At 43.9% G+C, this 115,692-nt stretch overlaps 21 protein-coding genes and 2 long non-coding RNA genes across 44 annotated transcripts; 9 read left to right on the top strand and 14 right to left on the bottom strand.

The window, feature by feature from the left end:
* Positions 1 to 3,378: 3,378 nt before the first annotated feature.
* On the bottom strand, positions 3,379 to 6,244 carry LOC6732816 (alpha-tocopherol transfer protein). Of its 2 annotated transcripts, none has more exons than XM_016180390.3 (6): positions 6,096 to 6,244; positions 4,550 to 4,709; positions 4,394 to 4,488; positions 3,949 to 4,293; positions 3,711 to 3,889; positions 3,379 to 3,656 (listed from the first exon to the last, which is right to left on the bottom strand). In XM_016180390.3, exons 2-6 carry the CDS (start codon positions 4,683 to 4,685, stop codon positions 3,539 to 3,541), a joined length of 873 nt encoding a protein of 290 aa, XP_016025542.1. In that variant the 5' UTR covers positions 4,686 to 4,709; positions 6,096 to 6,244; the 3' UTR covers positions 3,379 to 3,538. The 2 variants fall into 2 exon arrangements, with proteins under 2 accessions (XP_016025542.1, XP_016025541.1); XM_016180389.3 differs by lacking the exon at positions 6,096 to 6,244 and adding an exon at positions 4,904 to 5,277.
* Positions 6,245 to 7,487: 1,243 nt separating this feature from the next.
* LOC6732814 (DNA topoisomerase 2) lies at positions 7,488 to 13,610 on the top strand. Its single transcript, XM_016178072.3, has 5 exons — positions 7,488 to 7,786; positions 8,671 to 9,258; positions 9,315 to 9,738; positions 9,805 to 12,845; positions 12,909 to 13,610. Exons 2-5 carry the CDS (start codon positions 8,701 to 8,703, stop codon positions 13,227 to 13,229), a joined length of 4,344 nt encoding a protein of 1,447 aa, XP_016025540.1. The 5' UTR covers positions 7,488 to 7,786; positions 8,671 to 8,700; the 3' UTR covers positions 13,230 to 13,610.
* Positions 13,611 to 13,652: 42 nt separating this feature from the next.
* On the bottom strand, positions 13,653 to 15,980 carry LOC6739250 (ran GTPase-activating protein). The gene is made up of 5 exons (XM_016169050.3): positions 15,702 to 15,980; positions 14,961 to 15,642; positions 14,385 to 14,898; positions 14,109 to 14,285; positions 13,653 to 14,052 (listed from the first exon to the last, which is right to left on the bottom strand). Exons 1-5 carry the CDS (start codon positions 15,805 to 15,807, stop codon positions 13,723 to 13,725), a joined length of 1,809 nt encoding a protein of 602 aa, XP_016025539.1. The 5' UTR covers positions 15,808 to 15,980; the 3' UTR covers positions 13,653 to 13,722.
* Positions 15,981 to 16,191: 211 nt separating this feature from the next.
* Positions 16,192 to 18,181, top strand: LOC6732813 (heparin sulfate O-sulfotransferase). Its single transcript, XM_002079890.4, has 5 exons — positions 16,192 to 16,486; positions 16,552 to 16,870; positions 16,929 to 17,067; positions 17,128 to 17,348; positions 17,424 to 18,181. Exons 1-5 carry the CDS (start codon positions 16,360 to 16,362, stop codon positions 17,665 to 17,667), a joined length of 1,050 nt encoding a protein of 349 aa, XP_002079926.1. The 5' UTR covers positions 16,192 to 16,359; the 3' UTR covers positions 17,668 to 18,181.
* A 1,893-nt stretch (positions 18,182 to 20,074) lies between these two features.
* Positions 20,075 to 25,180, top strand: LOC6732812 (alpha-tocopherol transfer protein-like). Of its 2 annotated transcripts, XM_016178075.3 has the most exons (6): positions 21,983 to 22,089; positions 22,821 to 22,926; positions 23,090 to 23,269; positions 23,909 to 24,003; positions 24,069 to 24,222; positions 24,394 to 25,180. In XM_016178075.3, the coding sequence occupies exons 2-6, from the start codon at positions 22,923 to 22,925 to the stop codon at positions 24,879 to 24,881; spliced, it is 921 nt and encodes a 306-aa protein (XP_016025538.1). In that variant the 5' UTR covers positions 21,983 to 22,089; positions 22,821 to 22,922; the 3' UTR covers positions 24,882 to 25,180. The 2 variants fall into 2 exon arrangements, with proteins under 2 accessions (XP_002079925.1, XP_016025538.1); XM_002079889.4 differs by lacking the exons at positions 21,983 to 22,089; positions 22,821 to 22,926 and adding an exon at positions 20,075 to 20,295.
* LOC6732811 (ras-related protein Rab-9B) lies at positions 25,166 to 28,468 on the bottom strand. Of its 2 annotated transcripts, none has more exons than XM_002079888.4 (3): positions 27,976 to 28,468; positions 26,178 to 26,372; positions 25,166 to 26,116 (listed from the first exon to the last, which is right to left on the bottom strand). In XM_002079888.4, exons 1-3 carry the CDS (start codon positions 28,165 to 28,167, stop codon positions 25,736 to 25,738), a joined length of 768 nt encoding a protein of 255 aa, XP_002079924.1. In that variant the 5' UTR covers positions 28,168 to 28,468; the 3' UTR covers positions 25,166 to 25,735. The 2 variants fall into 2 exon arrangements, with proteins under 2 accessions (XP_002079924.1, XP_039154286.1); XM_039298352.2 differs by lacking the exon at positions 27,976 to 28,468 and adding an exon at positions 27,126 to 27,304.
* Positions 28,469 to 28,587: 119 nt separating this feature from the next.
* LOC6732810 (RNA-splicing ligase RtcB homolog) lies at positions 28,588 to 30,363 on the bottom strand. The gene is made up of 2 exons (XM_002079887.4): positions 28,949 to 30,363; positions 28,588 to 28,888 (listed from the first exon to the last, which is right to left on the bottom strand). The coding sequence occupies exons 1-2, from the start codon at positions 30,239 to 30,241 to the stop codon at positions 28,661 to 28,663; spliced, it is 1,521 nt and encodes a 506-aa protein (XP_002079923.2). The 5' UTR covers positions 30,242 to 30,363; the 3' UTR covers positions 28,588 to 28,660.
* Positions 30,364 to 30,730: 367 nt separating this feature from the next.
* On the bottom strand, positions 30,731 to 36,848 carry LOC6732809. Of its 2 annotated transcripts, none has more exons than XM_016180385.3 (2): positions 36,716 to 36,848; positions 30,731 to 31,584 (listed from the first exon to the last, which is right to left on the bottom strand). In XM_016180385.3, the coding sequence occupies exon 2, from the start codon at positions 31,576 to 31,578 to the stop codon at positions 30,856 to 30,858; it is 723 nt and encodes a 240-aa protein (XP_016025527.1). In that variant the 5' UTR covers positions 31,579 to 31,584; positions 36,716 to 36,848; the 3' UTR covers positions 30,731 to 30,855. The 2 variants fall into 2 exon arrangements, with proteins under 2 accessions (XP_016025527.1, XP_016025530.1); XM_016180388.3 differs by lacking the exon at positions 36,716 to 36,848 and adding an exon at positions 34,277 to 34,400.
* LOC6732808 (alkaline phosphatase) lies at positions 31,603 to 36,847 on the bottom strand. Of its 5 annotated transcripts, none has more exons than XM_016180383.3 (2): positions 36,716 to 36,847; positions 31,603 to 33,759 (listed from the first exon to the last, which is right to left on the bottom strand). In XM_016180383.3, exon 2 carries the CDS (start codon positions 33,718 to 33,720, stop codon positions 31,930 to 31,932), a length of 1,791 nt encoding a protein of 596 aa, XP_016025535.1. In that variant the 5' UTR covers positions 33,721 to 33,759; positions 36,716 to 36,847; the 3' UTR covers positions 31,603 to 31,929. The 5 variants fall into 5 exon arrangements, with proteins under 5 accessions (XP_016025535.1, XP_016025534.1, XP_044779558.1 ...); XM_016180382.3 differs by lacking the exon at positions 36,716 to 36,847 and adding an exon at positions 34,277 to 34,415; XM_044923623.1 differs by lacking the exon at positions 36,716 to 36,847 and adding an exon at positions 34,196 to 34,305.
* A 3,563-nt stretch (positions 36,849 to 40,411) lies between the features above and the next one.
* Positions 40,412 to 59,879, top strand: LOC6732804 (paxillin). 4 transcript variants are annotated; one of them, XM_016178078.3, is made up of 9 exons: positions 46,049 to 46,138; positions 48,793 to 48,977; positions 49,908 to 50,071; positions 50,136 to 50,301; positions 50,660 to 50,801; positions 50,867 to 50,958; positions 51,021 to 51,166; positions 55,966 to 56,649; positions 59,291 to 59,879. In XM_016178078.3, exons 2-9 carry the CDS (start codon positions 48,893 to 48,895, stop codon positions 59,555 to 59,557), a joined length of 1,746 nt encoding a protein of 581 aa, XP_016025520.1. In that variant the 5' UTR covers positions 46,049 to 46,138; positions 48,793 to 48,892; the 3' UTR covers positions 59,558 to 59,879. The 4 variants fall into 4 exon arrangements, with proteins under 4 accessions (XP_016025518.1, XP_016025520.1, XP_016025525.1 ...); XM_016178083.3 differs by lacking the exon at positions 59,291 to 59,879 and adding an exon at positions 56,917 to 57,267 and having other exon boundaries at positions 46,051 to 46,138; XM_016178076.3 differs by lacking the exons at positions 46,049 to 46,138; positions 48,793 to 48,977 and adding an exon at positions 40,412 to 40,704.
* On the bottom strand, positions 40,785 to 41,536 carry LOC6732807 (C-type lectin 37Db). Its single transcript, XM_002079884.4, has 2 exons — positions 41,335 to 41,536; positions 40,785 to 41,244 (listed from the first exon to the last, which is right to left on the bottom strand). Exons 1-2 carry the CDS (start codon positions 41,531 to 41,533, stop codon positions 40,871 to 40,873), a joined length of 573 nt encoding a protein of 190 aa, XP_002079920.3. The 5' UTR covers positions 41,534 to 41,536; the 3' UTR covers positions 40,785 to 40,870.
* On the bottom strand, positions 41,556 to 42,244 carry LOC6732806 (C-type lectin 37Da). Its single transcript, XM_002079883.4, has 2 exons — positions 42,119 to 42,244; positions 41,556 to 42,056 (listed from the first exon to the last, which is right to left on the bottom strand). The coding sequence occupies exons 1-2, from the start codon at positions 42,207 to 42,209 to the stop codon at positions 41,587 to 41,589; spliced, it is 561 nt and encodes a 186-aa protein (XP_002079919.1). The 5' UTR covers positions 42,210 to 42,244; the 3' UTR covers positions 41,556 to 41,586.
* Positions 42,344 to 43,104, bottom strand: LOC6732805 (C-type lectin 37Da). The gene is made up of 2 exons (XM_002079882.4): positions 42,989 to 43,104; positions 42,344 to 42,922 (listed from the first exon to the last, which is right to left on the bottom strand). The coding sequence occupies exons 1-2, from the start codon at positions 43,077 to 43,079 to the stop codon at positions 42,453 to 42,455; spliced, it is 561 nt and encodes a 186-aa protein (XP_002079918.1). The 5' UTR covers positions 43,080 to 43,104; the 3' UTR covers positions 42,344 to 42,452.
* LOC123327355 lies at positions 58,532 to 59,410 on the bottom strand. The gene is made up of 2 exons (XR_006542068.1): positions 59,270 to 59,410; positions 58,532 to 59,207 (listed from the first exon to the last, which is right to left on the bottom strand). It is a non-coding gene; the product is annotated as an uncharacterized LOC123327355 (long non-coding RNA).
* A 1,979-nt stretch (positions 59,880 to 61,858) lies between the features above and the next one.
* LOC6732802 (peroxisomal acyl-coenzyme A oxidase 3) lies at positions 61,859 to 70,232 on the top strand. 5 transcript variants are annotated; one of them, XM_016178087.3, is made up of 7 exons: positions 61,859 to 62,033; positions 65,061 to 65,062; positions 66,733 to 66,892; positions 67,231 to 68,154; positions 68,276 to 68,401; positions 68,457 to 68,802; positions 68,991 to 70,232. In XM_016178087.3, exons 3-7 carry the CDS (start codon positions 66,758 to 66,760, stop codon positions 69,539 to 69,541), a joined length of 2,082 nt encoding a protein of 693 aa, XP_016025515.1. In that variant the 5' UTR covers positions 61,859 to 62,033; positions 65,061 to 65,062; positions 66,733 to 66,757; the 3' UTR covers positions 69,542 to 70,232. The 5 variants fall into 5 exon arrangements, with proteins under 5 accessions (XP_016025515.1, XP_016025513.1, XP_016025512.1 ...); XM_016178085.3 differs by lacking the exon at positions 65,061 to 65,062 and having other exon boundaries at positions 61,859 to 62,019; XM_016178084.3 differs by lacking the exon at positions 65,061 to 65,062 and having other exon boundaries at positions 61,859 to 62,023.
* On the bottom strand, positions 64,119 to 66,252 carry LOC6732803. Its single transcript, XM_016180378.3, has 4 exons — positions 65,358 to 66,252; positions 65,104 to 65,299; positions 64,553 to 65,045; positions 64,119 to 64,496 (listed from the first exon to the last, which is right to left on the bottom strand). The coding sequence occupies exons 1-3, from the start codon at positions 66,142 to 66,144 to the stop codon at positions 64,553 to 64,555; spliced, it is 1,476 nt and encodes a 491-aa protein (XP_016025517.1). The 5' UTR covers positions 66,145 to 66,252; the 3' UTR covers positions 64,119 to 64,496.
* LOC6732801 (heterogeneous nuclear ribonucleoprotein A3 homolog 2) lies at positions 70,142 to 73,144 on the top strand. 5 transcript variants are annotated; one of them, XM_016178090.3, is made up of 6 exons: positions 70,142 to 70,282; positions 71,660 to 71,755; positions 71,929 to 72,172; positions 72,276 to 72,350; positions 72,439 to 72,670; positions 72,801 to 73,144. In XM_016178090.3, the coding sequence occupies exons 2-6, from the start codon at positions 71,695 to 71,697 to the stop codon at positions 73,020 to 73,022; spliced, it is 834 nt and encodes a 277-aa protein (XP_016025507.1). In that variant the 5' UTR covers positions 70,142 to 70,282; positions 71,660 to 71,694; the 3' UTR covers positions 73,023 to 73,144. The 5 variants fall into 5 exon arrangements, with proteins under 5 accessions (XP_016025507.1, XP_016025511.1, XP_016025509.1 ...); XM_016178094.3 differs by having other exon boundaries at positions 70,142 to 70,291; XM_016178093.3 differs by lacking the exon at positions 70,142 to 70,282 and adding an exon at positions 70,318 to 70,458.
* A 1,000-nt stretch (positions 73,145 to 74,144) lies between these two features.
* Positions 74,145 to 77,018, top strand: LOC6732800 (fibroin heavy chain). Of its 3 annotated transcripts, XM_044923915.1 has the most exons (6): positions 74,145 to 74,274; positions 74,729 to 74,741; positions 74,812 to 74,847; positions 75,164 to 76,015; positions 76,064 to 76,628; positions 76,743 to 77,018. In XM_044923915.1, exons 1-6 carry the CDS (start codon positions 74,226 to 74,228, stop codon positions 76,893 to 76,895), a joined length of 1,668 nt encoding a protein of 555 aa, XP_044779850.1. In that variant the 5' UTR covers positions 74,145 to 74,225; the 3' UTR covers positions 76,896 to 77,018. The 3 variants fall into 3 exon arrangements, with proteins under 3 accessions (XP_044779850.1, XP_002079913.1, XP_016025505.1); XM_002079877.2 differs by having other exon boundaries at positions 75,164 to 76,628; XM_016178095.2 differs by lacking the exon at positions 74,812 to 74,847 and having other exon boundaries at positions 74,151 to 74,274; positions 75,164 to 76,628.
* A 431-nt stretch (positions 77,019 to 77,449) lies between these two features.
* LOC6732799 (serine, glycine and glutamine-rich protein) lies at positions 77,450 to 79,708 on the bottom strand. Its single transcript, XM_002079876.4, has 4 exons — positions 79,504 to 79,708; positions 78,425 to 78,691; positions 78,221 to 78,358; positions 77,450 to 77,999 (listed from the first exon to the last, which is right to left on the bottom strand). Exons 1-4 carry the CDS (start codon positions 79,574 to 79,576, stop codon positions 77,527 to 77,529), a joined length of 951 nt encoding a protein of 316 aa, XP_002079912.1. The 5' UTR covers positions 79,577 to 79,708; the 3' UTR covers positions 77,450 to 77,526.
* Positions 79,709 to 87,893: 8,185 nt separating this feature from the next.
* LOC6732798 (parkin coregulated gene protein homolog) lies at positions 87,894 to 90,263 on the bottom strand. The gene is made up of 4 exons (XM_002079875.3): positions 89,964 to 90,263; positions 89,828 to 89,898; positions 89,389 to 89,768; positions 87,894 to 88,290 (listed from the first exon to the last, which is right to left on the bottom strand). Exons 1-4 carry the CDS (start codon positions 90,048 to 90,050, stop codon positions 88,028 to 88,030), a joined length of 801 nt encoding a protein of 266 aa, XP_002079911.1. The 5' UTR covers positions 90,051 to 90,263; the 3' UTR covers positions 87,894 to 88,027.
* A 985-nt stretch (positions 90,264 to 91,248) lies between these two features.
* On the top strand, positions 91,249 to 93,558 carry LOC120284437. Its single transcript, XR_005543687.2, has 2 exons — positions 91,249 to 91,575; positions 93,267 to 93,558. It is a non-coding gene; the product is annotated as an uncharacterized LOC120284437 (long non-coding RNA).
* A 1,693-nt stretch (positions 93,559 to 95,251) lies between these two features.
* On the bottom strand, positions 95,252 to 96,290 carry LOC6732797. Its single transcript, XM_002079874.4, has 2 exons — positions 96,084 to 96,290; positions 95,252 to 95,698 (listed from the first exon to the last, which is right to left on the bottom strand). Exons 1-2 carry the CDS (start codon positions 96,255 to 96,257, stop codon positions 95,324 to 95,326), a joined length of 549 nt encoding a protein of 182 aa, XP_002079910.1. The 5' UTR covers positions 96,258 to 96,290; the 3' UTR covers positions 95,252 to 95,323.
* A 1,847-nt stretch (positions 96,291 to 98,137) lies between these two features.
* Positions 98,138 to 110,290, top strand: LOC6732796 (tyrosine-protein kinase Dnt). Its single transcript, XM_016178096.3, has 4 exons — positions 98,138 to 98,734; positions 108,027 to 109,191; positions 109,310 to 109,606; positions 109,685 to 110,290. Exons 1-4 carry the CDS (start codon positions 98,554 to 98,556, stop codon positions 109,794 to 109,796), a joined length of 1,755 nt encoding a protein of 584 aa, XP_016025504.1. The 5' UTR covers positions 98,138 to 98,553; the 3' UTR covers positions 109,797 to 110,290.
* The last annotated feature ends 5,402 nt before the right edge of the window (positions 110,291 to 115,692 follow it).

Below are 115,692 nucleotides of genomic sequence, written 5' to 3'. Positions count from 1 at the left end.
TCTGGATCCGCAGATGGGTTTCAAAGTTACATACCAACTAAGTCCGTTTTTCCTGTCTGTCTTCTTTTGATAATATATTATTTTCGAGTTCACAGGTATGCCAGCCACAGTCTTGCTACCTCGCTCTTAAAGCCCCTGATTTGCATCCGTTCCGAACTTCGAGGGGATTCGATTGTCAACTGGCGCTGAATCCGAGTGCAAATATTTGTACGCGATTCCTTTCAATTGCATTTCAATTGTTGCCGCTGATGATGATGTGTATGTGGATGTCAATAATGATTTCCTCCCGCATCGAGTGAACGCATTTGACAATGTTTATTACGCCGGATTAGGCAGCATTACAACTTACTGGGGAAAAGGCGCTCTAACGTGGTCGCCATCCTGCCATGTGGTGATGTGATTGATTGTACCCGACAGTCCATCCCCATCGCCCCCGGAATCCCGCAGATCATCGCCTCAAGTGCACTTTAAGCACGAAGTATGGTCGTGTTTTATCACAAGCGACTCCTGGTGAATCTACAAAAAATCGATTTTTAAACGGCATATAACGTTGACATGTTCACGTCAATTTACCTTCCGTACCCTGGTGGAAAACCACCCAGCACCTCCCTTTCCATCCACATATCTCAGCGGGAGTGCAACTCCATTGGGGGTCGCCTTTGTGTTGTTGCACAATGAGTTTTTACGCGATTTATGCTCCTACTTTTCCAATACAGCATTAATGACTTGTGACGGGTGATCGAGATAGACTGGAAGTTAGTGCATAGTTTTAGTTTTAGGATTGGACTCAAAAACCATAAATATATCACGGTAATGTCCAATCACTGTTAAAAAGCAAACATTCTCGTGCTAAAGCAACCTTTATTTCTAGGAAATAATCTTCTTAACTTAATGTTGGCATATTACAAACAAAGAAATTAAACTGTATAAAACTATTTAATCAAGTAAAAACGTTATTGGCTTTATGAAATTTCCTTTTTGCTTTTCAAAGCCAATTCTAAACACAAAATTCCCCTAAGTGAGATGTTTCAATAGCTCATAATCATATATAATTTCCACTGGCACACACACAGTTGGCAGTTGGTAGTGCAAAGTAAATAAATTTCGCAACCATTTATCACTTGGGAGGTCCTTCGCCGAGCAAACAGACTTCGTCCTGCGGCAGGACCTGAGGTAATCGGTGTCTGTGGCAACAGGACCATAACGATCCACCATTTATGCGGCTTACACCTTCGCCTCGGGCCCGGAATCGTCGTCTTCCGGAGTCAACAAATTGACAGCGAATATTTCAATTATACTGGCCTGGTCCTTAGTTATGGAAATCCCCCAAGCCCGAACAATCCCCACTTTGCGGGGCAGTGGGAAATTGACCCCCGTTCAGCCCAGTTGATGTTTGTTTACAAATCGCTGGACATAATTTATTTGTTCCCATTGTGTTTTGCTTTTGGCCTGGGATCTGCCTGCCAATCGCCGCGTGATAAGGAAACCCAAACGGGGTGTGAGTGAGGGGTTGATTCGGTCGGGGTCACCCTTGCCAGCTCATTAGGAAGCAATTATCCGTTTAGGGTTGCAAACATACCTTCTGGGAGAGAGGGAAAAATTGAAGGTCAGGTACACTGTCAACGGATGTCAACGACTGTCAGTTTGACACTGCCTTCGGTGACAGTTGACAGCCGGGGAACGCCCTCAAATGTGTCGTCTGGATAATATGGCCAATTTCGAAAGTGAGCTGCAGATGATTTCGAAATGAGGAAGTTCTTTGGGGGATTGGGCTGTCTGCATGTCCATGGAATAATAAATCGGAGGTTATTTCAAGAGTAAATTGAGTTCAGAGCTCACTAATAGGAGAGACACACAATGAGCTATTTAGAAATCAAACAAGTACCAACTACGGTTCCCTTTAAAGTTAATAATCCTGCGAACTATCTGAGTGGTTGTAAGTGATTTTGGATACTCGTTAGCTCAATTTGCAATGAATTTTCTTGAGTTACTGGTCAAAAATATTTCTGTCATGCTCGGAATGATATATGTATGTATAGATCAAAAACCCCAAGATATTGGCTACTTAAAAGACAACACATGTTGAAGAAGGCGAATCCCTTGCCCCTTCTGACCGCCTTCTTTGTTTTTCAATAAAACTCGAATAAATTCAGTTTGCCAGCCATAAATTATGTCCAGTTCGGTTTCGCCTCACACACGTGTTGCCAGAAGCCAGAAGCCAAAAGCCGAAATGCCAAAAAGCCAACTAATAACGCGCATCGGTCGTGCCCCCCAAATGTAGGCTATGCGATGTGTGTTTTTTGTCCGAATGTTTTTTCCGTTCTGACTGCCACTGTGTTACTGTCCCCCCCATAAATATTTGCGCAATAAATTTTTTAATCTTGTCGCTTTAATCGCACAAATGTCGCTGTCCTTTATACGCACTCACACAGCTGTCCAGCACGCACACAGATTATGGCCACCCCCACCCCCACAATCGAGCCACATACACATAATACACATAATGCCAACCTAGACCCCCGGTAGCACCGAAATCAATTTCACTATCGTTGACCAAACGGAAAAGCAAGGCCACTGAGGGGAAGAGAGGTGGCAGGATACTGACTTTGGATACCCTGCACTTGGACGGACAAATCTGTGAAGCAATATACTTTTAACAGAAAGCTAACATTTAAATATATATACCTACTTTCAGTTCATAAATAGCCTACGCTCTAAACTCTGAAGCTATGGGTACAGCAAAATATTGGTTTCTAAATCTTAACCAGGAAACCTAATTGACAATACAGAGTACCTTTAAGTCGAGAAAGTAATTTTTTTACCGTTTTTTACGCAGACGGCAATGACTTCCGGGGGTCGGGGGATGGCGTTGAGACAACGGGATTCAATAAAAAATATCAAACATATTCGCAACGGTCAGATGGAGGAATCGAAATCTCCAGCACCTTCCCTCTGTCCTTCGAGCTCGATCTCCCCTCTCACTCACATCCGGTGACAGGACGAGTGCAAACATATTTATGGCTACCGACTGCATTTTATGCGTTGTCCAACACTCAATTACCATAACGGCGAATGGTCGTGTGGCTAGTTGTCTCGCTCTGGCACCTAACGCACTTTGCATACGAATCGCATAAAACTCAAAGGACCAATATGCCATACATCCTAACCGAAACGAATCTTTTGCGGGCTAGCCGGGCCATTTGATTCGGTTAGGAACAAATTATTATTGCCTATTGCCCCAAATTCGGTCGTGATAGCCGATGTGTCATTGATGTGACCGCCAAATGTATGAAGCATTACGGTTTATGTCGCTTCTAACCTCAAATTGTTGCGAACGAACCTCAAATGGATTGTTTGGTGAGTAATATTACATTGAGGTCATTTTCGAAATTCTTTAATTTTTAAAATATCACCTACTTTGCTTCAATTGATTATGGTATCATTACATTTAAGTAGTACAAAAATACAAGTAAGTTATTCTTCTTCCCCCTTAATGCGTAGTGGAACAAAGCATATCACTTTAATCAAGCTATGAAGCCTAGTCAAAGATGAAGCCCAGTTGCTCCATATCCTTTTGGACACTATTGCCCGAACACTGCTCCTTCAGCATATCCAACCAGAGCGTATAAGAGTAGTCCTCGTGCAAGCCACCATAGCTGAAATATTGTGAGTTTAAATATATTATTTTAATAAAAACCCATTTTACTTACCGCTTGGGAAGATGCTCTGGGTTGATGTGTTTGTGCAGGGAAGTCATGTCACTGCCATGGATGTATAGCTTTTCTCGCATGGCGGCGTTGAGGAAAGGTTTAAATATCTTGAATGCCGCGTTGAAGAGCCAGTTCTGGTTTACAATATGAAGGGCGGATGTTCTAATGGGCATGGAGGTCTGCAAGCGAAGTGGAGGTCAAAAAAGTTATTGCAAATAATGTAAATGAGTTATTCTACCACTAGCAGAGCAATCATCTTCTGAGCCACGCTGGGACTCAGGTGGAGTATATGTTCCAAGCCAAGGTCCTTCAGATCGAATATTCCCACTCCTCCGACAATCTGTGAGATGGGTTCCAGGCTGCCCAGTTCCTGCAGGACAATGGTGGCGCGGAATATATCGTCGACGGTTACTCGATTGGGTCGCCACAGTCCGAAGCGGTAGATGAGTATCCTGTGGCCATGTTGATCCCGATAGGGAGTCACTGTCAGGATGTCCGATTGCCCAACGTGTCTCAGGTCCAGAGGACGAACCTTCTCATAAAAGCTTTTGTTCTGCTCCCGAAACTTGTAGTAGCTGCAGAGCTGAAAGGGAAATGAGTTATTGCATTTACGTAACAGATCATTATCAAATAATCACTGGCTTTTGACAAACTAAAATGAAGATTTCCCCAAGTTTTCTTACCAATTTGTAACTGTTCTCGATTTTCCAGTAGCGGGCTCTTAGGAACTTCTCCAGGTACTTCGCATCACTCCTGTGTGGCTGGCATTCATTGTGTTCTGGAGAGGTTTTGTTCAGATGAATACCTTTGTACCTCTTAGACAACGGACTATAACGAACCCAGTATGTAGTTACGGAATTGTTCGATGACCTTGTCCTTTGAACTGGGACACTCGCCCTGCTCCTGGGCAAGTCGGCGGATGTGCTCCGGAACCTCCTCCTCGGTAATGTTTAGCTTGTGCTCGATGGTGGGCATGGTGCGGCGTCCACTGCTGGTCGTCTAAAAAAGGCCCAAACTATAGATACAAAGTGGCCATAAGGGGGTGGTGCACTGATAAGCGCATTTTACTCGCGCAAAATGTAAATAAACATAAATCCGGTTGAGAAAAGCGCAATATGACCTTTCCTACTTGTTAGCTACATTTCGCCCCCCAGATTGACATTTAAATTTCAGTGTGATTTTCTCGTTGTTACCATTGATGGGCTGCGATCCGCTCGACTCCAAGTGTGAAACTGAGCCCCGATCGGAACCAGAATCGGGCCAAGTGGTGCCAGTCCCAGGCGAAATGCTGTTTCACTTGTCGTTACACATGTACGAGTATGTATGCGACCATTAAATATTAACTAGAAACCGAACAACAATGAACATTGCGATAGCGCGAAGGAGACAGCCGATGAGTGATAACAGTGTGTCACTGAGCTCGAGCTATATTTAGTGAATCTGCTGTACTTAATTGATGTAGCGGGAATCCACAAGAATTATAAACACTATAGTAAAGGTAAAGTGTTGTGTAATTGCTCAGTTTTGGCTGCACTCAGTTTCTAGAAACTTTGCCTTTGGGTTTGTTTTTTCCTGGAATCAATACAAAAGTAGGTACATTTTAATTGTACCCTACTTGACTTGCACTTAAAAACAATGTATGCATAATTAAATCATTAAAATTTTTAAAATCATTTAAAATATATTAATATAATACCACCAATTAGTAACGTTACATTGCTAGCTTAATCTTGGAGAAAACTTTTTCAGGTTGCTCAGTGTTCAGCATCAGCCCCAAAATATGTGCTCTTGCTAGGTGTACTTCGATCTGGCCTTGGCCGGATTTCCCGATTCTTATCCCTACACCCAAATCGCAGAGCCAGACCCAACCTTGCCCCCGGTGAACCCCGCGATTGTAGTGCAGCCACTCCCTGATAAGGCATTATCCACCGCGTTCCCAGTTCGCCAATGGCTAATCGGGTCGCTTGGGGTCTGTGCGGTGCAGTGTTGTGTGAGTTCGACACGTATTTGGCAGATACTGTGAGATGATGCCACCGCGATCTCAAAGTGCACCACACACAAATTTCACACGTGGTGGCCGTGCAAAGTGCCTAGGTCAATATTTAATCATATTCAACAAATTCCAACTAATTACACATTATGCACTTTTAAGTTCGCCTGATTGCAGTGCTGATGTCCCAGCCAGCACATACTCGTAGTTCGGTTCAAGTGTTAATGAACTCGCCATTGTTGTCGTTAATTGTCTACATGGATTTGATAATGCCAAGATAATCACAAGAATAGCCCCATTAGGGTGTTTGATAATAAGCGATTATTTCGCAGCCCCGCCTGCCGGCAACACCTGTTTAAATCGCCCCATTAGTTCGGGGTATCCACTTTCATTACCAGGTAATAATCCAATCCGAGTGGCGGTTACTGTTTCTGGTCACGGTTTCTATTTTTCCAGCTGTCAGTACGGGGAATCCGACTCAACGAAGATCGCACACAAGTGGCATCGCAGAAGCTTGGAATGAAACTGAGCTGGGGATCGCTTAGAACAGAAGATTTTATGAACAGAAGTCTCAATGGAAAAAGTCGAGAAAAAGCGCAGCAATAATGACTATAAACCAGTATGCGAGAACGAGCAACCAGCTTCTGAAAATAGGGAGAGCCAGCTCGATGAAACGGCGATGGAAACACCCTTAAAAACGCAATTAAGTCAAATTTCCTAATTAACAATACACATTTATTCCAAAAAAATTGAAACTAATTGCTGAATCTAGTATTTATGTTTTTATCTTTTTTCATAATTTCTTATTAGTTTTGGTTATATGGTAGCAAGTGCATCAATATTCCTGAAATGCATCTTATCTGCACTTAGCTCCGCCGGTTCACAATTTTCCCATGCATCAGCTGAAATTCCCAACTTGGCCAGGGTACAAACTGCAATCCACATATTGAGAGATCTTTGCTGATGCTTGTCAAACGAGAATCAACAGCATTTGAGAAGTAGAGAATATTTCTGGACGATATTCGATGCTGTGCAAGTTCAATGAGCTCCGGTGACGTCACTGTGAGAAGGGTGCTCCACTACCAAGCAGAAATTCCGAGTAATTCGAATGGAACAATGGAATGCTAATCCAGAATCCTCATGTTTTGCTTGCACTATTCAAAACTTGTTTCTGAGCCGGAATGAAAATCGCAACGGGATGGGGAGGGACATGCCCCTTTTTGACGTCTTGTTGGGCAAGGTCAGGCAAAATGGCAGAAGAAAACCCGTTCACTTGTAGCCATGGCCTTAGCTTTGGAATATTCATATTACCAGGTGGTTAATTGAAAAGCAATCTGCACTTCAACGGTGCGAAATTTAATTGCACAAATGCAACTTTAGCTGCAATCTTTGTTAATTTTAAGTAATTATAGAACATTGATGTGGGAAACAATATGAAATGAAAGGATCAATTTCTTAATGGTTTTACCTTGTCTTAAATTTTGTATTATATGAATTTAAATCGGACTGTTTTCTCTTACATTTATTTAATTCCGATTCATAATGCATAAAAATAGAAGAACCATTAATTGGAATATTTAAAAACCCTACCTTCGACTTGAAAAAGAATTTAACCCCAAAAATAGTATTCATTACTTTCTAATTTTTAGAAATAACGGTTGCTTAACTCATCAACGTGATTGAGATAGAACTAAGAAACCGTGATTTTAGCGGAGTCACAGACAGCAGTTAACAGATTAGCCCTGTTCACAATGAGCGTATGCACCAACCCAAACAACACTGTTATGGGACTTATCGATAGCGATTTCATTCAAACATCGATTTGTGCGCCTTGCCAGCTCTAAAACTAGGAATATCTCTCATTTGTTGTCGGTAGTGAAAAGTTGTTAAATGTACTGTGCGTATTTTAAAAGTTAGTTGCGAACTGTACAAGTTTTAGCTAAAGGAAGCAGACGCGTGTGGCACGTACAAGCCGAAAATTGTAGTGCACCGCCTCGTTTATCGTCTGCAACTTAGAGTTTTGCCGCGCTTTGGTTGTCGGCGGCAGCAAGAAAACGCAGCAGATACTTGGCAATTTTTTAACCAGGTAAGCAGAAAGTGCTGAATTACAATCGTTAAATTGGACTGTACCGGACAACTAAAGAGCCCTGTCAATTAATCCTTTAATATGACGGATATATCAATTTTTCGGTGGCGTCGCTTGCAAATTAAAAATGGCGATACCGGTATAGACATTTAGCTGATTTTAGGCTCCAAAAAACCATAGTTCGTTGATTTCTTAGCGCGGAGCATATATGCAGGCCTAAAATTGTTTACAATAAAGTGTAAGCGATCGAGAAACCTTAATAAAAAAAAAAAAATAGCTGTGATTGCCGGCAAATGCCAATAAACACGAACACTTACGCGCACACACGGCGCACGCAAAGCGGTGCCGCCAAAGAGACAGGGCTGTTATGTATTTCAAAGTGTGCAGAAAATCTGTTCCCAGTACAGTAGCACTAGGCGAAATAATACGTTTGCCACTTTTCAATTTATCTGCAGTTATTTCTGTTTGTCGCACCCAACCATTTCCCATGTTGGCCAAGTCCCATTCCATTCCAGCTTTCGTCTGAACGGAATTTATGCATTGCGCGGGCGCGCGTTTTGTTTTTTTTTTCCGCCGTGGGTACAGTGCGCATTCATTAATAAAAAATTGCTGAACATCACCATCACATACCAACGCACAACTATTCCCGTTAATAAGAAGCCGTTAAACATATTGGGTGCCATCTATCTTATTTGTTATTATTAAATTTAAAAAAAAGGTGAACACAATATTACCAATATAACTAATAGCAACTGTTAACTAACTGTTAACTAACTAACTAACGCAGGCAAAGTGATTAATAGTAGCTAAGGCTATGGCTCGGATTAGTTCGGTGTACAATTGCTTCAGCAAATTAACAAACGCCTTTTGTTTACTCTTTGAAGATCCAGCTTAAGCACAGCGACACAAGCATCATGGAGAACGGAAACAAGGGCATGTCCATCGAACAGATGTACCAGAAGAAGTCGCAGCTGGAGCACATCCTGCTGCGACCCGACTCGTACATCGGATCCGTGGAGTTCACCAAGGAGCTGATGTGGGTGTATGACAACTCGCAAAACCGCATGGTGCAGAAGGAGATCTCTTTCGTGCCCGGCCTCTACAAGATATTCGACGAGATTCTTGTGAATGCGGCAGATAACAAGCAGCGAGACAAGAGCATGAACACCATTAAGATCGACATCGATCCGGAGCGCAACATTGTGTCCGTGTGGAACAACGGCCAGGGCATTCCGGTGACCATGCACAAGGAGCAGAAGATGTACGTTCCCACGATGATCTTTGGTCATCTACTGACCTCGTCGAACTACAACGACGATGAGAAGAAGGTCACTGGCGGCAGGAACGGATACGGAGCGAAGCTCTGCAACATATTCTCCACCAGCTTCACCGTTGAGACTGCCACGAAGGAATACAGGAAAAGTTTCAAGCAGACTTGGGGCAACAACATGGGAAAAGCCTCCGATGTGCAGGTAAGGAAATAACATTTCTTGTTTAAGACATCATCTAATGTTCAGTAAACCCACAGATCAAGGACTTCAATGGCACTGACTACACACGCATCACATTCAGTCCCGATCTGGCCAAGTTCAAGATGGACCGTCTCGATGAAGATATTGTAGCTCTGATGTCGCGTCGCGCCTACGATGTGGCCGCCTCATCCAAGGGAGTATCCGTCTTCCTAAACGGCAACAAGCTGGCTGTACGCAACTTCAAGGACTATATTGATTTGCACATCAAGAGCACGGACGACGATTCTGGCCCACCGATCAAGATAGTCCACGAGGTTGCCAACGAGCGGTGGGAGGTGGCTTGCTGTCCTTCGGATCGAGGCTTCCAACAGGTCTCGTTTGTCAACTCGATAGCTACCTACAAGGGCGGTCGGCATGTGGACCATGTGGTAGACAATCTCATCAAGCAGCTGCTCGAGGTTCTGAAGAAAAAGAACAAAGGTAGGGTTTGCTTTAAATGCGTATTTCCTTAAACTACAACTAATATTGGCTTTGAATCTCTTCCAGGTGGCATCAACATCAAGCCATTCCAGGTCCGGAACCATCTGTGGGTTTTCGTCAACTGTTTGATAGAGAACCCCACTTTTGATTCGCAGACCAAGGAGAACATGACTCTGCAACAAAAGGGCTTCGGCTCAAAGTGCACCCTCTCGGATAAGTTCATCAACAACATGTCCAAGTCTGGCATCGTGGAGTCTGTGCTGGCGTGGGCCAAGTTCAAGGCCCAAAATGATATTGCCAAGACGGGCGGTCGCAAGTCAAGCAAGATCAAGGGCATTCCCAAGCTGGAAGACGCTAACGAGGCGGGTGGAAAGAACTCTATTAATTGCACCCTCATCCTCACGGAGGGAGACTCAGCCAAGTCATTAGCCGTATCTGGTCTGGGCGTGATCGGACGAGATCTCTACGGCGTGTTCCCGCTTAGAGGTAAACTTCTAAATGTGCGGGAAGCTAATTACAAGCAGCTTTCGGAGAATGCCGAAGTCAACAATTTATGCAAGATCATCGGCTTACAATACAAAAAGAAGTACCTCACTGAGGACGATCTAAAAACTCTGCGCTATGGCAAAGTGATGATCATGACAGATCAGGATCAGGACGGCTCCCACATCAAGGGTCTTTTAATCAACTTCATCCACACTAATTGGCCAGAGCTTCTGCGTCTGCCCTTCCTTGAGGAGTTCATTACACCAATTGTGAAGGCAACCAAGAAAAACGAGGAGTTATCATTCTACTCGCTACCCGAGTTCGAGGAGTGGAAAAATGATACAGCTAATCACCATACGTACAATATCAAGTACTATAAGGGTTTGGGTACTTCGACCTCCAAGGAGGCGAAAGAGTATTTTCAAGACATGCAGCGCCATCGCATCTTATTTAAGTACGATGGATCGGTGGATGATGAGAGCATTATTATGGCCTTCTCCAAGAAGCACATCGAGTCGCGAAAGGTGTGGCTTACCAACCACATGGACGAGGTGAAGCGACGCAAGGAGCTCGGTTTGCCAGAGCGATATCTCTACACCAAGGGCACAAAGAGCATCACCTATGCAGACTTCATCAATCTGGAGTTGGTGCTGTTCTCGAATGCTGACAATGAGCGCTCCATTCCTAGTCTGGTGGATGGCTTGAAGCCGGGTCAGCGGAAGGTTATGTTCACTTGTTTCAAAAGGAATGACAAGCGTGAGGTGAAGGTGGCCCAGCTATCCGGATCAGTGGCGGAGATGTCGGCCTACCACCACGGAGAGGTATCCCTGCAGATGACAATCGTAAATCTGGCCCAGAATTTTGTGGGTGCGAACAACATAAATCTGCTTGAGCCACGCGGTCAATTTGGTACCCGCTTGACGGGAGGCAAAGATTGTGCCAGCGCTCGTTACATTTTCACTTTAATGTCTCCCTTGACGCGACTCATATACCATCCATTGGACGATCCACTTTTGGATTACCAGGTGGACGATGGCCAAAAGATCGAGCCACTGTGGTATCTTCCCATCATACCGATGGTATTGGTAAACGGAGCCGAGGGCATCGGAACTGGATGGTCCACGAAGATATCCAACTACAATCCTCGTGAGATTATGAACAATCTGAGGAAGATGATAAACGGACAAGAGCCAGTTGTGATGCATCCGTGGTACAAGAACTTTTTAGGACGCATTGAGTACGTGTCGGATGGTCGTTATGTTCAGACTGGTAACCTACAAATTTTGCACGGAAACCGCTTAGAAATCAGTGAACTCCCTGTGGGCGTATGGACGCAAAACTACAAGGAAAATGTTCTGGAAGCTCTATCAAACGGCACCGAAAAGGTGAAGGCTGTTGTTTCGGAGTACAAGGAGTATCATACAGACACCACCGTTCGCTTTGTGATCAGTTTCGCACCTGGCGAATTTGAGCGCATTCGAGCCGAGGAAGGTGGTTTCCACCGAGTGTTCAAACTTACCACGACGCTTTCCACCAACCAGATGCATGCCTTCGACCAGAACAACTGTCTGCGACGCTTCCCCACCGCGATCGATATCCTCAAAGAGTTTTATAAACTGCGACGCGAGTACTACGCCCGCCGGAGGGACTTTTTGGTCGGCCAGCTCACGGCGCAGGCTGATCGGCTCAGTGATCAGGCGCGCTTTATTCTCGAAAAGTGCGAGAAGAAGCTGGTGGTGGAGAACAAGCAGCGCAAGGCCATGTGCGATGAGTTGTTGAAACGTGGATACCGTCCCGATCCCGTCAAGGAGTGGCAGCGCCGCATTAAAATGGAGGATGCCGAGCCAGCTGACGAGGAGGATGACGAAGAAGAGGAGGCAGCTCCCAGTGTCAGCTCAAAGGCTAAGAAGGAAAAGGAAGCCGATCCGGAAAAGGCCTTTAAGAAACTAACTGATGTCAAAAAGTTCGACTACCTTCTGGGCATGTCCATGTGGATGTTGACAGAGGAGAAGAAGAACGAGCTACTCAAACAGCGCGACACCAAGCTCTCAGAGTTGGAAAATCTCCGCAAGAAGACGCCGGAGATGCTTTGGCTGGATGATTTGGATGCCCTCGAATCGAAGTTAAATGAAGTAGAGCAGAAGGAGCGCGTGGAAGAGCAGGGGATCAATCTCAAGACTGCGAAGGCTTTGAAGGGCCAGAAATCTGTCTCAACAAAGGGCAGAAAGGCTAAGTCAATAGGATCCGGAGCGGGTACCTTAGACATATACCCAGATCCCGATGGAGAACCCGTGGAGTTTAAGATCACCGAAGAAATCATTAAGAAAATGGCAGCGGCTGCCAAGGTAGCTCAGGCGGCCAAGGAGCCGAAGAAACCCAGAGAGCCCAAGGAGCCGAAAGTGAAGAAGGAACCGAAGGGCAAGCAGATTAAAGCAGATCCTGATGCCAGCGGCGGCGAAGAGGTGGACGAATTTGATGCAATGGTCGAGGGCGGCTCTAAAACCTCACCCAAGGCCAAGAAGGCGGCTGTCAAGAAGGAGCCGGGAGAAAAGAAGCCGCGCCAAAAGAAGGAGAACGGCGACGGGCTCAAGCAGAGCAAAATTGACTTCAGCAAGGCCAAGGTAAGTGTTTCATTAATTACCCAAATCCGTATTTAATTATCAATTAACATTTTTCCTCTTTAGGCGAAAAAGAGCGACGATGACGTGGAGGAAGTAACTCCTCGTACAGAGCGTCCTGGACGTCGACAGGCCAGTAAGAAGATAGACTACAGCTCGCTCTTTTCGGATGAGGAGGAAGACGGTGGCAACGTTGGCTCTGATGATGATAATGACAACGCCAGCGATGATGAATCGCCCAAACGTCCAGGCAAGCGAGGTCGAGAGGATGAGAGCAGTGGGGGAGCCAAGAAGAAAGCTCCGCCAAAGAAGCGGCGAGCTGTAATTGAAAGCGATGATGATGACATCGAGTTTGATGATGATGATTCTGATTCTGATTTCAATTAAGAAACACAAGATATTGATAGAAGTATTTAGCAAGCAGATCGACTCTTGGAATCAGCATTATCCGAATCGAGAATCTCGAGGAGGCACTTTTTGCGGACTTGCTCGCCACGATCCTTTGTTATTTTATAATCTTTCAATGTTCTCCTCGATGTTCATGTCAATGTTTTGTAATTCGTCTTTTTAATTAACTTTAGATAACCACTTCGCTACATTCGTTTACTGTAGCTGATTCTGTGTTCCAGAGCAGCAAGAAAGCCACCAAGAGAAATTTACAAACATAATATCAATGTATTAACATGTTCCATAAAGATAGTTTGTAGTCTCATACGAGTTCTCTTCATGTAAATAAATCAATTTTGCCGAATGGCTAATACTTTAAAAGTCAATTGGTTTTATGGGTAATAAAAAAACACTACTACGGGATATGAATAATACGATTTTATTCGCCAATGTACATACACACATCGGAAAGTGGGAAATATAGGTAATCTCTTTACGATTCCGCACCCTCCAGGAAAGTCTTGAAGGAATTCTTAACGTTGTCGTTGGCAAACGTCGGTTGTTTGAGAGCCTCGCGCAGAGCAAATCGACAGCTCTTGACATCGTAGTCCGAATGGAATGCCTCCTTGCAGGGCAACAAACGGAGCTGCATCAGTACATAGTTGAGCACACGGGTCTCCTGCTTTGTCTTGATGGCGTAGTCAAAGGTGGCCTGGTACAAGGAGACGGCCAGATCCAACGCAGCTTTCGAGGATTTCGACAAATGCGCGCACTTCAAGGTGGTGAAGACGAGCAGCAGCAAATGGTTGTCGCCGGTGAATTGCTGTACAAAAATGTTATGTTACTCTAATCGCTTTCAATTTATTAAGAATAACTTACGTTGACAATCGACTTCAAAGCCTCAAGCTTGTTATCCATATCTAGCGAATCAAAATCTTCCTGCGAGCAGGGTGTCTGGCTCAAACAGAACTTCTCTGGAGTGCATTTTTGTCTGATCGTCTTGTTTGCGACCGCAAAAGTTTCGCTGGTCATCGAGTTGGTTGTGTCGTTAAACATCTGTTAAAATTTAAAATTTAAGATAATTCGATTAATTGCTGTTTCCCTAAGAGTTACGAGTATATACCACTTGCACAGTACTCCGAAGTATAAACTAACCTTGGTCGTGAAGGCATTCGTGGTGACATAGGCAGTCTCCTCCGCGACGTTGCTGTACTCCCCGTCATCCTCGTCGTCCTCGTCATCCTCGTCGTCGTCGTCATCCTCGTCGTCCTCTTCATCCTCGTCGTCCTCCTGTGCTTCTTCGGTAGTATCGTTGGCGTGCTCGTGTACTTCCTCTTCGTCTTCGTCCTGCTTGTGATTCTCATCTACCGAATCCTCCTCTTCCTGGTGCTGAAACGGTTGCAGTGCGGCAGCAGTTGGCAACTTACTCATCTCGCTGATAATCTCCTCGCTACCAGCTTCTCCAAACCAATTGCCATCTAGGTTCAAGATGCGCAGCTTGGGCTTATTTCGCATAGCATTCACCAACACCAAGCCGCCGTCGCTGTTGATTTCGTTAAAACCTAAGTCGATAACTTCCAGTTGTTCGTTGCCTCTCTCCAGAGCCTCACCTAAGTGGTAGGCGCCATTGGTTTGGATCAGGCAGTCTCCAAAGCTCATTTCACGCAGCCTGTAAAGCAAAAAGATATCACATAACACTCTCGCTCATCAAAAACTGTATAACCGACTCACAGGGGCAAAAAGGGAAGAACCTCAGCTATTTGTTCAGCTCCATTGGACTTTAGAGTATTGTCGTTCATGTTTAGCACTCGCAGATGAGGGTTATTCTTGAAGGATTTGGCCAGGGCCTCGACGCCTTTGAAGTAAATAGAGTTTTGTTCCAGAACAATCTCCTCAAGGGTCTTGAGGGTTTGGAATGTGGTTGCCATGGCCATAGCACCGGTATCCTCGAGACGATTGCGTGGGCCCATGAACACGCGCAGCTGGAGCGGGAAGCCCGCCTTGTTGGCATTGGCATGCAGATCGATCAGAGCCTGGGACAGCATACTACCGCCCTCGGGACCCAGGCCACAATTGCACAGCAGCAGCTCCTGCAGCGAGTAGCAGACCGGGGATCGCAGAAACTTCTCCAAGCCTCGCATGCCATTCGGTCCTAAGGCATTGTCGCTGAGATCCAGGACTGTCAGCTTGGCGCCCGCGACAATTAGCGCGGCTCCCAGGTGCTCGAGCGCTTCCGGAATCTCCGATTTGAGGCGACCAGTGAACAGGTTCTTCCACAGCGCCTTCCGAAACTCTGGATGACGCTTCAGACCCTCCCCAATCGCCTTGGCGGCCTCAACGCCCAGTGTGTTTCCGTCCAGATTCAGATAGTGCACGGTGGTCTGTTTGTTAAGGGCATCCACCACTTCCTGGACTGTAAAAGGCCTTAGTATAGCCACTGCATGAAGCACCCAAAGCGTCACCCAAACTCACCATCGTCAGCTGTGCTCCAGGAACGCGCCTTGTTCTCGAATGAGATTCCCCGCTCCTGGCCCAGTTGGGCGGCCATGCTGACGAAGTTAAAGGTGGACAAGGACATGGTTGCTTTTAAGTGGAATTATTTTATACGAGTGTATATAGGTTGCACTGTACTTTGCGATTGCAGCCGGCTTGCGAAATTGATTTTAACCTCGCAAAAATGGGCGCTAGAATTTTGGCATTGCTTGGTATTGTTTGCCGGCAAGGGTGGTCACACTAATCACAACAGTGATGCTGAACGCAAAACAGGGTGATGCAGATCTGGTTGTGACTGGACTGAAATATTCTGTGTTATGTTTTAGGAAAAACATATTTATTGAAGTTATAAATGAATTCATTTAACGATTCCTAGCTGGAAATTAAATCTAATTATCTGAGCTAGTATTTTTAGCTATTTTCCATCACCAAGTTAGTCATTTCAGCTACAGCTGCACATTCCGACAGATTCACCAGATTTCAGTGCCTTGCAGCACTGTCCAGTAGCTGCTGACCAGCACTGCTCGACGTTGATTGCAGAAAAAAAAACAAGGAAAACAACGACCTGAGATTATGCTGAAATAAATAGCCTGATATGAGCTGCCGTGCTGACCTGTAGGGCAAACCGACACGAGGCATGTTTAGGAAACTGCTCAAGATGTGGATTCTGCTCCGACCCACCCACTGGCTGATCCTGATAGCCCTGTGCGCGGTCACCTGTGCAGGTTACTGGTTGCTTTGGTCAGAGATTCGCCTGGAACATGGTAAGTGGAGTCCGGTAGATAGACCAAGCCATATCACTTTTACACCCACTATCTATTTTGTGCAGCCTTCAAGCCGCTGTCCAAGCTGGGCGATTCCCTGAGCCCAGATCGGCATGCCTCGTCCACCACCGATGACTTTGACTTCGAGGAGCACCTGGTGGTGCTTTACAACCGCGTTCCGAAAACGGGATCCACCAGTTTTGTCAACATAGCATACGATCTGTGCAAGCCCAATAAATTCCATGTGCTGCACATTAATGTCACTGCCAACATGCACGTCCTCTCGCTTCCTAATCAAATCCAATTCGTGCGCAATGTTTCCAGGTGGCACGAGATGAAGCCAGCTCTTTATCACGGCCACATGGCCTTCCTAGACTTCTCAAAGTAGGTAACATCTAGCCAATTCAGCAGAGCCCGTCTCAATTGCATTACTCTTTGGCAGATTCCAAATCGCCCACAAGCCCATCTACATCAATTTGGTGCGCAAACCTCTCGACAGACTTGTCTCCTACTACTACTTTCTACGTTTTGGCGACAACTACCGACCGAATTTAGTCCGCAAGAAGGCGGGCAATAAAATTGTAGGTAGAGCATCAAGGCATGAACCTCCCTGTAACCGAAACCCTTAAACATTTTTGCAGACCTTCGATGAGTGCGTGGTGCAGAAACAACCCGACTGTGATCCCAAAAACATGTGGCTGCAGATACCCTTCTTCTGTGGCCATGCAGCCGAGTGCTGGGAACCCGGCAGCAGTTGGGCCTTGGACCAGGCCAAGCGCAATCTAGTCAACGAATACTTCCTAGTCGGAGTCACCGAGCAGATGTACGAGTTTGTGGATCTGCTTGAGAGATCCCTCCCAAGGTGTGCCTCCCAACCATATGTTATTGTCTGGTTTAGAATACGTCCAGTTGCTTCAATGACCTGTTTTTTTCGCAGAATTTTTCACGGCTTTCGGGAGCACTATCATAACTCAAACAAATCTCATCTTCGGGTGACATCTTCCAAGCTTCCTCCCAGCGAATCGACAATTAAGGCCATTCAAAAGACAAAAATCTGGCAAATGGAAAACGATCTGTACGATTTCGCTCTGGCCCAATTCGAGTTCAACAAGAAGAAGCTCATGCAGCCGGACAACAAGCACGTGCAGAAGTTCATGTACGAGAAGATTAGGCCCAAATGATTGCAGAGAAGGCGACGGAGTCGCAGAGCGAGGATTCGGCGGACTCCAGTTATCTAACCACGAGTCTCCGACAATAGTATTGTAAATACGTAACTCTCCTTCGCATAGATTTGATCTGTACTTAAGAGTAACTCATCCGTACACTTAAGCGCTACCTAAGACTTTAGCAGTGAATATCGTTGACATATTACTAACCCAAACCTTTTGTACGTAGTCTAAGCTTTAAACGTATAAGACAGGCGAGAACGCGTTTGTAGTTCATCGTAAGCAATATCTAGCAACAATTGTCTGCACAATATCTCTATATGATTAGTCAAATGTACGTTTTATACTCGACAATACAACGGAATGAATGGATGAATTGAATTGAATGTAGGCCATAGATCGATATGCATACGTAGAACTAGAAGTAGGTGTAAATTCATATGTAAACGACTCTCATTGATTGTAACTCTCATAGGCTAGGCCATAAATCTGAATTTGACATTCAAATTAAATGCATGTAAATACCCAATAGATAATGGAGTGTCTGTCTGTCTGTCTGTATTTCTGTCCACATGTGAAGCGCGCTGTGCGTATCAACAGCTGTCGCTGGGATTGCGTGTTCGTAAATTGATTAATGCCATCAGTGGGTTACTTTTAACTCTCGGCGTTCTGTACTTCGACTTAGCTAATTGCACTTGGCTGCCCAACGAAATTCCGCCGGACTTTAAAGGCTGACGTAGCTCCGTGCTCGAAGGTGATCGACTGGCTGGCCGACGGAATGACCGAATGGCTGAATGGCGGAATGGCGGTCCGACACGCAGAATGGGCTCAGGCAAGCGCAAGAAATGGCATGGAAATACATTTGGAAACGGCGAGCAGTGAAATACTTAATTAATTGCTCGTGCTTGAAACTAAAAGCAAATGAGCTCGCATTACCCACAGCCCCCGTCAGTCAGTTGATCACTTGATCGTGGAACGCGGACACGCCAGTCGAAAGAAGGTACATAGCTACTGTCCGGCAGAAAGGCACGGTTACTGTTGTGTCGAACGAGCGGAGTGATAGCCAAAGTAATAACTACACTTACGATCCGTAAGAGGGACTTAAAACTCGTTTTTCACTCAGTCACAGTGGCGATGGCGATTAGTCTTTAAACTACTCGTGTACGGAGCGTTCAAAAGTTCAAGTCTAATTGCATCCAAGTCGCGTAACCATCAGAAGATCAACCACGATACACTGTGCGAAACGCGCAGAACACGCACTTACTATATATAATATATACCTGTGCCGCGATTTCGAAAGATAGCCTAACTTTAAAAATCGCGTATTTTGCGACGAGGAATGAAAATATACATTGGTTTACATTCTAGAATAAATATAGGAAGTGGACTTTTCGCAAGTGCCAGATGAGAATTTCTCGAAAGTGCTAAACAGTACAAGTTACAAAGTATATATAGTTACAAAAAAATATAGTAAAGTGGACTTCCTGATTGAATGTACTGATTTTTTTTAATAATGGAATATTTAAATAGAACTATATCGAAACTTGGTGTCTTTACCCACGTATGCTTGAGTCTAGAACTTTTCAAAAAGTGCTTACAAAGTGATTAAAGTGTTTGAATTTTTGTAGTACTCACTCACTTTCAGTGTATCTTCTTAAACATTATATTTAATAATGTTAATTGCTGTAGAAAATCAATTGAGTGCGCTGCACCGTGAGAAATACCACACTTGTCTTGGCACTTTAAGAGTACTAAAAAAATGAAAAAACATAAAATTAATGCTGAGCTCAGTGAACCATTTTCGGGTGAACTTTTGCAAAACAAGCCAAAAAAAAAGAAGATCCCATTCGGCGATTCGCGACGTGATCTTCAGAGCTCTTAACTCGAATCGGCCGCTTATAATGACCTATTAAGTCGCGCTGGCCTTACGAGTGCCCGACTATTCCGACCGACCTATGTATATATCTTGATAACTATAACTTTGTCGTACATATGTGCAATGCACGCAGTGCATAAAAGGGGCGGCTATAAAACGATTTGACAAGCAGCTTTGTATTTTCAGTCTTCAAACGCGACCCAAGCTCACTAGGTACACATATCGGAGTCGAAAGGGAGTTCCGAAGGATTTCCACTGTACCAGCCAACTATTTGTGGATTAGCCGATTTTCAAATCAAGCAAGGTGAGTGTGTTATTGGATCCCCCATATATATATGTAGAGTGTTTCTGTTTTATAAGAGTGCATTTCTGAGCGTGTTGGACTAGTGACTATTCAAATATCTTAGCCAGATCACCAGCACTATCATTAGGTAGTTACGTTCAGCCGCTATTTGCGAGGCCTCACTGTCCGTCCGCGTTTTTCGCATTGCCTTTTGCTCATTACTGTTGCATGCATTCCCTTTCGCACTCGTCGCGTCGCTCGAGAATTTCAGACAAAGTTCAGTAACTCGCCGACGACATTGACCCATTTAGCCACCGATGCTCCCGAGTCGAGCAGCCTGAATAAAGAAATATTAATTTATTTACACACGCTGCCATTTGCATGTGCATTCCGGTTTAGTTGTATGTAACTTGTGTTTGTTCAATCTGCATCGCCATGACCACTGCATCTGCGATGAGGTGCCTGCCCTCTGAATTCCCACTTGGTGAGCAATAGCGAAGTCTGCCTAACCCCATTAATCGTATATTTATTGCAAGTACTATACTATATGCATTTCCTTAGAATTATCTCCCCTCGAATAAAATTATTTTCTATATATGTACGTATGTATGTACATATGATAATGCGCGTGCCTACAGTTGCTAGAAAAATTATACACCAGTTAAAAACTTTTTAGTCGCAGATACAGTTGTGCTATTAATTGAAAGTCACGATTAGTTCGAGAAAGAGTGTTGAAAAAGGTATTCAAAAAATAAATAATTAAAAAACATTAACACTTTTTGCAATGCCTTTTGATATACCATCTAAATTGTTTGGACACAAAGCGAGTATTCATGTAACAATCCATTTGTTCGATGTCAGTAATGCTTACTTTTTTCATCTCTTGAGTAAGGTCAAAGCACTTTTGCTTTTGCACCGCCATTGTCACGTTCTTCAAAAGCAGGTTTCTCATGCAGGGTTTTTTACCCGCTTTTTGCAAAAACAAAAAAACCGAAGGGCGAAGGTTGACATTGCAATGGGTCGTAACCCTAGAATTACTCATGCAACTCGCTTGTAGCTTTTTCCACAGCACATACTCGCAGCTTTGTACCACCCAGTTTTCGTCAGCATCCGCTTCGAGATGGCCAACAAAAATAGACCAAAAGACCGAAACTGGCCGTAATGAAATCGAGAGTATCATCGCAACGTAAATCCATATCCATGAATGGCCGAAGTCTTCGCACGTGCGATCGTGCGATTGAACCGATTTGTCCAAAACCGGGCGGGAACCATTTGCTGTCCACAACGCAGAGGGTGCTCGCTTTGGGACGTGTTAATTATACCAAATATGCCTGGCTTTACACATGGGGCTGAGAAAGTAGGGAAATATGATATGAATTCATAAGGTGCGAACTTATGATCTTAAATCTATATATATGATCTATAAATACTTGGAGATGGTTCCAAGTGTCCTATTCTTGCGATTTCCACCCTTCGGACAGGCCCACCAACTTCAATTGACCGAATGCTATTGTGGTGACCCCAGGTGTAGGTTCGGCGAACAGGTGTAAGCACTAATCGGCGTGGAGCTGGGCAGCATTGAAACCGGATGGCTTCGCACGGGCACGGGGCTTCAGGGTCGCGATGGGAAATGCCTATGCCAAGGGTTTTTCGAGAGCCCAGTAGTACTGTGGGCGATTACCAGAAGAAAACCCGAATAAATTAGGCAAGTCCAAGTTGAAAGCGAAACTGAAACCGGCTTGAGGTGGCGGTGGCATCATTTCCCAATGACGATGCACCCAGACCCAGTAAAGCTCACTCGCTCTCCCTGGGCAAACTCCATGTGTCTCTCTATCTAGCGACTCCTCGCTCTTGCGAGGCACGTGAATGTCATGCTCAAGTTCAGATTCAGCTGGTGCTGATCACATAATGGCACAAGTTGTTTCATATAATATCATTATATGGTCTTCCACCATCTCTAGTGCAACCAAGCAAGAAAATGTTTAAAGATGTGTTTCAGTTGAAATAACTTATGTTTTGTTGCATTAAAGTACGATAGTTAAGGGACCCCCTTATAGCAGAAGTAGTTACTGTCGGGAAACAAACCCACTTGGCAGCACTGGCGCCTCCATCGACGACACCCACTCTCTTGACGCTCCGCTCACAATTCCAGTTTTAATTCTTGGCCTGGCATAAAATCTCGACTCGCGCTTTTGGCCGCAACAGTTTCATCTGGGCTTTCGGCTCCGTTGCACGCGTCACTCGCAGCTGGTTTTTTGGGCCGTCTTTGCGGAATACTGTTAGCCATTATACCATTATAGCCTTTAAGTTTCGGCCAAACTCGTTTCGGTCGTGTTGTGTTGTGTTGTGTTGTGATCCGTGTGTACTATTTAAGATCTCGTATTTTCCCAGACACAACATTAGCGATTCAGTAGACTCTTGTGTATCATTCATGAATGCAAAAACAGACGATACCTCAAGCATATCACCTGGCCCATCTAGCCGAAATTGGTAGCAATTTTCAATGTCAGCGCTTCGGATGCTAATCTCATAGTCTTTTGTTTCGAGTCAGCTACTTTGTGGCGTTAATTTTCGATTTGATGGGAAGTGTACTGCGCTAATTTCCGATTTGATGGGAAATCTAGTGTGCTAATTTCTGATATCCAACTGCCCCACTGTATGAGCTCGCAGACCCTGGCTCCTCATCTCGCAATTTGAAACCTGCCTAACTGGAATTGCGTTCAAGTAGAACGCGTCAAGTGCCTCCAGAATTCAGTTCAAGGCTCCTAACGTTATTTTCTGATCTTCGAAGAATTGCATTATCTTCGCGAATCTGTGGGCTCTTCTTCCGTTTTAAGCAATTTGCGAATGTCAAGGTGAAGGTCGGCCAGGTGATCAATAAATAAATAAATACATATATGGATATGTATAGCCGATCATCGCGGGGAAGTCTAGAAACTCGATGCAGTTGAGCCGGTTCCGAGTCGCTAATAAATTGAAATCTCTACGCTTTTTTCTTCTTATAAATAGAGGGCACAATTTTGCATTTGGCAAACTGAAAACAGAAAAAGCACATAGCTTAATATAATCGCAGAATAATTTCAGTTAAGCCAGAGCAGCAACAATTGCAAAATGAGTAAGTAGTAATTGTCAAGTATGGCAACTAATTGGCAATCGATGTCAGTTAGCTCAAGTTATTTAGTTGGACGAAGTTCCAAGTGCGCTCAGTGCGAAGCCCGCAGCCCCAGCTCAAAGTACAGAAGCTGTCGCTAATCGAACCCCAACTGCTTCCCTTCCAGGAGTACCCACCATGCTGTCGTACATCGACCAACTGCCCACGCTCCAGGTGGGCGACTACACGCTCCAGTTCGAGTTGGGCGAGCCGACTGCCCAGGGCAAGGAGGTGGCCATCAAGGAGCTGCGCGAAACGCCCGAGCGCCAGAAGGAGGCCGCCAAGGAGCTGGCCCGTCTTCTAGAGGGTGAGTTATGATCAGGAATGGTCTTACTGCTAGCTTAGCATGGAGTTTTACTTTAAGACAATATCATACATTAACCACTTGAGTTAATACTGTTATTAAAACTCACGTGAAAGTCATTGAAACTACATTACATCAGGTTGAAGCATATATATATATAATATCATATGATATGCATTTTACTAAACTCTTTTCATTATATATATCTGAGGAAACCCCAAAAGCTGATAATTCCCACTTGCAACCATGCATGCAGTTATAATCACATTTAAGTTTTCTCTAAAGTACTTGAACTACCTATCTAAAACTTGAGTTAATAAGACTTAAGTTACTTAGCCTGCATCCAATAATTTACCCGATCGCTCGGTTTCAATTCCAAATCCATTTGTACACCAGGTTCGAACGAATAGTTCTATATCATTAGTTGGCGACTTCGTGTCACTAATAACAAGTTGGGGTTAAAAGCAGCGCGCCCTCGAGAGGATTGGTTGGTTGCATAACACTCGCACAATAGTTACAAATTACGATTGCTTTTTAATTTCCACCTTATGGCTGGATCAGCCTAATGCCAGTGGTTTAGTGACTTTTAAGAATTAAGACTATTGGAGGTGAGGTCGATTAATATTAGCGATATGCTTCCAGCGGAGACGGACTTGCTGTACCCCAAGGGAAACGAGGAGTGGCTGATCAGATACCTGCGGCCCTGCAAGTATTACCCGGAAAGTGCCCGGGATCTGGTGAGTCTTGTGTGGCAGCCCAGTTGGTTGTGTTACTAATTGCATATATTCTGAATATGGAACAGATTAAGCGGTACTACGCCTTCAAGGTGAAGCACGCGGATGTGTACACCGACCTGAAGCCATCGAACGAGGCCAACATCTTCAAGCACAACATCCTCACCGTCTTCCCCAACCGAGATCAACTGGGTCGCCGCATTTTGGTCCTCGAACTGGGCAGTAAGTACACTGAAAAAAGGATACTTCACTATATTAGCTGTTGAGTGCAAAGATCTCTATCTTCCGAGTAAAGTTTACTCCAGTTAGGATGCAGCTTTACCTCTCATTTGAAGTTTCATAGTGGCACATTGAACAGATCCTGGATTAATCTTTCGTAATCCCCGCTTACAGAGCGCTGGAAGCACAAGCAGGTCACCCTGGATGAGGTGTTCAAGGGAGCTGTGCTCTTCCTGGAGGCGGCCATGCTGGAGCCGGAAACGCAGATCTGCGGAGCAGTTGTGATCTTCGACATGGATGGCCTCAGTCTACAGCAAACGTGGCAGTTTACGCCTCCGTTCGCCAAGCGCATTGTGGACTGGCTGCAGGACTCGGTGCCGCTCCGGATCAAGGCCATTCACATCGTGAACCAGCCGAAGATCTTCCAGGTGGTCTTCGCCCTGTTCAAGCCCTTCCTCAAGGAGAAGCTGCGCAGCAGGATCATCTTCCACGGCACCGATCGCGAGTCCCTGCACAAGTACATGTCGCCCAAGTGCCTGCCAGCCGCCTACGGAGGATTCCGGGAGGCCAGCCGCATCGACAGTGACCAGTGGTACCAGCTGCTGCTCAAGTGCGACACCGAGTTCGACACCATCAACTCGTACGGCTACAAGAAGAAGTGATCTGTGGCCACCGGCCAGGTGCTGCTCGTGATAATCAACTCCACTCGTTTCCACACGTCTTCACATTAAGCCCAAGTGGAGCGTTATAGTTAAGCACTCGATCTACCATACGCTTGTCCTGTTAGTGAGTAGCGCCTAGAGTTTGCCTTAGTCTTAACCAGGATCGGAGTGTCGATCGCAGCCAGAAGAAGTGTTATACCTACATGCATATTATTTTAATCCGGGGTAAGCGTATTTATATCATTTTACTATTGTACATTAAACCAATTGTTGAAATATAAACATACTTTGTAAACAAACACGTGCGGTATTCATATTTATTCGTTTGTTCCCAGCTTTCATATCAGATAAATACACTTAAGGCACTCCCAAGTTATGCAATATATCAGACTAAAGTGTAGTTAGTACATTCTGATTGCCTTATGAGTAGTATATTAGACACCTAAAGCTCGCTTTCCTCCAAATACTTGGTTATGGTAAAGCCTTATACGATTGTTTAACCATTAAGAGTATTCATACCGCATATATTCGATACGGTACATAACAAAATAATAACTTAGAGAGATGTATTACTGCATATGAATCCAATATTCTAATAGCATAGCTAGTAAAAATGGAGATCCTATTCTCGACAGTGAAGCTAGCTCATAGTTAACTCGCTGTGAAGCATAGTTCCCTTAGAATATCAACCACAACGAGGCAATCCACTCTACAGCCATCAACATTGGGTGGTTGCTTTTGGGTCTGTGGCTCCTGCCCCTCCGCGAACTGGAATGCATTGAATCTGAAGGTCGACCCGGCGGGGTGAGTGGTTAAATTAAGCGTAAGTTCCCTGACAGCTCCTTTCTGTCTGCTCATAGCCGATAATTGGTGGCTGGCGCCTTACTGGCGTTGCGCTTCTGGCCGAACACTTTCTTGCCCGGACTTTGCATGGCGGCATCATCGCCATCCCCGTCCTGCCCACCGCCGCCGCCGCCTCCTCCGCCCGTGCAACAGATGCGACGCTGCACCAAGCGAATGGGGCGGGTGAGGTCGATGGTGTCGCCGTGCTGGCGCAGCTCCGCCTCGGCCACGCACTCCATGTGCCGCCACTGGCGAAGGCCAAGGACGAAGGCATCCGTCACATTGGTGGCCGCCTTCGAGGACGTCTCGATGTGGCAGGCCACCTTCTGCTCCGCGCACCACTGCTGCACTGTGTCGGAGTTCACCTGTCGCTTCTGCGCCGGAATGTCGTTCTATAATTGGAAAGAATTAACCTTTTAAACTCAAGATGAATGTTCTGCAGGCATAGCTCACCTTATTTCCCACCACGATGAATGGAAACTTGTCCTGGTCCACATCTGCGTAGTTAAGGAACTCATTGCGCCACACACCCAATCCCTTCAAGCTGTCCCGGTCGTCGAGTGCGTAGCAGAGCAGGCAGATGTCCGATCCCCTGTAGAACGGGGTGCGTAGAGCCCGGAATCGCTCCTGGCCAGCGGTGTCCCATATCTAGTTTGGGGAAATTCCAATTAAGGCAATGCATCAATTAAGTTTGATTGAATTGGCGATTCAAATTGGCGCTCAATTAAAATTTGCATTCGATTAGAAACTCACAAACTCACTGAGAAACAAACACTTTCGCGGTTTGAAAACCTGTGGAGTGTTTGCATGCCTGACTCACTTAGATCAACACGTTTACTGCCATTTCTTGTGTGTTAATTAAATATTTAGTTTTTAACTGATAAGGAGGTGGTGATAAGCAATTTGCTCAGGAAATAGTTCGTTCTGAATCTGAATTTGGTCAGTGTGTAAAGGCTACGAGTAGCATGCATACTTTAAATATTTATTTTAAACTTTTATTTATACTTTTATCACTAACAATGGATATTTTAAACTCCTATATCTTATGTAAACACCTTTGGCCTCTAAAACCCATGGGTAGAATAACCTGTTTAGGGTGTGAGTGCTGCCCATGGTAACTAAATGACTCCATTCATATACATATATAGGTTGTGCAAAAAACACCCCAGTGATTCCAGGCTTTTTTGCAGCACTGGGAAATCCGCTTTTGGCCAAGTTCTTCCTCGGCCCAGCGAACTGTGAACTAACAGCTTGGAGTCCAGCAAACTATGCGAGATTCCCGCGGGATTAGTCATATGTATATCAGTCCACGTTCCACTTCCTACTATATAATGCATCTGCTGGTTCAATTAGAATCATTATTCCGATTTGCGACACCTTGGCTGCATTTTGCTTACTCACTGAGACGCGCTGCATATTCATGAGTTTTCCGAGCTTGGCGAACTGTGAAAATCATTTAGTTCGATACTTTCGAAGACAACAGCCCGAATAAAATGGAAAACATCAGCGATGCGGATGAGATTGAGCGGGGAAACCGCGTCGGCGGATGAAACAAAGTCTCTCACTTGTTTGCCGAATGGCGAAACTGTCATTATTGTTATTATTTCAGTTTTTTGTTTCTGCAATGCCATTCCGTTCTCAACGCTAATTGAGTAGAAATCTAATGCCCATATGTGTGTGTGAGTGGGCATGGGGCAGATGGAACAGATTCCCCTATAATGTAGGTACAGCTACAGTGGAAGAAACTACCAGATTAATTGGTTGCACATATTCATTTTCATAATTTCAAATGCAAGACTCAAGAAATTGTCACTAAAATAATACTTTTCTCTATTATACAAGTGTTTTAGAGAGGTCAAAAATGACTGATGCATAGTCAATAATAATAGTTAAGGTTGCCATGTTTGGATGATTTAAGTTGTTAGCACTTCTGTTTTTACCCTGTTTAACTTACTAAACTTCCACTGTGCCGCGAATGTAAGGGAATGGAAAACAAGGCTTAATCGTTGTGTAGTTTTCGAGTGTTTGCATCAACAAAATGCCGGTGGATCGGTCAGTGGAGCCCACAACCAGGCGAGGGGGAATAGATCAGGTGGAGACTTAAGTGGAATACACATGAAGGAAATACGCTTGGCCAACTGTTGCATTCACCAAAAGAATTGCAAAAGTTCTGCGGCCTTGCCGCAATATCGGTATTACTATTACTCGGCCAGTAGTTCGATTGCATAACAGTCATAGTCATAGTCTTCACCTGCAGAGTGTAGCGCTCCCCATCGACGACTATGTCCTTGTTCATGAACTCCACGCCGATGGTGTGGAAGTTGTTCTCCTCGTAGCGATTGGCGACGAAGCGGGTGAGCAGGGCGGACTTGCCCACGCCCCCGTCGCCCAGTATGACGACCTTCAGCAGCTTGGACTTCTGCGGCGGCCGCATGTTCGTCATGGTGCCTGCGTTTGTTTGTTCTTGCAGTTAAGCCCGGCAACAGCAGTGGCTAGATTTCTTCGGCCTTTTCTCACTGCGCAGCTTGGATGACTGCCGGCCGCAGTGAGTTTTCGACTTAATTGCACTCACGATTCCCGAGCGATTAGCAGGCGCACATACAGAATAGCACTCTCCGAGTGTTGTTAACAACGATTATAATTCGTTTTTTTGTTTAAATAAATCGAAATGGGCAGCTCAATCGAAATTCGCGCCGTGCAGCAGGTCCAATTGGATTGGCAGTCAGCTGACAACTAACAGACCGGGCCTTCGGCCTAACATTATGCTAAGCTCGTCGTTAACAGAGCGTTAATGTAGGGTGACCACAGTTTGCTTAACAGCGTTACTACATAGCTGTTAACTTTGAATAAAAACGAAAATCCGTTAAAAAATTCTATAAAATTTTTAATTCGTTATTATAAATGTTTATTGACTTAATCACAATAATAAATTAGACTTAGCCCTTGATCACTGCAATTGGGCGCATCTTAATGCACTTTTTGCTGATGCCAGCTGCGTGGCAGGTGTCGACCACATCGGTCACGTCCTTGTAAGATTCGGGTGCCTCCTCCATGACCAGCTTGGGCGAGGCCACGCGTATGGCGATGCCCAACTGGTCCAGCTTGTCCAGCACATCCTTGTAGTCCAGATTGCGCCTGGATTTGGCGCGAGATAGTGCGCGACCCTAAAGATTCAAGAAGTTATGAGTCTGGTGAACAGGAAAAAACGAGATTTGTGTACTCACCGCTCCGTGACAGGTGCTACCGAACGTCTCCTGCATACCCTGCTCCGTTCCGGTCAGCACGTAACTGCAAGTGCCCATGGTTCCACCGACGAGGACAGGCTGCCCGGTAAGCTGATAGTCCACTGGGATCAGGGGATGGTGTGGCGGGAAGGCGCGCGTGGAGCCCTTGCGGTGAACCAACAGCTTCCGCTCCTTGCCGTCTACCATGTGGTTCTCCACCTTGGCAATATTGTGCGAAACGTCATAGATAACGTGCATGTCGAGATCATCGGGAGTGGTGTTGAACATCTTGGCAAACGCCTGGCGGGTGAGGAATGTCATGGAGCTGCGATTGACCCAGGCAAAGTTCGCAGCCGCCGCCATGGCCTTCAAGTAGTCCTGTCCCTCCACCGAATTGATCCTGGCGCAGGCCAGCTGCCGGTCATTGGTCTCGATCTTGTCCCGCTTCATGGCCTTCTCCATCTGGACTAGGGCGTCGGTAGCGACCTGGTGGCCGAAGCCACGGCTGCCCGAGTGAATCATCACCACCACCTGGCCCTTCTCCTCGATGCCCATCTTGGAGGCGCTCCACTTGTCGTAGATTTCGTCCACCACCTGGATCTCGGCGTAGTGATTGCCCGCACCCAGGGTGCCCAGCTGGGGCAGCCCTCGCTTCTTGGCCCGCATGCTCACCTTGGCGGGATCGGCGTTCAGCATGCGGCCGTACTCCTCGCAATGCTCCTTGTCCTCCGCCCACACGTAGCCCTCGCGCAGCGACCAGTCCATGCCCATTTCGAGGGCCTCCTCCAGATCACGGGCATTCATGGGTATGATGCCCTTGGAGCCCACACCCACGGGTATGTGATCGAACAGAGACTGCGCCAGTTGCTCCTTCACGGGCTGCACATCCTTCTCGTACAGATTCGTGCGCAGCAGACGCACGCCACAGTTGATGTCGAAGCCCACGCCGCCGGGACTCACAACGGACAGCGGATCGTTCATGTCGAAAGCGGCCATGTTCCCGATGGCGAATCCGTAGCCGGAATGAATGTCGGGCAGTCCAATGGACCTGCCCACGATGCCCGGCAGCGCGGCCACATTGGCTATCTGCTTGACGCCGGGCAGGAAGCCACCCACTGCGCCCGGGCGACAGGAGTTCTTCAGCTCCTCCAGCATCAGGCGCTCCAGCCGGCTGTTCACATAGAAGCACCCCTCCACATTCATGTTCGGCTGGAAGCCCTTCTTGATGCGCCAGCAGTGGTCGCTCACCTTCTCCAGGTACTTGAGCTCATCGTTGTACGGACGCACCACCATCCTGACTCTCCGGTCGTTTTTTTTGCCAACCAATCGCTTTTTTTTAGCTATTTATTTATAAGATCGCTATTTCACAAGTTTTTTATTTCTGAATTGCATGCCGGCTATAAATATTTGGCAGCGATACTATCGCAGTGTGCGATGTGGAAAATACCAAACTTAAAGCGGTTCGAAAAATACCGCTTTTACACTTGGAAACCAACTGTCAAATATCGTAAGCAAAATTTATTTATATAAATTAAATTAAAATGCTAACAAATGCTTAATTATCCTGCTAACATATTTATGTGGTACGTTTGCATTGTGCAAAGTATGCTGCCTAGTCAATCGGTGCAAAAGCAAGCAGTTAAAACCAAGCAGTATTCCCTCTAACGGAAATTTAAAATTAAAATCAAGTTGCACGCAAGAATTATAAACTGAAATTATGGCAAACGAGAAAGTAAATTCTGTAGAAAAGAAGTGCTTTTTGGTTGTACATTTGTTAGAGTGTATATTTTAAATGCATTCGCAATCTCTTGCATACTAAAAGACAAAAATATTTACAAAAAGAGTGAGTTCATATCAAATATAAAATCCAATTCCACTGAGATCTCTGCAAAATGCGCCACATGTGCTCAGGCGTTCTGGAAGTACTCATTATAGCACTTATAGTAGTTCTGTATGTAAGCAGGCGGGCCATATATCTTGAAATCTCCTTTGATCAGGTCACTGACGAGGAAGCTCAGGTTCGGGCACAGCCGGGTCAGATTCTCGGGGGAAAAGCCCATGGAGCCCAAGGTGGTTAGGTGGATGAGCTTCAGGGATGGCAATCTGTTGAGTACGTGCGGCTGCAGATAGGAATCACCCGTCTGATTGTCAATGTGGAGTAGAGCGAGCGCCTTCAGCTTATCTGCCGATTGCAAGAGCTGTGCTATCTGGTAGTCTCGCACATCGCAGTGACGCATGTCCAGAAATAGCAGCGACGGAACCACCTGGCCCACAGTGCCCACTATCTCCGCCGACCACTTGGCATGGTCCAACTTCAGGGCCCTAATCCTGCGGCTCTCGGCGGCCCCTTGGCACAGTGGCCTCAGGTACCGGAGTACGGCCTCGTCCTTGGTGGAGTAGCCCACGTTGATGTGCAGGCTGTTCAGCTGGCCACCCAGCTTAGTCAGGAAATCTTCCTGGAGAGCAGGCGGCTGCCTCATGCTGAACCTCAAGTCCCTGAATCGATGCAGTTGTCTCTCGATGGCGCCTCCAAAACAGGGAATTTCATCGTAGAGCGGCGCTAGGTCCTCTAAACTCAAATAGCCAAATATAATATCCAAACAATCGTCATTCAGTTGCAGCAAGTCCATTTTTCACTAAAAAAAACACAATAATGAATTGTAGTAATCACATTTATTTGTGCAGGCACTAGCCTTAAACTTCAGATTGAGTTAGCTACTAGGGTAATTATAATTCAGGTTGTCAAGATAATGGGATTGTAATAAAGATAAAGAACAAAGATAGCTAAGTAAATGAGGAATGTTTTCTCTTCAAATTAAAGTTTATTCAACGATCTCATTCGGTAAAATCCTTCAATGGTATCAGTTAACTCAAGCCCCACTTCGGTGACCCAATCTTCGACTTAAATCTAATTTGTAAGCTTGGCAAGAACAATTTCCTTATAACTACATATATCAAAGTATTTTGTAGGCTACGCTTCTCTAAATGGGCGTCAGCTCGGCCAGAGTTTCGGCAATGGAGCTGTCCCGGAATCGCCCGATCCTCAGGGCGTACGAAATGGCGTGCGCCACATAGCTCTGCTCGTGGACGCCGTGGAACAAGTAGGACATGGCGCCATCCGCGTGAATCGTTACATCCGAGCCACCGTGCAGATTCTCGTCCGTGTTGATTGCTGCCTGTTGGGTGTACTCCCAGGCGGTAATATCGTCAGCAGTTGGATCCCTGCGGTTCTGCGTTTGGGGATCCACCTGGAATCCCTGATAGCTGGTGCCATAGGTCAGTGTGGTGTACGGTGTCCCTTCTGTCTTCGAGTTTCCCGCCAAGCCGAGTATGCTGGATCCCCGATCGGGATGACCATTGATGGTCAGACTGTGTGAGTGATCGGCGGTCACAATGACCAGGGTTTCGTCCAGGCGATCCGTTGTTTTGAGGAAGGAAAGAGTGGACTCAACGGCTGCGTTAAGTTCAAGTACCTCATTCAGCGCCTTTCGAGCGTTTCCCCTGTGATGTGCTTGGTCGATTAGACCGGCTTCCACCACGAGCAGAAACCCCTTATCACTGTTTCCCAGGACCTCCAGCGCCTTGAGGGTCATATTGGACAGCGAGGGCATGCCGGCGTCACTGCGATCCCGTTCGTGGTCGTACATTAGGTGTCCATTGGCGAAAATACCAAGTACGTAGTCAACATCCTGGCCATTGAGATTCCACAGTTCACGGTTGTTTTGAACAACAGCATGTGACACGCCCTCGTCCTCTTTCTTTTGCCTCCAATCCCGGATGAGATCTCGTCCATCCTTCGACTGGCCGGCCCAAGTGTCCAGGGGATCGCCTGCTGAACCGGTGACATCTGAGACCAGCATCTGACGACCACCGCCCATGATTACGTTTATGCTCTGACCCGTCGGCTGTTCGATCAGCTGGCGAGCTATGTCCATACATCCCTGGCCCTGAGCCTCGGCTGGCATTCCGCTCTCACACTCCCATCGGCGGTCCGGCACGTGGGCGTAGAGGGCAGCCGGAGTGGCATGCGTCACCCGGGTCGTGGTCACGAAACCCGTTCGCATTCCGTCCACCTGGGCCCACTTGAGGATCGTCTGAACGTGGTGGTCCTCCTTCAGGGATGCGGTGCAGTTTCCCAGCGGTACATTCGCATCGACTCCTCCCGTTTCGTAGTTCACCTTCACTCCGCCAAAGAGAGCTGTGGCCGTGGAGAACGAGTCCGGTACTTGCTTGTCGGCACAGTAGGTCTTCAGCAGTCCCATGTCCGGAAACTTCTCCCAACGCAGGAGTCCCTCCTCCTTGACTCCGAGTATCCGTGCGGCTGTCACCGTGTTCGGACCCATTCCATCGCCCACGAACAGAATCACGTTCTTGGCTCGCCGGCGATTGAACTGCCTGGAAACGGCCTTCTGGAGCTCATCGATTCCCTGATCGTACCACCCCTGCTGCTCCTTGGGCAGATCTACGGGCCAGTAGCTCACCGTCTCCATGTCGCCCACATCGCCGGACATGCCATAGTGCACCACGAAGCCAATGCACATGGCGGTTATCAGGAGGGCCGAGAAAACCACGGATATGAGGAAGAGCCTGGATCTGAACCATTTCGTCTGCTGCACCGGATTGCTCTGGTCATTGCCCTGTAAGCTACCTATTTCCACCGTCTCCTTGGCGCTGGGGTCCTCCAAATTGTTCAGCTGCACCTCCGTCATGTCCACATCGCTGAGTTTTCGGGACTTTTGGCTATTTATCGGCGTTCCACTTCGCTTTTCCATTTCTCATTAACGTCTGGATCGGCCTAATCTCTACACAGACTGAAAATGCGAGATATATTGCAGATTGTTAACTAATCATTGTTTACCACAGATAAAAGGCACTTTATAGACAGAAAGACGTGACTACCATTGATATGCGATGTTTTCGGTTGACTTTAAAGTGGGAGAAAAGTTATTTGAGGATATAAGTTCATCTCAGATGATAAAGCCAATATATTATAATATATATAGATTAAACCCTAAGTGTAACAGTACAAATACAAATAGTTATTAAACAGTTTACACATGTAATAATTTCTCATCCCCGTTACTTTAACATGGAAACACTGTAGCGCTAAAATTATTCTGTTATTTTCGTACTTTTTCGTGGGAACAGCTGTGGGTGAATGTTTATGTTTCACAGAACACAAGGTAATATGATTTGTATACGATTTGAATGCCGCTCACTAACGAGAATTCCAGTTGGAACACCTACCCACTTTCCAACAGTTAGTTTTAAACCGTTTTTTGGTATTATCTACAGCGGTAAGTTGATGAGTATTTTAGTTAAGTTTACCACTTGATTTCCTTCTCGTTCGGTGCGATAGTTCCAACTGCTATCGATAGCCAATCAGCTGTTCGCTCTCTCCAGTTGAGCGAGCGTGCGCTTGTGTTTGTGTGTGTGCCTGCGTCCGTGTACGTGCTCCAATGTTTTTTTTTGTATTGTTTATGACCGCCGCCGCTCCAAAATTAAAGTGATTCATATATAAAACTCGTCTCCAACTCGCGGCGAAATCCACCGATACTCGCCATTCGGTCGCTGGCAACAGCTTAAAATTATTCTCCGGCCAACTCCGCGCTTTTCAGTTGCGGGTGAACAGGAAAATAAAGTGTTTGCGTGGACTTGTCGCTCTTCGCTTCCAATCAGCATCAATTAAAAAACGCGTGTGCTTGTGCCAAATAAATCCAGAAAACTGAGCATTCCACTTGGACAAGAGCGGAAAACCACACGCACACTAACGCACACAGGGCGGAAAAACAACAACAAGAACTCATCGCCATGGACGATTTGGGTAAGTGGTGGTCCACTTTTCCTCGGGGAAAAGTGACTTGCTCAAGCGGAGCATTCCGCAGCATAAACCGTGTGACGTAGACAAAAGCCACAAAGATAATGCTGCGACTTCAAGGTCAGTCGCTAATTGGAGTTAATTAACATGCAGCTGAGGATTCTGACGTTGGCCGCCAGGTGGCGACACAGGAAGTCGGAAATCTTACGCTTGAATTATTTTCGCTTACAGTGAGAAGTGGCTAAAACGTACCTCACGTGTTGAATGGCAACGTGTGTTCTGTGTATCTTTTTAATTACTAATCCGTTATTCACTTCTATTTTAAGAAACTGTTATTAAGTAAAAAAGTGGTTAGTGATCTACAGTCATTGACTGAACCTAAAACGTATGTTATTTGCTCAATTTATTTCCCAATATACAAAAATATTTATTTTTGCATATTTCTTGATAACCAATATTTACTGTTTTCGAAACACTTATCGTTAGCATACAAGCATTAATCACGATTAAAAATGACTGTGTTACGTGCCTTAAAATTCTTGGTGGTGTATTTCAAGTGCTCGTCTTATCTTTGAACCCATTCATTTGTACATAGGTCCACACCTACATATGTACATAGATATGTGCAAAATGCACAAATAAATGAATGAGCTTTTAACTCGGGAAGTGGCTATTGTGATAGCTGTGGCCCGATTTGTGCATTCCTTGCACATTTATGAATAATCCTGGAATCGAACATAAAAGCATCGCGCTCAGCACTTCCAGTGTGAGATCATTTACAATTCTGGAAAGCAAGGAGGGTGTGGTTTTTTGAAGTTCGAAACCCTTGTACTCATGTGAATGATTTGATCTGAGAGAGTCAGCTTAATCAGCCGGGCTGTATTTGCTTTCTTCGCTGCTCGTTTTAGTGCTCTTTTAGTCTCCATCAGCGAAATAAAAGTTGTGTTGTCTTACTTTATTTTCTTTATGACACAATTCTTCGCTGTTTACGGAATGTCTGCTGATAAAAATATAAAAGTAAAGCAAAACGAAATCTGCAGCCAACTCTTCGTGTCCAGACATTCTTAAGAAATGACTAAAGGCCAGGTCACTAACACTTATGAATAATTCCAGCTGACTTGCACTACACCTACGCACAGTGGTCTAAGACCACACTAAAATGTGCTTATCTGCTGGGCTAGTAGAATTCTACATCTTAAGAAACTCTCATATAGAACTTTTGCTAAATCAAGTTAAATAATATCGTAGTTTAAGTTTGAGATCTTTACATCTCAGCATAAATATTCTGCCCTCGAAGCTTTACTTTAATTGTGTCAATCAGATCGCACAGGAAGTAGAGGCTTCAGCTCCAACTTCATCTTGATCTTCTCCAGCAACTCAGTTGCATCAATCTTGCTTTGCAGCCATTAGTGAGTGCGCGCCCACTTCATCGCCCACTCGACACGCAATGTCTTCTGTTCGTGTTGCGTGTGCGCACTGTAACAGCAATGCCGGATGATCTGTCGAGATCGGTTAGGTCTGTCTGGGCATTGAGCGTCGATGGCGTTTTCCGCCGAGGGGAGCACTCCAACTGCAGAGCAATGATCGCTTATGGTTACGGGGAAAGGTCCGCACAGTGGGACGAAAGGTTCAAAAGTTTTGTAAATCACATTTCTTCCTTTCTGTGATCGATCAATGTATATCACCGTTTTCATGATCATGAAAGTATCTTATTTATCTTCTATGTTTTATGACTCTTGTTTGTCGATAAACAATTGTAAAGCCTAAGCAGATGTTAAGTAATAAGCATTTCCCACATGAGTGTCACAGAAGAATTTTATTTTTACCCATTTTGACTGTCATTTTATGAAACATTTAAGCTTGCGGTTTCGTATTGTCTGTACAATTTAAGATAGTGACTTTGAAATGAAAGTCCAAAAATGTTTTGATATTGGTTGCCTTTGACTCACGTTTTTGTTTGTTTTTTTGTTCGTCAGCAACGAAGGGGTGGCTTTTCTTGGCAGCTGGCCCACTGTTCACACACCCAAAGGAAAGCTCCAATCGGGCGACAATATTTTCGTCCGCTCTGCTTTCCTTTCGCTGTGCCTCCCACTTGCGGTCGAAATGCTCAGCCGCAGGCCGCAAGCCAAAATGAAAAGCCACTCCAAGTGAAAAGCGACGTGGTGGGGCAAAATGATGCTCTTTCTCTCTTTTAACTAGCTCTCTTGGCACTGAGAATAACATTAATGGTTGTTTACTCAGAAGCAACAAGCTGTAACCGCTGATATATACATTTTAAACATTCCTAGTTACTTTAGACACAGACTCTATTTAGAAGGTAGGCTAATGTTTTGAGTATACAATGCCTATCCATACATCTAAGAAGATTTTTCACAGTGCAGTTTGTTTACCAGCTCTCAAACACCGCGCTCTCTTGCTCCCACGCTCTCCAAGAGCAGCCGCGAGAGTAGGAGCGCTCGTCTAGTGGAACCCGAGCATCGGGTCCCCCCTTTGGATTTCAGTCGATTGCGACGCTTTTACTGAATCGCGAGCGCAGCGCGTGTGTGTCGGAGTCTCTCGATTGCGGTCTCGCAACGGCGTCCTACGATCTCTGGGATTAATATATAGAATATGTGACAACACACTGCCAAAGGTGCAGGCAAAAATGCACAGATAACGCGATAGAATATATAAGAAACAAAGCCAAATCAAAACAAAAGGCAACCGAAAAGTGTTTAACGGCGGGAAAAAGTTGATGAAAAATCAGTGGAATCGTGTTAGTGGCAAGTTGGAGCGTGGGAAATTGTTTACTTCTGCAGCAAAAAAGTTGACAAACATCATGAGATATCTAGCACCAAGATAAACGATAAAGCAGGAATGCCAGAAGCAGTTAGCTAAAAAAAATAATATAATATAATAAGCTGGCCAAGATTTATGGATCCGTGTCACTCGCCTTAAGATTCCACTAACTCTTGGCAAATCTTTTCGGCGCGTTGCTCGCAAAACATTTCAATTTCATTAGCATTTCCACTAATTATGGAACTAATTATCAACGGACAAGACATTCGAATATATGACTTATTTGCCCAGATCTGGCAGAGCATAGAATTTTGGTTAGCCCCATTAATTTTCGCCTCGGGGCCGCGAACGGATTAAAATCGTGGGTGTTGAGATGGAAATTAATTCGGTATTTCTGTGTTTTTCTGGAGGGAAATGCCCGAAATAGCCAAACGAACATAACAAAGCAGGCAGCAAAAGCAATTAAAATGTGCCCACTTAATCTATTAAAATTATGACATTTTTCACATATTTCAAGCAATCGAAGCCAAGTGCATTCTCACAAGTGGGGGCAGGGGGTGGGTAACTTCCTTCCCCTTCCCCACGCAAAAGTATCTCGAGTTACGACAGCAGATGGAAATGCTGGAGAATGATGTAAACTGGGCTGACATAGTGCACACAAATGAATATTTTGTTGTTCTTGCGTTCTGCACTTACGAGAATCGCTTTCGTTTTCCTTTTCGTTTTCCCCCCAATATTTTGTATCTCGCAGATACGCTCAGTGGATGCCATTTGTTTACGACCAGACAGCTGCTGTCTTTGTCTCGCCCTGCGCGATCTGAGACCTCTAACTAAGTATCTACAGATCACTGATCTCTGGATTATTTGGGTTTCAAAGCTCGTTTTAAGCCCCAACTACTTAGCACCTCTGGAATCTCCATCTTCGCAATTCATAGTGCAGTGAGTTCATCGACAGGTTTGAGTTCGATTTTCGTTTGCTCAGTGTTTTGTTCCTTGTTTCTGTTCTTCCAACTGGAAACAAGATTCTTATCGCCCAGCCATAAGAATTCAATTAGAGTGTGTTGTTTCGATTGCCAGAGAAAGATGAGTGGCTTCGATAGATTTCGAAATCGTTAATTGTTGCCAGCGAGTTGATGTGCAATTAAAACATTTGGGGTAGATTCATTGCTCACAAATAATCGATTGTTTGCAATCGATAAATATAACCAATTAAGCTTACATTGAGCCAATCGAAAGGCTTTGATATTTAATTCCAGAAAAGCCTTTAATCTGCTGACCCAATATAGGGACTATATCTTATCAAGACCCCAAATGTCAGTGGGCGATAGCTCGTCGCTTTTTCCCGCAACTATTACAGAAGTGGAATGTGAAAAGCACGCACAGTTTACAGCGGCATAAATTGGCCAAGTTTATTGAAAGACCCGGCTAAAGGCCACTAACCGGTGGAGAGATCGGTATCACCCACACTTTTCCGTTTGGCCACGCATTGCGTTTTCACCTTAGCGCCTTCGGCAAGGTCAACACTCGCATTCACACACATTTTATCTACTTACTAATAAAATATTTATATTGAGATCGCTAGGAATTTCCTGCGAAATAAACACGAGATCGTGCCTTTGACTTTTGAATATACTCGAGAACAATTTCGGCCCGACGTCATTCCCAAATGGACTGAGTAATGCCTCAGGTGTGGAGGTAAATGGATTTGGATTTGGACTTGGATATAGCCAAGACCTGGAAGGAAAGTGTGATTTTTTTTCCTATTTGCCCTTCCTTTTGGCAACGATCTGCGGAAATCTCTCGTATTTTCAATTAATTTCGCCCGATTTTCCCAGTTTAGCCTCCCTTCGTTAGACGACGAAACGTCGCCTTTGATTTGCTAGAAATGTTTTTTTTTTTATTTTTCTTTTGGATATTTTTAGTTGGCGATCATTGGTGTTGACGTAATTTGGCAACCTTGATTCCCCGTTCCCTTCTCGATTTTTGGCCCGACTCGCTTTGTGTTGGTCGGTGAATTTATGTTTATTATTTTTTACCTTTTTCCAATGTGTCGTTATTTGTTTGGAACGAAAATCTAAAATGTGGCCTGCATGTTCGTTTTGGTATTTTTATGGTTCCATAAATCTGTCTTTATAGACCGTTTGGCTCAACTAAATCTACAGGCCATCGTAAATTGAGTTAGTTGCATAGATCATCTATTGGGATTCACCCACGCACTTTGCGATTAGGAAGTCAGAGTCGCTCCCAATTTTTTGGTGTCCATTGGTCTGATTTATCGCTCTTGTTTGTGCTTTTTGATCTTTAGATACGGTTAGATTGAGGTGCATCTTCAGTGATTACTCTATAAAGAACCACTTTTGACTTCTCTATCTTTTTGATCTTTAGTTACGTTTAGATTGAGCTGCATCTTAAGTAGAGTAATCACTTAATCTTTTGACTTATTTGACAGTGGACTTTCATTGACTTAGGTTATAATCAATTTTAAGTTTGAAGCATGATGAACTGACAGAATATGTTTACATTACCAGTAGATATATTTCGTGTCTCTCAGAGCTCTTCATCATATATGCAGCTTTGATCGCCGATCTTTCACCTCGCCACATCCCTTTAATCTTTTAATGCAGTATTTTGTCAGTCTCAGTCAATTAATAGAGGAGAGGCAAAGCACTCCCCAGACAACAATTTCCAACATTAAGTCACTTGGACTTCCACGGGGGCAGGGAACTAGTTTCTTTCGATTTTTTTTATTTTTTTGTGGACTGGGGCAAAGCTCTGATGGACGGGCGAAGACAACGACAACTTCGACGACGACAACTACAATATCCACTCTCTGACAGGCTAACCCAACGCAAACAAAAACGACAAATCCGTCGTCGAGAGCCCCGAAAGGCCAAAAATAAAAATGCGCTTATAAATAATTCAAATAAAACATTTTGCCGGTGGCGCAGTGCAACATAGTCAGCCAAACCTGCTGAGCTGCTTGGGGAACATAAAATGTCACTTAACATATTCTCGATTAATCATTAACGTTTCAATCAAATCAGTGCGAAAAGCAAGTGAATCTCGTTCGCCACCATGGATAGAACAATGTACGGGAAGATCGATCCGGGTGCTAGGCAACCCTATCGCACGGCTCGCAGCAAGGGTATCCTGCCAGGATGTAAGTATATATCATATAAGTATACCCCAACACTTACCATGAAATATTTAAAAGTGCATACCACAATATAAGTCCAACCCTTTAGTATCTGCTAGTTTAGAAAAATGGCAGCTTTATAATTTCAACCAATTAGAAAACAAGTTGTTTTGAAGTCCAGATTTTGATACTAGTTAAGCTGGCAAATGAAGGCGACGGGACTATAGCATGCGAGGTCGTTCATCTGGAAGGAGGATGTCGACAACCAGAGCTCCACGCACCGATCGTGGCCAGTGCTGTTGTCCGGCTCTCCGGCGGACCAGTTAAGAAATGGAGCCTCTAGACCAGTGGCCTCCGACACGTATGCGCCCCGTTCGCCGAGGTCATTGATGGATAGCCAATAGCTGTAGGCTGGATGGAGGTGGGGGCTAAGGAGCTCCAGTTCCTCCCTGCTCTCCAAATTGAGAAGAAATCCGCCATTCTGACGGCAGTGGTTGCTTGCCTCGAACCAGTTGGTCTTTGCCAAAGAAATATAGTACTTCTTTCCATCGATTTCTAGGTTATCTAATAAGAATCATGGGTAACGATATAAGATATATCTCCTTGCAAATATCAGATATTTCTATAAGTTTTAGTAATAACTATAGTACTTACATCGCTTACCCAAGGGAGATGCCTCCAAGGGAAGCGCACTCCAGCATACCAGGAACAGCAGGAGTAGTTTGATCATCATTCCTCGAGCTTCAGTTCGCAACTGACTAAGAGTTTGGAAATCGCTTGAGTTGGTCAGATAGCCATGGCTGATAACGCCATGATAGTTAAAGGCTTTTATAGCACTTACAATATGTGACATAGTAGAGCAATAAATAGGAACATTCATCATTCTGTGGTATATTGGCACATACTCTACTTCCAAACAACAATAGATATAGTTTCCTGCTTTGGAGCCTCACAAATGTACTTAAACAAGCTACTCGCGTCGTCGTGGCAGGGTCGATCGTTCAGTTGGAACTCCGTTGAGTAGTTGTAGATGTAGCCCAGGTGTATGCAATGCTCCCTGCCGCCAGCATTGTCTGGTTGCTTGGGCGCCCAACGCTTGATGGTCACGAGTTGGGCATTGGAGAACCAGTAGTGGGTGCCGGTTTTGCCCAAGTCATTGCCGGAGGTCCAGTGCTCGGAGCGATCTCCTCGGGCATTCAAGAACGCGGTAATGGCGTCAAACTCCTCGGCTGTTTCGAAGGTCACCAGTTCGGATTGAAGCCTGCGGCAGTCCTCATAGGCGACATACCAATTGACCCTGGACTGTCCAAAAACATAGTAGCTTCCGTTGATCTTGATGAAGGGAGTCATGTCAACGGTCAAGTTGTACGGGTTTCCTTGAAAGGTTGAGCATGATCAGGATATAATCACGTTTCTTTGAATGTAAATGACATCCTACCATTTTGTATGTGGCTGGTGTATTTGTCGTAGGAGAATCCTGGTGCAAAGCCGGCGACAACAAGGATAAGTTGAACCACTGTCTTCAGCATTTTTCCTATTACTCATAGAATGTAACAAGTATAACCGCCTTTTATACCCAATGATATATTTGCAGAAGTGCGAGATAAGTTTACGGTTTGCTTAGTGGTTATCTTAAGGAAATAAAACAACTTTGATTTGTGAGCTATTATCTTTATTATATGGCTGCTCAAGAAAAAAGTATTCAGGTGTTTCCCCCTTATTGCAAAACTAAATAGTCAACCATCTGAAATGGAATAGGTTTGTGAAGCACTCTACTTCCACACCACGATGGAAATGGTTTCCATTTCGGGAGCTTCGCATATGTACTTAAACAAACTGTTAGCATCCTGGGAGCAGGGTCGATCGTTCAGCTCGAACTTCTTTGAGTCCGTGTAGATGTAGCCCAGGTGGATGCAGTGCTCCTTCTGCCCAGCATTGTCCGGCTGATTCCTTGCCCACCTGAGCGAACTAATTCGCTGGCCACTGGTGAACCACCTGTAGCTGCCAGTCTTGGCCAGATCGTTTCCCGATGTCCAGTAATTCAGCCGTGATCCGTTGGCCGTCAGGAAAGCCGTGACGGCATCGAACTCCTGGTCCGTTTCGAATGTCACCAGCTCAGAGTTCAATTCGCGGCACTTCTCGTAGGCCTCGTACCAGTTCACGGACTCCGTGCCAAAGAAGTAGTATCCATCGTTGATTTTGGTGAAGGGTTCCGCCTTGATGAGCGCACCAAAAGTATTTCCTTGTGACAAATGTAAGGAGGACATTCACTTATCACATACCTTCGATATACCATAGGTATAGTTACCTTCGTGTACTTGTATGGAGAACTTTTCGCGAGTCCATCCAGTTTTTGCTATGACCAGCAATGTAATTAGTAGAACCGCGAGCTTCAGCATTTCGGAGGTCTCTGGTTTTCGCGCAGAGGCTCTGGGCTTTATGGGACTTGAAATCCCCTAGAATTCTGATTAAAATTGCTAATTTTTTGAGGCATTCATTTTATTCCGCTCGCTCTATTTGTTTTTCGGTGGCATTGAAAAAAGGCTTGCAAAAGAGTGTTTCTGGGTTTTTGTTGCTCATTAAAACAAATACAGAACGTACCACATACCAAATTATAATTCCCTTCTTCTCGAAATGCTAAAGTACTATCTGACTAATTATAAAGTTTAACCATGATTTTAATTTGCTCTATCGATCGTAGACATTAAAGTTTTGAAAGTGTAGCATACTTTTCGGATCTCATTTGCAAATGAAACGAGTTCTTTTAGGAGATGTTGTCTTCTCGGCGTTGATCAATAAAAATGTTGGAAGTTCCAACTTGGAACTCCAAAAATGGTACATTTCATCGAAAACACGAGCATTTCAAAACATGAGGCATCATAGGAAATCGCCATTAAAGTATATTATGTAAGCAATGGCTCTCCAAACACCCAGCAGATGACGCAATCAAGTAGACAGTGTATACAAGTGCATAGCATGTAAGGTAAACAAATTTAGCATTTTGTTGCTAACTTTTACATTTCCGAGAGTATTGCCCCGAGGATTTTACTGTCTATACATTTATGCACTCAGAAAAATATGTTGTGCGTGTTAAAGTAACAAGAAAAATGTAACTGGCAAAACCCAAAGCAAAGTTAAAAACAATGTATAATAGGAGCTTATAAGCTTCTATTTTTTATTCATTATGCTCGCCGAAACACCTCCCCGTATTTTCGTGCAGTGTATTTACATAGCATGTCTGTTTACATCTGGCTGGAGTAATGTTAATTGCACCCAGCCTAACACCTTCTATTGCACTCGCATCGTATTCTCCAGTTGTCAGCACACGATTTGAATATTCCCCATTCAGTTTGCAGTGTGACGTTGTGCGGTCTTCATCGGATTTGTTTAGCAAGTGAACTAACTGAGTGCAAACATGAAAATCGGTAAGCCTCAGTCTCTCGGGTTTTGCGGCGTGGGTTTCATTCTACAATCTGTAGACTGGTAGTCGCTGACCTTACTACGCGTTTCATTCATTGGATCATTGGATCATTAGATCATTAGATCATTGTTCCCATTAAGTCGGCAGCCAATCCAAGTAGCGTCGGTGGGCGTCAGTGGTTTCCAATCGACTCGTGTTCTATTTATTGCCAGACACGACACTTTGGCAACAGATACAAGCACAATCCGTGAGAATAACGTGCGTTTCGCAACGATAAGGTGGCACATATCTGCAGAGCTGTGGAAGAAAAGATATAGAAAAAATCGATTTGGTTGTAAAGAACATTTTCAATTCCATTTACCATTCATTTTAGCTTATTTCTGATCTGATATCTATTTTGTTATGTACATATAGTGTTTAATGTAAGCTTTGTATTTATTAATGTGTATATCAAGTTCTAGGCTGATATTCGTATTATTTGATCTCATATATAATTGCAATTACAGTTTCGTCTCGTAGTGTTCAATATGACAGTATACACCTGTTTAGGTTGGCATTACGCAAGATATTCTAATTGCCGTGGCGGTAACCTCAGGGCATCTGAGATCCGATTGATTGATTACATTGGCGGCTTATCTTATAAAGTGGGCCTTACGGATACCGAGGAAGCTGGGTTGGTCAAATAACAAAGGGGTATACAACGCTGTTGAGAGCTTATCGATAAAGCAGAACCCGTTTTTATGCCTTTGAGTTGTCACAGGTCGGGGCCACCTAATTATTTTTTGTATTATTGATTGTACCAATAAGGAAACTCTTACATTGTTAACCTTTTAATATCTTTGAACCAAAATAATCAATTGTGCAAAAGCATCGCACAACCGCCAATCGCCATCAAAGCGAAGCAAATCAAAGAGAATAAAACAAAACACTTAATTCTGAACAAAAGCCATAACAATTTGTGACTATGTGTTGCTGTTGCTGTTGTTATACAAATACTAATTTTAGTTTTCTTTTCAAAGTCAAGTGATTCATTCATTTAGTGAAACAAAAAAAACCGGCAAAACACTCGGGAAATGAGTAAAAAGGCAAGAGCGAAAGGCAGACGCCAGGTGGCGCCACCACTTGTGTGACACACTAACTCACGCAACAACAACAACAAACGGCAATAATTACTCAACACCTGTGCTTGGAAAAATATATTTTCTGAAATTCCAAGAAATTTTTATCGATTTTGTGGTAACTTTTAAGGAGATATTAATATTATGGTGCATATAGTATTAGGTTCATTCGATGATCGGAGTATAATTCTCTTCATCGTCAATATATAATGTGAAGTGAAATGTGGTATTTATTCTGGTTATGATTATAATTCAAATTAAATGATATAAACCATTGTTTACGAAGTATGTTTGGGGCACATAAGTTCCGTTTGTATATAACGCTTTTGGGTGCGACTCGAAGAACTGACCAGCCTCTACTAAATCCACTAAATGGCGGAAAATAGTAACGAAAGACATTGTCATTTTGCACTTGCACTTCAATTTGCACTTGCGGAAAGGGAAAGTTAACTGTATATTTGATGTTTTGTTTGATCGCAGATTTTTTATATATGTATCGATTTAATGTTTCTACATTTCGGAGTTTACTACAAGGTGTAAGTCAGAAAACAAACACAATTACCACTAACTCTTCCTTTTCAAGAAGCGCTTTCCTATTTTAATATTATTGACTTAACTTTTAATAATAATTATAATTGCAAGGTAGCTTCATGTTATTTTTGTGATCTTATTACAAGAATCAACAATCAGCTGTTCAAATAATACAGTTCTTTAACTCTTTCTCTTTCTTTTAAGAGAACACAACGCAAAGAAAAACACTCAAGAGAGAAAATCTCAAATCTTCGTCGCAAAAGCTTTTTTCCACCGCTTTCGCGCAGCTTCAGCTTCGACGGAATTTGTTGTCGATCTTCTTGTTCAGTTGATTTTAAGATTTTGCCGAGCGAAAATAATTTGTGTGCTGCTGCTGCTGCTGCGCCTCGTATGTGTGAAGTCTTTGCGCGGGTGTGCGGGTGTGTGTGTGTGTGCGGGAATTTAATTAAGGCAGCCGCAATCGATCAGCAATATCAGCAATACAACAACAAACCAAAAACCGCAAACAACCCGCCAAAATGAAAATCGAAAGTGCTCCCAAAACGAGCTAAACAAAACCAACACACATACATGCGTGGATATGTAACAATGTCAACAAGGAAACAACAACAGCAACAATTCGAATTCGCGTGATTTATCCGCCTCTCTCACCCACGCTCTCTGCATCTCCTCTCCCGCTCGCTCCTTCGCTGCATCAAGTTGTCAATTGCAAAATTTCAACAGCTGTCATGTGCAGCTGCCTCCCTCCCCTCCCCGTGCCACACCCTCCCACCTTCACTTCGCTGAAAACCGAGTTTGAGTGCAACTCCGCCATAAAAACCTCTTGCAGTCAACTACTGCTTGTTAATTGATTTTAATTGCATTTTAATCAAGTCAGTAGCTTCTGCCAATTGCATTCCTCGAAACTAATTTGTGAAATGTGCTCTTGATGAAATATCTCCTCGTGGAGCAATCAAGTGGCTTATTGAACGCATATATTCTGGCACCCAGAGGAAACACTACAGTACCCTCTCGCTAAAAACAACTAATTAAAGCGAACATTGCTACCAAACTCTTGATTCACTCTTGAGTCACAAACTGTTTCAATTAATACATATATATCAAATGCTTGTGTTTAGATCAAATTAACTTAATTTCGAGTCTTAAGAAATAGAAAAAATCTCTTAAAAAGTAGTTTTTCCAAACCAATATTTATGTTCTCATATTCACCTAATTGATTGCAATATTTGCTTTAATTTTGATGTAGAATTTTGAGTTATTTGAAGTATTTTCTCGCCTGAAATGCATCACCGTGTTATCACAATAAATCAGCGATCTTTAACCGATCTTAAATATTTGTTTGCTTGTGTGTTCTTGCGATTTAAAAAGAATCATTTCCGTTTCGGGCACCATAAATTTGAAAATCCCATTCGTCTTCTTTGTCGGCCCTCCTTACCCGTTGACCCAGTGGAGCGTGACGTTCTGATAACCCTGCCCTGTCCTATATATAGACGATCCCCCCGTCTGATCCGAGCGGGAAAGTCATGGAAGTGGGAGTACGGAGACCCACATATGGTGCCTGGTGCCTGGTGCCTGTGCCTCGAGTGATTTGCTCGTCAACCACATGTTCGATCTCTCGGTTTTGGACTATTTTTAAAGATATTGCGAAATAATTTGGCCGATTCTAGCCCAATAATGCAAATGTTTTCGAATATAAATTCGAGCATATCGCCTCTTGATCACTTTCATACGAACGTGTTATGAATTCGCTTGCCAAAACGAACGAATCGCGTCACACCTTATTTTCCTTTTCATATATATGTACATATGTGTAGAAAAGAAAAGCTCATAATTTGAGCGATAGAAGGCACACTGTGGCTGAGTTTCCACTCGATTTTCTTGTTCTAGCTTTTGGCATTGGCCCAGTTACAGGTGTGCCTTTTCCGACTCTTTCCCCCGACTTTTGAACTCTCGGGCGAAATGTTCGAAATTTGTTTGATTTATTTGGTGGCCTTATAGCTTAATCGCCTGCTGTCATGTCTTCCTGCTGTTTTAGTGTTCTTTCGTTTTCCTTCTTTTTTTTTGGCTTGTTTTTGTTGCTGTGGGTGGGTCAAGTAAATGGCGTTAAGTGCGATTGTATGACAGCGGATGATACGAGACATCCAACAGATACTTTCGGCACGCCTCAAAGCCAGCTTAAGCACCCTCAATCTAATGCTTTCTGCACGCACTACAAGAAACCAACTTCAAAATCAAAGAAAAACTATTTGAGATTTAGTATATACATAAATAAGCCTTTTAAAGATCTGTGTACTCCAAGTTGTTATACTAATAAAAGGATTATATATTGATTCATTAGTTCTTTTAACATTTTAATTTAATTTGTGTTAATTTTTATTATGTTTAAACATAACTAAATATTTTATAATAGTTTCCATTTTATTGGCTTAATGTAGATACAAATTCTAAAGTGCTATTATGATTAATGCTTTTATTTTTCTCTGTAGAACATCCCTTCTTTCAAATTATTGACGTTTTTCTCGATTTTTCATGCGCTATTATCATGTTTACTTAGCCACTTCCCTTCCCCCTATTGATCTTGACTAAATTAGAGGCGAGAGGAATGCAAACAACATTATTTTGATCAAATATGTTTTCATGGGACGTACATTAAAGAAACACGAACACACTGAAAGATACTATGGCATCGTGTAGATGCGATATTTCTTGACTTGGTGCGATTTTTAGCCCGTTCGACAAGTTCGTCCCACCTAAACTGAATCAAAAATTGTGTGTAGATGTTAGTTCCCCCGCTCTCCAACTATGTATGTGCTATATATGTATATAAAGATATATATATATGTATATAATCACCCTCATACTCGGTGTTTCGCTAGTTTTGGGCTGCAGTGTGGGTGTCTTTTGGCCTGACTTTGTTTGGCCCCGAGTTGATTGAGTTTTCGGTGCTTTAATTTGGTCAGTTGGCAACTGAACTTTCGGTTCGGCTGTTGTTGTTGCTGCTGCTGTGCCGGTAAAAATATTTAACTTAACTACCGTTTATAGTGGTCCAGACAAACGAAAAAATATTTGCATATCGGCAAACAAGTGACAATCGAGCAATACATTTCGATTCCATCGATTCTGGCCAAATTTAGTGCGTGAAATGTCTTCAAAACTGATATCATCGTCGTTCCACAGTTCGCCCCTCAGCGACTGTTTCAAAGTGGGCGAGTTCGAGAGACGTCTGGGTAAGTTTGTTCAATGGGAGCAAATGGCGTGTGGGCGATAAAGGGTTAATAATGATGTCGCTGAAGGTGTAATTCGACGGGGGCTACGGGTCAAGTTCAAGTGCAGCTGCTCATTGGGCAGGTGTTTCAAAACAGACAAACAGGTGGTTCAAAACAGAATTATCATAATTTTTTAATATAAGTTAATCAAGTGTCCTTATAACATTTAAGAATGGAATAACATGTAGAATGAAATTTTTTCGACCCTACAAAACTATTTCAACTCATAAACGTAATCACTAGCTGCCTCCATTTAGACATTAGTCTGTTCGCATGGACGTCAAGATTAAGCGGAAACTACAGAATCTTATTAGGACTATGCCATTATCATTCTAACTTCATAAATGGATCTTTCCTTAAACTCAAAACAAGCTTTTCCCTTCGCTCAATTTCAATCTACCCTAGACACAAACCAGAATGAAGACCTATTTAGCAATTGTAGGTATTGTGCGATATCGCTCAAGACAAAAGAAAACAAACAAAATGTTATCAGAAACTTTTGCTGGAGATATGTGCCAGCAAACGAAGGCAACGGAGTCGGATCTCCGTTTAGTTAACAACGGACTATGCGTCAGAGGTGTGCAGTGACAGGTGCTTCAAGTTTGGAATTTAAATAGAAAATACCTGCGACATAGCGGAAGAAGTGCCATGGCCAACTATGGGGATTACGATAATCTGGGTATTGGTTCCTCAAAATTTAATGTGTTATACAAGCACGAGTCACAAAATAAAACGATTTAAGCCTTAAGTGTCGAGTTGAGTTATCAAAAAGAAAGCGTCATATCTTAAAAAAGAACAAACGATAGACTCATTTGTTAAAAAGCGAAACCTATTGAAAGTTCTGAGTAATATCAAAGGCATATATTAATGTTTCACCCTTCTTCGTTATAGATGCTCTATTAGCCGACCTGCAAAACAGTGTGCCAGGCCAGCCGCAGCAGCCCCAGCCGCAATATGGAACTGTCCAGCCCAAGCATCAACCTCTGCAGCAACAGCAGTTCGTGGACAACACTCCAGGTTATGGAAGTCTCAGGGGCAAAGCCCAGCCCCAGGTGGTGAGTATACTGAAATAGTTTGCTTGAAATCAATACTGATTTGAATATTTCCACTTTTTTGTAGTATCAAGAGCACTACAGCGTAGAGACACGCTCTCCAACGGCAGTACACGATTTCAATGGCTCCTCCACGGCTCCGGGATACGCTAACCAGGGATCGCTGCCACGTCAGGCGGCGGGAGCAAGCACAGGACTCTCAGAACTGGACTCCTTGCTGCAGGATCTGCAGAGTAAGGAAAACTCCAACGTTATATCGGATTACAGCATTTCAATTTCATATGCATATTCAGTCCGCTTTGTCATTTTGTAGTTTGAGCTAAGTTACGAAAGTTAATTAGTCTGTCTGTATATATGTACATAACTACCGGTTTCTTTGTAATATTGGTTTGTACATTAGCTTGTGTAATTTATTGCACTGTTCAATTAGCCACAAAATACTAAAATACATTTTAAACAGAATTATGTACATTGAAGCGTCTTGTAACAACATAGTATGTATGTTTTGCTTAAGTAACGACTCCTTAATCTAATTCGCTCCATATAAAATGTTCTTGTATGACATTAATTGGTTTTTTGTTGACTCCTTAGAAATCGATGTACCGGTCAACTACAGTACTCCAGTCTCGAAATACAATACGATGAATAGTTATGCCACCGTGGAAGAACGTCCTTCAGTGGACAGCCTGCTGAATGAACTGGACAATGCTCACATCTATGCTGTTCCTAACGGGTAAGCAGATCAAAGGAGACATCATTGATTATGGAGGTATTAACTCTGACCTCATATTTATTTAGATCTGCGCATAAATCTCCGACGCCGGGACGCCATGTCACCATTACCGTTCGGGAAACGAAGACGGAGAAGTTGACGGGTCCAGATGGACCAGGTATGTAACTACCAGCTAACTCAATTATTTAATTGTGGACTAACATGTTTGTCCTATTGCAGTTGGCACTGTCGAGGAGCAAATTGTGCAGCAGAAGGATTCTTATACGCCCAACCATGCTGTTTCGGGACAACAGGTGCATCAGGCCTATACGTCGCAGGCCACCAAGGAACTGGATGATCTGATGGCTTCACTCTCCGACTTCAAGGTAAGTCCTCTGACCATTGAGAATTGTTAGCTTGGATATTGATAAAATTCTGCATATACTGTATACAATTTCTTATATGAACATTTTAGATATAAGTATGTAAAAGTCAAAATCATTCTAACTGAGATATCCTACGATATCTTCTGTATGCCATGAGCTTTTTTTTTTAAAGATAATTTCTATTTATTTTGGTTCCAAAAGGAATCGTTCAGTCAATTCCTCTGAACTTAACCTAATGTGTGTATAAAAGTATATGAATGCCATGACCTACAGGAATATATGTATGTCGTGTCCAATGAATGAAACAATTATTGTAGTATACTTTGAGCGAATATATGCTATATATTTACTTTACAAAACACTAAATGCTTTACTGCTGTAATGAGTCTATACAATAAAGTAATTCAACTTGGTTTATCTGTAAAACAAATCGATTTTAAAGTTTAAATTGTAAAAATTAAATGGATTGTTTTCCAAAGTTTTGACCGTATTATATTTTAAGAGCAAGAAAGAAAGTATGCCTCGACTATTAGATTACCATCTGCAAGCAGCAAACCGATTGCTATAGCAAGCAGATAACGCGATTTGAATCATCTTTGGAACGTAGATAAATATTTATAACCTAAAGAAACACCCGAGTAATCTAAGCATATGGGCGCTAGCGTAACAGCGATAGTGTTCCTCTGCGTCACTAAAATCTGTATGCTTAATCTCAGTTTTCCAGCTTTTATAGTTCCAAAGATCTTGAAGTTCATACGGACGGACAGACAGACTTGGCTAGATCGTCTCAGCTAGTGATCATAATCAAGTATATACTTTATACTCTATAGGGTTTGGAACTCTTCCTTCTGATAAATTCAATAAATATAGTACATCTCTTGGGCTCTGGGTTAAGATGTTCTATTTTAAACCTTTTCAAACCTTTAACTTCTTTGTTTTTGAGACAATCTTGCAGGTTTTGTTATATCGACATGTAAATATTTAATTACTGGCTTCTAATATTGTATTGGCAAAAAGATTGTTATAATTTACTAGGCATCACCGTCAATTATTTTGGAAACGATATTCTTTCTATTAGAAATGAAAACAATTAAATAAAATTATTTTTCCAATCTATAGTGTTTTTTAACAATCGCATGCCAAGAATATTTGTATGTAGATTATTATGTAAAGTATTTTGTAAAGTGCGCCAATGTTTTCACTTTCTTCACCTGTCGCGGGGATACGCTCACTATAAAAGCGCCTGAACAAATTGCATATGGTCCAAGTCTTTCGTCCCACTTGCCGCCACCCACTAGATCCTTCTGATTTTCTACTATGTATTTTGCTATTTTTAGCAAAAGACGCCCCAATGCTCGGTTTGGTTGTGAATTGTAATAAAGACCATAAAATGAATCTATTTGTCAACGCAAATCGTCTGACGCAAGGCAACCAAGCGAATCTAATGACACCGCCGATCCATAGATCCCCATGCTACCCATTGAGGAAGATCCCTTCGAGAACTCGGAGAGCAGCCGAGAAAGATCTTGACTTTGACATCTGCCAACGCAATGCGAAGGTGGATTTCGGGGCATACTTTAATGGGCCACATAAATTGATTGGACTAATGAAGTCTGATTATGATGGCGAGGGACTGTCACACGATTTATTGCACACGGCGCCAAGACATTTTAAGTTTGAGTTTTTCCCCAGACCAGCATTTACACATGGCCACGTTTATTTTATATTCTATCGGTGCCTCATTAGGGCATCAATCAATTTGGGTGGCAATCGAGTAAACAAAAAAGGAATTTTTTCATGCACTGCACATCTCCTCAGGATATACAAACAAGAAATTATTGTTTCCGTTCAATTGGATTAGCCTGCTTTTCTTTTATGGCGATGTGTCCATTCGCCTTCCTTCACATGTCCGACATTTGTTTTTAGAACTTTCTGACATCTCGAACGGAACGCCTGTACGGATGATGTATTTCAGCAGATGTCGTTCGCATTTATTTGGCCTTTTTACGCCACTTTTCCGTTTTGTTTTTTATGATCTAGTTAAATGAATTGCAATGCGTCTGCTCCTTTCTTTCATACGAATGAATTTGGGTCAAGGCTCAGTTCGTTAATGAAATGCATCGATCTTTGGAAAGTAACTCAAAAATGTCAGTAAAAGCAAATGAATGCTATTTATTCCTATATTTCTCAGTACTTTAAAAGTTACTAGCTACTAGCATCTACCAAAGTGTTTGAATAAATTCTTGTGGCCTAACTCAAAGTAATTTATTGCTTTATTTCACTACCTAATGTGACAGTTAGTACCGATTCTGTATAAATGTTTCCTAACATTTTGAATAGAATATTTTAAATGCTTTAACACCCAAAAGTTTAGAATATAGAGACTTGACCTCATGTGCCTTAAAATTGCAAGATGTCGGCAGGGAATGCCGCGAATTGTCAGTTTGTCGCCAAGGCATTCGGATTGCATTAATTATTAATTAATTACTAAGTGAAAAATATTTTTACACACTTCTTTCATTTTGTTGGCAATCGATTCGATGGCCGTCGCAATCAAATTAGCAGACATTGTGCGGGAAGGGGGTGAATGGATTCTTTAGACTTCGAGTAAATTGCAATTCAATGTCATTGACGAATGGCAGGCGTGCATGCAAAAAGTATAAAGTATACTCGGTCGGGCCTGTTAATTATTTAATATCATTTTCAATTTTCTGCCAACCGCGGGGCTGGTGAAAGGGGGCAGAGGGCGGGGGGCCAGGCGTGTCCGTGACTTTTGTTGATATGATAAATATGAAAATAAAATAGAAAAGCCTCTTGGTCCCTCGTTCTTTTTCTGTACATGTGGAGAAGAGCGGGGGAGAAAAATAAAATACAAATATATTCGGATATAAACAATATTGCACACGGCCCGTCGGATTTTCCCGGCGCTTTTCCTACCCACACGAACACACCCAAAACGCACAGTTAGTCGCCCACCCACCCCCATCCAAACCGCCCCCCTCACCCACTTGTCAACGCGTTTTCCACAGCGCACACCGCTTTTGCTATAGTTTTTCATTGCAAATCATTTGCATGGCTATTTTCGAAAGCGTTTTTTATTATATTTTCTTTCATTTCTATAACCCAAGCGATCCATTTAGCTGTGGGTGTTTCAGCGTGTCTCTGATATATTCTCTATATTTTTGTTTGCGCTTTCATTGCCACAATCATCTGGCGTTCAAAACCGCATTCGTATCCCCATTTTCCGCCCATTTCCATTTCCATTCCTCCTCCTGCCCGTGCCCGTCCATTCATTGATCGAGATTTCCTCAGTGCCAGCTTCCTGTCCCCCATTTCATAATCCCTCAATTCCCCACCTTCCCGATTTCCCCCGTCCATTGGCCACGACTGGAAACGTGTGCCGAGCGAACACTCGGCTGCGCTTTTTATGGGGAAATCCTGTTGACCAGCCGGTCGATGTTCATTTTATACTCCATGCCAAACGGCGATTTCGGTGGTTCGACTGCGCTGTGTACGATTTGGGTCTTAAAATAGGCAATGAAAATATTAGAATGAGAAAACCTCGCCGACGCTGAAGCCAATGAAAATTTGTGCGGCAGGCGAAACAGGAGCGGAGTTTCATTGGAAAGGGCGGGCGGGAATATATCTTGATAACTCATAGGTTTCCTTGATTAAACAAGAATGCAGTCGCGACTATAACATTTTGGGAAGTGTCGATTTAATTTGGCATATTTACAATATTTCAATATATGGTGCGCTTCGTCACTACGCAGAATGCTGTCCACAGTGATAGAGTCATTCCATGTGGATACAACATTTTAATAGGTACGATGATTTATAGGAATGTGAAAATATTCCCCACCATGTCAATTGCAAGTCTTTAATGTACTGCCTATAAAATTCTTAATCGGTACTATTTAATAAATAAATGTCTTTTTATCAAAAAAAAAAAGGCTTAAGAAGGTTTCTTGAAATGAATCTTGAATATTTTATGCGTTTAAGGAATTAAGCTGTCGTTTGTGAATTCCTAACCAAGTGTAATAATAAAAATAATAAAGGGTGATCATTCACGTAGTGACAAAACGCACCAAGAAAAAGAGCCAGGACGTCTACTATTTATAAAGAAATTATAATCTGCTGTGCTAATCCAAAGATATTGAGAAATATTAAACTAGGCAGCAGTAAAGTAAAGTTAGCTAATTATTAAAGTAGATACGTACTTCACCTTTTCAATGCGAATCCTCCCCTTTCCCAAAACAGAGGACGCTCAATTAGGCGTCTCTACTTAGTTAGGCCGAAGCAGGCAGAACCCGAGCACGCCCAATGAAAATGCAGAGTTTATGAAAGAAAAATTGAATATTGAAATGGAGACTCGACAGACAAGATCCGCACAGAAGCAGTAGAGAGCCCCCTTGGCCGCCCACTCCTTTCGTTGTTCGTTCTTCGGAAAACGTTCCTTCGTATTTTTGGCAATGAACGAAAACTACGTCAACGTAGAAGAAAAATGCTTTGCATATGAGGAGAGCGTCGTGCGCAACGAGGTCCACATACACACAGCCATACATATAGCTATACAGTTCAGTCAGGAGAATCTGTGCGAAGAGGAAGAGAAACATTATTTTTGATATTTTGATTCTTTTTTTTCGTGTTCGGCGGCGGTGGCGGCTAAAAGCAAAAGTTTTTGTGCTAGCGCTCGCACAACTTTTGATTCAGTCGAGGCAAGCACATCGACGTAAGCCCACCGCGACAGGATCCTGGGGATATAGCATGCTAATTGGAATCGTTATCCATCATTCCAGGTCAGCAACGGAACGAACGGCATCGGAAACGGCAGTCATCCGCAACAGCATTCGTCCACTGTGCAGCACCAGACGGTAACCGACTACGCCAGACCAAACAAGGGCAGCCAGCAGGCACATCTCACCCAGACGATCGAGGAGACGACCATCGTCGAGGACAGTCGCGAGGATCAGTTGGATTCTATGCTAGGCAATCTACAGGCCAATATGAGTCGCCAAGGAGTCAATACCGTGCAGAAGGGCTGCTGCAATGCCTGCGAGAAGCCCATTGTGGGCCAGGTGATCACAGCCCTGGGCAAGACATGGCATCCGGAGCACTTCACGTGCAACCACTGCAGCCAGGAGTTGGGCACCCGCAATTTCTTCGAGCGCGACGGCTTCCCCTACTGCGAGCCTGACTACCACAATCTGTTCAGCCCGCGCTGCGCCTACTGCAACGGCGCCATTCTGGACAAGTGCGTCACGGCGCTGGACAAGACCTGGCACACGGAGCACTTCTTCTGCGCCCAGTGCGGCCAGCAGTTCGGCGAGGAGGGATTCCATGAGCGCGACGGCAAGCCGTACTGCCGCAACGACTACTTCGAGATGTTTGCCCCGAAGTGCAACGGCTGCAACCGCGCCATCATGGAGAACTACATCTCGGCGCTGAACTCGCAGTGGCATCCGGATTGCTTCGTCTGCAGGGTACGTTATCCTCTCACATAGATATGCTAACCAGAATTAATGCCATTTACGTTTCATCCTGAAGAAAGGAGTAGTAGCAGGGGCTTTGCCACTGACACATTTGATTCCTCTATATGTATTTCACACCTCTAGACTACACCTTCATTTACCATTCGGAATCGAAATGTGCCAGCAAAGCCTTAAGATTTGAACCTTGCCTTTCCCCTCGCTATTTTTGGCCATGATTACCCATTTTAATCGTTCATCCTGATCACGTATACCCCTTAGGATTGCAAGAAGGCCGTTCGCGGCAAGTCCTTCTACGCCATGGAGGGCAAGCCCGTCTGTCCACAGTGCGTGGGCGTCGACGAGGAGGAGTAGGAGAGATCCACAAGCAACAGCATCAGCAAACTTGTTGCTGAAGTTCAGCAGCCAAACGAAAATAGCACCCGGCGGCAGTGGCTTCAGATACATTTTGGTATCTAGCTGCGTGCCACTTTTTTATTACCAGCGTCATGAGGAGGAGAACTCGCGGCCAAAACAGCTGCCCGCCGTCCGTCTTGGCTATTTTCGTTGCGGGTCTAGGAGCAACACAGCACAGCACGAACAACAGCAACATCAGTGGCAGGCGCAACAGCAGCAGCAACATAACCCTTTCCCAACCCTTTTTGCTCGCCCAGCTGGCCCGCTCCGTTTGGGGGCAGGTGCCGCTGGTGTGAACATGAGTCGCGAGTCCCTGAGAAGCAGCCCTCTATGATGGTCTTTTTGAACGCCCCTGTCCCTGTCCCTGAGCCTGACCCTGCACCCCCGACTTGTTGAACTTTTCTATGCTTTTTTTGTAGGCTAAGTTTATAGGTACTTTTTAAATTTAAAATCATTTATGAAAATGACCCACAATATTGTAATTTGTTTTTGTAAATAAAATTTTAATAATTACACATTAAAACACAACCAAAATACAAAAGAAACAACCAACTAAAGCAAGCAAGAACAGGAGGTGGGAGGTGGGTGGTATGGTGGAAAAGTGTTCGCATCTTTTCAAGGTGACGGCGACCTTCGGGCGAAATCCACCCACCCAGAACCAACCATAGCCACCCAACCAGACCTCGTGTCAAGGTCAGTGTCAGTTTGCTGGCCTTGACACATGTGTCTGTTGCTGTCCCTCCTCCGCAGTTGTGTGTTCTTGACTTTTGTTGCTTTCTATCCGGTTGATAAACAAATTACAATATTGTGGATTCGATTTTCGATTAGGGAAAGCAATAATTCTTACCAGCCTAGACTATTTTCGTTGCTGACGTTGTAGTCAGCATTTATATGCTTCGCCTGGCACTCGGCTATATATCTGTCCATAATGGACATAAGATTCGCACTGTTTATTGTTGGTCTTTAATGGGCACCCCCGGGTGCTAATTGAATTGATTGGACTGACTAAATTTAAGTCGATTCGTCAATTTCACTGAAATAGAGCTAACTATTTTAACCATTTGTGTCTATTAATAGCTAAGCTATTGCAATGAGGAATTGCAAATCCGCTTTAAATATATACATAAGACACATAATTGAAATTCTCCATTGAGTGTTGCCAATTCGTGCCTTATATGTATTTGGTTTTTATTTTTAGTTCATATCGATATTGATTATTTGGCTTATTTTTGTTGCCGTGCCCCACTTATGCGCTTCTTTTCATATGATCAACAAAGGAAAATTATGAAATGGCTTAAGGGGAAATTGTTGCACCTGTTGTTTATGGATTGATTGATTTGTATGAGGTGGTGAAAACCGAAAATAGCTTTTCCGCCGCAGATATCACGTTCTCAATGATCCTTCGCTCCATGTTTCGATCGCTGTTGCCGGTTGGATGATATTGTCCCCTGCCACCTCTCCACACCTCCGATGCCCCATGTTTTTGGAAGCTGGCCAAAAGCGTGCGCAAAATGTTATTGTCTGAATACAATTGTTGCTGTTCCTGCTGCTGCTGTTGATATGTTTTTCCAAAAGCCCCCCGAAAAAAAGTAAATAGCAAGAAACAAATGTCTTGGCCGCACTTTTTTCATATATTTATCATATTTAAATATTCCCCAAATCTTGTTTTTGAAATGTACAATCTTTGTTTTCCAATTAGCTCGACGCCGTGAACAGTGGGCCCCAGGTCCCAGGGTACCAAAGTCCTCCGTTCGTCACTTTTTTTCGATTCGACTAAATTCTAATTAGGTTTTTCAGGCCAGGCGTAAAATTTTGCACAGCGAATATTATGTTGTCGGCTCTCGATCGGTTTGCTGGTCCGTCATGCTGTATGGCAACTAATTTATGGTCGTAATTAGCCCCAGACGGAGGCTGCACCGCCATTTGGCCCACAATACATCATCCTCATACCTCTCCTATATTTCCGAAGCGCACATAATCATACTTACAACTGAAGATCAGGACAGTGCGGTTGTGATCTTGAGGCGCAGTAAACATTTCTAGTGCTTATGTACTGCGTTTCCCAAAAATGTTTATGGCAATGATTTGGTTAGCTATCAATTATTTAGTTCTGGCTAAAAACGATTAACCCTGAGTATTCCTAGAACGAACATCTACTATTTGGCATAACGACATCTGGTCATCAATATTATATCTTTTCAGAATACTTAATATTTACCTTCGACTTTTTCACCTACAGGACTGCCGACAGCCCTTCCAGGGAGGATCCTTCTTTGATCACGAGGGACTGCCGTACTGCGAGACGCACTACCATGCCAAGCGAGGATCCCTGTGCGCCGGGTGCTCCAAACCCATCACCGGACGCTGCATCACGGCCATGTTCAAGAAATTCCACCCGGAACACTTCGTCTGCGCCTTCTGCCTAAAGCAGTTGAATAAGGGCACTTTCAAGGAGCAGAAGGACAAGCCATACTGCCACACCTGCTTCGACAAGATATTCGGATGAAGATATTCGCAGCTGCCAAACTCTAGTTATGCATATAATACTGTTTTTTATACGATTTACGAACCCAATCAAAAACGCACAAGCCCCCCACACACACACACCCACACACCCGTACACCTACTTACCGTGCATCTGTGCTTTGTATAACCGAGTCAATTTAGTAATTTAATTAACGCCATCCGAACAGGATATGATAATAGAATGCGATCGTAATCAATTAGCAGACACTAATCCTAATCAATAATGTTGGTCACTTTGATATTGCTACTCGTTCGACATGAAAAGACCATAGAACCGAATGATAAATAAATAAGAGAAACCATTTTCTGTCTTTTGGATTGCCTACTTTGCGGATTCGTTTTTTTAAACTATTCTCTACATTGCACAGTGGTTCCCATTGTATGGGGAAAGCGGCCAAATTTACTTTTAGTTTAGGTAGACACTTGAAACGTAGCACAAAATGTTCCTATTTTTGTAGGAAAATTATATGACCACTATATCATATAGCTGTCATATGAACGATCACTTTGAAATTAAGTGTAAGTGTGGAAAACTTTTTTGTTTTTAAGTATTTTGCAACGAAAACTTAGAAATCTACATAAGAAATTAGTATACATATCCAGGTTGAGCTTAGCGAAAATTGTATGCTATTCATATAGCTGCTATAGGAACAATCAGTCGAAAATCGTAATTTTGTTTGAAAAATCTTTTTTTTGCAACCAATATTGAATGAAATTGTTTCATTCATTTAATAACAACAAACACAAAAAAATTTTTTAGGTTATATACATTGATATACTTGTATTTTAATTATTCTAAATTAAAAAAAAAAAATATATAATACAAAATTAGAAGAATATTTGGCCGCTTTTCCCATACAATGGGAACCACTGTACATCGGTTCCGAGTGGTTTGGGCGGAACACCACTCTGCACAAAAATTTGAATCTGAATTCGAGTCGTTACCATAAGAGGCTGAGGCGTCATAGGAATTGCAGAATTTGGCCATTAAGAAGGCTTCAAGAAGATAACCGAGGGACCTCATTTTCCGATGTCCCTAAGAAGATTGTCAGCATACAATGACTTACCTTCATGCCATCTGTTAATTTGTTATCTGGGGCTGTTTTTCTTATGTTAATAATGTTACAAATTTAGGTATTGCTATCTGAACTTAGCCGGCGCGCCAAACTGTGCTGAATTAATAGCTGCAAATGACATAAATGGGTTGCTGGAATTCCCCATAAGGTTTAAAAAATAATAATACAAAAAACAATTAATTAATGAGTTACTGTAAAGCACGCAATAATTTCTGTTCGTCGTGAGTCATGTTTTTAATTGTTGCCTATTCAAATGGCGCCGTAAAAAGCTTGTTATACAAATACAAGGGCACTCTTATTGGGGCAAAAATAATAAAAAATGTAAAGTTAAATGTAGAATTGGGTTTAATGGAAAACTGGATTGCTTTACTTAAATCGGGAAAGGATTTAAAAATGGCTTTCTAACTAAATTTATTCCGGAATACTTTTGAAGTTAATTTTAACTAAAAGTAAAAACAATAAAGCGGCTTAAGCCATTCGCCCAGCAGTTAATTTAAAGGATATTTTATGATATTATTTAAGAATCTTAAAACAACCAACATTAAATACATCAACACATTACAGATTTCCAAGATAAACTCCCAAAAAGAGGAGTATCTAAAATATTACCAAAAAGCATAAAATTCCAATAAATTTCATTTAGCTGAAAATGTTTCGTTTCCGTATCTCGTATCTCGTATCGCGCATTGCCATTCGCATCTCTGCCGCTCTCTTTATCCGAATCTCGTGGATGCGTACTCACCCACACAACTGTATAACGATGCCGGCCGGTTAACAACTGCTGTGTTGCCTTCTCGCTCTGGCAACAGGCACTTGACATTGAGGCAGAATTAGAGGAAGAAGAAGAACCTGGGCCAGCTCTCATCGACCCACTTCCCACACCCCACCACGACCCCCGCCCACTAATGCTATTCAGCATACATCCCCAAAAGAGAGAGGGCATGGAGTACACAGAGAGAAAACATATCAAGAGTAAAAGAAAACAACGAAATACTTGGAATAACGTATAATACTAACTATGGATTATATACAAACATTTTTCTGTTAACCTGTTTCGTGGGAAGAGGTAGGCTGCATCTGGTAGATTAAAAACTGTCAGTTTCGATAACCATCTGTTCTTTTTTCTCCCTGTGCATGTGGGACTCGCCCCTATGAAAGACCGTAGGGTTCCCATACTATTGGTATTGCTGTGAATCAGGCGGCGTTATTCTCGCTCTGCTCCGCTCATTCACTTCCCATCAGTTGGCCGTGTCGGTTCGTTTTTTCCCCAATTCTCCAGTTCCTTCTCGCTGCCCGGTTCGATTCTCAGTTCTCTCGACGGTCGTGTGCCGGTTGGTGTTGTTGCTGCTGTTTAAATTCCGCGTTGGTGGGTGTGTACGAGTATGTATAAATTTGGATTAATTGCCCTGGTCTTGTGAGCTCAGCTGGTCAAAAGTGTTCCATTTTCGTATCTGCTCATAACGAAATTCCATCGGGAGAATACAACAATAAGGGCGGGCCCAAGGAAGCGCTACAGGTTGGCGGCTCGCACACAGATGCATCGAGAGCATCTCTCACGTGGCCCAGACCCAAATTTTCCAACTCCAATTCTTTTCAACACTCTCTCTCCCTCTCTCTCTATCTCTCTTTCTGCCGCCCCAAGCCCAAACCGTTTCTACCTACTTGTTGTTTTCGCGGTGATGTAATAGAAGGGAGAAGGCAAACTGAAACCGAGTCCTTCTTAGCCAAACAATTCGCTCGCGTACAGGGTGTGCTGGCGGTACAGTGAAAGCTCTAGTGACATTCCCGTTAAAGGCGGGCTGCTTATAGCCCCTATATGAGTGGTTATCAAGTTCGTAAAATTAAACATTGTTTAAAGATAATAACCAAACAGTGAGTGAAGTTATTCCCCTTTCTGTTTATAGTGCCATTTGTGATATTCTATAACGTACATTCCCGTCAAAACAAATATTATACTACTAAGTTTATTATAAAACTTTATTGTCATTGGGACATTCGATGTTAAGTTGTGTTCAAAGATCAATTGCAGTCTTCAGTTCATCAAGAAAGGCTTTCACTGTACGTGATATCAGCCTCAATTGGGCTTGATTTGGCCACAATGGAGGGCCCTCTGTGTCGGAGTGTTGATTGTGCGCTAATTTGTCTGGGAAGTGTGTAAATAAGAGTGAAATTAGCCGCTGCACTTTGCATTGTAATTCATTTAAAAGTCACCCGGGTCGCCCAAGCCCAATTTGATTGATTCAAAGGGAGTACATCATAAATACATATGTAGATACAAACAAATAAACGACGGCTATTTTCATGTTCAAGGCTGACTCACAACAGCACCCCCATCAAAAGCGGTTGGTTGTTCAACAAATTGTGACAATTTCGATCGGCACGCAATGGCGATTGGGTGGACTAATGGGTTTCGCTCATTACATCCTCACCTGGCCACAAATTTCTACCCGGCTTATCACGTAAGCCAAAAGTTTTGCCGCCACTTGGCCGGCCAGCTGTTCAGTGCTGCTCCAACCATCGCAACTTTATCAGTTTGGGGTTTCTTCATCGCAGTTTCTGGGTTTGTTTGGATTTCCATACATTCATATGTATGCCGCACACTAAGCACATTCATAATTTCTGTTTCATGCGACTTACGCACGCCCCTTTTTTAGGGTTATCGACTTCCATTTCCGCTTAAAAATTCTAACTTATTTACTTTTTCAAAGCGCCGCAACATCGTTCTCTTAAATTGTCGAGCGAGTGCAAGCAAACAAATGCGAGTGGAGCGTGGTTTCCTCGTGATTGCGCAAAATTTAGATTGCGGCGACTTTTGGGTGCGAGTACATAACCGAGATTGCGAACTGAAGATTGAGTCGTGCTAATTAAGTGTAGCACTAAACATTCTGAGAAACCCATATAAACTGGTTTACTGCCGATTGCTCATTTCGTCAACGAAAAGTTCCCGAACCTAGACAATAAGAACTTATCACTGCGACGGCCGCGTTGCCGGTTAATTACTGCTAATTGTTATAATTAGCTGGAGGTTGATACCGATTCGACCATACGCTTTTATTTTGAGTGCAAACGAAATATGCTACCAAACCGCAACATTTTATGAATATAAAAGATTTATTGCGTTATCATCTTTTTCTAAAGAATCCGCTTAATTAATAACCCTTATTTGCAAATATATCTTTCTTAATTAAGTGTACACACTTATGTTGTTGTTAATGACAAATGAATTTTAAAAGGTGATATCGGTATCCGTTACTAGACAATTCGTACTTTCCCTTATCAAATATAAGTGATTTCTCAGAACCAAAAAGTGGACAAATCAAAGTCCACCCACCTAATGTTGACGCATAATCAAGTATAAAGATAAGGCGGTAAACTGATATAACTATATCACCTATAAGGAATTGTATGCCACTTCACAATTATTTATAGATTATCCGTATTGATCGTATTCACCTTTGATGTTACTATATTTCCGCATGATCGATTCATGTTCGCTGCTTCTGGGTAATTGAAAGTCTGGGTGGTCTTCAGCTCAGGTAGTTATATTTTTCATTCAGACATTAAGGCATTGCAGCCGAATGCGTGATCAAATAACTCAGACTTCGGGAGTCAATAAATTCTTGCATTACCCTCAAGAATTGATAATCAACGATATATTTATACACTCGGCCGTTTATGGCAGTACTTGAACGAGGGGATTCCACAACTCTGATGCGTGTCAATAATTTTAGTCATAGGGTAAATAGAATGTGTGTTTACGGCAGCCAGCTCAATAAGTGAAAGAAAAACAACCTGTTATTCGATCCAACTTAAAAGCCCGTTCTGAAAATTTTGGGTTATTGCCTAAAAGAAATATCAGGAGCAGTAATCAATAAACTTTTCCCAAGAATAGAGCTAACTTAGATGTCTCCCTCAGCCAGTTTGAATGTCTTGAGATCGATATCGTCGTAGGGAGCCACATCGTGACCAGGATCCTCCTTCTCCTCATCCAGCAGACAGTAGATGCTATCCGTTTCCTGCTTGATGATCTCGTCACCCAGTCGCTTCCAAAAAGGACGACAGCGGTTCTTCCACTGACGCAGGTTGAAAAAGGCGCAATAGCGAGTGGTAGAAGACTTGAGCATGGCCATGTAAAGTGGTGTGATTTCATCCGCCATTAACTTGGCCTGCAGATAGTTGGCCATCTTGCGGCTGTGCAGATCGTTAAAGTCCACGTAGATGCGCTTGGCATGCTCATAGCATTTCTTAGCGATACTGGTCATCTGTGTGTCCTTGGCAAATATCTTTCCCAGATGCAAAAGTATCTCTGCCTCCAAATCGCGGTGTGTATAAAGTCGGGATAGGCGAAGAGCTCGCTTGTAACACGAAATGGCCTTCTCCACGTGCTCAAAACTTTCGGTTAAAAAGGAGTTATGCAATTTTGAAGGATTCAATAATAGGATCTACTTACATCTCGGAACATTGCCCTTGGATCAGGTAGTACTTGATGTTGAGCTTAACGAATCGGTATTCGGTACAGGCCAGGATCTGGGTTTTGATCTGCTCCAGGCACTGCTGCGCCGAGTTAAAGTTACCGATCTCCATAAGAAAATAGGCACGCTCCAGAAAAGTGTCGCAGAAAATCTCCATGTTCTTATCCCTGCCAACTGAAAGAGGAGCATTAACCATTAATAAGGCCTAAGAGGCATCAAGAATAGTCCCTACTTTCTGCTATTAGGACAGTGGCTCGACGGGCCATGGCCACCGCATCCTCGGGATGCTGGCGCACAATGGACTTGCCCTGGATGAGGAGCTGCCTGGCGAGATTCTGGGCCACCAGCTCGTGGAGCGTGAGACTGCCTGCGGGCATTCCCACCTCGGCGGTCCACACGTGACCGCGCACCAGATCCATGGCAATTTGTAGGAAATTGATGGCCGAGGTACGCTGTCCCGTGTTCACCAGGTACAAGGAATAGATGTAGTAGATGCGGGATATGTACTCGGCGGCATCCCGTTCCTGGCCGGCAATGTTGCGGCACAGCGAGATGATGTGCTCATTGAGGGCCACCAGGGCGTATGCGTATTTCTGACGATACGGCTCCAGCAGCTGCATGGTCTCAAAGAATAGGCCAAAACACTGTTTCAGTCCCCGTTGCTTGTGCAGACAAACGGCCAGTTCGGCATCGCGGAGTCGATCTACCATTCCGTAGAGCAATTCCGAGTCATCGGATAGCCGTTCCCGGATATTTAGGCTCTCGAAAAGTGCATTCTCCTTGGTGGCCAGGCAGTGGAGGAACTCCGGCAGCATGGTGCATCCTGCCCGGCGCAACTCATCCTCCAGAGCCTCGAAAACTGGTCCCTTAAGTCGGCGCGCCTCATCATAGGTCAGGGGGGTTATTCCTTGCCTTATGGTCTCGCGATCAAAGTTAATCTCTCGGAAATTTCGGTGGGGTAGATTGCGCTTCACTTGGCGCGTAATGCGCACCACCTCATTTTGCCACTCCAAGGACATGACCTTGGATCAGGTTAAAAGTGATGCATTAAATGTATAAATTTTCAATTTAGTTTTGTGGCAGTTATACTTTGAAGTATATTTAATAGTTTGCTTATGACGACTAAGTAATCTCTTGTTAGAGTTGCTGCTAATAACTAAAGTAGCTTGGTCATATTTAAGCAATTAATTTAATAGCAATATATTGCGAACCACATTCAATTGAACATAAAGTTTTAAAAACAATTATTCTGTTATATTCTGTTCTCATTTTGGGCGCAGAACTTGACTAAGCCTATTCCCATTGGTTTGAAACTTCTCTCTGTGCATATGATGATGAGAACAGCTGAGTACAGTGAATGCTAAACTGTTTAGCTGGCCAACAATGGCTTCAAAACCAACCCCTCTTGAGGGTTTTCCTTTCTACGGCTTCAGTCGCTTGCACGCTTGCAGATAAAACAGTTCGAGTGCCCCACTTGTTGACTGACTAGACAACTGGTTGGTTTTGGCCATTTAAGCGTTTGGCTTAGATCGCAGTCGTTCTATAGCCTCTTGGTCGTCAACAGCTCCACTGATCCGATAACATTGCCATTTCCTTTCTTCTTCAAGAAATCAAATCAAACAAAATCACGCAATGGCCAGCGAGGACACAAGCTTTATTCCCGATCTTCCCAGCGGTGGACCATTGGCCGTTTACAGAAAGAGGGCCAACTTCGACTGGAAGCGATTGCGACTGATATTCGAGAAGGAGCAGGGATTGCGAATTAAGGTAAGTGGATGGCTATCTCTTAGAAAGATAACGTGCTGGAATATATTTATACGGCTTGTGTGACTTACGTGACAGCTTATCAAATCGCTGAATTATGGCTAACGTCTTAAGAGTCTCGAAAGTAAATTGATGACATTATCCAATAAGTAGTTGTTACATACGATTCACGATTTAAATTAAAATTTTAGCTTATTGTGGTTTATAAAGCCTTAAAAACACGAGAAGTAAAATGTTCATTTTTATTGTGCGTTATAAATATAAACTTTTACTTTGGATTATAGTTTAAAAAGGTTTTTTTATTTAAATATTTAATTTATTAATATGTCACTTTTTCGTAGTACAAAGTGTGGCGTCGCCTGGAGAATGACCCCCTTTTTGCCCACCCATCCCGCACACTGCCCATGGACGAGCAGAAGCGTCTGTGCGCTATGCAGGTGAATCGCATGAAGCACCTGGACCTGGTGCCCAAAGAGATTGAGAGCCTGAGCTTCTCGGCCAAAACGAAGTATCTGATGTACATCAACGAGGCGTTGGCCTGCTACTCGCCCAGTTTGTCGGTGAAGATAGCCCTGGGCGTGGGCCTATTCAACAATGCCATCCGTGCCATGGGAACCGAGAAGCACCAGAAATATATCGAGGCAGCCTGGAATCGGGAGGTGATCACCTGCCTGGCCATCACGGAGCTGTCGCATGGCAGCAATACGAAGAGCATACGGACAACAGCCACCTATGATCCGACCACCCAGGAGTTTGTGATCAATACGCCGGACTTCGAGGCGGCCAAGTGTTGGGTGGGAAATCTGGGTAAAACGGCCACGGTGGCCATGACTTTTGCCAATCTCTACACAGCTGATGGCCAGAATCATGGGCTCCACGGCTTCCTGATTCCCATTCGCGATCCCAAGACACTGCTCTCATATCCGGGAGTTCTGGTCGGCGATATTGGGGAGAAGTGTGGCCTGAATGGCATTGACAACGGATTTGTGGTGTTCACCAACTATCGAATTCCCCGGCACAACCTCCTCAATCGCACCAGTGACGTCACTCCGGAGGGCGTTTACGAAAGTGTGTTCACCGAACCCGGAAAAGTCCTTGGGGCTGCACTCGAGAGCTTCTCCGCCGGACGCATTGGCATAATGCAGGAATCGGCCAATACTCTGTGCAGTGCCGCCGTAATCGCAGTTCGTTACTCCGCAGTGAGGAAGCAATTTGGCCCGGAGCGTCAGGGCGAGGAAATGGCCATTCTGGAGTATCAACTGCATGTAAGTGGAGTAAATTGCCATTTGAATTAGTTGGATTATCTTAACCAGAGTGCTCATTATTCATTTGGCAGCATTTATTTAATTTCCTTATATATTCTTAATTTTATTAATAAATTTCCAGCAATATCGCATCTTTCCCTATCTGGCTGCTGCCTGCGTTCAAAAAATCGCCACCGAAGAGCTGACAATCACCTATATGGAGATCATAGCGCGTTCCCAGGCGGATTCCAATGGATTTGATGTTCTGGTGGGTTATCTTTATATCGTAGCTAATAACACATCTAATGAAAACAATATTTTAGACCCAGAACGCTGCGGAGATCCATGCGCTGATCTCGTCGTCGAAACCTTTGATCACCTGGGCAGCGCGGGATGCCATCCAGGAAGCGCGAGAGGCCTGCGGAGGACATGGCTATCTGGCAGCAGCTAAGCTCGGCCAGATGCGCACCGACCACGATCCACTGTGCACCTATGAGGGCGATAACAACGTCCTAGGTCAACAGGCCTCCAACTGGCTGCTTCGCCAGTGGAGCGCCAAGGAACTGGAGACACCCATTGGCAGTGTGAAGTTCCTCGAGCGCCGAAGCGAGTTGCTGGCTCTCAACTACGCGTCCTTGGTGCAGAAAACTCCAATAGCCAGCTGGCAGTGTAAGTAGATAAATGTTTAAATAGGGATTTAGGGATAGTACCTACTTATTTTTAGTTGTAAATGTCTTTTATAGATAGAAAAAGTATCTAAAAGTATCAGATAGAGATTTATGAGCTATTTCCGATATTTGTGGTTACTATATTAATTACTATATTCATGTTTGATTAATGAGTTCGTTTTCCTTCAGTCTCCCTTAGGTGCTACGAGTGGCTGCTGTGTCACCTGATGGCCAAGACCACAGCTCACATCGAGGGTCAGCTGGCGGCGGGCAGCAGTAAGTTCGAGGCGAGAAACAACTCCCAGGTGGCCGGAGCACGCGAACTGTCCCTGGCCTACGCGGAGTACTATGCTCTGACGCGCTATGTGGACCACGTTAGTACACTGACGGTGGAGGCGCCATATGCATCCGTACTTCGCCTGCTGTTCGACGTGTATGCCATGTGGCTGCTGGAGAAGCACATGACCACCTTCTATGTGGGTGGCTTTGCGGCTGGCCGGGATTTCTCGGCTGCAGTGCGTCAACTGCTGCTGGACAGCTGCCTGAAACTGAAGGACGTGGCGGTGAGCGTAGCGGATGCCATTTCGCCGCCCGACTTCGCACTGAATTCGGTCATCGCCCGGGCGGATGGACTCCTCTATGAGAACTTGCAGAACGAATTTATGACCAACGAGGGGGCGTTCCAGCGACCCTCCTGGTGGCGTGACGTAATCATTCCGCAGGCCCAGTCCAAGCTTTGAGGAGGATTACCACCGGGGATTACCACCTAGTTACCAAGTGCCTGACTTCGATACTGAAGCGTTCGCTTGGCGCGTAGTAAGCCAAGTTAAATTGGAATTGGTGTTGCCTCTCGATAATCAGGTATAATGGCCAACTACATTCGCATTGATACCAGTGAAACGTTTTTTTTGATCATGTACCAACTATAACACACATTCGAGTACTTTAAGATGAAACTGTTACTAGACTACGATTAAAGTTGATATGAAAATATATATGTATATAAGCGAGTTAAATAAATATTGAATCATTTTGCGTTACAATGTTGTATCTATAAATATATCAAATTTTGTCCTAAATGGTTGGGATATGATATAGAAAAGTAATAAAAAAACTGGTTAAGCCTTGCATAAAAAGTTATGATTTCATAAATGAAGTAAAAATTAAAGTAATTTCTCTTTGTTATAATCATTCAGCTAGCGAGCATCCCAGTTATAAGATCTTATAATAAATCCCCGATTCGAGTGATTCGGTAAGCGTTTCCACTCTCTAGGCGTCTCGTCATCAACTTCGTGGGCAGTCCGCAGGTGTCCGATCGTTTATAAGAGGACCTGAGCCCACCTGTTCCGACTCAGACGTTGCCCAGTTGTCGATCGGTGCAGAAGATCGGCGAGTGCGAGAGAATCCCAGTCCGAATCCGAAATCGAAATCGAAAAACAAAAACTGGTCAAGAACCTACCGCCGAATCATAAACAAATCAAGTGAGTCAAGTGAGTGAGTTCGCAGTGTTTGTTTGTGTATCTCTATCTTGCGGTGGGACTCTCTATCTCTATCTATATGGAAATCGATCCCCTCTCCCGGCGATCGGCGATCACGGCCATATAACATCGATAGTTTTGCCAATTCGTTGCGCAGTTTTGGTTCCGTACTGGAAAGTGTATGTAGTGTTTCCAATATTAGTCGCTCTTATCAGCGAGATTCTAATGATGTTGTACGCGAGCTCAACCATTCGGTGATCATCAAAGTCAGGGGCGAAATGACAAAACACGTTCGTTCATCGGGAGTGCTACTCAGTCGAGTTCCTTTGTTTCAAGCGAGCCGTGCACAAAGCTGTTAATTGTTAATATTTTGGTGTATTAACAAAAATTATAAATCATCTTCAGACCGGTTGCTCAGCCTTTAAGTTATTCAATTAGATCGCGCACCAATTGTTGGGAACAAAAATCCCCGCTCTTAATGCCAACTTAATAAACTTCTGTAAGAAATGAATAAGCGAAACGTTGACAGATTGGAATATAAATGGCGCATCGAAAATATACTACATATGGCTGGTGGCAAATGGGGGAAATCAAAATAATATAACAAAACAAAACAAAATATATATATTCAATATACATTTCTAAACTCCGAGCAAATTAGTGAGAACCGGTTCGTTCTTCTCTTTTTCTCTCGTTTGGCAGACGAGCAACCGCCGAATTGAGTCAATAATATACACAGTCATATGGAGATCCATTAATTTACATTTTGGGGTTTTTTGTTTTCGATGCGGATGGCCAGGCCTTCCTCCCCCTAACCGTGCCTCCGATTCTGATTTCTTTCGCCAATTCATTATGGGAAAATCGTGTACGGGCAATTAGTTGTGGGTTGGGCCAGAGAAATATATATGAATTGGTTGTAATTGCCGCCTATGAGGCTTTAGCTTCGTGTCCAGTTGAGCGGGGAGGCAGTGAAGCCAATGACCCTCGCCCAGGCATCCAAGAATCGATTACTGGCGGCAGTGCATCCCCTATTCCGCACGTTACATTCGCGCATATTACCGGCTTGTGCAAGCGGATTTATGGATTCTGCCCCGAGCGGCTAATGACAATGGCTGTGAAAGTATCGGGCAACAATGAGGCAATGAGGCAGCAGCTCCCAGTTGTGAGCAGATGCTGCTGGGCCACCTCTAGATGGGATCTTATATAAGCCAACTAAGCCATCTAGACGTCTATATGTCAGGCAATCAACTCGCGCTTCCGTTTAAAGACATTAAATTTCATAGGCTTCAAAATATGCATCGTTTCGCAAACAAGTTCTCCTTACACTAATTTCCAAACCAGTTCTTAATGATTCCATTGTTTTATTCTTTACACCCCCAGCTCCAAAGTCCAATCGCAAATGCCCAGCTAAAAATATGTGGAAGGTTCTACTTATTTGTGTGGTGATGAGTGCTCTGAACGAAGAGTCATCGGGAGGTAAGAGAACCCACTAATGTGCACCTAACTTCCGCAATGATAAATATAATAGTCTAATGAATATATACAACCTATATATAGTTCTAGTATACACTCTTCCTCTACGAGCAACGAGTAACAATAATACTAAGCAAACTATATTTTTATTATCCACATGATGTTTTCCATTTCAGCAAAAACGGGTCCGACCCGCAGACGACGAGCATATGCCGGCGGTTACGCCGGAGGGTATGCCAGTAGTGGAGGAGGAGCCGGTGGACACAGCAGCTATGTGGGTACCGGTGGGGGTGGTGGTGGTGGCTACTACGATTACGATGACTATGGCGGCACCTCACCCAACTTTGGCATCATCGATCCGTATCTCTTCCACCAGCAGCTGACGAACCATATTTTGGCCCAGAACTTCGCCAACCAACAGTGAGCATCGATCTTATCCCGGGGATAAATTGTCTGGGTTCCTTGGGTAGTGATACGGCGGGCTAAGGGTAAACCTAACGCTTGAATATATCTGTTCTTGTAGAGCTATAACTGGTCTGGCCACGGCTGGCAACGCTTATGCATCCGCGGATGCTTCTCTTGTCGACGACAACGATATGTAAATACAAGTAGCTAGTCCTTAACTAATCCCAATACTAATTTAGTACGGAATGGTTTTCCATATTCTAATGTCCTTTTCTGCGCAGTCGCATCCAGCAACAGATCGCCGCTCAGCAGGCTTACCACGACAATCTAGTGCGCCAGAATCGGTACAGAGGAGGCTCCAGCTCCAGCTCTAGCTCTAGCTCTGGATCCGGGTCTGGATCTGGATCGGGATCCTACAACTCACATCGCTATGCACCCAGCTATGCCTCGGCATCCGGATCCATCGGTTCCAATGGCTATCGCCAGACGGCCTATATTAGCCCATCCAATCCGGTAAGAAATCCAAGTACCTCCAACGTGCATTTAAAGTATCTGTTTTATCTGTGAATACTTAAAAGTTATTAAAATAATATGAAAACATTTAAATGACTGCTTTAACTAATAGGAATTTTAATTTTCCCAGGCCTCTCCCAACATTGTGAATCGCTTTGGCGGCGGAAGCGGTGGTGGATCCTCGTTCTCCAGCTCCAGCAGCTCCGGAGGAGGTGGTGGCGGCGGCGGTGGCTACAAGGGCGTCTCGGTCTCGTCCTTCAGCCACAGCAACGGAGACGGAACCAGTCGACGTGGTGCCCAGACCACGGTGAACGACAACGGAAAGATCACCTCGTATTCGGTGCACTCCTAGGAAGATCGGCGGAGACCCTCCACTGGTGGCTAGGCTAACACTTACTCCGGTCCGACAAAGCAAGCCGCTCCCATTGAATATGTATAAAATATATAAATAATATACGTGTATTTTATTGTCAAGTTGGCGGACTTTCTTATCGGTTGGGACTTGTAGCGAAGCTTTCTTTAATTAGAAAGTTTCGTTCTCCCTTTCTGACTTACGCTAAAAAAAATGCAAATTTGTATATATATACATTTATATATTGACCTTGATTTTGACGTTGCTGTTGGCATTGATAGGTATATAAATGTTTAGTATTTGCAAGATTAGATTTACTTATTTTGTTTCAATGTTTTCGTTTTGTATTGGACGGATGGGCGTATCAAAGGTGACCGGAAGTGATCTATCTCATTGAAATTGATTCTTTATAAAATGGCTAAATTTCAAGATCGTTTTCTTTATTCAAGCTTAAGTGGAGCTAGAGACATGTCCCCAAAAATTGTGAAATTAACACAATTAAGCTATGGTATTATCAATTTCTCACTTAAACGAAATATCTCTTTACGAAATATTGGAAAACCCACCATAACCAATAACCTCTTCTCAGTTTTAAAATAGTGTCTGGTTTTTGTACTTTTTACAAATTAGTAAGACGCATTATGGTTTAAAAAGGTCTTGATAAGACTAGCTAATTCAACAAGGGAAATGTTAGTACTTCCTGAATTTATTTTGGAGCTCAAGGTTTTTTCTATATATTCCTTCACCTTGCTCGCAGATTTTTCTAAGTTCAATGGGAGCTCATTAGCATTGGATTCCACCTATAAACATAATTTGTACACATATATGTAATTAATCGCAAAAGTGATAATGTCGGCAGACGTACATGGCAACTATATACTGGGTATTTCTTGAGCAAGGTTCCCCGCCGATCATCAAAGCCGAATATGAAAAATATTCTATATAGGGCGATGATGTCGCAATTAACTTTCATCACTCGCGGCTTTCTGCACCAATTGCGAGCTCCAATTCTACGTGTACTATCAGTGGCATTCTCTCTAGGTCAGAAATCAATCAGTTCAAGACTGAGTTATACATAAGTGGCTCTTATCACCGCCGTCTGAGGCTTTAAAGCGGAGCTCCCTTCGCTCGATTGCATTAGTACAATTTAAATCGCGAGTGTCGAACGTATTTTTCGGTCAAGAGCTAACACGAATTGCCAAAATGAATAAGCTGCTGGTTTTGGCCCTTTGCCTGGGTGTGGTCTGTGGAGGTAGTGCACTGTTCCCAATATCTGCTAGTCCAGAAAATTACACCTAAGATGTAAACTGTGCCGGCTTGGTCCTGGCGATCTCATCCAAGTGTTTTGAGGCTGCCTATCAGCACTTGTGGATCAGAGTGTCGTCAGTGGCACTTGGGTTTTTCCTGAATGAAATATTTACACAACACCCTGGGAAATTGTGTAATTTATGGCGCGTGTGGCGATAAGAGATTGTAAACCTAACGAAACATACTTTTTGAATAGTGATGTAACAAACAAAATAAATAAAAAACTCAACTCTAAGGAAATAAAACTGTTTTAAAGTGAATGAGAAAACTCTGTAAACGAAAAACTTAAAGTGATAAAAGTAAAAGGCTTTCTTTTGTACTTAGGTTTTGATTAAATGGGATTTTTAAATCATCTTGCGTACGTTAACTAATACATTTCTCTCTTTTTATAATTACAGATTTCCAACAAAGGTAATTTGATTTAAAGTGCCTCATTTAATATATAATCTAATGGTTTGTTTTCAATTTAAAAATCGAAAAGTTTGGCGAGAACCAAACGCGACAGTTTCCACTCTCGGTAAGTGCCTTGTTGCAAATGTTAAAGATCTTTCTTTTCTGAATCGAGAAAATTGAAATATCCCCATTGGCTGACATGGTACTTCAAAATTTTAAATTTTAATTTTAGAAAAATAGGTCAAGAATCAACAAAGAAATACGAAAATATAGCTTGAGTTAGCACCACAAAAATTGGATCATTGATGAACTAAATTTGTGTTTTCTCTTTTGTGTTGATTTTATAATTTATAATTGTTGATTCTGAGATCCTTGACAATCCAATGACAATCTTCCTCTTTCGGAACGAATTTTATTAAGTTAATTGCCTCAATCCTCAGCCACTACAGTACCCACGGGCAGGCGGTGGAGCAGGCTCGCAAGAACGCCGGCTACGGAGGAGGCTATAGCGGTGGCTTTGGAGCTGGCTTCGATGGCGCCTCCGGTCAGGTTGAAGGCTCCTCTCTGGGAAAACTGGAGAGCTCCTACGACTCCGTGGGTGCGACTGAATCCGCCGAAGGTGCCTCCGCTGGCGGATTAGGTGGTGCCGTTGAGACTTTGGGTGGTGCTGCTGGTACTAACACCATTGGTGCTGGGGTTGGAAATTCCTTTGGCTCTAACTTTGCCTCCGGTTTTGGCGGACAGAATGCTGCCTCCTTTGGCGCCCAGAATACCGCAGGCTTTGGCGCCCAGAATGCTGCCTCCTTTGGTGCCCAGAATGCCGCCTCCTTCGGCAGCTCCTTCTCCACCAACGCCGCCTTCCAGACCAGCTCCGCCTCCAACTTCGGCAGCACCGCCGCCCACCAGGTGGGCAGCAATGTGGAGTTCGCTGAGAACGCCAATGCCGGCAACAAGGTCGACTTTGGTGGCGTGAACGCCGTCGACTCCAGTGCTCAGCTGCTCAGCGGAGTTCAAACCGTGCAGTCCGCCCCCACTTCCGAGTATTACAGGCACGAGAAGATTGTGTCCACCCCGCAACAGGTGGTCTACACCATTCCCGGTGGCTCCCAGCGTTACGTCCATCACGAGGAGCGTATTGTCGAGCAGCCTACCCAGACCCAGGTGACGCAGACGGTCCCAGTTCAAACCGCACACTACTATCAGCGAAAGGTGACCACCACTGCGTCCGCACCACAGCTGGTTCAGCCAGTTGCCAGCAGCCGTTTAACCTACGGATCGAATGCCGCCTCCACCTTCGGCAGCAATGCCGCCACCAACTTCGGCAGCAACACCGCCTCCAACTTCGGCAGCAATGCCGCCTTCAACTCTCAGTTTGGCAGTTCCTTTGGCCAGAACTTCCAGCAGAACAGCCAGCTGGGCCAGCTGCTCAGCCAAACCCAGCAAGTTGCCCGCCAGCAGGCTGCCTCCCAAGCCGCATCCGCCAACCAGGTGCAAGCTGGAAGTGGCTACGCCGCCGGCTCACAAGGTGGCTTTAACTCTGGCTACAACTCCGCCTTCAACTCTGGCTCCCAGTTTGGATTCAACTCTGCTAGCTCGTTGAACTCTGCCAGCTCCCTGAACTCCGCCAGCACCGGCAACAGTGCAGCTCTACTGAGTGGATCTCTGCTGGGCGGCAGCCAAGGATCTCTGCTGAGCGGACAGGTTGGCGGACAGCAGTCGCTGCTCAGCGGATCCCTGTTAAGCGGACAGCAGAACTTGGGACTTGGACTGAACGCGGCACAGAGTGGTCAAGTGGTCGGAGCTGGCAACGTTGGGGCCGGATTATCAGCAGGAGCCGGAAACTTGGGCAGTGGCTACCGTTCCAAGCAGTGGGAGAAGCAGTCCAAGTGGTCTTCCCAGAACTCGGTGGGTTTTATTTGACTTTTATATAAAACAACTTTCTACTTTATCAACTTTATGACGAGGTTGAGTTATTCGTATGCTTTATAATAATCTTTTTTTCCCTTCCTGTACCAACAGTACGATTCCAATGGCCATGTCAACAACTACAAGGATCTAGTCACCGGCGAGAGCGAAAGTGTTGACATCAATGGCAAGCGGGCGGGATACCATGCGGTCACAGCCTCCGTCGATGACAATGGCAAGTTCGGCACCCACAGTGTTCACTCGTAAAGCGGCTACATCAATCAGCACCCAAAACTTTACGCCTGTCGTGTTCTTAGTGGAGTGAAATACTCAGCTCGCACTGTTGTTGTAAAATAATGTGAAAGTAAAATAAATTTTTTAAATGTCAAATTAAATCTTTTGTTAAGCCAGGAAGCCCTAAAAAAGGGCAAAATACCTGCAGGCCTTTTAAAGTATAACTTCATACGGATTTAAAAGCTGAGCATATATATAAATTTGACACATTTTCAAAGATAAGAAAACAATCTTTAAATATGTGCTTGTCTATCTTCTGAAACTAATTTGTGAATGTTATAATTTCGTCACACATTTAGTGAAAATATAAGGTAGTCCAAGTGATCTTGCCAGAATTCGATTAGTCATCCTAAACGTATATTTTTTCAAAAACAAATCTGAAATTTATGAACATTTTCTTTTTACCTTCTTTACTTAAATAAAAGTTTTTTCTTTCTATCGATGGAAATTAGGAATATGATATTAACAGCGAAAAGCGAAATTGGCTTGAAATATAACGCCAAAATGTAAAATGATATGTCTAAAAACACTAAACTAAAGTTTTATTTTAAATAGAATTGTGCTTTACAAAGTTGTAAAAACTGGTTGGTGCAGAGGGCTTTCCTCAGGAGAAAGGCCGCTCCAACTTGCCATCCACCACCTGGACAACCCCACTGTTGATGACACCCTTGTGCTGATCCGTCTGCTCTCTTCTCGCTTTGCTATCCCGACGGCGTCTGAACTCCGTGGATGACATGCAGTAGCAGGGCTTCCAGCTGGGCCGTCGATAGATCTGTCCCTGCTCTTGCGGCACCCGCTCTGTGGTCCAAACCGGGACGTAGTGCGTCCAGGTCTCGCCGTTCCTGTAGATGCTGCCTGCATCGGAACTTCCACCGGTGTAGACGTTGCCGGGATAGTACTGGGGATAGTAGTCGCCGCGATTGGAGCCCTGGTAGCCACCTCGATTGGCGCCCTGGTAGCCATGCTGCTCGCCGGAGAAGTTGGGATTCCACTGCGACTTGGGATCATATGGCTTGCGGGTCTTGTGCTTTGAATCGCTGCCACCACGACCCTTGAAAATTGGCACACTGGCGTCCTCTGTTGGCGGTTATGTAAAAATAGAGTGGGATAGTAAACTTCATATTCATTCATATATTCATATATTCTTTCATAGGGTTGTTTTGCTTTGTCTGTAGTTGTACTTCTTTTTAATTAAACTTTTAAGCTGTAAGATACATCTCTGAGTATCTGACCCCTTTCTGATGGTATTGGTTCAAGAGGGAAAGTGAGTTTGTTAGCAGATTGCGATGGCCACTCACCCTTGTCGCCCTGCTGCTGAGCGGAACTGGTCTCGTTCCCGTCCGAATCGGAGGTGATTTCGAACGTGATGTCCGTGTGGATGCCCACGCGCTTCTTGTGCTTGCCCAAATCCGTAATTTCCACGCTCTCCTTGGACTCTATATTTGTTTTTTAGTTTTTTAATTGGGACGCCGAGGGTAGTGGGTGTGAGTGGATTTAATTACCTTTCGTTTGCTGCTGTCCATCACCCGTATCGACGGTGACCCGTACTCCGTGGATCTTGGGGCGATTTCCCCCGCTGGAAGTTCCGCCGCTGCCTCCGCCTGCACTTCCTCCTCCACCACTTAGGCTTCGTCCTGTTCCCGGGTCGTAGTTCCCATTGCCAGTTCCGCCCGCCTGTCCCGGTTGTCCGGGTGAGCCCGTCTGATTCTGATTGTTGCTGCCATCGCTCTCATCGAAATCCAACTTGGAGGACACTTTACTCGCCTGACCTGGTTGCCATCCGACGCCAGCGTCGTTGTTTGTTTTCGGTTTAGCATGGAAATGAGATTTAGCAGAAATTTAATTAAAGTTATGCAAACACCACGACCACGGATGGACGGACGGACCCTGGACCGACCACCTCCTCCGGACTTTAATCGGAGGAATTGGAGCGTGTTGCGGGTCCGTGGCATACAAGTGATGCAATTAGCACACGCTGACTTATTTACGGATATGCACCGCACCGATTCAACCGACTGAACTAATCTGCAACCTGAGCTGCCGCTGACCGATTTGAGGTTGCACTTGAATATGCACGGGCAGCGCCACAATTATGGGATTAGTCACAATCAGAATCGGATTTCGCTGGGGTAGTACCAATTAGGCTTCCAGCTGAGGCCAAAGGGAGCAAGTCTTCGATGGGAATCGAGTACTTTCAACTGCAATTACTTGTGTAGTCCAATCTGGGGTAAGCCCATATGAGATTTGTGTATTCTTAGGGTGAAGTATGAAGTTCAAAAGGAGATGCTCTCTTATGTTTGCAAAGCGAATTAGTTAGGATTTCATTCTAATTAAATGAGTGTACACTAGTTTTAAGTGTAGGCACCTTCAAGCTAATTGCGTTTAAAAAACTGCCACATAACTACACCCTCGCAAATCTGATAGGATTGTCTATTTCGTAGTTCCCCCACCACTGGAATTCCCTGCAGTCGAGTGACACGAATCCACATCTAAACCCGAAAATTCCAGCTGACTCATGGAGGAACTTCTTCGCCCGCCGCGTGATTGATTGATTGATTGCTGACCCATTACTTTGAACAACCTTGGACGCAGTGATGAGTTAGCAGCAGACCACCGAGGAGCACTATCAACAGGTGGGCGGTGAAAGAGCTCATTGTTGGCAGCGAATCGAGTGTTCTAATGGGTATTTCCCTTGGAGTTTCTCGAAAATCGATCTCGAGAATGGAGCCGCGTCTTGTGTGCGCACTTGAAAACCGCCGACAAACAACTAAGCGAGGCAAAACAAGCAAGCTGATTTCAAATATCTACGGAGATTCATTAAAATCAACTGGCAAAGCTGGCGAGCACAAAAAAGTCGCTTTTGTTTTTAACTCTACTTAAGTTTTAGACACCGCTGATGCTGCTGCACGGGAAACAAAAATGCGTAACTAATTTCTAATTAATTGATTTGATGGGTTCCTATAATTACAAAATAGAAGCTGAGATATAATTACTTTGATTGATTAATAATTGAAGATCCTAATGGGCGTATAGTTAGCTTTGATTAGCATTAGCGTTTGAATTTCTGACCAAAAAGGATTTTGAATTAGTTGAACTTCTTGACATAAACCAAACATAAAAATGATCCCGTTCCAAGGATATTTTCTCGCAGTGTGCTTTTGTTGTTGACGGCTTGTTAGAGCTTCGCGGATAAGATCTTGACTGGCCGAAGTGAGTTGTTCCGAATGCATTCGTGGGTGGGGCGCGATGCATCTGAGCGTTATGCGTAGATCAAAGCCCCGTACCCCTGTTCCAGTAATTGATGCTAATCGGTTGGCTAGCATCTTTTGTGATTGTTTCGATGTGGTTTCCGCTGTATGTATCTTGGAGATTCCATTGTATCCAGCTGGCGTTTTTTGTTCTCGCCTCCGTGTTTTGTTGTGTTTTGGGCTTTTTCATAATGCTCTCATCGTTAATCATGGGACGTCGAGCGCTACTCTATGGCCAGCTGGCAATTATATTCTGCGGCAATTTTGACAGCCACCGAGCGATTATCGTCATTAGCCGCTTGAAAACCGAATACGAAGTTCATCGCGTCTCAAGTTCAAGTTGGCTTTGAGAATAAATGGCGTTGTATGTTGTATTCGCAGGTCTATTGGGCAAATACGATTACTTTTTTGGGGGACTTCCTTTGCTATTGGTATCTGCAAGGGGCTTTCCTCCCTTAAGACCGTCGGTGGTGCACTAATGAAGCATTTTCTCATTTGTCAAGCAACGCCCCCGCATCAACCACATCCTGCGGAGGGGGAAATTGCATTAGATGGATCTAGATCTCCCCATAACCGCACATGTCGGAATAATAATGTCGGGCCAAACAAATGTATAAGCCATAAATTTCACCCCAGTACAGTAGTGGGTCCAGGGCAATTAATTAGCAATTGCATTTGGCGCTGTCATTACGTGTGATAATTAAAAGGACTCTGGATGTGGCCAGAGTATCCTGCCAAAGAAAACTGAAGAAATCCACCAAATGTATGGCCATAAATCGTATGGCCCGGCCCAAAGATCCTGACCCGTCTGCAAATGCACTTTAATCTCGAATTTATCAAGCGTAATAGTTTTGCCCCTGGAAGGCTTTTGTAATCTCGGGGATTAGACTGGCATATATATGTGGACACGTGGGGAAGGGCGCTCATATCAAGCCAAAGTGGGTGGGCTTGGTCACCGGGTTGGCCCAAACCCATTAAACAGATGGATTTCGTTGTCAACCTTTTTATTGCAAGGTATGAGTGTAGTCAGCAATCAGGAGGCTTTCAGGAGTATATTGTTTTCGAACGAAGCTGCTAATCCGAAATGATAAATGACCTATGAGTAATTATAGATTTCTAGAGTGAAGGACAACTCATAATACAATCTACGTTAAATATAATTCAACTTTCTCTTTTTTTTATTAAAATAGTTCTATGCAGATTTGGTTCAATAAACATTCAGGAAACTTTTTAACTGAACATAATTATTATAATTTAAGTTCTATTCAAAGAGTCTCACATGCAGCTAATCAAAAAGTAACTACATATCTCAGTACGTTTTAGTTTTTCCATCGTTTTGACTTGCTGAAGCTGGTGTTTGCGCACTTCCATCTCGGTGGCTCCAATCCGGGCCAGAATCAGTTCCCCATATTTGAACCGGCTGACTGACAGCTTCTTGGCCACGTTGTTGTGCGTTGTTGTGTCGTTGTTGGCCGACGATTTGCATAAAGTTTTGCATCTGCTTACATCAACTTAATGTTCATTGTTTCTATGCATTTGTGCTGCACTGGACGGTGGAGAAGTTCAAGTGCGTTTCGGCGAGTTGCTTGCATAATTCTATGGGCCGGCCCTTCAAGACCAGAAAAACTTTTACACTCGAGCATCTGTATCTGGCGGGTATGGGTTTGGTGCTCTGGAGACCCAAACTCGGACAAAGGCATACTTTCGGGCTGCTGGTTGAATGAAAATTGGATTTTTGATATACTCACTTTGATAATTTCTGGGCATGCGAACGGAGTTTGTCTGCCTATGACTCGACCAGTGTGGACTCTTTGTCCATAAATGTTAATTACACAAAATATATTTGTATAATGGCCGGCCGAAGCCCGAGCGGACACCTATCTAACAGATGCAGATACAAAGATACAACATGTTGGCCTAACCAAAGACTATTACCATTGTTCGGGATACGGACAAGGGCCTGGTTTGCAAACAATTAAACTGGCAAAATCAAAATCGAAATTTGCTAATTTATGCGTCTAGCTGCCATTTGCAGTTTATACAATATTCCAGTCATTTCTCTTTCCATATCTTATATTGCTGGAATAATGCCCGAATAAATTGCACACTTTCGAGGGGCCATCCTTGAACTAATGAAATAATGGGCCAGCCGAATTAAATTATGGCCAAAGCAGTCCCAAGGGATTCCGGATCCGGGACGCAGGACTCGGGACACGGGTAGCCAGGACAATAACTAAATTTGCACCCACCCGATTACCGAAATTTTTGATTGCATTGTTGCCGTTTGATTTGCAACCACTCAAGGAATGAACCACCGTCACCACCACTCCACCGCGGGGCAATCCGACACCTTGCAGGAATAGCACCCACCCAAAAGTCCTCCACCTCCGCGATCCCAGCGATCCGCATCAGCATCCGCATCCGCACTTCCGACCCTCATTGACTATTCACACCCATGTATTTCTACATCGCGTCGTAGTATATAAAATTTTTATTATTCGCTCGTTTACGGCTCTAGCATTTGGTCCTTCCCCCCTCCCCCGCCTTGATTCTAGAGTCCTCTGTCTGCTTTTGGGTTTATCGTTTCTCGTGTAGTGCGAAATTATCACAAAACGCATTGAATTTGCTTTTATTGTTGGCGGGTGGCGGCTGCCTTTGGTCGCTTCCAAGTGGAAATCATTTTCCACCCCCTCTTCGGCATCCTCCTTCCCCTAATCAAAAATATTACCATGCACTTGGAAAAATACTGATCGAGATGCATATTCAACAACATTCAATATAATGTAATAAAAATCGTATTATTTCTAAAATGTTATATTTTATTTCAAATGTATAGATTATAATATTCCATTGATGCTTTAAGTAATGGTTAAATTTCTCTCAGTGTAGTTGCAGCGGATGCCGACTGCTTTGCCGTTCTTGTCGTCTTATCGTCTGTGTGTCCTTTGTTGTGTCGGCACCGCCATCGCTGCTCCTGATTCTACTGATGTGGTGGTGTTCTGTGGGTGTATGGCAACCACAGTGGTTCACTGGCCATTTAAATGCACATTGTGTACGCTATTGTCTTAACATGCATTCAAAATTAAATTTAACATTGAATCCATAGAACAAAACATAATAGCATATAAGGCACACAATTAGTTTTAATAGTCTGAAAAACTATATTAAAATTTGTTTATTTTCCCTATATCGTGACCCACTGTGCATGCAAGGATTTTTTATGGCCACCTTGCCTTCCACATCCATGTAATCTGGCAGGTTGCTTGAGTGCAAAAAAGTTGGTTTAAGGCCCTTGAAAATGGAAATGTTTGGCGCTGCTTCGAGGGCTGGCCCTGCTCCTGTGGCTTGTTGACCGTCCACCCATCCCATGTCTCCCACCATCAAGGACACCCCCCAACTCCCAACACCCAACCACCAGCCCCAACCCCCTCGACACTTAGCTGACAATGAGCAGTGACAGCGCTGGAGGGGGCGGGGCTGGGGTGGCCCTTTTTAAGACCCTCTTGCGGTCGCACCACAAAACCCTCAGACCTCCGACCCCGGAAGTCTGCACGTCTGTTGCATCTGTCGCATGCCGGAACTAAGCGACAACTGGGCAGGATGAGGGTGTATTATATTCCGGGGGAGGGGTTAGCCCCCGGGGAAAATGCAGTCGATAATGATGCGTATTCGCAGCGGCGATTATGATGAGCTCGATAGAGCTGCAAACGGGACAACTACTCGACTTGACATGCATGATTTAATGCGCCGTCTGCCGAGTTCCACTTGGCCAGCCCGTGCTCAACCCCACCCACTCCCAGTGACCTTCATCCTCTTTCGGTCCCGCTTCCATTTCGCAAATTGCAAATAAGTCACTACAAAGTGCCCCCGAGCCGTGTCGTGTGACAATTCTCGCAAATTATGTTTTTTCGCTGTGCTCCCTCCAGTTGTTGGCCAGGAAACTGGAAACTGCAGCCAGCCTAATCCGATTACACTGAGCTGCAAGGTTAAGACCGAGACTTACCTGATTCAGAATTGTATGGGATAAAAGGAGTCCTTTAGTGATTAGTAACTACTATTATGCCGTTGGATTTGTTCAGATTATTAATGATTAGGTATTGCAACACATAGATTATAGAAATTACAGTATATGAGAGTGTGATTTCAGTTCTATCACGAAATTTAATATTTCAACGTTTCCATCTGATGTGTTTCCAATTCTTTGTTCCTTAGTGTTCCTGCACCCATTTCTATTCCGATTCGCGCTGCACTTTTGGGTATCTCGCAGCCAGCATATGGCACACTCGGCTGCGGAGGATTCGAGGACCTACTGCTCCTGGGTTACAAACGGATCTGGAACCGGTCTCACACACGTCCCATAATTGGATTTCGATGACTGCAAATTGGTGATAATTTCGATTCGCTTCCGGGCAGCTTTCACCAAATGCACGTGGGTCGTGAAAATGCGACCATCTGCGTCCGATGGGGCAGACTCTTTACACTCTTTACACTCTTTATGTCTGGTCGTGACCGGCTAAGTGCGGATTGCACAAATGGACAAACGGATTGGGAACGGGGTCCAAAGTCCACAACTGCGCTTTGTGTCTGGTCAAATAGCCTCGATCACACAAACGCGACTGGGGACAAATTGTGAGCCCTCAAAAATATGAGAAGGAACGCCAAAAGCAAACGAACTTCCGGCCAACACTTGATGATATCTATTATGCAATTACTAGCGAAGTATCTTTGAAATACACTAGCCTTCAAGCTTACTTCTAGCCCTAGATAACATTTGCAGAGTACTTTGTGTTTTAATAAGTATAAAAGCATTGAAATTATTCTTATAGAGAAAATAGGTATATAAAGCTGTTCTCACAATAACTTGTCTTTAGCAATCTATAATTATTTATAGTTTTTGGTTCGATTTTGATTATTGATTTTGAAGCACGTTCGACATGCGCTTTTCTTTTGGTTATGTATGTGCACTAAATATGGGTTTGGCCGCCTCGAACCCAGTCCATAAAAATTGGGTGAAGAGTGGGGCAGTACTTTCGATGTCTGAAATACTCATTACATTGGATTGGATGGGATTGCGCCCACGGGGCGTTGCGTGTCAATTTATGCAACTCTCGTGCAATTTCCGGGTATTAAAGCAATTTCCAACCCACTGGCCACAGCATACACCCGTAGATATGGGCATGACTTAATGGGGAAGTCCTGCATGTGAAAGCTCCCCGTTCGCCAGTTTGGGAGTGACGGAAAAGCCCTTCTGGGCATTGGAGAAACCGAAGGAGTGGGCAAATCGACTTCGTCATGAAGGAAATGTTTCGGTAGCTCACCAAAAAATTAATATCACATTTGGATAAGGTGCCAGTGGGCTGTAGGTGTCGGAAGGCCTACAGAATTTGCATAAATTTACAAGTTGTAACTATCTTAACTTAGGAATTTATACCCGGTTTTCCTGAAGTAAGAGGGTGTACTCGGCTAGCAAGAATTTTACAGGTAATGGAGAGGTAATTGCTGCTATTAGCAACATTATCATAACGAAATAAAAGATTACGTAGGCGGCAAACATTTTGACAGAACCTGGCGCTGCGTAGTCGCCATCCGATTTCTCATTCATACGGACGGACAGAAAGACATACGGACATGATATTACATACTTTGTAGGATAGGAAATGTTTCGACTTAACTGTTCCACTGAATTTAGTATATTCCTTTCCTGTTTTTTTAAATATAATATATATGTTATATATCTTATAATACCTCAATTTTGATTATATTCTTATAAGCGGACTAAGCTTCTAAATCAAAGTATTTGGCGCCCTGTTGTGAACCCTTTTTATCTTGATTTCACCCCTTGGCATTACGGAGACAAGTTTGGAGAGTCTTCAGACGCAATAAAAAAATACTCTTCGAAAAGTGCGTATAAAATGTCAAAACGTTTTACTAACAATTTTGAATCCGGTAGCATCACAATAAAATGGAAACGCGCAGCAAGTAAATGCAATTTAGCCAAACGTGAGGGTCGTCAAGTGGCGCTGCACCCAGGGGGACTGTTTGATTTACCGTCAACAGGAGATTGAAAAAGGAGAATTCAGAAATAGAATCAAGCGGCCAAAAAACACGCGCCACCCAAAAAGTGAATTAAGAACTTGTGTGCTGGAACCCATCGAGGGGTGGTTTCCACATGGGGTGTGGCCTGGCTCGGGGGGCAAATTGAGTTGCAACACTTGGCAGGTTTTTATCTACGCACCACAATCAACCAGCCACCGGCAACGAGATGGGCAGGGGGTCCCAGACCCTCTGTCAGCAGGTCAGAGACCATCCAAGCCACCATCCCATCGCAGGATGCACTGGGAAAATTTAATTTATTTTTGAAAATATCTGTGCTGAAATTCTCAGTAATAGAAAAATTCAAAACTTGGATTCAGAATGGTAGAGTTCATAAAGAGAATATACTCATAGCCACAGAACCACTAATCTTTGTAGTATATATAATAATAATTAAGGAATAATTATAATACATGATTATTTATTTGTCTTTCTTATTAGCAAATAAAACTTTAAAGTGACACATCCTGTTCCCGCAGTGTAGTCCAATTCCGATGAATTAAGGCAGTTAAATGCGCCGAGTGTAGGTGGAGTGACCAACGGGCTGGTCAGAAAGTGAACAGAAGCAACTGTTTCGTGTTGGTGGCCGTTGATAACAAGATTTGTTTTTGAAATTTTCTGGAGGGCCGTCCTTAATTACGCCGAAAAGCGCAATGAGCAATTTTGAAATGGCAAGTGGGTGGGAGGAGGGGGCGGAGGTCCAAAACCACATCCACCCCAAGCAATTTAGGTAAATTAAATTTAGAGTGTGCCCATCCTTCGATTTTCAGGAACTGGCGGTCTGCAGCGCTCAAAAGTCAAAAGTGTTCGGCTCGTTCGGCTGATTTAAGCCAGAGATAAGGGGATTCGGAGGACAGACCCAGACAGGACAGTAAATTTGGGCAGGAGGAGCGGTTCCCCCGCACCATCTCACTTCCAAACACACGCATCCTTAGACGAGTGCTGCTAACCAGACACTCGACGTTCGCTACACGGATATTCCATTAAAAGAGCCGGAGCAAATTGAACAATTCTCACTTTATGATTTATTGTAATGAGCTTTTTATTTATGGCACGACTTATTCTATTGGCCCGAAACAGTGGGCATAAAAAGTATACTTCCCCGGCCGCCGTTCTGCGTTTTCGAAAATTAAAAATTAATTAGGCATTTATCACTTGACTGTCTAGCAGATGGCACATTTCCAGTAGTGATGGGGTGGTGGTAGTTGGTTGTTGCCCCAAGTACGGGGTAAGTGCAGTCGAACACGGGTATTCCTTTAGGCAAACAGTCCTACACGGAAATATAGTTAAGGTGGAAATATTTACATGACGGCTTAGGTACTCAGGACATGTCTTTTACTTTTAGCCACGTACGAACTCAATTGAACTCGGAACATAATCGAATACCTTTTTACACGTCATGAAAATACTTGTTTTATGTAAATCAACTTGCATTTTAGGAACTTGCACTCAGAACATTTATGATCTGGAAGATTATTCACAGATTTCTTAGTCTAAACAGAATTATGAACCAGTATTGCGAGCTGTTTAGCAATAAGTTAGTCGTATAATAGCCGTAAGTTTGCAATAGTCTTAATACTAAACGGCCACCACCATTCCATCCCCATTTTGCCAATTAATACGCACAAACTAATGATTAATTTTGGCTTTACTCATCCCTGATTTGAAGATTCACAAACTGCGATTTGGCGTTTAAAACTCGTTCGCAAATTCTCGTTAACTGAAGGCCGAAGGCCGAAGAAAAGCGAATTGGAAGCGGAAATGTTAGGCTTCCCGGGGCTCGGGCGCCTCGCACTTGGGGAAAACGCTGCTCTCGTAGGTGGGCACCATGTATTTGATGTTGATGAAGGCGTTGGGGCCTCCGCAGTACTCCAGCAGCTTCAGGGTGTCCTCGATGACGTCGCCGATGCGGCAGTTCCGATCGGGATCAATACCCTCTCCCAGATTCACGTTGATGTTCTTGTAAAGGTTGCACACGGCCAGCAATTGGCGGTAGAAGGGCACCAGGGCCTGACCCACGCAGGGACCTGAGGATTGGATTAGAATTGAGTGAGTAACACTAAGTATAATCCCAATAATATTGTAAGTAAGTCAGTTGACTAATCAGTTTTCGCAGTAGCAGAGTTTTCACTAATCATGCGCAACCCATTTTTCGTGGTATAAACTTTTTTATCAGCAAGCACATGATATATAATAGTTCATTTCTATTAAGACTGCTTATTATACATTACCTCATAGGAGAAGATACATCGTATAAAGCTGTTGTGCTTTTAAAATTATGTTCTATTCAATAACTAGATGTATACTGTTGTTATTTGTAACTATTTTCATAATGGTAAGAGAGTCTGATACTAAATGTTTAAGAGTGCAAGTCTTAATGTTTTATAATCTCTTCAGATAGTATATATCCGTTGGAAATTTACTATTACAACTGAAATGGTGAGCAAAAATACTGAGTTGGATGACTTGACAACGATGTCGAAATTAATCGAAGAGGATAATTATGAACGATCAAATCTGGACAACATGCCGCGTATTTTAAAAACACTATTAAGCACTCAATATCAATCGGAAACATCAGAATCTGTTATCGATAATGTGCTTGGCAAATCGGAAAAATTCGATTTCAATGACTTCGCCTTAAGTAATAGATTATTAACCAACTTCGAGAGAATTGGTAAAAAGTTCTATTATATCGAAAGCAGTGAAAAACTCGACTGGTATGGAGCTTTACTTAAATGTGAAAGTATGCAAAGTAGACTGGTGAGTCTTGAGAATAAAAAGGAGTGGAGTGCTATTAGGACAAATCTGCAGATGAATGGAAACTATTGGGTGGACATCAATAACATTCTATCTGATGAAGTCTTTATAAATGAGGCATCTGGACAGAAAGCTAGATATATCAATTTTAGCCCTGAAGATACAAATAGCCTATCTTACAGTGAGAAATGCATTGAGCTACGAGGATCTTATGATCATTACATGAACCCGGTAGATTGCCTTAAACAGAATTATTTTCTATGTGAGATGGATAATGAATCATACAATGATACGATGGGATTATAAATTAATGCCATTCCTAGTACCTTAAAATACCTAATAGTTTAATTCTTGAATAAACTTACCCAATCGGACCATCAGCTGGATGACTTGGAGGGCGGAGATGATGATCCGCTTGTCGCGCGTCTGGAAGGCCCGTTTCAGTGGAAGGATCAACTTGGGCAGCACGGGTAGCACCTTTTTGGGGGACCGCATGATGAGGTCGATGGCTCCGTTGACCGCTAGCAACCGGGTGTCGTAGTCCATGTCCGCCAGTCCGTCCACGAAGATGGGTAGATAGTAGCAGTAGTCGAGATTCTCCGGCACACAGTGCCACTTCACCGGACGCTCCTTGGTCGGGTCCTGTTTGCTGCTCCTGCCGGACATCACACACGGAATGTCGCCGCGATTGAAGTAGATCTTGAACACGGTCTCCTTCACTGGCTTTCGCTTGAAGATGTCGATCCTGGGAAGAGTTAGGCTCAAATTTCATAAAGATAACTCAGCGATGATCGAGCAACTCACTTTGGAGGAGGTTTCACCACAGTATTAGGCTGCAGTGCCTGAAAAGTGAAGGCGGGAACTTCACGCACTGGCTAAGAACGGCAAATTCAATAAATTAAGATTGAGAAATGATAATAAGTTTGTTAATAATACTTACCACCTTCGACCTGAGGTACAACAACTCCCTGCAAACCCTTCCAGGTTCATGAAGTCGTGTGGCACGTTCGTTTGTCTTGGTGCACATTTTGTAGTAGAACTGAAATTAGTTAATGTCTAAAAAAAGAAATGTAAAAACCAAGATGCGGGCGAAGCCTCAGTTTCAAAGTCTGTAATAGGCAAGTCTGGAAGATTAGATTTTTAGTTTGGCTGTAGAAAATATTCACTGATGTTTTTTGAATGGGCTACTGCGAACAAGTGCCAATGAAAACTGATACAAATATTCCCAGCTCGACAGCAGACTGACAGTATGTGTGCAGCATGCTCATACCCACATGAAAGAAAAGAAATAAAATGCAAATAAATGCCACGCTTAATGTGAAAATATTTATAAACATGCTCTTATCAAGACGTCAACACTCGCCCCCCCATCCGTGAATCCAAATAATTTGGGGGTGTCGTTACCGTCACCCCGCCGCCGCCCTTTTCACACCTAAAAGTGTGTTTGGCGTCTCTAAATAGTCATAAAGGGAAAGTGCAAACATTTGCGCACTTTATCATCTTTCCCATTTCCCATTTCCCGACCCCTGGCTTTTTGAGCGGTAAGTGTTACGGTAAATATTTTGTGACGCCCACCAATTAAGGCGTCTACTGGAGGCCCCCAGCCTCCCCCTCTTCCCCCAAAAAAACAACGCACCTCAACTTCTCCCCCTGCAGCATTAACCTACTTAAAACGGCGGGGAAAAAGACAGATTCCCCAGGACGACCTATCTCCAACGCGCTTCTTGTGTTTCTCTTGGCCTGAATTAATTAAAATCCGACATGCGAATTACTCGACTGTCCTTATCCGACTCCGCTTTTCCAGCTACGTCTCTGGCTTTTCCAGCTCCCGTTTTTAATTACCCACGCACAGCTTTTCACTTTCGCCCAACACATCGTTGCACGTCGCGATTTATCCGTTTTAATAATGTCGAGGGGACCTCGGTCCGGATAGGGATCTCCTGGCTTCTGACTCCTTGACTTCGGCTGGGCTTTTCCTGGGCTCAGCTCCTGTCGCATTCTGGCATGTAAATTGAGTTAGAGGCATTTCGGATTATGGGGCACAAGGACGCTTACTCGCTAATTGCTAAGCAGTTCTGCAGGAAAATGCGCTGCCAGCAAACAGAACGGATTATCGTATTACTGCATCTCGGTTGAGATCGCTGGCGAAGATTGTGTGGCACGTGCACATGTTGAGATACATTCTTGAGAAACTCACACAGATCCAACTCAGTAAACATATTGTTTCTAATCACTTAAAGTGAGAAACATTTATTAACTGAACCCTGCTTTTGGTTTTGTATCCTCCACCATTTTGATTTCATTCGATCAGCCAGAAAGTAGGCAATATATCAAATACTAAATAATTATGCATTTTCCATGGAAAATCGAAACAAAAGTCGCCGCTGGCAGACGACAACTCGCACTGGAAGCTGCAGCTTTCACAATGGCCACAGCGCAAATCAGCCGGATCATAATTTATTGGAGCCAAAATGGGTGGAACTGCCCACCGGCGAGCTGTGGGCCACAAAATGGACAAAAGGCCGTGGCTTTCAAAAGGGTTGTTAGCTGAGGTGAGCCATCGAGGGTTTGGGGTGCGTTTGTCTAGCTGACACTTTCATTAACAAAAAGTCAGAGCGATGACAGTGGGCAGTGGCCAATGGCCAGTGGGCAGTGGGTGGGGGTATCCTGTCTGGTTGTTTTTGCATTGTTACAAAGTGCAACTCTGGCTGGGGGGTGGATGGGTGGCACTTTGGTGGGCGGGTGTCCATTCAGCCGACATGGCTGCAGTGCGGCACGTAAATCTAAACAGCCACTGACAGCTTTCAACTGGCACTCAAACCCACTTTTTATGTGCTGCTCGAAATGGACAGGCGGCAGTCGTGGTGTGGAGTGACTGGGCCCATCTTGAATGTCATATAAGCCATATACATATATATCAATATCCTGGCCATATATCAATATGCACACGCGTATGCTCACATATATCTACTTTCGTTGGCTTGTTTGTCTGAAATTGACATCGCCTGTATGCCCTGTGTCCTGTATTCAGAGTTCCCCTATTCCGCCATCACATGGACATGGCCAACAGACCCAGGGCTTGGCCTTTTGTTTCGGCCCACTCAGTGTACTCAGTACTCCTACGGCCCGGTCGAGATTTTATGTTCGCATACATTTTGAGCGCTTTATTGTTTGTCCAATTTCGTGCAACATCGCCTGGCCAGAACGACAGGGAGAGTAATCGAGTATCCGTTGTCTGTCTGGTGTCAGGAATAAAGAGCTCCATCCCGTTGGCCGTTAGGTGTTAATCTAATAACTGTCAAATGCAGGATGTCGGTACTTCAGATTGGTAGGAAAATTGCTGCTAACTCGCTCTAGTGGCGAATAGATTGTAGTTAAAGGCGATCGGTGATGAGGAGTGGGCTAAGATGAAAGGATTTGGCCGAGGATAACGGTCTCTAAAATGTGATACAAGTAAACATTTTATGTACATTTTAAGTTCGCAAATGAAAAGTATTGTAATGTATTTCAATCAGTCCGATTATCGTTTGAAGTATCTCCGCTAAGAGAACTTTACTCACATTCATTTTTCGCCGCACCCATTCAGAGTTTGAACTTAAATTGCGACCTATAATGGCTTTCACTGTGTTTATTTGGCCCAACTGCGCTTCTGGCAGTCCAAGAATAATTTCTGCATCGCCAAAATCCCATAAAAATCAACAACTCCGAGACGGGGCCCCATATGAACATCTAACTGCTAAACTGCAGGCCCGGTCACAAGAGCAGTCGAGCATTAAATGGCCGAATGACCGAAGGGCCGGGGGTTCTGGGAATCCCTGGGTGTGGGGGGCTGAATGGCTTACTAGATCCGGCACATACCATCCAGACAGATAAAAGTTCGCTCCGCACTCTAACATTTTTATGAGTCGTAAATCGAAGCGATAAAAATCACAAGAAAATGGAGATACAAAAACAAACGAGCCTGCGAACCGACTGAGAGGTCAGTTAGTTCCAAGTCTAGACCGGAGTGGGCTCGACCTCGACTCTGGGGCCCATCGTATCTCTCACAAGTCACACGATAAATTCTGCAACATTGCGCTAATGACAACGATGCACTTGCCAAAATCCAAAGTTCAGAAGAAGTTGAATGTATAATTTAGTCAAGAAATGCTGTGACAGTATAGTTGATATGCACAGTAGTTTGAAGGATCTGCCTTTGTCCATTTTCTTAATCTGTTACTATATATAAACTATATATGACCAGTTTTCTGCCAGCCAAGTAAGCCAAAATCTTTTCCCAGTGCATTGGCGGAGATCGAGGAAAGTCGCCCTGCACGCTGGAAAAGGCGGAAGTTCATTATTGTCAGTGATTAATGACAAGAAGCGCGGATGGATCCTGGAACTGGGATATGGCCGATAGCAGTGCATTTGACTCTGGTTCTCGGCCACATAAGTTAGCTGTTGCTGTCAGCTGGCCCTACAGTTTGGGCCAGAAGCCGCCTGGATGGAAGCGCAAAAAATTCGGAAGCCAGGACTCGCAGACCCCGAGGGCGGTCCAAAAAAAAAAAGAAGGACTCGGACTCGGACAGACGGGGACGAGCTGTTGACATCACTCCGTCCGTCAGTTAGCTGGAAAATGCATTGCTGACTGCTGCCTGCTGCCTGCTGCCAACATGATTAGCGCGTTGATTTGGCAACCGATTGCCGAATGGAGTGCATCCGAGCCAGCATTTCCACAGCCCAGCCATCCTCAACAGAGTTTGGCGTGCCAACTTTGCTGCTCCTCCGTTTAGCCATCTGCCCCCCAGCCCAAATGTTCCTAAACTTATGCAGTGCCAAAGCGGCATTGACAATGGCACACGCACACATCGTTTGACATGGGCGGCGTTGCTGGAGGGGGTGAAACGGGGGCCGGGGGGGCTGGGGGGGCTGGGCCGCCCCTCTGATTCTGGTTCAATGTACGACAAGTGAAATTAATTTCAAACAATGCAGCAAACTCCGAGGACAACAACAAGCCAGGAGAAGGAAGCTGAAGTCCCACGACAGCTGAAGCAAATTAAATAAAAATTCCAACATGAACGTTACCGGCTAGAGCGAGTTGAAATACACTGAGAAAAGCTAATGAAGCAAAAAAAAAAATAAAATAAAAATTAAAAGTATGCAATGATAGAAGAGCGGAGTGTTTCAGTTACTAGAAATACTCTGCTTCATGCTCTTCGCAAGACTTATTAGTTTACTGTCCATTTTCTCCAGTGTACGCTCAGCTTTCTGATAAGGAGTGCCAGGATTGCCAGCCATATGACAGACTCAATATACGTGCCTCGATTCGATGAGTAAGCCAAGTTAAGGGCAGGCAAAAAAGCCAAGTCAAGCAAACCAAACTTGTCGAAAATTATTTCGTTTTAATTACGCCGAAGGGCGTTGTCAAAGGACGTGTCGAAATGTGTCGCCGTTTTGGATGCACTCAAAATGAAATCACGTCACCGCCGATCCGCCACGCCCCGCCCCCTCATATAGCACCGCCCACACTCCGAGCGATTCGCGACACCTCAGGTGCCTACAACTTTTCCGTTGTCATTATCAATTTGAGTTAATTGCCGCAGCCATTCCGGCCAGAATGTTGCCATTTTGCCACTGCTGTCGTCACTTCCGGTCTGGGGATGCCCCATCCTCTTGCCCCACAAGCCACGCCCCCACGCCTCCAGACGACGCGACGACGCATTGTCTGTGACTGTTTAAAAGCGTTTAGTCGAAATTTATTTGTATTACATGCCAGAAACTGCAGACTCTCCAGGGTCCTGGCAAAATGTTGAATTATTAAATTAAGTACTTGTTTGACAACGCCATAAATTCCCTCGCTCGGCGCAAATAGTAAGTGTAAGTGGAGAAGTTGTGTGCCCGCGGCAACTTCGTGTAGCAGGTGTAAAACTAATCAGTTAGTACATGAAATAACGTGAGAAGTTCTATCTATCTTAACATGCTTTTGATTAATCGTAAAAGCCCCTAGCCAAATCCATTCATTTTAATTTTCTCATTTAGTTAAGCTCGCAGATTACCACATTTTTTAACGCCTATCACCAACTCCTGCAACCTCCAGATTGCCCCCCTTTGTGGCCAAGAAATTGGAAATGTCGGACTAACATCCTTTTATCTCGCATCCAATCCTTTCAAAAATTTTAGATAAATTCTCTCTTTCTTATACTTTAAAGAAAAAATATTGTTTATTGAGAATCACTCAAAAAAAAGAAGATAATAGAAATAGAATATTTCCGTTTTGTTTTGCTAGGTACTTTGGTAGATATAGAGATAAATATCTGGCGATCAGTGGATCACTGGGCGGGAATCCGTGCCGTTCAGCGTCTGTTCACAGATATCGACCGCTCGGGTGTAGCAGGACTCACTGCTCATGATGAGTTCTCCACCCCGGAGAGTGAGGATCAGGCAATTGCGGCCCATTTGGGGCGTCGGCTCGTCCACCGCCCAGTTGGAGTAGTTGAGCGGTCGGGCTCTGCCAAAGTAGTTCCAGTAGAAGCGGTTATCACCCGGCCATCGATGTCCGGCGCTCCAGAACTGCGTGCCGTTCGGGTAGCCCAAGTTGGCCAGGTGCTGGGCCAGAACGCGCATTTCCTCGTCACTATCCAGGCAAACTCGTGAGGTGCGCTTGTCCTGGTAGCAAAAGTTATGGAACGATGTGTGCTGTTGATAAGAAGAAATATTATTACTCTAGAATTATATTTCCCTGGAATATAAAATATAGCTTCCTTTAAAGTACAAATTTTCAGGTGTTAACTGTGTACCTTAACTTGTATTAATTATTTATTATTATTTATTTTTTTTACTTTAGTGCAGAGCATCTTTAAGTCGGTTAGGTCGAACAAAACTCGACAAAGAGCGTCATCCTCCGTTTATTTATACACGTTCATATGTATGTTTGATGTTCGTTGGCTTCTTCTCGCTGATAACAGCGAATACAATTAGCGAATTCCCCTAGCTTACATGCAGAGCTCAACTCAATTTGAGCTATTGATACTAGTAAGTAATCGTGACTTCAGAAGTGGGAGCTTCTCCATGTCTCTCTCACCAGCGGTTCCTCGTCTGCAACGAAGTAGCAATAGTTTTCCCGCACCCTCTCATAGGGATTCCTGCACCGTGTTCCATCGACGGGATGAGCTTGGATCAGGAACCATAGGGATAATGCCAGGAAAATGTGGATTCGAATCCGGCGATATTTCTTCCGCGTCGCGCGATTCGGCATTGTGCTCAAATAAAACTGCCGGCAGTTGGCATCAGTCGGCGTTATCGCCATGCGTTATCACTGTGAGCGGGGTGCTATCTACAAAGCGCTTGATTTAATTTTTTTGTTTGCTGATAAGGCCGTTTTTTGAACTGGTTCAAGATCACGCAAAACAAAAGCTCTACATTAATACAACACTTTTTTTAAATTTATTTGCAAAAATAATAAATTTGCATCTTTTCATATTTAAAAATTACGTAAAAACATAGTTAAAACATTTTTCGAAAATGTGGCAATCGAATGCTTCTCTGCTTTGTAATTTCCAATTTTTAAGCTTTAATAGTTTTTAAGATCTCAATGTTCTTAGTATTGCATACATTTTTGGGCCTTTCTGGGTTCCTGTACAGTCTACTTCATGGATTTAAACTATAAGTGCTAATAATCCGTAGGAAAAAATTATTTTTATCTTTTTTTTTATTTTTCAATCTTGCGGATCATTTATTTTTTTATTGTCTATAGGTATTTTCTAGCCACTGGCACTCTAAGTGCACCCGCTATAAATTGGGTGTCTAGGCACCACGGTGTTTTTGACACTGTACTTGAGGCAATAAAAAGTATCCGAGTGTTTTGCCACCCTGGTGTTTTGTGGTACGAGCAAAAAAACACCCGGGTGCCTGCTGCGCAATAACCCTTTGGGTGAGCGACGTACAAGCAACGATCGGCCGCAGGTTATTTTCTGTATGCATAAAATTTGTATGGGTGGAAGCGTGACGGTCTAAGAAATGAAGGGTGAAAGGGAACACAGTGTGTTCAACACACCCAAAAAAGGTAGTGCACATGTTTTTGCTTTCTGGTGCATCGGAGTTCACAGAATATTAATAAAATTTAATATTAATTTTAAAAATTTGTAAACTCAATTAACATTATTCAATTTATATGGTTTTTTTTTCTTTTTTTATTTTTTAAATTAAATTTAATAATTCAGGCACTTGCCTTTTTCTGATTGTTTGTCTCATCTATCCTCCGTCATGAGTGGCGAGTGTAATTGGCACCCTTGCAGTTCTCTGGTGTATATCTTTTTGGTGGTAATCCTATTTGCAACTTAGTTTGCGATCCACATGCAACATGCAACTTATCCATTTGCCTGCAACCGCCGGCAGGTGGCGCTTTGTTCAGTCAGCTCTTTTCATTTCCTACGCTCATTCGCATGTTCGAACATCTGGTGGAAACAAGTTCTGAGCAGTGTTGCCAACTCTTCAGTTAAACAGGGAAAATAGCTAAAAAATGTTGACGGTAGCTAAATTATATAGCTATATATAATAAATGATATATGTAAACACACAATACCGAACCTTGTTTTCAGATTTTCACAAAGATGCAACAAACGGAATTTTATTTGTTTGCAAGAACAGACGTTGGAATACAACTAGATTTAAGTCGCTTATAAATGTTCTTATCCTAACAAACAAATACATTAGGAGTGCCGTCTAAAGATCATAAAACTTGCCGATTTTTTAAAACCGATCAAATTGGTATTAAGATTTCCATCATTTATTATTTTAAACCGCCAGATGTAGTTACAAAAATCCCAAATCGGCCACTCTTTATCTCAGAATTAATACCAACAAGTTGTCATCAATCGTAGAACTCGACCGGAATTCTACATTAAGTTTTAAAATTTTAATAAAAATATGAAATTATGTAAATTCCTTTGTAAAACAAAAGTAGTATTCCGCAGATCATAGAGCTGTAGTAGTTAAATAGTTTTAAAAATTGTCTAGATCCAAAAAATTGTGAGATATGATACCAATCAAAAGTCGAATTCTGTAACATCGAGATTTGAAATTCGGTTGGAAGGGATTTCTAGCTATGACGTCGATGTTCGATGCGAACGTGTTCGTCGAGAGAGGAGAGCGGGTCAGATTTGTTGGACAGTTTGGTTTCGAACTCGGCCGGGAAAAGTTGAAGAATTATTAACAAGCAGCTGCCAGACAGCTAAAACAGTCATAAACTGAAGAAAACCCGTGGAAACGACGTTTAAAATGAAATGTGCGTGAAAAAATAGTCAAATTGTTATTTATAAGACGAAAATAGAGTGATTTGCGCGGCTAAACAATGCTTTTGATTAAATTTTGGTGCTAAAACGACGCCGTCGCACTCGCACTCTCGCTCTTTCTCTCTCGCGGCGTCCGTGTCTCTCTCTCCCCCCACCCCCGCGACTTTGGATTCGCTTTTGTGCTGGTCATTCGTTCGAGATTGTTTACGAATAGCTGTGTGTGATAAGAGTGCAAAAACTGCAAACGGAACAGAATATCTGATGGAATCTGTGAATAAATGCGGTAAAAGCGCATCCACAAGAAATTGTACAGTGAAAATGAGCCGGAAAATGTGGGTGCTTTCGCTGTTGGCGCTGGCAGCGCTGCAACTGCATTCGGGCAGCGAAGTGGCTGCACATTTGAACGTTTTCCTAAATCCCGTGGAAGTAATGCGTTTATTAGGTGAGTTTTGCCCCCTTTCAACCCCTTTTCACAGTGGTTTTTCTTGCCCTGTGACGCGCCCTTTGTTATTGATTTCTCTTTTCTTTTTCAATATCCCTCTAAAATAAACAGTTGAGTAATTTGTGTCAACCAATTAAAAAGACAGCATTAGGTTTTCATTCACTTATTCGTCGAAGAAAGCGCACTTCCCTTTAAAATTATGTTTATTTGTTTGCTTTTGGCTTAATTTAGATGCTCCCTCTCGCTGTCTCTCTCTCTCGCTCTTGCGCATGCCGCAGGTGTTGTTAAACAGTAAAACAAATAAACAAACCGCCCACAACAACAGCAGCAACAACTAGCTTTCGTTTGCTTCGTTAGGAAATTTTACGCTTGGTATAAAACAAGAAAACAAAAAAAAAAAAAAGAAGAGGAAGCAGCAGACACGCCAAAATATAAAGACAACAACAAAGTCTGAAAATCTACATGCTGCATTCATTCAATTTATCTCCCTTGGTGGAGAATATTTTTGAATATTTCTTGGAACTCAAATTCCTTGGCTCCCCAAAAACAAAAAGTGGCGAGAGAACTTGCCGAGAGAGAGAAAGAAGGGCGAAGGAGGGAGATGGCAACATGCAAACGAGATGACAACGCAAAGGCGACAACAAAAGAGCAACAACAACGAAAACGTGACTGCGAAGGAGCAGAAGAAGAGAAGGGTGGCGGTGGGCGGGGCATCAGCTGTGCGGGGCGGAAGAATGCACAGTGGGGTGCATTTCACGTAAAACATACTTCCATGGATCGTAACGCATAGAGTTCATATGAGTTATTCTTATATTTTGAATCGAACTGTTCTTTCTCAATAGAAATAGTACTATACTTGTTGAGTTCATTTGAAAGTATCTTATATCTGGTAGATACATATCTTTATTGAACGACCAGCCTTTAAGTAAGCTCGCTGATTGCAGATGATATGTGTGTGTGTACCACTGTGCCTCCTCGGAGGGCTCACTGTATTTTTGGCAGTACTTTGCATGACAAGTCGCCCACTTGGCAGTTGTTGCTGTTGCAGCAGCAGCAGATTTTGGCCTGCAACGCGCCTTGTTAAATCGAAGTTTTCTTTATCTCTGGCAACCATGTGTGTGGGGGCAGATTTGCTGACGACGATGACGATGCGCATAATTTTGCGTATGCATTTCGGATTTGCGATTTTGGGGGCGTGAAATCAAGTATGCAGAATATTCCGCAGACTGTGGGCTGCAGTTGCCAGCAAAGCGCTGCAAATTGCAGATACATGCATACATGTATCTACGGGGTAATTAAGACAAAGTCGAAAAGTTTCGCAGACTTGCGTAGGATATTCGTGCATAAAGAAAAGCGCAAATGCTTTGTACTCCCCATTCCGTGGACCATAAATCAATTAAGCTGCATAATTTGCATTTGATTTGTGTGCGTTTAAAAGGGTTGGGGGTGTCTGCGCGGTCTTTAGTCAAAGTTCTCGGCTTAAATAAATTTCATTTCCATTTACGCAAAATTTATAGCCGCCGATGATCGCAGCAACTCGGTATCCTTGTATTTTTTCATTTTTTTCATACTATCCCAACTGCAGGGGTCCCGGCAAGTTCAGCGCTAAAAAAGTTTGAGTCATAAAGTCCCTCGAATCTGACAGTCAATGAAATACGATGCGGCAGAATGGGCGGGGCTCTCGATCGAATCATCATCGTCGTATAATATAAGTCTCAGTCATGTCATACATGTGCAGCATTATTCCGATTTCGATTCCGATCATATTCCTCAGAAATAACCATCCCATTGGAGAGAAGCACCCAAAAAAGTTTAACGACTTCTTCGCTGCTGTGACACGCGCTACATTTTAAGCAGCCAAAAAGTGCATTATTTAAATTTAATTTTATTGCCGCCCGGCTACAGTTTTCCTAGATTTCCCTCTTTGAGTACGTTTTATGGCACTTTATCGACGATTTGGAATTTTTCCCAGCTTTTATGGCCACCATTTTGGGGCGCTTTGATTTAATTTTACTGTTCTCCGGCCTGCTAATGAAGCTGCAATTAAAAGCTGAAAATGGGAAAGGAGCAGATTAGAAAGACTGCCAACGGCTCCGGCACGATTTTCACACATTTTCGAGCCAAAGAATGTGCTAAAATATCCACGCCCCCAAGCGGTTGATCGATTGGTAGCTGCTTTGGGCCATAAATTAACCATGGCCATCGAGTCGAAGTTAGGTGATGTGGGACAAGAGAATATTGGTTGGATGTGTTAAATCTACCACCAACTGTGCTAAATAAATTAAGAGCTCGAGGGCCTTTGTTTAGGCCAATTTAAATATTTTCATATTTGCCCAGCTATCGGGAAACATATATTGATGGCTTTCGTTATTTGAAGTGAGCCGCGGCTAAGCGGCTTACAGCACAAACAAGCTGCCAAGAGATACAAAAGTATCTCGAAGATACACACACGACGTGCTACTGTGGCAACTTTTAGCACCTAACCGAAGCTAAAGTTGTTGGTTGTACCTGTCGGATGGCCGTAACAAGCCAGGCATGTATCTCGCTGGCTTCTCTCATTCTTTTTGTGATATTTTGTATCTTGTTTTTGTTTTCCCCGCAGCCTAGTAGAGACATTTGTGCGCTTCTCCTCCGGTTTATGGCTTGTTCTTGGCTGCCTTTCCATGATCTCGCCAGCCGATAATTGTAAACGAACAGGCCGTCTCATCTGGTCGTGCTAAAAGCCTTCCGAGAAACGCCACCGATCCTCCAAGACATTATCTGCCCCCCACCCACTAACGGTTTTGGCTTGATACTTGGCTCTCGGTGGTTGGATACTTGCTGCTTGGATATGATCAGCAGGCATGATCTATATTTTAATTGGTGTTTGGCAATTTATTGTCCAGCTTCGCCTTTCGCCGGCTTGGCTAGTCAAGTCACACATAATGAAGTGGCCATTAGCTAATGAAGCTGTCCCATCTGCGAGGCAAAAAAATTGTGGAAAACTGAGGGGGCGGGGAAAGTTTACGGACCAGATCGCGCCACTTTTTGCTATACGATGTGCTAGCGCTAACAGCTCACCTGACAGATCGTAAAAAGTGTTATCCGAAGGAGTTGACACAGCCGTCGCGTCTCCAGATCTTATCTGTTCAATTAGCGATCGGGAGAGCGGACAATAAACTGTGTCAGCCGGAAAGATCTTAACTTAAATGTGTTAACTGACACGCTTCGTTTAGGGGCAAGTATTCTATGATATCTGTACTAGTTCTGGGATCAATTTCAGCTCATCATCTTGAGTTAAGATGAATATACAAAGTTGTTCAATCTATCTGGACATGTTCTTCAACTACAAAGTCGCTTTTAACAAGCCAGATATCAGATCCTCACCTGATTTTAATCTGCCGAATGCTGCTGTGGATAACTGATTATCCCAGGCTTTACCAAATCTATTATCTTGCCGGGTCGCAGTTTATCACGTTGTTCTCTGATCATTTCCGCACTGGTTTTCCTGGTCCACGATCAGCGGAGATACTTATCTGCTCGTACGTGACTTATGAGCCAGTCCCAAAAAGTTCGTGGTGTCTGGGCATTGGGATCAATATTTCGATTTTATTTTCAATCTATTCTTAATGCGATCACAGATCGTGCGGCCTCGCAGGGCTATCGATTTCGAATTGATGGCCACTTGGCGGGTCATAAAGTCTCCCCAAAAAACCAGCCAGTTGTGTCCTCCTCGATTTCATTACGATTTTTTGATAGCAGAGTGTCGCATTACTGGGCGACGTGTTCGACATTGGGAAGTGCGATTTGATTAGGCCTGGCTTGTATACTTATATTTTATTTTATGCGCTCATGTGTCTGGCGGCTGTAAACCGCCATAAACTTGGCTAAGCCGGGGCTTAAAGCCATTTCCATTACCTGCCGAACTATGGACAAAAAACGGCATTTAAACAAATGAAAATCGCATAAACCGATTGCAGGCAATAAAGGCGACTGCAATTCGACGCGACTGCAAATAATACAAGCCGGAATGGGGCTCGGCTCTCGTCAAAGGCTTACTGGGCGCGCTGATACCTCCGACTGCCTGCTTCTGTGCGGTTATCACTGGCAACTGACAACTCTGATAACCCCGCCGGGGGCTGCCAGATGCAGAGCAGCGATGGGGCACTGTGGCGTATGTCAATAATAAATATCAGCCATTGTTTGCCCGGCTTGGTTCCCTTACAACATATAGTGTACATCCATATGTACATACATATGTCTGCATGTGCGAGCTGAATGTGCGAGCATAGTATGGCAAAAAAGGAGTAATCATATTTACTTTAGGCAACAACAACAGGCGCCATCAATGAAGCCCGCTTGCCGTTTGTGCAGAGAGAGAAAATTGTACACAAAACTATATCTGAGATTAAAATGAAAATTTATAAAGGATCAGTATTGTGGCTTTTCCTCTTTTTCCTCTCAAGTTGTTTCTTTCCCCTTAAAGCTTTTTTTTTTTGAGTGTACATTTTTCGCAGCCAGCCAGTTTAATTCCATGTCACTGTGACATGTGGGCGCTGCGAAATGGGGCGTGGCAGCTTTGGGCAACTGCAAAGATGCAGATGCAGTGCGTGCATCTGGGCTTTGTTGTCGCTGCACTGTGTTTATTGAGTTGTTCGGTGTTTATTTGGGTTATGCGCTGTGGGAGTTTTCCGTTGCAGAAAGTAACATGGAAAGTATATCGCATATCGAAGGGGTGGCGAATAATACCCAGCGGAGTGGCCGTGGGAGGGGGTACTCCTATAGAAACAAGCAGTTGGCTTGTAGTTTTGTGGCAGCATCTAGATGCATCGCTAACTAGGCATGCAACGGCAATCCGTGAGATGAATGTGCTGCTAACACGATTTTGCTGACATTCCCACAATGGGAAAAATTCGTGATACGCTTCGCAGTATATTAGTATAGATGGCATCGCTAACTGGCAAATAGTGTTGCATTCGCAAGATACGAGACTGCAGAGATGCTATCGCATTCACGTGTCTTCAAGTTGTTAAAGAACTTGTGTATAGGGGTTATTTCGGGTGCTAGAGCATAAAAGTGCCAAATACTCAATATTTTAGTGAATGAAATACGATTTCGCCTAACCAGTGCTAACATGGATACATTTGTATCTATTGGATACTTCGCTTTATCTAAGGCCGTTAGCTCGCCAGCTGCAGCCACTCGATGCTCAATTATCTTCACTAACAATCACTCTTGACCCGCATCATTTATTCACAATTTTCGGAGGCTGTCCTCTTCTCTCGCAACTCAACACTCGTAAGACAACAGACAACTGACAAAAAATGAATAACGATTAAGGTTAATTACTATTGATTCTGGATATTACAATAAGCCGGCTGGTCAAAGCCGTTTTTTCTTCGACGCTTTTGTCAGGCGGCCAAAATTGTTGGAAAACGTCAACTCTTGAAATTTGAATGATTAATTTGAACCTATTTTCGGAGGGCCCCCACCAGAAAGGGAAAACCAAATCTCCGCGTTAACTGTGCCAAATCGCTTGACTTGGCAGAGATTTTGCCCTAAAGAGATGGCTAATTTCGCTGGCACAAATTTGTTACAATCAAAAGCCGAAAACGAGAAACGAGAACGATGAGCCCGCGGCTGGAAAAAAGACCAACCGAGCAAGCAGGCAAAAAAAAAAACAGAATATTAGGCAAAACAAAAGGAGCAGCATCATTTATCATAACGACGTGAGGCAACTAAGAAACGATTCACACAAAGATACGGATGCGACTGGGGGATTCCAGGGGGTTCGCAGTTTCCAAGGGGTGTTGCCAGTTGGGCTGGAGACATGGCTCAAAAGCATGTTAAATGTTGACATGTGGTGGGCGGTCGTTTTGGGGGTGGTGCCCAGAGCTTGTAAGCGAGATTGTTGTGCGTGATAAGCCGGGTGACGGGGGAAGGGGCGGAGTGGGGAGCTTTGAAGGCGGTTCCCGGCAGGCGCCGATCATTTGTTTTATTTATTTTTCGATTTGGCCACAAACTGCACAAAAGAGCCGGAGCGGATTGGAAGCCAATGCAGCCACAGTGACATATTAGCCATTAGATGGGGAAACCGAAATCCAGGCGCAAACCGATGGTGTAGCCTCGAATATTGGCTGACTGGGGTTGCAGAGCCAGAGGTTCAATGCGGTTACGGTGCAGATGGAGTCGCAGTGCCATCATTTATCATCTATTGCAATTTTGTTTGCCTGCTAGGATTGGACAAGATAAAAGACGCCAGAGATACCCAGAGGGTTGTCCATCTGCCCCACGTTCCAGACTGTTTGCTTAAGCAAAATTACTTGTAGTCACAGCCTGAGCCTGGTATATTTGTCAAATGGAGATAATGGCGGAGCTGAAGCCCCGGAGTTGATGAAGGAATACGACAGTAGATCGAAGGTGTTGCAATCGCACCAGTTTCCATAAATTGCCCATCACTTACGATTCATTTATAAACATCAGGCATATCTATCCTTGATACACAAGCCATTTATCTTTAAGAGCTCTACAAGTTAATACGAAGTTAAAGCTGGCTATTGTTGAAAGAAATCACCACAGAAACATTAGAGTTCAATTAGATCAATCTATCTGTTGATTTCAAGCCTAGAAACTGCATTTAATTTACATAAATCAGCATCGTTAAACTCAAGTGGCAATGGGAATACTTGCGCCCCTTAGGCTTTGGAACACTCCCCTTCAGATCCAACAGTCCCTGGACAAAAAAGAAGCCCAAGTTATGAGATGGTCACTGCCAAACCGCTGAACCCGAAGAGTGACCCCGGCGAAAACTCTAATTTTTTGCCGGCCTTTGTTTCGCTTTGGGAAAAATCAGCATAGGAAATCGGCACAGCGGAAAGCACTTCACGAATTGCAACGCTAATTACATGAAAATGGAAACCGAAACGTAGACATTTTTCGTTTTTTTGTTGTTTTTCTTTAAATTTTTTATTTTGGAATTCGAGTGTCTCCGCCAGGCGGTTGGGCTGTTCTATGTGGATACCACTCCGCTCCTTGGAAGCGGTGTAACAATGGTCACGACTGTGACTCTGAGCAGTAGCAAGCTATTAAAAAGTTGCAAAAAACACTCGCAACGACAGCATCATGACTGCACGCTCCGAAAAATTCGACATACGATATGGGAGACCCTCGACGCCGCCACCACTACCATCACATCTCTGAGCGGCTCCTCATCGCAGGCACGCCCACACCGGGAGAAACTCCTTCGATTTCTAGTGGGGAATACTTTGAAACCAATGTCTCTGCTCTAGGAATGGTACGAACCACTTGTGATTACATTTCATGTAGATTACATTGCCATTTTCTCTCTGTGCTCCACCAAAGGCAGCCAGTTATGAACATGGCGGATAATACGGGCACAAAAAGGTTAAAAAAGTTCAAGAGCCACCCGCGCTGGGCGCATCCAAGTGACATTTGCTCGTGACATGAGGTAGACGACAGCGTATCCACTTCAAGACGCGGCCCTCGACAATCCCATCCCATATACCATGTACCATATCCCATATCCAAGTCCATCCCATCCCCACCTCCGTCCGCATCTGCGAGCACCTTATAAAAATGCAATAGAGCGGCAACTTTCACATGAACCTGTGAACTCTGGGCCTGGGCCTGGGCCCAAGTGACGACTCTTGGCCGGGACACATCTTTCTGGCCTCGGTGAAAAGGGTCAATGGAAGCGTGTCTGAGGCTGAAAAGCTGACTGCCTGACTGCTTGCCTGCCTGCCTTAGGGAAATTGCGATGGGGACAGGACGCGTTGCATTTGATTAAGTCATGGGCGCTATTTTTAAAATGCTGCCGAGGAATTTGTCGTAGCCGCAGCAGCTCGGCAACAGCAACGTGCAACATGTTGCACATAGCAAAGGAAGTTGCTGGCAGGGCCCACTGGGGAGCCAATTCTGCAGGGCCCAAGTAAACCATGCACAGTTAAAAATATGTAAACTAGTATATTTAGAAGTAACTACACATCTTTGCTACATAATAATATTAGATAAATACCATCCTACGAAATCAATTGATTCACGAACCTTCTATTATTTATAATATTGTAGATATTGTAGAAATAGAGGTTTTTCTAGAAGTGTATGTGTATACCCGCATGTCTGACACAATTTATACGCCACCCAGTTGAGCCATTTGCCGGGTCTGCCTTCACCATAGCCCTCGCCATCGCCTTGGAGCACATATACTGCATACTATAGTTCTTCGTCTAGGGCGATGTCTGGACTGAAAGTCGGTCTACCTACAAGCTCGCTGATTTTTATTGTTATTGCCAGTTGTCAAAGGAAGTGCGCGTGGCGTTCCTCCTCTCGGGTGTTCCAGCGATTTAAGTAAATTATTTCCTGGGCCGCAGTTTGCCAGTTTTATTTGGGGGAAAGTTGAATGCACTGGATGCACTGAATGCACCAAGTGGCAGTCGAAAATTGGGCAACGACCGAGTGCCGTTGTCAATCAATGTGCCCTCACTTCACATTCGGTTTGTGGGGTCCCAGGAGACTGGTTAGGACGAGCCGTGGAATCAGTTCGAAGCTACCTGCTGGCCTCATTATCATTAGCATAAGACGTCATAACAATCCAAATGAGTTGGCAATCGCGTCCAGACATCTCGGAAAAAGAGGGAATAAGACTAAAACAAATAAAAACACTACTGCAGATGCTTCATTAACTCGGAGAATCGGGTTGGTCAAACCGCAATCAGCCAGGCAGGTAATCGAAGTAAAGGGCACAAATCCCCCACACACATGGGTTACTTTGTTTGTCTTACCTTGTTCTTGTTTTGCCAACCTCGGATCGTCGCTGTTCCATTGCCGCTTCTCCCTAAATCCAGTTCGTGCTGTTGTTCTACATAGATTTCCAGAAGATACAGATACAAGCGATGATAAACTCGAAAATAGTTTCCAAGGAATTCCCTGAACTCGAGCGCCCGTCCGTGTTTATTTATATAAAATGTTGCCGGCGACTGTCTGTGGATCGGGTTGAGCAAACAAGCCTCTGGAAAAACTCATTGCACTGAGTGCATTCAGATAGATTTACATACAAAGTACTGGATGAGTTTGTTTTATCAACGAGCATTGGTAATGGTAGTGGTCTCAAGGAGGAAATGGAAAGTGCACGTGTTCGGTTTATAGAAAAATAAATACGAGAGCTTGTTGGAGATTTGATATTTACGATATGATTATTTCTCAGTTACTTCAACCACACCCTGCGTTCAGTGCACCAGATTTCTGTTCTCATCGTATCTTTCATTACTAATCGAGAATTTTCCTTTACTTTCAGGCGTCTCTGCTGAGGTTTACTACGTTCGCGAAGGTCATATAAATAACTACGCTTTGAACTTCATTGTACCAGTTCCGGCGAATGTCAAGGACATAAGCTTCACCTGGCAGTCGCTGGCGGGGCGTGGCCTTCCCTACAGCATCAACGTGGTCAGCTCCGATCAGGAAGTGCTTCCTCGACCGGCGATCAATGTGTCACACAGTGGGGAGATACCCACCAGCATACAAACCTGGTCCATTGCCCTCAAGTGCAGCGGATTGAAAGCGGCGGAGGTCGATGTGACTGTCAGCTTGGAAGTGGTGCTCAACCGGTCACTAAACAATGTAACTCATCTGGTGTTTCGGAGGAAGAAGATCTGTCTTATGAATGACAGTGCCGAGGATTTGTCGGAGGATGTGGACGATCCGCAGTTGCTGGAGACCGTGATGTTACCACCCACGGGCTTGATCACCCTGGTGGTTGGTGTTTCTGTGGCCATGGGATCTGTGTGCCTGCTCCTCATGATTGCCTACTGCGTCAAGGGAGCAGCCAACAAGAGGCAGCATCATCAACACGGAGGACAGCCCATGCGGACTTCGAGCTTCCAGAGACTAAATACCCATCCGCCGTGCCAGTCTTCCATGGGATCGGCTGCCTATATGACGCCTTCGATTATAGCCCCGATTCATGGCTCCTCCTTGCCACGGAAAGTTCCAGTTTCTGTAGAGCAGCAACATCCGGAGGAGCTGCATCGCCGCATTTCCGAGTTGACCGTTGAGCGCTGCAGGGTACGACTTTCGAGTCTCCTGCAGGAGGGAACCTTTGGCCGAGTTTATCGTGGCACCTACAACGACACTCAGGATGTTTTGGTCAAAACGGTGGCCCAGCATGCTAGCCAAATGCAGGTGCTTCTACTTCTCCAGGAAGGCATGCTGCTCTATGGCGCCTCTCATCCTGGAATTCTCTCGGTTCTCGGCGTTTCCATTGAGGATCACACCACACCGTTTGTCCTCTATCCCGCTCTGAACAATACCCGCAACTTGAAGCAATTCCTGCTGGATCCAGCTTGTGCTCGCACTGTGACCACCATCCAAATTGTGATGATGGCCTCGCAACTGTCCATGGCATTGGATCATCTTCACAGCCACGGAGTGGTGCATAAGGATATTGCCACGAGGAACTGCGTGTAAGTACTAAACAAATTTGTGGAATTCTTGTCTCATTTCACCCGTACATAGAGCATTTAAAATGATGAATGAATTATTTGAAAGTCTAACCAAGGGTCGTTCTATATTCCTTTCTAGTATTGACGATCAGCTAAGGGTGAAGCTCTCCGACAGCTCCCTGTCCCGCGATCTCTTCCCCTCGGACTACAACTGCCTGGGGGACAGCGAAAACAGGCCAGTTAAGTGGATGTCTCTGGAGGCACTGCAGCACAAACAGTTCTCCGAGGCCAGCGACTCGTGGGCCTTCGGAGTCCTGATGTGGGAGCTGTGTACCTCCGCTAAGCAACCCTACGCCGAGGTGGATCCCTTCGAGATGGAGCACTATCTCAAGGACGGGTATCGCCTGGCCCAGCCCTTCAACTGCCCCGATGAGCTGTGAGTATTCGAGTCGATAGAGATCTTAGCCGATGGTTTTACTAATTTAATGGTCATTCTCTTATCTTTTCATTTAAGGTTTACGATCATGGCCTATTGTTGGGCACTGTTACCTGCCGAGCGGCCGACCTTCGCGCAGCTGCAGTCGTGTCTCTCCGAATTCTATTCACAAATCACGCGCTATGTCTAGGACAAAGGTCATCAATGTCATCCGCAAGGGGATCGGCTCTTTTGAAGAGTTAAGGAGTTTAGGCCTTAGTTGAATAAAGACCTATGCGTACTCCACATTGTTATGACAAGATTTGCCAAATCGAATGCTTAGCCCATCCCTGGCCCATCATCTGTACATATAGTTTACACATTCAGCTCTTTAAGTAACTATCTTTAAGCTTATTCTACGATAAACTCGACTCTTACCACTTAGATGAAATAGTTCAGCTTGCACAGTTTTCCTTCTAATCCATCAACACTAGCTAAAACAAAGGCCGAAATCAAATATAGTGATATTTATAAATAGATATAGCAATGTCTATAAGATTACACATACATATTTATGATGCATATAATACATGTTGTATGTTTAGCATTTTTGACAATTTACCGTTTATACGAGAGATTAAACATGATATACAAATATATACACACATATATACACTCATATATATGCCAAAACAATTCCAGCAATTACCAATTTGTTTTTATGCGATTTTATGGTTTCGTCGTTAAGGTTTTATCACCGTTCTCCGAAGGGTTCTTTTCCAGCTCAGGTCACGCCTTCGTCCTTGAGCCTTGAGGTCGGGACTTAGGCTGTCTCCCACACTTTTCCGGTGAAAATCGACCAGGCAAATGAAGGAAATTTACGGCTTTCCTACTCGAAGGCACCGAAGCAAATGGCCGGGCAGCAAAGTTACGTTCACGCACACAAATTAGCCATAAATTTTAATTTTACATGACAATGTTTTCGAGTGAGGACGAGGAGGAGGAGGAGGAGGAGGATGAGGAGGAGGAGCGGGGATATAACCTGAAAAGAATTTTCCCAGCGACCCTGGCAGATGAATCAATTTTTCTTCGGCCTGCCAAGCCACCTTAAACTCGATGTGTGTCCTTGGCAGCGAGGATGAGCGCGGAGATATACGACTATAACCTGGTGCTGGGAACAGTGTGTAGCCCGCAAATAGCATGTGCTACACATGTCCGTCGTCCTTCGGCTATTGTGTTTGTGCTCGTGGGCGGGCGTCCTTACACTTCGAAAGCCATTGCCAGAGAAACGACGATGACGACGACGACATATCGTAAATATTTTGACAGAATCGCCTTTTGCTTTCGCCTTGGCGTTTTGGCCATTGTGTTGCCAGCATCAACTTCCTTTATCCTTGGCACCTGCTGTCCCTAAACAGGACAATATCAACAACCACAGTTGCCCCGTGCCTCCTGGTAATCCGCCTGTTTGTGCGACTTGACCCGCTCCGTTTGCCTGGCATTTCTGGTTATAGCCTTAAGCGGCTTTAAACTTGCTGCCTGTTGCTGCTCGTGTTGCTCGGCTTGTTTGGCTTGTCGTCATTGCAGCTAATATATATTCCCCGAACGGAACAACAGGGCTAACATTACGGGCTACGATCCCCCACCGCAACGCAAACACATTCGACTTGAGCACATAGTGTGTTTATAGTACCAACTTTATACTTATTAGTTGGTAATGTGGCATTTTGACTGCAGTCAGGGGACGAAGTCGAAATGGTGGCCAAGTGGGGCGACGACAAGTGAAGACATTCACATTGCACTTGGCCCGCAACTAGTTAACTATTTTATGAATGTGGATTTAGGGTAAATAGTACAGAATATTTAACTAAATTATATTTCCATGCTTTACACACATACATCTTCTTTGAACGTGGGTACTGATATTTACCATGTGCCAAGCATACAATTTAATCATTCGATCTGTATCGTAGATTCGTCTAGACAGCTCCTTTTAGAGATTCCGGCTTGAAAATCTTAAAGTGATCGCTTCCGAAATCCGTCCATTGTAAATTTTGCCTTTCACCCATCGAGTTTTCCCCCAGCAAACAAGCTTCGCAGACAATAAGCAAAATACTGACTTGCATTTCCGGCTTCTGTCGGGGCGCCAACGCCAGACAAGTCCCACCAACATTGATTCCATTCGGAGGAACAGTTCCTGGCCCCACCTCATCCATGCCGATGTACGTATTCGAACATTTCCCGGGAAGCTGAAAGGGGGCTTGTGGTGCCTGCATTTCCATTTCACATGGCCATGCGATTTCCATGTTACATCCACGTCGGACTCAAGTGGCAGCCACGCCCTCGTTCCCCCGATTTCCCATCCACTGCTCGGCATAACCCTACCACCCGCACTCGCATCGGTGATAATTTAAAAAGTTTATATGGCCAAACTGCCACGGATTGCCAGTGCTGCCGTTGCCTTGCACCATTCTAATGACAACTTAAATAAACATCAACAATGGGGCATTGCGAGTAAAATTGTTGGGGAAAATCCAGCCAAAGTCTGAAGAAATATCCATGAAGAGATGTGCCAAGCCTCGACTGAAAGATACTCAGTAGAACGTAAAAATAATACTTTAAAGATCAAATGTTTAGACTTTTTAATAGGAAATCGAGTAAAAGATACTATTATTATAATATATTGTATTATTACTATGCATAGTGAGTGGTATGCTTGTTCAATGAGATTCCAGATCGTTTGGCATCACCTCACAAGTCTATTGAACCGTTCAACTCCTCGAGTACCCATTATAAAAAACGATCTGCGAGAAAATGTAAGTTCAAGTTTCCCATCGTCTAGGGCGGGCCATTGTGTGGAAATATTTATTTTCTATAAATTATTTTCGATTATCGCTTCTGTGCTGCGCTTTCCCGAGCTGGAGAACTAAATAAATACACTGAACTGCAATTAAAGCTAAACAAAATGCATAATTTCTGCTCATTTGTCGATAAGCCGGCACTCGATTGGGAAATTCCATCGTCCCGCTGCGTTTATTGGAGTGGGGCTCAAATTTATGTGCCTCGCTTCCGCTAATGGAATTTTAATGTTTCATTGGAAGTAGACGCATAAATTGAGTTTTGGTCAAAAACCAATAACGGGGTCCGCAGCGAAGAAAATACTCATTGAGTTTCCAATATTTTTATTTTGAAAACCGAGCAGAGCTATCACGGGAAATTGTTGTTACGAGCAAACGAGTTGGCCCATTTAGTACTAGTACATTGGCGCCGCATTTCCACAGAATTGGACAACAAACAGAAATAAATAAAAAATAATACCAAACACATTTTGGAATTGGCTTTAATTGAAGGAGGGCAGCAGCAGGTAACATGGAGCTTGAAAGTGAAAGAATTTTACCAGCCATTTGCATTTTAGTCTGTGGAACGAAAGCCTCAAAAATGTCACTGATTATGGGAAGTAAGAATCAACTCTTTTGCAGAAATACTTAATACTATTTGCTTAGCAATAGTGTTACTTTCGCAAAGTATTTTCTAGCACGAACTTTCCAAATTCCTTTGGTAATCCGCACTGGGAAAACACAGCTTCAGACTCACAGATTCACTCTGGAAACATATTCGATTGCACATTTTGTTTGCAAAGCGAAGTCCTTGCCAACTATTTGGCAGATAGAAAAATGTAAGCCCTAACTCAGTTATTCACGCAAATCCTTTAATGCCATTTATCATATGAGGTGCACACACACAATTCAAATTCATGTAAAGCACAATGCATCCTGTCCTGGCACCGATCCTGATCCCTCGGCAAGAACAACATTAAATTGAAACAAATTGAACATAAAAAGCATTCAAAATAAGGCAAACACCTCGACGATGGGGAAGGTGCCAGGACTCAAGTCCCTGGAGCCAGGACCCAGCAGCCAGGACCCGAAATTCAGGACATAGACGAAGACGAGTTGCTGCCAAGGTAAACACACACAACGACACCGAAAACTACGAGCGAAAGTTTCTAGTGGTAAGTTAATTTTTTCCCAGCGCTGCAGCTGCACTGGGAAAAATCAGGATAAGCATTGATACATATTTGTTTTTAATTTTAGATTCTTTTCTAAATAATAATTATTTGAAAGTAACAAAAGGAATAAGATATACACTTGTTTTATTATTAAGAATGTAAATTAGTAGAGCTGTAAAACTTTCTCGCAGTGTGCGCTGCTGGAAAATCAGCAAAGGTACACAACAGCCAAGGGAAGAGCATAGGAAACGGAAGTATTTTCTGTTGATACTGAACTCAATTTAGACGAAATCAAGTCAAACATGGCAGCTACCAGAAAAAGGGGCAGAGGACGGACGGGTGGCGTGGCAAGCGGCCACAGGAAATGTTGTAGTAAATCATGTGGGAGCCGTGAGGTAAGTGGCAGCCGGAGGATGTGGGTTGTGTGTGCAGACCAGACGCCAAGGAAATGCGAAAGCGAATGCGAGTGCGAGTGCTCAAGACGATGTCCTCCCACACTTTCCCGATGCCAAAAGAAGTTGACAAAAATACAAGGAGCAGGAAGAAAAAACGAGGAGTCGCAGCCAGGAGCTTGATTGATGTTTGTGCTGTTTGTTGTTGTTTGCGCAGGACGAAGCGAATCGGCGTATTAAAGTTTCGATTAAAGATTTCGATTTGGGCGGACGGCAATTCCGGGCTCTTGGCCACTAATCAATCCTTGTCCAAATATTTATGTGTCCCGAATTGAGTGGCTTGGACCAAAGTGAAAGTCAACTAAATAACTAGAAAAGTCGTGGGAAGAAATCATGCATTTCGTAAAGGGAGCATTGCCATTTCACATAGATTTGCTCATGTTTTCAATGAAAATATATAGGTATAGTCAACTGAGTTTTTGCCATCACTAGTATAGAAACTATAGCCATGAGCTGTGCTGAGCATAAAAAACAGACAAAAAATGGGTAGAAACCATTCCAGGTTGCCATTTTTTTCGGTTCCACTCCGGGACTCGTTTAATGGCCTTAGTTCTCTGCTCGTTTGCTCGTTTCGGGAGGAAGGAAGGACTTAGGGTTGGAGTTAGGGGTGCTCAGCATGTGGTGGCAGGATTTTGTGTCCTTGCAGTCCGTCCGCACTTTCACTGCCCGCCGCGCTCTATTTACAGTTTTCGGGAAAGAGGGAAGGAGGGCAGGACAACGAATCCTGTGGCCTGTGGGACACTGCGGATTTGCCGGAATTGTGTTTGGTAAACATTTTTCGGCTCTCTGTTGTTTTTAATAAGAAAATTGGCCAAAGGCCACACACACACAGACACAGCGGACGCAGCGGAGCCATGGATGAGGATTTCGTATCCCAGATTGCTTTTAAATTTTGGCTTGAGTTCTGCCTTTTTTCTATCTATCTGGTTTATTTTGCCTGCTTTGTCTGGCTGGTGATTTATGTGTTTGTTTTGGGCTGCTCTGTGGGTCAAGCCGTGGATGAGTGAAACCGTTTATAGGAATTAGTCGGGTAGTGCCAGTTCAGCTCGGATTGAGCCACGAATGCTGGCTGGGTAAACAGAGCCCGAAACAAAATATAAATTTGAAAAAGCAATTGAGTTGACAATTTCCACCCTGGTCAAAAATAACATTTAATCGCTCTCACTCCAGTCGCACAAATAGACTTCGATTATAATCTTGAAAGAAAATACAATCGAGACGAAACTGATTCCCTAAGCAAACAGAAATATGCATTAAATTTTCTCATCATATTAAAATTTAAATAAATATGGAACGTATGGCATACGAAATATGAAATAGGTTCAAAAGCCAATGAAAAAGCGATACAAATCGCAACTGAAAAAATCACATGGAAGGTTTGGAGCGAGGGAAAATATCTGAGGAGGAGTGAGGAGAAGGACCGTCGTTTATCTCAGCCATCAGCAAAGGGTTATGTTTTTCAAATCGGGATAGGGAAGCCTTCGATCTGGGCGTAATCAATTAGGCCTAAAGGTAAACAAACCCAGACGAAACTCGAAAAAATCGTTAGCCATAATCGAGTCTACCGATGATGATGACGATAATGACGATGATAATGCAGCTCCCGTTGACAGAGACCCCAGCTTAGACGCAATTCATTTGCCGAT

Source organism: Drosophila simulans, chromosome 2L (genome assembly GCF_016746395.2).
Source record: "Drosophila simulans strain w501 chromosome 2L, Prin_Dsim_3.1, whole genome shotgun sequence".
Lineage (NCBI taxonomy): Eukaryota > Metazoa > Arthropoda > Insecta > Diptera > Drosophilidae > Drosophila > Drosophila simulans.
The sequence above is the reverse complement of the archived record's forward strand: the minus strand, read 5'-3'. Positions and strand labels throughout refer to the sequence as shown.

Bases quoted from the DNA above. Each gene is read 5' to 3' on its own strand.
- LOC6739250 (XM_016169050.3), bottom strand. From the start codon at position 15,807: ATGTCCTTGTCCACCTTTAACTTCGTCAGCATGGCCGCCCAACTGGGC. The intron at 14,899-14,960 runs GTGAGTCGGTTA...TTTGCTTTACAG, and splicing joins GTTCTTCCCTTTTTGCCCCT to GCTGCGTGAAATGAGCTTTG. The intron at 14,053-14,108 runs GTAAGTTATTCT...ATTTTTGTACAG, and splicing joins CTTTGAAGTCGATTGTCAAC to CAATTCACCGGCGACAACCA.
- LOC6732816 (XM_016180389.3), bottom strand. The intron at 3,890-3,948 runs GTAGAATAACTC...CTTCGCTTGCAG, and splicing joins AGATGATTGCTCTGCTAGTG to ACCTCCATGCCCATTAGAAC. The intron at 3,657-3,710 runs GTAAGTAAAATG...ACAATATTTCAG, and splicing joins CCAGAGCATCTTCCCAAGCG to CTATGGTGGCTTGCACGAGG.
- LOC6732797 (XM_002079874.4), bottom strand. From the start codon at position 96,257: ATGCCGAATCGCGCGACGCGGAAGAAATATCGCCGGATTCGAATCCAC. The intron at 95,699-96,083 runs GTGAGAGAGACA...TCTTATCAACAG, and splicing joins TTGCAGACGAGGAACCGCTG to CACACATCGTTCCATAACTT.
- LOC6732803 (XM_016180378.3), bottom strand. From the start codon at position 66,144: ATGTCCTTGGAGTGGCAAAATGAGGTGGTGCGCATTACGCGCCAAGTG. The intron at 65,300-65,357 runs GTAGGGACTATT...CTCCTCTTTCAG, and splicing joins CACTGTCCTAATAGCAGAAA to TTGGCAGGGATAAGAACATG. The intron at 65,046-65,103 runs GTAAGTAGATCC...TTTAACCGAAAG, and splicing joins CAAGGGCAATGTTCCGAGAT to TTTTGAGCACGTGGAGAAGG.
- LOC6732799 (XM_002079876.4), bottom strand. From the start codon at position 79,576: ATGAGCTCTTTCACCGCCCACCTGTTGATAGTGCTCCTCGGTGGTCTG. The intron at 78,692-79,503 runs GTTGTTCAAAGT...GATGGCAACCAG, and splicing joins AACTCATCACTGCGTCCAAG to GTCAGGCGAGTAAAGTGTCC. The intron at 78,000-78,220 runs GTGAGTGGCCAT...AACCGCCAACAG, and splicing joins TCAGCAGCAGGGCGACAAGG to AGGACGCCAGTGTGCCAATT.
- LOC6732809 (XM_016180385.3), bottom strand. From the start codon at position 31,578: ATGGACTTGCTGCAACTGAATGACGATTGTTTGGATATTATATTTGGC.
- LOC6732812 (XM_002079889.4), top strand. From the start codon at position 20,247: ATGACCACTGCATCTGCGATGAGGTGCCTGCCCTCTGAATTCCCACTT. The intron at 20,296-23,089 runs GTGAGCAATAGC...CTTCCCTTCCAG, and splicing joins GCCCTCTGAATTCCCACTTG to GAGTACCCACCATGCTGTCG. The intron at 23,270-23,908 runs GTGAGTTATGAT...ATATGCTTCCAG, and splicing joins GCTGGCCCGTCTTCTAGAGG to CGGAGACGGACTTGCTGTAC.
- LOC6732800 (XM_002079877.2), top strand. From the start codon at position 74,226: ATGAATAAGCTGCTGGTTTTGGCCCTTTGCCTGGGTGTGGTCTGTGGA. The intron at 74,848-75,163 runs GTAAGTGCCTTG...CTCAATCCTCAG, and splicing joins CGCGACAGTTTCCACTCTCG to CCACTACAGTACCCACGGGC. The intron at 76,629-76,742 runs GTGGGTTTTATT...CTGTACCAACAG, and splicing joins AGTGGTCTTCCCAGAACTCG to TACGATTCCAATGGCCATGT.
- LOC6732814 (XM_016178072.3), top strand. From the start codon at position 8,701: ATGGAGAACGGAAACAAGGGCATGTCCATCGAACAGATGTACCAGAAG. The intron at 9,259-9,314 runs GTAAGGAAATAA...GTAAACCCACAG, and splicing joins GAAAAGCCTCCGATGTGCAG to ATCAAGGACTTCAATGGCAC. The intron at 12,846-12,908 runs GTAAGTGTTTCA...TTTCCTCTTTAG, and splicing joins TTGACTTCAGCAAGGCCAAG to GCGAAAAAGAGCGACGATGA.
- LOC6732811 (XM_002079888.4), bottom strand. From the start codon at position 28,167: ATGACGAACATGCGGCCGCCGCAGAAGTCCAAGCTGCTGAAGGTCGTC. The intron at 26,373-27,975 runs GTGAAGACTATG...TCCCCAAACTAG, and splicing joins GGGAGCGCTACACTCTGCAG to ATATGGGACACCGCTGGCCA. The intron at 26,117-26,177 runs GTGAGCTATGCC...TTCCAATTATAG, and splicing joins TCATCGTGGTGGGAAATAAG to AACGACATTCCGGCGCAGAA.
- LOC6732796 (XM_016178096.3), top strand. From the start codon at position 98,554: ATGGAATCTGTGAATAAATGCGGTAAAAGCGCATCCACAAGAAATTGT. The intron at 98,735-108,026 runs GTGAGTTTTGCC...CTTTACTTTCAG, and splicing joins GGAAGTAATGCGTTTATTAG to GCGTCTCTGCTGAGGTTTAC. The intron at 109,607-109,684 runs GTGAGTATTCGA...TTTTCATTTAAG, and splicing joins TTCAACTGCCCCGATGAGCT to GTTTACGATCATGGCCTATT.
- LOC6732810 (XM_002079887.4), bottom strand. From the start codon at position 30,241: ATGGTGGTGCGTCCGTACAACGATGAGCTCAAGTACCTGGAGAAGGTG. The intron at 28,889-28,948 runs GTGAGTACACAA...TTGAATCTTTAG, and splicing joins GTAGCACCTGTCACGGAGCG to GGTCGCGCACTATCTCGCGC.
- LOC6732813 (XM_002079890.4), top strand. From the start codon at position 16,360: ATGTTTAGGAAACTGCTCAAGATGTGGATTCTGCTCCGACCCACCCAC. The intron at 16,487-16,551 runs GTAAGTGGAGTC...TATTTTGTGCAG, and splicing joins AGAGATTCGCCTGGAACATG to CCTTCAAGCCGCTGTCCAAG. The intron at 17,349-17,423 runs GTGTGCCTCCCA...TTTTTTTCGCAG, and splicing joins CTTGAGAGATCCCTCCCAAG to AATTTTTCACGGCTTTCGGG.
- LOC6732808 (XM_016180383.3), bottom strand. From the start codon at position 33,720: ATGGAAAAGCGAAGTGGAACGCCGATAAATAGCCAAAAGTCCCGAAAA.
- LOC6732806 (XM_002079883.4), bottom strand. From the start codon at position 42,209: ATGCTGAAGACAGTGGTTCAACTTATCCTTGTTGTCGCCGGCTTTGCA. The intron at 42,057-42,118 runs GTAGGATGTCAT...CAACCTTTCAAG, and splicing joins CACCAGCCACATACAAAATG to GAAACCCGTACAACTTGACC.
- LOC6732807 (XM_002079884.4), bottom strand. From the start codon at position 41,533: ATGTCACATATTGTAAGTGCTATAAAAGCCTTTAACTATCATGGCGTT. The intron at 41,245-41,334 runs GTAAGTACTATA...GATTCTTATTAG, and splicing joins ATCTCCCTTGGGTAAGCGAT to ATAACCTAGAAATCGATGGA.
- LOC6732801 (XM_016178090.3), top strand. From the start codon at position 71,695: ATGTGGAAGGTTCTACTTATTTGTGTGGTGATGAGTGCTCTGAACGAA. The intron at 72,351-72,438 runs GTAAATACAAGT...TTTTCTGCGCAG, and splicing joins CTTGTCGACGACAACGATAT to TCGCATCCAGCAACAGATCG. The intron at 72,671-72,800 runs GTAAGAAATCCA...TAATTTTCCCAG, and splicing joins ATATTAGCCCATCCAATCCG to GCCTCTCCCAACATTGTGAA.
- LOC6732805 (XM_002079882.4), bottom strand. From the start codon at position 43,079: ATGCTGAAGCTCGCGGTTCTACTAATTACATTGCTGGTCATAGCAAAA. The intron at 42,923-42,988 runs GTAACTATACCT...ATTTGTCACAAG, and splicing joins CTCCATACAAGTACACGAAG to GAAATACTTTTGGTGCGCTC.
- LOC6732802 (XM_016178085.3), top strand. From the start codon at position 66,758: ATGGCCAGCGAGGACACAAGCTTTATTCCCGATCTTCCCAGCGGTGGA. The intron at 68,402-68,456 runs GTGGGTTATCTT...ACAATATTTTAG, and splicing joins CCAATGGATTTGATGTTCTG to ACCCAGAACGCTGCGGAGAT. The intron at 68,803-68,990 runs GTAAGTAGATAA...GTTTTCCTTCAG, and splicing joins TCCAATAGCCAGCTGGCAGT to TCTCCCTTAGGTGCTACGAG.
- LOC6732798 (XM_002079875.3), bottom strand. From the start codon at position 90,050: ATGTGCACCAAGACAAACGAACGTGCCACACGACTTCATGAACCTGGA. The intron at 89,769-89,827 runs GTGAGTTGCTCG...AACTCTTCCCAG, and splicing joins GTGGTGAAACCTCCTCCAAA to GATCGACATCTTCAAGCGAA. The intron at 88,291-89,388 runs GTAAGTTTATTC...TCCAATCCTCAG, and splicing joins CCAGCTGATGGTCCGATTGG to GTCCCTGCGTGGGTCAGGCC.
- LOC6732804 (XM_016178076.3), top strand. From the start codon at position 40,620: ATGGATAGAACAATGTACGGGAAGATCGATCCGGGTGCTAGGCAACCC. The intron at 40,705-49,907 runs GTAAGTATATAT...TCTTCGTTATAG, and splicing joins CAAGGGTATCCTGCCAGGAT to ATGCTCTATTAGCCGACCTG. The intron at 50,302-50,659 runs GTAAGGAAAACT...TTGACTCCTTAG, and splicing joins CTTGCTGCAGGATCTGCAGA to AAATCGATGTACCGGTCAAC.